General features: G+C 39.4%; 25 protein-coding genes, 1 long non-coding RNA gene and 3 pseudogenes across 39 annotated transcripts; 13 read left to right on the forward strand and 16 right to left on the reverse strand.

Annotated features, from left to right (window-relative positions):
* Positions 1-10,107: 10,107 nt before the first annotated feature.
* LOC6529209 (intraflagellar transport protein 88 homolog) lies at positions 10,108-35,630 on the forward strand. Of its 11 annotated transcripts, none has more exons than XM_039373171.2 (9): positions 10,108-10,185; positions 10,467-12,241; positions 13,335-13,726; positions 26,757-26,982; positions 27,034-27,784; positions 32,956-33,155; positions 33,737-34,643; positions 34,698-34,787; positions 34,851-35,630. In XM_039373171.2, exons 3-9 carry the CDS (start codon positions 13,350-13,352, stop codon positions 34,970-34,972), a joined length of 2,673 nt encoding a protein of 890 aa, XP_039229105.1. In that variant the 5' UTR covers positions 10,108-10,185; positions 10,467-12,241; positions 13,335-13,349; the 3' UTR covers positions 34,973-35,630. The 11 variants fall into 11 exon arrangements, 9 of the variants coding, with proteins under 9 accessions (XP_039229105.1, XP_039229103.1, XP_039229107.1 ...); XM_039373169.2 differs by having other exon boundaries at positions 10,180-10,284; XR_005560783.2 differs by lacking the exon at positions 10,108-10,185 and having other exon boundaries at positions 10,192-12,241; positions 34,851-35,056; positions 35,120-35,630.
* On the reverse strand, positions 35,385-44,808 carry LOC6529210 (lysosome-associated membrane glycoprotein 1). Of its 3 annotated transcripts, none has more exons than XM_002090181.4 (4): positions 44,628-44,804; positions 43,061-43,378; positions 36,291-36,512; positions 35,385-36,224 (listed from the first exon to the last, which is right to left on the reverse strand). In XM_002090181.4, exons 1-4 carry the CDS (start codon positions 44,692-44,694, stop codon positions 35,884-35,886), a joined length of 948 nt encoding a protein of 315 aa, XP_002090217.1. In that variant the 5' UTR covers positions 44,695-44,804; the 3' UTR covers positions 35,385-35,883. The 3 variants fall into 3 exon arrangements, with proteins under 3 accessions (XP_002090217.1, XP_015052226.1, XP_039229112.1); XM_015196740.2 differs by lacking the exon at positions 44,628-44,804 and adding an exon at positions 44,455-44,572; XM_039373178.1 differs by lacking the exon at positions 43,061-43,378 and having other exon boundaries at positions 44,628-44,808.
* LOC122319561 lies at positions 42,139-43,054 on the reverse strand. Its single transcript, XR_006245160.1, has 2 exons — positions 42,970-43,054; positions 42,139-42,875 (listed from the first exon to the last, which is right to left on the reverse strand). It is a non-coding gene; the product is annotated as an uncharacterized LOC122319561 (long non-coding RNA).
* An 11,567-nt stretch (positions 44,809-56,375) lies between the features above and the next one.
* LOC120321196 lies at positions 56,376-58,724 on the reverse strand. Of its 2 annotated transcripts, none has more exons than XM_039373180.2 (2): positions 57,929-58,724; positions 56,376-56,922 (listed from the first exon to the last, which is right to left on the reverse strand). In XM_039373180.2, exons 1-2 carry the CDS (start codon positions 58,076-58,078, stop codon positions 56,908-56,910), a joined length of 165 nt encoding a protein of 54 aa, XP_039229114.1. In that variant the 5' UTR covers positions 58,079-58,724; the 3' UTR covers positions 56,376-56,907. The 2 variants fall into 2 exon arrangements, with proteins under 2 accessions (XP_039229114.1, XP_039229113.1); XM_039373179.2 differs by having other exon boundaries at positions 56,376-56,747; positions 57,929-58,723.
* A 2,692-nt stretch (positions 58,725-61,416) lies between these two features.
* Positions 61,417-61,831, forward strand: LOC6540448 (histone H2B). Its single transcript, XM_002087219.4, has one exon. The coding sequence runs from the start codon at positions 61,432-61,434 to the stop codon at positions 61,780-61,782; it is 351 nt and encodes a 116-aa protein (XP_002087255.3). The 5' UTR covers positions 61,417-61,431; the 3' UTR covers positions 61,783-61,831.
* A 281-nt stretch (positions 61,832-62,112) lies between these two features.
* LOC6540446 (histone H1) lies at positions 62,113-62,968 on the reverse strand. The gene has a single exon (XM_002087218.4). It carries the CDS (start codon positions 62,936-62,938, stop codon positions 62,186-62,188), a length of 753 nt encoding a protein of 250 aa, XP_002087254.1. The 5' UTR covers positions 62,939-62,968; the 3' UTR covers positions 62,113-62,185.
* Positions 62,969-64,936: 1,968 nt separating this feature from the next.
* Positions 64,937-65,351, forward strand: LOC120321201 (histone H4). The gene has a single exon (XM_039373186.1). The coding sequence runs from the start codon at positions 64,995-64,997 to the stop codon at positions 65,304-65,306; it is 312 nt and encodes a 103-aa protein (XP_039229120.1). The 5' UTR covers positions 64,937-64,994; the 3' UTR covers positions 65,307-65,351.
* Positions 65,352-65,764: 413 nt separating this feature from the next.
* LOC120321198 (histone H2A-like) lies at positions 65,765-66,265 on the reverse strand. Its single transcript, XM_039373183.2, has one exon. It carries the CDS (start codon positions 66,202-66,204, stop codon positions 65,830-65,832), a length of 375 nt encoding a protein of 124 aa, XP_039229117.1. The 5' UTR covers positions 66,205-66,265; the 3' UTR covers positions 65,765-65,829.
* Positions 66,266-66,354: 89 nt separating this feature from the next.
* On the forward strand, positions 66,355-66,818 carry LOC120321199 (histone H2B-like). The gene has a single exon (XM_039373184.2). It carries the CDS (start codon positions 66,398-66,400, stop codon positions 66,767-66,769), a length of 372 nt encoding a protein of 123 aa, XP_039229118.1. The 5' UTR covers positions 66,355-66,397; the 3' UTR covers positions 66,770-66,818.
* Positions 66,819-67,084: 266 nt separating this feature from the next.
* Positions 67,085-67,985, reverse strand: LOC6539224 (annotated as a pseudogene).
* Positions 67,986-69,944: 1,959 nt separating this feature from the next.
* Positions 69,945-70,358, forward strand: LOC120321202 (histone H4). The gene has a single exon (XM_039373187.1). The coding sequence runs from the start codon at positions 70,002-70,004 to the stop codon at positions 70,311-70,313; it is 312 nt and encodes a 103-aa protein (XP_039229121.1). The 5' UTR covers positions 69,945-70,001; the 3' UTR covers positions 70,314-70,358.
* A 413-nt stretch (positions 70,359-70,771) lies between these two features.
* On the reverse strand, positions 70,772-71,269 carry LOC120321197 (histone H2A). The gene has a single exon (XM_039373181.2). The coding sequence runs from the start codon at positions 71,209-71,211 to the stop codon at positions 70,837-70,839; it is 375 nt and encodes a 124-aa protein (XP_039229115.1). The 5' UTR covers positions 71,212-71,269; the 3' UTR covers positions 70,772-70,836.
* Positions 71,270-71,361: 92 nt separating this feature from the next.
* Positions 71,362-71,825, forward strand: LOC120321200 (histone H2B-like). Its single transcript, XM_039373185.2, has one exon. It carries the CDS (start codon positions 71,405-71,407, stop codon positions 71,774-71,776), a length of 372 nt encoding a protein of 123 aa, XP_039229119.1. The 5' UTR covers positions 71,362-71,404; the 3' UTR covers positions 71,777-71,825.
* Positions 71,826-72,179: 354 nt separating this feature from the next.
* LOC6540440 (histone H1) lies at positions 72,180-72,849 on the reverse strand. Its single transcript, XM_039372321.1, has 2 exons — positions 72,694-72,849; positions 72,180-72,545 (listed from the first exon to the last, which is right to left on the reverse strand). Exons 1-2 carry the CDS (start codon positions 72,847-72,849, stop codon positions 72,180-72,182), a joined length of 522 nt encoding a protein of 173 aa, XP_039228255.1.
* Positions 72,850-74,159: 1,310 nt separating this feature from the next.
* LOC120321049 lies at positions 74,160-79,726 on the reverse strand (annotated as a pseudogene).
* On the forward strand, positions 74,842-75,253 carry LOC26535638 (histone H4). Its single transcript, XM_039373407.1, has one exon. The coding sequence runs from the start codon at positions 74,897-74,899 to the stop codon at positions 75,206-75,208; it is 312 nt and encodes a 103-aa protein (XP_039229341.1). The 5' UTR covers positions 74,842-74,896; the 3' UTR covers positions 75,209-75,253.
* On the reverse strand, positions 75,668-76,169 carry LOC120321240 (histone H2A). The gene has a single exon (XM_039373402.2). It carries the CDS (start codon positions 76,105-76,107, stop codon positions 75,733-75,735), a length of 375 nt encoding a protein of 124 aa, XP_039229336.1. The 5' UTR covers positions 76,108-76,169; the 3' UTR covers positions 75,668-75,732.
* Positions 76,292-76,754, forward strand: LOC120321241 (histone H2B). The gene has a single exon (XM_039373403.2). The coding sequence runs from the start codon at positions 76,334-76,336 to the stop codon at positions 76,703-76,705; it is 372 nt and encodes a 123-aa protein (XP_039229337.1). The 5' UTR covers positions 76,292-76,333; the 3' UTR covers positions 76,706-76,754.
* An 850-nt stretch (positions 79,727-80,576) lies between the features above and the next one.
* Positions 80,577-81,071, reverse strand: LOC6540563 (histone H2A). The gene has a single exon (XM_002087313.4). The coding sequence runs from the start codon at positions 81,014-81,016 to the stop codon at positions 80,642-80,644; it is 375 nt and encodes a 124-aa protein (XP_002087349.3). The 5' UTR covers positions 81,017-81,071; the 3' UTR covers positions 80,577-80,641.
* Positions 81,072-81,184: 113 nt separating this feature from the next.
* Positions 81,185-81,662, forward strand: LOC120321242 (histone H2B). The gene has a single exon (XM_039373404.2). The coding sequence runs from the start codon at positions 81,242-81,244 to the stop codon at positions 81,611-81,613; it is 372 nt and encodes a 123-aa protein (XP_039229338.1). The 5' UTR covers positions 81,185-81,241; the 3' UTR covers positions 81,614-81,662.
* A 266-nt stretch (positions 81,663-81,928) lies between these two features.
* On the reverse strand, positions 81,929-82,834 carry LOC6539221 (histone H1). The gene has a single exon (XM_002086086.4). The coding sequence runs from the start codon at positions 82,791-82,793 to the stop codon at positions 82,017-82,019; it is 777 nt and encodes a 258-aa protein (XP_002086122.2). The 5' UTR covers positions 82,794-82,834; the 3' UTR covers positions 81,929-82,016.
* Positions 82,835-84,947: 2,113 nt separating this feature from the next.
* Positions 84,948-85,314, forward strand: LOC120321246 (annotated as a pseudogene).
* A 402-nt stretch (positions 85,315-85,716) lies between these two features.
* Positions 85,717-86,217, reverse strand: LOC120321239 (histone H2A). Its single transcript, XM_039373401.2, has one exon. The coding sequence runs from the start codon at positions 86,154-86,156 to the stop codon at positions 85,782-85,784; it is 375 nt and encodes a 124-aa protein (XP_039229335.1). The 5' UTR covers positions 86,157-86,217; the 3' UTR covers positions 85,717-85,781.
* A 117-nt stretch (positions 86,218-86,334) lies between these two features.
* LOC120321243 (histone H2B) lies at positions 86,335-86,803 on the forward strand. The gene has a single exon (XM_039373405.2). It carries the CDS (start codon positions 86,383-86,385, stop codon positions 86,752-86,754), a length of 372 nt encoding a protein of 123 aa, XP_039229339.1. The 5' UTR covers positions 86,335-86,382; the 3' UTR covers positions 86,755-86,803.
* Positions 86,804-87,068: 265 nt separating this feature from the next.
* Positions 87,069-87,974, reverse strand: LOC120321237 (histone H1-like). The gene has a single exon (XM_039373399.1). It carries the CDS (start codon positions 87,931-87,933, stop codon positions 87,157-87,159), a length of 777 nt encoding a protein of 258 aa, XP_039229333.1. The 5' UTR covers positions 87,934-87,974; the 3' UTR covers positions 87,069-87,156.
* A 2,065-nt stretch (positions 87,975-90,039) lies between these two features.
* On the forward strand, positions 90,040-90,461 carry LOC120321245 (histone H4). The gene has a single exon (XM_039373408.1). The coding sequence runs from the start codon at positions 90,105-90,107 to the stop codon at positions 90,414-90,416; it is 312 nt and encodes a 103-aa protein (XP_039229342.1). The 5' UTR covers positions 90,040-90,104; the 3' UTR covers positions 90,417-90,461.
* Positions 90,462-90,875: 414 nt separating this feature from the next.
* LOC120321238 (histone H2A) lies at positions 90,876-91,376 on the reverse strand. Its single transcript, XM_039373400.2, has one exon. The coding sequence runs from the start codon at positions 91,313-91,315 to the stop codon at positions 90,941-90,943; it is 375 nt and encodes a 124-aa protein (XP_039229334.1). The 5' UTR covers positions 91,316-91,376; the 3' UTR covers positions 90,876-90,940.
* A 52-nt stretch (positions 91,377-91,428) lies between these two features.
* On the forward strand, positions 91,429-91,962 carry LOC120321244 (histone H2B). Its single transcript, XM_039373406.2, has one exon. The coding sequence runs from the start codon at positions 91,542-91,544 to the stop codon at positions 91,911-91,913; it is 372 nt and encodes a 123-aa protein (XP_039229340.1). The 5' UTR covers positions 91,429-91,541; the 3' UTR covers positions 91,914-91,962.
* Positions 91,963-92,228: 266 nt separating this feature from the next.
* On the reverse strand, positions 92,229-93,105 carry LOC6539223 (histone H1; the record flags this gene model as incomplete). The annotated part of the gene is made up of 1 exon (XM_002086087.4): positions 92,229-93,105. A coding segment is annotated over one exon (789 nt), but the record flags the coding sequence as incomplete, so codon positions are not given.
* Between the last annotated feature and the right edge of the window lie 46,784 nt (positions 93,106-139,889).

The following is a 139,889-nucleotide window of genomic DNA, read 5'->3' on the forward strand; positions in this document are numbered from 1 at the left end:
ATTGTTGTTTTTATAATTGTTCTACTGCCTATTTCGGGTTGCTTAGCCCTGGTTCCATCTCGGATTCCTATTCTGGTAACTAACTAGTTTAACTGGTAACTTTGGTAATTTTAGGACTCTCCTTGGTTGAAATTACCTGCCTTGAACGGGTTACCCATCATCGGATATGGAAACCCGAATTCCGGACATCCATTTATATTTGACATGCCAAACGACATTGGAAACGGAGAATGATTAATTCCTCCCCACTGGTATTGTGACCAAACGCCTGTTTCCCTGTGGGTTTATAGCAACTGGGGCTCTTCCTTCTCTTTTGGAGTATTCTTAGTGCCCTTGTCTTGCGACTTCGTTGACCCCAGAGCTTTCGATTCCGGTTCTTTTTTTTTTTAAGTAACTAAGTTCTTCTCCCTGCAAGCTATTTAGTAGGCATTTGCTTAGTTCGGAGCTCCTATGTTTCTAATGGTCACACCATTCGACCCTTTAAAGGCCGAAACAAAGGCGTTTAATGCCGTCTCTTCATATTATTTAATTTTTTCCCCCTTCACCAATATATTATTCTCGCTGGACTTGGCTAGACTCACCAGCACCGTATTCAACATCATAATCTTAGAATACAGAGCGTCTACCTCTAGCTTCTTCTCTTCGATGTGAGTCAATTTTATTATCAGGTCCTGTTCTGATCTCTTGTCCTTAGGGTGGGAATGCGATGTGATCAATGTGATCCCAATTCAATTCAATCCAGATCTAAGACTTTATCTGCTGCTCCTACCATCTTACTTTTACTTCTCGAAGAGCTATAACTCCTATATTTGACCTTTCCTCTCCCTTAATCAGGCCTAATATCTGCTCAACTGCTGCTATAAATCCGTCCAACCTTACTTCTTCACCATCGTACTTCGAAATAATCTCCACCAGGCCTACAACCTTGATGGCTTCTAATACGCTTGTCGTTGCTATACTTGTCTTTGCCAGTCCGACTGAATTGACAGACCTATCCCACGTGTGTGTGTTTTTGTGTGATAAGTTATAAGCTGTGTACTTAATTTAGTATTGTTTCTTATCGATTAATAAGGGATGTGTTTAAAATGTCGAACTCTGTGTATTGGGTGTAGTGGATCCTTCAGTGTCCGTGTGTGAAATGGAGTTCTGTAAGTAATCATCATGAGTAACTTTTCGGCAAAATGGGGTTTTATAATACTTGTCGCTCCTCTTCCTTTCTTTTGTATATTTATATATTTTATAATTTCTTTATTTAATTTATTTCCTTTATTTAATTTATTTTCTTTATTTAATTTATTTTATTTCTCTTTTTATTCAATTTATTTTTATTATTTATATTATTTATTTTCCTTCATTTATTTTATTTATTTATCTTATTTATTTTATTTCTCCAATACTCTATGCTATTCCTTACCTTAACATCTTACACTCTGAAGCTAGCTCCTTGGCTGTACGATACAGGATCGGAACCAAATGCGGAACCTTGGTCTTGTAAAATTGTGACCAATTAGGATGTTAGGAGTAAAACCATTCCTACACTAGGCAGCCGCCCTGTGTGTTTCAGTACACAGCCCAATACATGTGACTTCACTTTACTTTCCCTTATTAATGTTTTTTCCCTTTTATATGTATGTACATATATCCATTCCATGTTGGCAACTTCCCAAACTGTGCATCAAACTTCCAACTATAACCGACTCGTCCAGCATGATGTCGGCCGACGCTCGTTTGCTTGGGCGTACCTCTTTGTCACATTGAAGTGCGGACAACCACCAACCGTCGTTCGTCTGAAAAAGACATTCGTTGGGCTGATCGTTTGTTGTTCTTTTTCATGCAAGTTATCTAACCCGTAAACATAGCACTCTATCCCAGTTTATAAACAAATTTTAAATTTCAATCTAGGCGGCATTTCCTTTGTCTTTGTTTTTGTCATTGCCTTTGCCAGCGCTTAGCTCCCCGCTAAGATAAACAATCAAACTCCAAAAAAACACAGCTTCCGCTTGGAGACCAAACCATGGTCAACTTATTGCGCTTCAATCAAACTGCATCGGTCAGCATAATTGAATTTCACAATGCAGAGGAATAATTTCAGCATCAAGCTTTTATTCTAAGCATAATTGAAAGTTCAAGAAGTTTCCAAAGAAAAGCTTCTGGCCGAGGTTGAATGGATCAGGATTTAGAATCTAACAGTCAGTCTGTTTCGGGATCGGATCGAGAACGATCGAAGATAAAATCAGATAATAGTGTCTTGTAATATTGTTTAAATGAAAAAGTTTATCACCAATAAATTTATTAAAATATAAAAATAAAATATTTTTTTAAATAATTTTTTAACATCAATTTTAATTGGCGCCCAACGTGGGGCGGTGTCATTTAAAAGTTCTAAATAAATATTAACGATAATAAGTTAAATATAAAACGGATCTCGCGCCGCCAACAACCCATATTTTTATAGGAAAAATTAAAACATCCTCATTAATCCAACGACATTTAAGTACTGTGACAGTGATCGTGGAAAAACTTAATTGGAAATTAATTAATGCAATCATCCAATTAAGAAGTTAAAAAAAAAGGTGGACTGAATACTTAATACAAATTACAAGAACACGATACTAAACAGAACTCAATAAAAACGGAACTCTACAAAACCAGAACTCAACAACAAAAAGAAATGAAACCAAACCAAAAAATATAACCAAAATATTCAAAAAAACATAATAAAAAATCAACACCAAGAAGGAAGGAAGAGCAGAGAGCCATCCCCCGCCACAGCTGAATACAAAAAAATTTTTGAAGGAAGACCCCAACAGAAAATAATCAGGACAACTACACTGAGGAAGAATACAACGGAAAGTATCGTGAGCAGAATAAAATAATTTTAAGTCTTTAAACAATTTAATAAAACAAGATCAGGATATACAAAATACTATAAAGTGTAAAAAAGAAAAAAATTTTTTAAAAATCTATTTTAACCATTAATATAAGAAAACAATCTGGAAAATTTAATAAAAAGTTTTGAAGATTTAAATTTAACAATGGCAACCGGAGGTTCAGCACCAATCCTCTCTGCGGTCGGGATATCCAACGCCAGCAATCTGACGATGGAATTAATTAACCGATTAATAAGTGTACAATTAAGTGAAGTGACCAGAAAAATTGAAGGGATAGAAGGGCAGATAATCGCTAGCAAAAATGTAGTGGAAGATTATAAAATCCAAACAATCGACCCAACTATAAAATGTGAAACTACCCTAGAGGTTGTTAAATCTTTACCAAAATTCACAGGAGAAATAACCCAATATGTGGGTTATGCAGAAACTGCCATGAGTCTATACAAAATTCGAAGCGAACAATATTTTATCGCTTTAACAATTCTACGTAATAAAATCATGGGAGCAGCACATGATGCTCTAACTAACCATGGTACAGTTTTAAACTTTCAAGCAATTCTTTCCAGATTGGATTTTATTTATAACGATAAAAGACCAATCCATATTCTCGAATCAGAATTAAGCATCCTTAGGCAGGGACGTATGACCATTACAGAATTCTACAACGAGGTAAACAAGAAAATGACATTACTGATAAATAAAACCATAATGACATATGGAAAAGACAGCGAAATAACCAAAGAAACAAATAAAACAATTAGGAGCAACGCTCTTAGAATTTTTATTTCTGGATTGAACGGTTCAATTTCAGAAACACTATTTTCTCTAAACCCACCAGACTTGCCAAATGCTTTGGCAAAGTGTCAAGAATTAGAGACTAACAACTTTCGAGCCCAATTTGCAAATAGGTATTATGGATTTAGGAATGAAAATAAAGGTCAGGGAAACAACTTAAGATTTAATACAGTTAATTCCAGACAGAATAATAATAATAACAACAATAATAATATTAATTATAATAATAATAATAACAGAATGAATAACAACTGGAATAACAACCTGAATAATAATTGGCCGCAAAACGGGAACTTTGGGCAAAATAATAATTGGAATTCAAATAACAATTCTAAGGTACAACCCCCACCAGAACCAATGGAAGTCGAAAGTTTCATAAAGTATCAAAATCGTCCGAATAATAATTACTATCGTCCGAGTAATAATTACAATAGGGGGTATAATAATAACAGACAGAATTATAATAATTTTGCACAAAGATATAATTATAATCATAACCAAGCTCAAAAAATTGAACCACAAATCCCATTAAAAAGGGAAGCAACTGGGACAGTAAGTCAACCAGCCCAGAAAGGTATGAGAATAAATAACATAGATGAGGATCATTTTTTAAATCAAGGTCCTACAGAGGAATGCCTCATATAACAAGAATAGACAGAAATACAAAAAAACAACTAAAAATATTAATTGACACAGGAGCCTCTTCTTGCTATATCAAAAAAGGAATTTATAAAAATAAAAAAGAATTACCAATTTACAAGAGAGTATCAAGGATACTCAATTATAAAATATTACCATATACTAACAATATTTGAAGCGAAACATATATTTTATGAAATAGAAGGTTTGGAATCCGTCTTATTAATTGGGTACAATCTATTAAGGAAAATTGGAGCTAAAATAGATGTAGAAAAAGGTATTCTTGAATATAATGGAAAAAAGGAAAAACTAGAATGTTATGACAATGAAGAGAATTTGTGTTTAATTGGAAAAAATAATACTCTTCCATTAAAAGAATATATTATTAAGAAATACTTTTGCAATCAAATAGAATATAGAACTCAATCAGTTATTGCAGAAAGCAGTAGTTATAGCTGGAGATCTTATAATCTCGAGCACGCAGACGATGTTAATTCCGTCAAATTACAATTGAAAAGTTTGGGATCAAAAAATCCTGAACAAGCCGACGATGTTAATTCCGTCAAATTACAATTGAAAAGTTTTGGATTAAAAAACCCTGAACACGCCGACGATGTTATTTCCGTCAAATTACAATCAAAAAGCTTAGGATCAAAAAATCCAAAAAATAAAATTATGAATGAAATTGAAAAGGAGCATTCTAAAATAAATATGCAAATCCCTTTTCGAACCGATATTCGAGGAGAAATAAATACTGTCAATGACAGGCCAATTTATAGCAAACAATATCCTTATGCTATGCCAGTCTCAGATTTCGTTAATAATGAAATCGATAGAATGTTAAAAGAACAAATAATAAGACCTAGTAGAAGCCCCTATAATTCACCAGTCTTAGTAGTACCCAAAAAAAGGTCAAAACGAAGATGGAACTCTAAAACACCGACTAGTTATCGACTATAAAAAATTAAACGAAAGCACAATACCGGACAGATACCCGATGCAAGACCCGTCTGTAATACTATCTAACTTAGGAAAGTCAAAATATTTCTCAACAATTGATTTGGAATCAGGATTCCACCAAATTTTAATGAAAGAGTCAGATATTGAAAAAACAGCCTTTTCTATTAATAACGGGAAATTTGAATTCTTACGTATGCCATTTGGGTTAACAAACGCCCCCAGAATATTTCAAAGAGCAATGGACGATATATTAAGAGAACAAGTCGGAAAAACTTGTCATGTTTATATGGATGACATAATAATCTTTTCAAATACAATTGAACAACATTATACTGATCTAATTCAAATAATTAATATTTTACAACAAGCTAATATGAAAATTTCTCTTGAAAAATCGAAATTCTTTAAATTAGAAACAGCATTTCTTGGTTATATCGTTTCCCACAATGTAATTAAAGCGGATCCTGAAAAAATTTCTACAATTATGAAGTATCCGATTCCAAAAAACATTAGAGGACTTCGAAGTTTCCTGGGACTCACTGGATATTACCGAAAATTTGTCCGAAACTATGCAAAAATTGCCAAACCCCTAACCAAATACTTAGGAGGAGATAATGGTAAAATTTCTAGAAGAATGTCTACAAAAATTACAATACAGTTAGATGATCCAGCTGTAAAAGCTTTTAACGAACTAAAAGATAATTTAATAGCACAAGTGGAATTAGTCCAACCAGATTACAACAAAAAATGCACTTTGACAACAGACGCATCAGATGTAGCTATCGGAGCGGTATTATCACAGGATAGTAAACCAATTACTTTCATATCCAAAACTTTAAATAAAACCGAACAACTTTACGCCACTAATAAAAAAGAATTGTTAGCCATAGTTTGGGCTCTTAAAAATCTCAGAAATTATTTATATGGAGTAATCGGTATAGAAATACAAACAGACCATCAATCTTTATCTTTTACAATCTCGGATAAAAACCCGAACATAGAAATGAAAAGATGGTATTCTTTTATAGAAAGTTTCACCCCAAAAATAATATATAAGCCCGGAACAACAAATGTCGTCGCTGACGCATTATCTCGAATAAAATTAAATAACCTTACAGACAGCGATATAGAACAATCAAGCTCAGATCAAAATACACAGCATTCTGCCGAAAGTAGTTTTGAAAATGTAATACAAGAGACCCGTAAACCGTTAAATCAGTTTCAACAACAACTGTTATTAACAACGGGAAGGTATACAATACATGAGTCATTGAAAGTTTTTGACAAGACACGACATATAATCGAATATGATACGCCAGAAAATTTAATAACAATATTAAGGGAATATCTACCACCAAACATAACGGTAGGAATTCATTGCACCTTAGAAGATCTTTATCGTATTCAATTACCTTTAAAAAATAACTTTACTAACAAATTTCTTTTTACTAAAATATTTCTACAAGACGTGGAAAAAAATGAAGATAGGGCGATTATAATAGAAGAAACACATTGTCGAGCTCATAGAGGACTAGACGAAAACTACAAACAAATCAATAGATTATATTATTGGCCAACTTTACTTACCAAATTAAGGGAATACATAAAAAATTGTACAATTTGCTACGAAAATAAATATAACAGGCATCCAATTAAAATTCCTATTGGGGAAGCTCCTATCCCAACTAAAGAAGGAGAAAATTTACACATCGATATTTATTACGCGCAGAATCTTATTTTCTTAACTTGTATTGACGCATATTCAAAATTCCTAGTAGTAAAAGAAATTCAAAATAAACTAAACATCGAGAATAAAGTAATGGAATTACTTCAACAATTTCCACACGCCAAAGTAATTATGACCGATAATGAACCGAGCTTTACCTCTGCTCAGTTTAAATCCTTTGCACAAAGATGTGGTTTACCTCTACATTTCGCAGACCCCAGACATAGTACCTCGAACGGACAAATTGAAAGGGCACATTCGACATTAACAGAATTAGCTCGTTGCATAAAAGAAGAATTTAATTTCATTGACTATTCTGAAATAATTATTAGAGCCGCAAAAGAATTCAATCAGAGTATTCATTCTACAACAAACCAAAAACCTTTTGATATTCTCTATAATAAAATTGAACACAAAAACATTCCAAACATTCTGAAGAACACTCAGGAAAAAATGTTAAAAACACATAATGAAGGCCGTAAAGAAAAAGAATATCATGTAGGACAGGTTGTTTATGAAAAGAAACATGGGGAAAGAAATAAGCTAAAAACAAGATATAAAAAACAGATTGTTAAGGAAAACCTACCTAATAAAATAGTAATCAATAGTAGAAACAGAACTATTCACAATGACAATATTAAGTTTTAACAAATATTATATTTCTTTTAAATTTACAGACAATGCATTTCTTGTTACTTCTAATACTATTCGTAATGATAGCCACTTCAGAAATAATTGATTACTCCAATCACGAATTTTTCCTGTTCAAAGACAAAAAGGATGTTCTTACTTACGAATCCTATAGCGATTTATTCCACGTAACCAATTTAAGTTTTTATAAAGAAATAATCAATGTTGAAACAGAAAACATAAAGAGAGACACTAACAAAAGATCACAATGGGAAATCACATACGACTTAGAAGTTATCGAACTAATTTTATCACAGTTAACATCATCTAGATCCAAAAGGGGAATTAATGAATTAGGCACCGTGTGGAAGTGGTTAGCTGGAACTCCGGATCATGACGACTTCGTCAAAATTCAAAATACAATCAATGACTTAATAGAAAATAATAACAAACAATTTATTATCAATTCCAAATTGTTTAAAGAAATAGAATCTCTTTCTGATGATTTTAAACATGTATTTATGGACCAAGATTTACCATTAAGAAAACATCGCCTAAAACTTTTAACATTTGACTTGCAAAATTTAATCGATACTATCACATTAGCTAAAATTGATGTCTTTAATACTAAAATTTTAAACCATGAAGAAATAAAAGAAATATTAAGTCACGAATTAAGACCAGTAATCATTGCAGACCTAATGGATATCTCTGTGTTCAAAATCGTATTACATAAAGAACTCTTAATAATTTATGTAAAATACCCTATAGTTTATAACAGATGCGAAATATACTATGCTAGAGCGATTTCAAAAGGCGATGGAAAGCTAGTAATAAGCAATCAAGTCGCAAAATGCGACAATACATATTATGAAATGTCTACATTTAAGACCGAACTTTTTAACAATTACTGTACTATAAGTAAGGAAAAAACTTGTTTTACCAAATTATTAAATGGAGAAAAATCCACTTGTAAGAAAATAAGGGAAAAAAATAAGGAAATAGATATCATCCAAGATGGTGCCATTTTTATAAATGGTTACAATATTGTTAACAACTCCCACTTAAATGGGTCATTTCTAATAACATTTAACGGAACAACCACAATAAACAACATTTCATATACCAATTTAGAAAGTAAAATTCTTGAATACATAACCACAAACCATTTTACAGATTATGAAATATCCGATTACATATTGTCCAATAACTCGGAACTCTCTCTAGATAATATAAACATTTTAAATCCCTTCATTAAAATAAGTAATACCAAGATATCACTTTCTTTTATATTATTAATTTTATTCATTTTGTATTTGATTACTACATTAATAGTAAAATTCAGATATTTTTTATTTGTAACCAAACAAAAACGGCCAGAACTAGAAAAACCAAATAATGAGGAAGTATTTTTAACAGAATTAAATGAACGTTTAAACGAAATTCGTAATGAAGCGGGACGCGTCATTTTAGAAGGGGGAGAGTTATCTAACCCGTAAACATAGCACTCTATCCCAGTTTATAAACAAATTTTAAATTTCAATCTAGGCGGCATTTCCTTTGTCTTTGTTTTTGTCATTGCCTTTGCCAGCGCTTAGCTCCCCGCTAAGATAAACAATCAAACTCCAAAAAAAACACAGGTTCCGCTTGGAGACCAAACCATGGTCAACTTATTGCGCTTCAATCAAACTGCATCGGTCAGCATAATTGAATTTTACAATGCAGAGGTATAATTTCAGCATCAAGCTTTTATTCTAAACATAATTGAAAGTTCAAGAAGTTTCCAAAGAAAAGCTTCTGGCCGAGGTTGAATGGATCAGGATTCAGAATCTAACAGTCAGTCTGTTTCGGGATCGGATCGAGAACGATCGAAGATAAAATCAGATAATAGTGTCTTGTAATATTTTTTAAGTGAAAAAGTTTATCACCAATAAATTTATTAAAATATAAAAATAAAATATTTTTTAAAATAATTTTTTAACATCAATTTTAATTTGCATACCTCTTCTTTTGTTTTGAATTCGCTTTAATTAATTTTATTTTACTCAATACATTTGGAATTACACCAAACTTTTCCACAATTATATGTGAACTTAGCTCATTCACTCTCGTTATTTATTAATTTATTTTATTTCGCACTTGCTTTTTTTATTATTATCTAGGCTGAATTTCATCAATACTGATCAATTTAAGGTTTTCTCGAATCCGCAATCCGTCTGTAGTTTAATGCCTTCTTCATTTAAAACTGCGATATAACCGGCCGGTTCGAATATCGCGGGGACGAATCCGACGTCCTTCGTCTCACATTCCGCCCCCTTTCACTTATCAGTCTTGTAATACATTTTTCATTTGCTTGAGTTACCCATTTGTTGTAAGAACGACGTGTGTGAATTGGAGTTCTGACACTCAATATTATTAATCTTATTAATATTAATTCAGCAGAATTCAGCATCAAAAATTGCAATCGATAGTCAGTATTTTTAAGTGAACTTATGTTGTGAACCAGTTTAAATGCGATAGGATTTGTGGGGTAAACGTGAGCAGGTACTTTGTTTTTCGCCATTGCAATGTTAAAAATTAGCCGGGAATTAATTAGCCTTATCAAGCTATGCATTATTTTCGTTCATCAAGTCCATTCTTCATGTGAGTTTGGAGGTGATCGATGAGCTTCAGTAAACATTTAAAGAAATTCTTAAAGAGCTTGACGAACGGGATTTTGAGGAAATTTATTTGAGTGAGAAGTTTGATGAGATTGTCGTCCCTGGATAATAATAAACAATAGTAATAAACAAAACAGATTTGCTAATCGTCGTTTGGTATTTCAGGCACACATCACAGAGATTCTGGGCTAAGGGCATTGCAGAGTGGTTCCGTTTCAATGCTTCGTGAACTGTCGGATAAATTCAATACTCTCATATTCGGGCGCTAAATGGAATGGACTCAACGGAAAAAATCGCTAGATGCATTATCACCCAAGTACTTGTCCAATAGCTGGATCTGGCGAGTCTGGCGAAATGGGAGGAGCATTTAGAGGACGAAATTTTTAAAAATGTAATTCCAACGTGGGAATGCACGGCTCGTCTGTGGAGCAGCGATACCATGAAAAGATATGCGCCAGGCAATCAGGTGGGAAGCCACAGAGCATCTGATTTGCGTAGGTCCGCCCTTCTTGCTCCAAGCCTCTGCCCTGCGACCTTCTGCAATGCTTTTCAATTCAGTACTGCCAGAGTTTAAAAAATGTAACCTCAGCCAATCGATTTTAAGAAGCGAAAAGACTGACTCTTTGTTTAAATTGCCTTAAGAGTGGTCATCAACTGAGGCAGTGCAACTCTAGCAATTGATACTACATAAAAATCGTCTTTTTATTGCTCGAAAAAAGTTAATAAAAAAGCTTATTAACTCAACAAATGGTGTAGATAAAACCATCACAAGGGCATCTAAGCGCATTTATTTCAGTTCTTTAAAATCGTTTTCTATCGTTTTTGCAAACTATACACGATGTCTAAAAAAAAAACGTATTATTCTTGCATATATGATTCTCCCATTTTAAGAACCAAATCCATCCATATAGTCAATGTTTAGCGTTCATGTGAAATCGAAATTTAATATGCTTCATTTTATAAACTATAGATATTTCAAAAATGTGTGCGGGCAGTATCAAGCGGTTTGTGGGTGATACAGTGAGCGTAACAAAAGTTTTTGGCAATAAATATATAAATTTACAAGACTAATAAAAATATGAAGTCTTCGGCGGTTTGTAAGCGTTAGAGTGGGCATGACAACATTTGGAAATAAACTTGTGACAGTCAAAATTGCTCCGCTCGCCTGAAACTGAGAGCGTAGTCTAAATATACAAATGGCTTCCTTCTGTGAGTAAAATCAATTCCCGGCCGGAAGTTCGGGAACGTGTCGAGAAAAAGAAGTCTCAGTCGGAAGTGGAATTATTCCCGAACGTTTCGTTATACTTGTTTTTCGAGTGGAAGTGGTTTCACAAGTAGGAAAGATTTCTAAAAAAACGCTGATGATCTTGACGATTCAAAAATGAATAAGCAACAGAGCTGAACAGAAACGCATTAATCTTTCTGTGATTTTTTGTCATTTGCTTCTCGTAAGTTCTCGTTTGTTTAAGTGTGCCGTCTCTTCTTACAATGGCGATCAAAAATATAGCATCAGAAAATGTAAGAAAACATAAACGTACATACTTTCAGATAAATTATTTCATATATACACTAAATGTACATTTATGATTTGGATTTCATTACATATATGTACGATGTATGTGTGTAAATATGTATTTATGTTACATTAATACTATTTATATTTTTAAAAAAAATTGTATTATTTTTGTTTTTTAATTACATAATTATGTTAATTATTAACAATTACAAAAAGAGGACATTCTAAATTAAAAAGATGCTGGTATTTTTCAGAAACTGTGGTTACGCAAAACAGGGTTTGGCTTGTACCAGAATATGAACGATTCTAAAATTATGAGCAATCGGCAAACTTCGGGTTTTTATAAAAACAAAGATTCTTTGGTCAAAGATATTATCTATCGATTGATTTATCGATACGGTGGCAAATCGTTTTACATCTTAACGTAAGTAATAACAGCATTTCTTTAATTATACCCGTTATTTGTAAAGTAAATGAAAAGTATGTAACAGGCAGAAGTTAGCGTTTCCGACCATATAATGTATACAAATTTTTGATTAGAATTAAAATCTGTCCGTCCGCATGAACGTCGAGATCTCAGGAACTATAAATGCTAGAAAGCTAATATTCAGCATGCAGACTTCCAGAGATTTCGACGCGGAGCGAGTTTGTTGACCCATGTTGTCACGTTCAATCCAAAGCCCAAAAACCGCCAAAAGCCATGCCCCTACTTTTAAAATATGTATCAAAGATTTTTAAAATTTTTGTTAGTTTTGTAAGATTCTATAGATTTGCACAACAACTTTTGGCTACGTCCACTCTAACGACCACAAGCCGCCCCAAGATGCCACGCCCACACATTTAAAAAAATATATTTTTATTTTTATATCAGTTTTCAAAATTTTTAGCGATTTGCCAAACAACTTTCTTTTGTGTATGACCAATACTGTAAATGTATATCCTCGACGAATTATGTATATTAAAACCATAATTTTAAAATAAATAAATAGTTTATTGTATAATTTTATTTTTGCTATAATAAGTGAGTTTTATATATATTTTTATATAAAATTTGTATTATTATTTTTTTTTTAACTTACATAATTATGTTAATAATTAATAATTACAATAATAGGACATTCTAAATTAATATATAATTGAAAAAGATGCTAGTATTTTTTCAAAAACTCTGTGTACGCAAAACAGGGTTCGGCTCATACCGGAATATGCACGATTCTAAAATTATTAGCAATCCGCAAATTTCGTCTTGATTCAGCTTACAATTCACTTAAAACATTCAAATATAATACTTCCAAAAATGTCTTAATAATCAAATGTCTTAGTAAATAAACTAAAATGATTTGGCATATATACCTATTTTACCATTAACATTAAATTGGTAGTTATTCATATATGTATGTATACCGCTTTAATTGGGAACCGTGACACTCACTTTTGATCACCAAGGAAACTTAACCAAAACAAAGACCAACCCTCAACCACAGTTGCTATTGATTGACAACATTTTATGTGTTTAGGACTGTGTGACAAGAATGACTTCTAAAAGCAGTGCTAACGGAACGCAAATATTACCGGAGCCTGTTTCCGAACATGCAGCAGTGCCGCCACCCCCACCCACGGCGGCGGGAAGACCCAGACCCCCAACATCACAACTTTTTTCAGTGAGTATTGAAAAAGATAAATTTTTTACGCTGTGTAATCCTGTAATTCAGCGCGGCAATCTGGTTAGTAGTCGGGCTACAGGAGGTGATAAATCAGGTCTTGCAAGACCGTCAACAGCCGTTCGGGCAGTGGGCTACGCGGCTAATTGCGGGTCTGCTCATCAAAGGTTCGAACAATTTTTCCTGGAGAAGGCGAAGCAACAAACACTCTCGTCAGCAAACGCTGGGGATGCCATGAAGGAAGTAAAGTGAGTATTTTACTTTTTTCAGGTAAATGTTGCACAAAAGGGGTTGTGAAAAAGAATAAAAAATTTAAAGTATAATAGAAAAATAGTAATAGAAGTACTAAGATTTGTAAAAAAATTATTATATTGTTAAACAAGAGAAAACGCTATAGCCGAGTGAGATGTACAAGTTTCAACATATGTTGGGCATATGAAAAGAAATGGGCAAGAAAACTATTAAAATCAAAACAAGAGAGAACGCTATAGTCGAGTTCCCCGACTATCTGATACCCGTTACTCAGCTAGTGAAAGAGAGAAGGAGAGTCTTAAACGCAGTTTTTGGCGGTTTGTAGGCGTTATAGTGGGCGTGGCAGAAAGTTTTTTGGCAAATCGATAGAAATTTACAAGACTAATACAAAAATGAAATAATATCAAAACATTTTTCAAAAGTGTGGGCGTAGCAGCTTTGGGCGGTTTGAGGGCGTTAGAGTGGGCGCGGCAAAAAGTTTTTGGGTAAATCGATAGAAAATTACAAGCCTAATACAAAAATGAAAAAATTTCAAAACATTTTTCAAAAGTGTGGGCGTGGCAGTTTTGGGCGGTTTGTGGGCGTTAGAGTGGGCGTGGCAACATGAATCGACAAACTTGCGCTGCTTCTATGTCCGTATGCTTAATCTCAACTTTCTAGCTTTTGTAGTTCCTGAGATCTCGACGTTCATACGGACGGACAGACGGACATGGCCAGATCGACTCGGCTATTGATCCTGATCAAGAATATATATACTTTATATGGTCGGAAACGCTTCCTTCTGCCTGTTACATACTTTTCAACGAATCTAGTATACCCTTTTACTCTACGAGTAACGGGTATAAAAATAAAAACCGTGTTGATTTGGCTTGTGGGCGATGGCAAAACGTTTTTGGCATATCGATATAAAATAAAATGCACATTGTTCGAAAGTGTGGGCGTGGCAGTTTTGCGAGGCTGGTAGGCCTGGCTAAAACTGTTTTGGAAAATAGATACAAATTTACGGTTCTATGAAAATTTAAAAAATATATACAAACATTTTTCAAAAGCGTGTCTCTGCATGCTTAGAATCAATTTTTAGCTTGAATAGTTCCCGACATGGATAATCCTGATCAAGAAATTTGGCAAAACGATAGAAAATGCAAAATATCAAACCATTCTTTAAAAGGATGGGACTGGCAGTTTTGGACGTTTTTGGCGGTTTGTGGGGGTAAGAGTGGCACGCGCACAAATCGCCCAAAAGTCCAAAAAATGTTTTGATATTTTTAACATTTTTGTTAGTCTTGTAAATTTCGCTCGATTTGCCAAATATCTTTTTGCTACGCCCACTCTAACGCCCACAACCCGCCTATATCTGCAGTTTTAAAAAATGTTTTGATACTTTTTCTCATTTTGTTAGTCCCGTAAATTTCTTTTGATTTGCCACGCCCACAAACCGCCATATAATGATGGTGTTAAAATTTCTTCTTCGCAGTTCCACTAGCTGAGTAACGCTTTAGTCCCATAGTCGGAGGACTCGACTGTAGCATTCTCCCTTGGTTTTCTAATATTTGACCGATGGGCCAACAATATTTGGGCTATTGAGTTCTTTCTTTTCTTTTTCTAGTACCTTCACATACGTATTTTAATGTATTTTAAAATTGATTAAGTATTCGATTGGGCCCAATCATTCGTTTTCGTTTTTAGGTGCTCTGGTTTTCGAAAAATTTTGGTTATCGGAATGTTTTGTTTCTCATCTCTTCTGGCTGCTCAAACAGCATCCTTCTAACTTTAGTCCCCACATACTACGTGGAAAAATGCCTTTTATATTTGCCATTGCTTGTTTTGAAGCCAGGAGAAGGCAGAAATATGAGGGCTTGAGAAAATCAAGAGCTGCCACTTTTAATTCCGATATTCGCAATTATACTGCACTTTGAACATTCAGTAATTAAATTCTTTTATATTTTATAAGTAGTATTATACGTAATTTATAAGTAGTATTTAATAAGAAACGAAACTGTTTCGTTTCACCAACAGAATGGCACCCTTCACTATATCTTTTGACGACGTTACCAAATCGAAAATTTCTGTTTTTTTCCCTTAGTAAACAATATCTGATTGCTTTTCATTTTGGCCAGACAAAAGTGCCCGTTTTACAAATCAAAAACTCCTAGGAATTCGAAAACCGGAGCACAACATTTTTTGATTTAAAATGGATTTCGTAAAATTCTTACGAATTCGATTACCGGAGCATGCCTGCATACCTTTAAGTAATCATGCGGCAGCAAATACGTCCCAGAGAATCAAACAAAGATATAACCAAACTAAACATTTTTTTGCATGGTAGGAATTCGAGCACTGTTTAAAACGCTGTCAACTAAGCACTTAATGATACTTCACATTGAATCTGAAGTTATCCGTGGCTGCCTGCCAACACATTCCTAAATTCTTTAGCTCAGCGCTACCCCATCCGACGCACTTTACTCGTCCAAGTGAGAAAGAGAAAAATGGCACAACTCAACTACATCATTTGCTTGTACATTTGCTTGTCCACATAGTAAACACATTTATCCACATCTATCCTCTGATTACCAAAAATTCATATCGCACTTTCCAGGTGGCAATGGTTTATAATGCGGCCTTTTGTCTATCGGCCATGGTCAGAGCCTGCGTAAGTTTTCTGCTCTGTGCAGCAGGTGATGATGCCTCTGACGACATCGAATTAATTGACACTCACCATTCGAGTTGCAGGATCTAGTCATGTGATCACTTCGTAGATATGTAAAGCCCTGTCTTTATTGATCTATTTAACTTCGTCTTGTTCTCCACAAATTGGACCATATCTGTGGTGGCATATCTCCATTGCCGTACTTTGTCAACTGAGCACTAAGGTGAACAATGGTTGAGAAGGTTGGAAGGTCGCTGACTGAACAAAGGCTTTGAGATTACACACACGAGTTAAAAGCGTATCATCTTCGACAGGTTGCATTACGAAGTTGGAGGCACCTTATGACTAATATAATAATACTTGTCACGTTGCTGGTTTCCACGCTGTTGGCGACCCTGACAAACTTTTCAAACTCAAATCGACTGCCCGCCTGCTCTCAACCACAAATCCCCCTTGTAGTATTTGTATTCACTAAAATTTATTTTCTTAACGGCCGATACCCACTTCGCTGATATATATATTTCTGCATTCCTCTTCTCCAGCATCTTAACATCAATAGTTCTCTTTATTTGCTGTACTTTTGTATGTCGCCATTACAAGGAAGTATTTCTGAAAAACTTTCTATGAACCAAGTCCTCCAGGTCATGTTGTTCGATATAAGCCACTTCATAGCATGGCAAACCATGCGAGGGTTTTCTTCGCCGTCAAATTGGAAGGACCGTTCCCTAACCCATTTTGCGCGGGCCAGAAACACATTTCTTACCCAATAGATCTAATTTCGTGTTAAAAATGTAGAATGGATTGCTTAAAAATCTAATCGAATCAGAAAAGTTTGGGCGACTAACCAAGTCGGAATTATCAACTTCAAATAATCAGCATTAGTTTACTGGAACAAGGAGGTAATACTAATAAAATGAATAAGGATTTAGTTACGTTAGGATCATCATTGACTATGAGCGAAATGTGATAAGAAAATTTTAGAATCGGGCTAAAAACAACCCTAAGATCATCAACACGAGTAACGTGTAACGACGGGTGCTGTGCCAAAACTCCGAGAATCGGTACTTGCGGGGACACGCTTTAGGATCCGGCCTTGCTCGTCGGCTTCGGGGTGTTGTTCTTGTCTGCACCGATTCAAACACGGGCCACCCTTTGTTATTAAATTGCTCGAAAATTGAGCGTGCTAAGACAAAGGAATGATCAATAAATAACCGATCCTCCACTGCTTTCTTGTGGAACCCTTCTTGGGCAGCTCCGCATCCTATCCAGGCGTATCCGGCAGATTGGTCACTCCCTTGAGTAGGTAATTTGGCGTCAAAGGCGCCTACTGGTCCGCATCCACAGGCAAATGAGTGGGCGGACGCGAATTCACGATTTTCTCAGCCTCAACCAAAATATTCTTTAAACATGGTCCTTGGCGCAACTTCTTTCAGGGTATGACGCAGTACTCTCGTAACGCACTGCAACATCCGCTCCCACACTCCGTCGGTTTCACTGGGCAAATGAAAACCCTTTCTATGCTTCTGCTCGACAACTCACTCTCACTCTCTCACTCAAAAACGTCACCAAAGCGTCTGGCTTGGCTTCCCTGTCAGCTTCCGCGAAGTTCTTGTCGTTGTCGCTGCGAAGTCTATGTACTGGCCCTCTACGGCAGACGAAGTTCCTGATCGCAATTATGCAGGAATCCGTTGACAGGTTATGCGCCATCTCCAGATGAATGGCCTTGTCAAGGCGACCCAACGTTTCTCATTGTGGTGGGACACAGGCACCAACAGTGGCTTAAAGTAGTCCAATCCAGTATATTTAAATGGCCATCCACCCGCATCCAAGGTGTCTTTCGGATGGGGCGTCATTATCGGCGGCATCGTCCGCGCTCGCTGCACCTTGAACCCGTTGCACGCATCACACGCCTCATCTTCGTGACCCATCTGGATCTCGGCTGAATCTCGGCTGAATCTCGGCTAGATCTCGGCAATTGTAGCATCCAAAATTTGATGCTTCACCTGGCGTGGATTTGTCGCTCTGTGAGTCTGTGCCTGTCTGACAGTATTACGAGATTCCTCGCACAGTACGGTATGCACAGTACAGCATCAATTCTGATGTAAGTTCGCAGAATCCCGTTCTCGTCCTGGAAGCGACAGCTCTCGGCTTCCGCCGATCTTATCTCTTCGGGGAACGACTCCAGTTGTGCATGTCTGACCAACATTCTGGTGCAGTAAGGCCGTATTCCTCGAGATCGCTTCTCTGTTTGCGCGCAAACCGTAGTACCCAGGCTGTAACCCTCACCAGCTCTTTGAGAGCATCAACCGCCGCATTGTTGGCTGTAGGCACCCATCTCCATTAAGAAGCCTCGACGACTCCAGAATCTCCGCCACTCGGTTCATCAAATCTCGGTAAAACAAAGGTAGAATAAATGTGTAATATTCTTTGCAAGTGCAGGAATACCTGTTTTACCGAAGTACTAATTTTCACATATTACTCGTATTACATATTACCCGTTACTCGCAGAGTATGAACGCTGAGATCTCAGGAACTACAAAAGCTACAAAGTTTAGATTAAGCACATAGACTCGAGGGACATAGACGCAGCGCAAGCTTGTCGATTCATGTTGTTAACGCCCACAAACCGCCTAAAACTGCCACGCCCACACTTTTAAAAAAAGTTTTGATATTTTTCATTTTTGTATTGGTCTTGTAAATTTCTATCGATTTCCCAAAAAACTTTTTGCCACGCCCACAAACCGCTAAAAACTGTCAGTGTTGAAGACTCTACTTCGCACTTCCACTCGCTGAGTAATCAGATAGGGTATCAGATAGGTATCAGATAGTCGGCAAACTCGACCATAGCGTTCTCTCTTGTTTTCAACTTTGATGGAGTATATAAATCCCTACCATTCCCTGGGTTTGGAGTATGAGGTGTTGTTCTTGAATATGTTCTTAATCAGAATCAAAAAAAATCGGGTCCCCCACGTCCCACCCCGAATTTCCCAGGCAAAAGATACTTTCAACTCAGCGCGGCTTAGTGCAAATTCTGCTACAAGCGCAGTTGCTGCGCAGTACGAAATTGTATGGCGGGCATACATTTTTTCCTTGTTTTTCAATGACTTTCTAATGATTTTAAATGAATGTATAATGATTAATTATTCTTTAAAAATATTAAATTAAGTAAAATTAAATGAATATTTTTAATTATTTGTAAAAAAAAAGGTACAAATAGATGAAAAATTGACAAAATTAAAAAAACATAAATTTTGTTTTCTTTAAAATGTATTTATTTTTATACCCGTTACTCGTAGAGTAAAAGGGTATACTAGATTCGTTGAAAAGTATGTAACAGGCAGAAGGAAGCGTTTCCGACCATATAAAGTATACCATATATATTCTTGATCAGGATCAGTAGCCGAGTCGATCTGGCCATGTCCGTCTGTCCGTCCGTCTGTCTGTCCGTCTGTCCGTCTGTCCGTATGAACGTCGAGATCTCAGGAACTACAAAAGCTAGAAAGTTGAGATTAAGTATACAGACTCCAGGGACATAGACGCAGCGCAAGTTTGTCGATTCAGGTTGCCACGCCCACTCTAACGCCCACAAACCGCCCAAAACTGCCACGCCCACATTTTTGAAAAATGTTTTAATATTTTTTCATTTTTGTATTGGTCTTGTAAATTTCTATCGATTTGCAAAAAAACTTTTTGCCACGCCCACTCTAACGCCCACAAACCGCCCAAAGCTGTCACGCCCACACTTTTAAAAAATGTTTTGATATTTTTTCATTTTTGTATTGGTCTTGTAAATTTCTATCGATTTGCCAACAAACTTTTTGCCACGCCCACTCTAACGCCCACAAACCGCCCAAAGCTGTCACGCCCACACTTTTGAAAAATGTTTTGATATTTTTTCATTTTTGTATTGGTCTTGTAAACTTCTATCGATTTGCCAAAAAACTTTTGGCCACGCCCACTATAACGCCTACAAACCAGCAAAAACTGTGTTTAAGACTCTCCTTCTCCCTTCCACTAGCTGAGTAACGGGTATCAGATAGTCGGGGAACTCGACTATAGCGTTCTCTCTTGTTTGTTTTTAATACATTAAATATGTACCATATAAGCATTTTCAGAGAAAACAAGAGAGAACGCTATAGTCGAGTTCCCCGACTATCTAATACCCGTTACTCAGCTAGTGTAAGTGCGAAGGACAGTTTTTGGCGGTTTGTGGGCGTTAGAGTGGGCGTGGCAAAAAGATTTTTTGCAAATTGATAGAAATTTTCAAGACCAATACAAAAATGAAAAAATATTAAAACCTTTTTCAAAAGTGTGGGCGTGGCAGTTTTGGGCGGTTTGTGGGCGTTAGAGTGGGCGTGGCAAAAAGAATTTTTGCAAATCGATAGAAATTTTCAAGACCAATACAAAATGAAAAAATATTAAAACATTTTTCAAAAGTGTGGGCGTGGCAGTTTTGGGCGGTTTGTGGGCGTTAGAGTGGGCGCGGCAAAAAGTTTTTTTGCAAATCGATAGAAGTTTACAAGACCAATACAAAAATGAAAAAATATTAAAACATTTTTCAAAAGTGTGGGCGTGGCAGTTTTGGGCGGTTTGTGGGCGTTAGAGTGGGCGTGGCAACATGAATCGACAAACTTGCGCTGCGTCTATGGTTCTGGAGTCTGTGTGCTTAGTCTCAACTTTCTAGCTTTTGTAGTTCCTGAGATCTCGACGTTCATACGGACAGACAGACGGACAGATGGACGGACAGACGGACGGACAGACGGACATGGCCAAATCGACTCGGCTGATCCTGATCAAGAATATATATACTTTATATGGTCGGAAACGCTTCCTTCTGCCTGTTACATACTTTTCAACGAATCTAGTATACCCTTTTACTCTACGAGTAACGGGTATAACAAATGAAAAGTATTTGTCGAAATTGGATACAAATTGAGAAAACTCCCTCCAAACACATTAATTTTTGAGTATAAAATACCACCATATTGTATGACCACTTAATCGAAAGGTATTAAAATTACATTTAATTAATTAAAATTACGTTTAAAAAAAATGATGAAAAGTATCTAATGCGCCACTGTGCGGCGTTGGGTACTCCCGATCCATCTCAGCACCGTCTTCGGGTCTGTTCATAACACCAGATCCGTGATGACCACACAGTGCTCCTACCTGACAGTGTTCATCAGCCAGGTTCCAAGGACTGCTGCCTGTAAATCCAGCCGTGGGATCGTCATCGTCGTCATTGGGGCACACTTCGTCTTTGCGCATACGAAGCTCACCAGCACGCCGTCGCCCCCATACGTGACCCTTCAATAATCCACTGCCGCGAATGCTGCCTGACTACCATCTGTAGTGCCCGAACTGCACCGTGTCTGAAGTAATGGCGAGGTTATCGGAAACGTCCCACGGCGTCTATCTCTTTGCGTCGCAAAAGGCCTTGCATAGCTCCTTCGGTAGCGGTTCGTCCCCCCGTTCGGTGGACGGGGTACCAATGGTGGTGTTGTTTACCCGCTGCCGAGTTCTCGTTCCACTACCCGCTGGCTGCTGATCCGCTCTCGGTATAGGGGTTTACTTCCTTGGGGAATGGTGTATTTTCTCAAACTTCAATATGGCTGGAGCCCTTCAAAATGGCGTCTCCGACGCCCTGTGACCGCTAACTTCGGACGTCGATGCTTGACGTTCCTTGCGCCTTGTGACCGTTGGCTGCGGTCTCCGCAAATAACGCTCCACTGCGTCCCCTCGTCAATGGCTGCGACCCGGTTGTACCCCGCTCAGCGCTGGCTGCGCCTGTCTATTTCGCTGGCTGCGACTCCTAGCGCTGACTCCGCTCACAAATCCTTCTCGTTGGCCGTCTAAGTCGTCATTACAGCGCATGTTGCCATTTATGTCTCCCTCGGACTGCGAATAAAAACTGTCGTCTCGCAACGGAGTTTCCTTTAACGGCTACTCCACCTTGAATCCCGAAAGAAAGGGACAGACTAACTGGTAGTAGGCTCGTTTTATTATTCAAGAATTCATGGTTATAACAATTGGAACTGCTCACTGCTCACCGCAGTGTGTCCTTAAATGCCAAGTTTTCCCTAATTTCCAACGTTCCGATGGCGAAAAACAGTGTGCGTGCACACATTTAGCTAACAAATTCTATTTTATTTAAACTGGTTCACAACATAAGTTCACTTAAAAATACTGACTATCGATTACAATGTTCGGAGGACAGATGGCAACGCCATAATTTGTCGTTCTTGGGGCGGTTGATCCAACCATAACTATTTTGTTTTCGTATGTCAATCATGTTTCGGGCGCCAAATGTAATAAACTTATTTATTTGGTCTGCTCGTTACGACATATTCGCGTCTGTTTTAGTAAATTATTCGTGTTTGTCCCACCAAATTTATATATACACGATTACCTTGTTACCATTAACAACTCTATGAGTCTTTTGGACCTTAGGAAGCGTCGCCGTTTTCAGACTACGGTCAACAGGTGCCCCCAGGGCTTCCGGTCTTTCTTATCTGTGATCTACATTTTTAATTTCTGCCTACTTTCTCTATCTACAGAGAAACCCTCTTTTTCCATACTTTTTTCCACGCACTGTGATTTTTACACGCTCATCTGCTGTGTAACTCGCAGCAGGTAGGCCATCCTTATGCATTTGTCTCACGTAGGGTCGTAAAATAATGCAAAGATATTGTTTAGTCGCATTGTTGATACCCGTTACTCAGCTAGTGAAAGTGCAAAGGAAAAAACATCGCTGAAAATGTCTGAAAACGTCCACGGTCACCTAACGATACATGGTGCAGATTCGACTAAGTACTTTTTAAAGTTTTTGCGGACGAACTAAAGAAACACTTTGAGCCACTTGACCTCGCGATCTCCGAAAGTGTTAACAGTGGACTTCCTTAATGTTTCCTTTCCGGGTGCTTCCAACATGTCCAGAAGAAACTTAAAGCTTTTACTTTGCAAAAAAGGGCCGGGCGTCAAAAGCAAATTACCTAATTGCCTAAGAAGATAATCCTGTTCCCTGTTCTCCTTTTTAACCAAATTCCGTAAATTCTTTATTAATATAGGAAAACCTCAGAATCTTGCGATAACGACTGATAAGGTTGCACCCTATATTCTCAAAAATATGCGAAAGAATATATCTTAGTAGAATTATGGTGAAAACAAGAAGAGTACAGGTTGCCATTTCAAGAGCCTGCTTTTGACAGGCCTACTCCAGATGTTCCCTCTTCACTTCAGATTTGCCTTGTTCTAATGAACCGAGCCAACTTTTGGCACTTGAAGTGCAAAGTCGATTTCGGATGTTTGACATGATTGCGAGCGCGGTTTGGTATTAAAAAGCCGTAGCAAATGACATAATTTGTATGTCTTTTAATGTTTTGGTTCAAATTTTATATAAAATGACTTTAGACCTTAAATGTCAATGGGTCTCCTACCACGGTTGCAAACATCAGTACACCGTCTGGGTCGTAATCGTTGCTTTCAGATGCAAATGCATTATAAATATGACGTTCTAGCTCTTCTTGATACATTTTCTCGGTCTCCCACGCTGTCGAGTCTTCATTATGTGTCCTCTGCCTCGTCCAGGCGCCGGTACCGGAAACGTCGTTTGGAGACTCATCCTGTGTAACTAAATCGTAGCAGGTTATTTTGATATTTACACCATCAGTGTCTTTATCTTATTAGTATCCCTAGACGTACGTAATATCTGAAACCTAAAATATTGGTAAATTAAAATTCTTTTCTCATTTTTCAGCCGATTTGGACAGATGAACAAAATTCTGAAACGTCATTCAGTGCCATTTTAGCTATGAGTCGATATACACCGAAAGAACGCGCTGAAATCGTACCGCTTTACATTGAAAACGAATATTGTGAAAAATCTTGTTCATTTTTGAAAATTGGCAGAGTTATACAATGTTGAACTAGGATACATCCAGATAACGCACCCTGTACATACGTCGTTTTGAGAAATTCCAGTTTTTGCATAAAAACAGTTATTCTGATGACTCTGTTTTTTTTATACATAAATTTTTACTTTGCCGATACTGTTACCTTTTGTCGTGTTTTGATCTACCATATAAATTGTTTTTTAAACATCTGTAACCTTCTTAAAAAAGCCGAGAACCCACTGTCATGACACCACATATGTGTCCGTGTGCCATGTTTGCTTTTTTGAATGTATATATTTTGAATCCCATTCTTGTTCGATTGACGTTGTTTACTTTGAATTTGTTTCGACAATTACGACCAAGATGGCAAGATAATTTAATTTTGGGTTCTTTATGACGATTCTTACTAGAATCGCAAACATCATCACACATCAATTTTTCTCAGCTTTTTGTTGTCGATTTTGCAAATTTTTGTAATCGATTCGTTGTGAATTGTATTTATAAAGTTAAAGGCAAAAATATTTTTCTTCACAAATGTTGATATCAAAACTTTTATATGTTGAAGTTTTGATCGTCCTTTTTTGATCTTCTGTGGTATCAGAAGTTTTTATAAAGACAAATTATTTCTCACTGTTAGTATCAGTATTCCTCAATACCATGACCGGGAGTTTTTTCCATAAACTAAGAATAATTTTGGCATATCAATTAAAACTGGCAAAACAATTTTTTAAAAGTGTAAATTTCTCTTTCGCATTCCACTAGCTGAGTAAGCGGTATCGAATAGTCGAAGAACTCGACAATAGCGTTCTGTCTTGTTTTTAAATAATTAATGCAATCTTTTTAAGTTATTCGCTATTGATTGTTGTATTGAATAACCCGATAACTCGTCTGCCCGTCGTGATAAACGTAATGAGTTAAGGAACTATTAAATCTATAAAGTTGGTGTTGCAAATGCAAATGTTGTTGGATCTTCTCTAAAATAATGAGACTAACAATAATTATCTAAATCCTAGTTATATACAGTATATAAAAGTATTTTTGACTGTATTCTGGAAAAAGTCGTACTTAATGATCATCGTTGAGCTAAAGGTCGCTGCGGCGAAGCCGGGATTAGTCGCAAACACGCGTTAGACTTCTCGCAAGATTGTAAGGATGAGAAGTTAATTTGCTTATGTACTTGTCTCTCTTTGGATATTTTTGTTTCGGATATACATACTAGGATGTTTCAGTGATTGTTCTCAGTGTCTTCGACTAAGCGCTTTGTATGATATCACTATTACAACAGCTGGCACTTTCCCATAGTTGGGAGCAGTACGCCGAAATTTGTTTTAATGCGGGGACCGTCTAGTGCATCCATAGGGATGACCGAAAGTTGATAAGCCAATGGAGAAATGCTTGCGACAGGTGAGCCTTCGATTGAGGGGAAACTTAAGATATTTTACCTTCGGGAGTACGGTGTTGTTTAAGGTGATCGAGGGGCAGTCTTGCCGATTGAGTGTGAATGACATATGCTTACATTTCTGTTTGATTATTTTGACTCTTCAGTCAGATAGCCACTACTCCATGGCCACTAAGTGACAAGAGATGTGAATTGTTGATTGTACAGGCCATTTTGATTGACCTAAAATCGATGTACCGTCGGCAAGCGTAGAAGTCGCCAGTAGTCTCTATATAAACGCTGCCTTGCAGCACTCCAGGTTTTATAGTGGTCGTCGGATATATCTAGGTTTAATCACACAGCAAAGGCTCTGTTGCAATGGAACGATTTCAGAAGTTTGTTAGTATTTTGGGAAAGCATTGTTTTAATTTTGAACATCTTTCAATCTAGCCACCCTTTTTATAAAGCCTGAAAGACATCCAAAAATATTGCAATATTTTCTGTCTATGTCCGTATCAACGTCGAGATTTCAGGAACTATAACAGCTTTAAGTTTGGGATTAAGGATGCAGACTGCAGAGATATAGACACAGCGCAAGTTTTTTGACCCATGTTGCCAGGGCCACAAACCGAACGAAACTGCTAGGCCCACACTTTTAAAAAATATTTTGATGTTTTTTTTTATTTTTTTATTAGTCTTGTAAATTTTCCATTGTTCTGCCAAAAAACTTTTTGCCACGCCCACTCTAACTCACTCAAAAACCGTCAGTGCAGAAGACTCTCCTTTGCACTTCCACTAGCTGAGTAACGGGTATCAGATAGTCGGCGAACTCGACAATAGCGTTCTCTCTTGTTTTTAAATAAATTTCAGGTGGTTCCTATGACACATATTATAAAGCCGTCCGGTAAAATGTATTTTACAGAAAAAAGAAGCGTTTGGTTTTTTAAATATTTAAGTGATCACTGTAATTTCATTTCATATTATAAAGCCTTTTTTATATCGTAGCGAATCAGGAACAAGCAGTGATGGTAGATTGGTAGAATATTAGGTAGCACCCAAAGTCAGAATATTACCAAGATAATATTATATTATATTATATTAAATTATAGCCCCCAAATGAAGTATAAGAATCTGGAAGGAAAAATTGTGAAGCTTTTGGAGTCGTCAATAGTTTTGGCCTGGCAAAGCTCCCCCAATCAATTATTGAACTTGGATGCGAAATTGGCCGAGGCATTGAATAAAGCCAAAGAATCATTCTCATTAGATCGAACATTACACCAATTTCGAGACCAGCATGGTGAAAATGTTTACCACAACTTTGATTTGACATATGCGGTAAGATAGACTACAACAGGCATTTATAACTTATTTATATATTAACTATAGGTTTTTTTTAATCTCGCGGAGCAATACGAACGCAATGAGATGCACATCGAGGCCCTTAATACCTACAGCATTATGACCAAGAACAAGATGTTTCCACACGTCAATCAGCTAAAACTAAATATGGGTAACATCTACTACAGCATGGGTATTTTCCAAAAGGCGGTTAAAATGTACCGCATGGCCCTTGATTCGGTACCAAAGAACTTAAGTCAGTTGAGACTTAAGATCCGTGAAAACATTGGAATCCTCTTTATCCGCATGGGCTCCTATTCAGATGCTGCTTCTAGCTTTGAATTTATAATGTCGGAGCGGGCAAGCATTAGGTGTAGCATTCACCTCTTACTCTGCTACTTCGCCTTGGGCGATGTGGAGAAGGTAAAGTTGGCCTTTCGAAGACTTTGTGATGTCCAAACCGAAGCAACGGAATCGGATATGGAGAGTGAGACGAATATCATTAAACTGCAACAGCAATCTGAACCGGTTCAACAAACTGGCAAAACTAACATGCACCAGTCTTCAGACAACGAAGAAGTCAGAGGCGTTGTCATTAAAGAAGAAGGTGACGGTTCTTACGAGAAATTAAACGAGGCCGTAAATTTTGTAACAAGAGAAAAACATCGTTATGTTGTCCAAGCTCTTAAGAAAGACGAGCTTGCCATATATACCAATGAACGTCGGAATACCGTTAAAAAATCTATTACAATGATTGTGGATTTAATATCACCTTTTATCGAAGATAACTATAATGATGGTGAGTATGAATGATATAAAGTACAGCAGGCCGGATAAAATAAAATCTCACGGGCAATATAATTTTGGTCAGAAGTTGGCAACCCTATAAATGAATGTAATCCAGATCATACAATAGCCTAGGCTATTTCCGTGTGTCCGTCTGTTTGTTTTACTTGTCTCTCAGGTTTGAAACACTCTATATATGTGGCGTTTTCTTGTAATAATATTAACTTTATACCTATTTTAGAACAAACAATATAGGATATGGTGAATATGAATCGTCAATTTTATCGTCGTCTCGTTGTCGCTCCCGCAGCTACACAGACAAAATGCAAAACTTACTTTTTCAACGAGCAAGCAACAACTCTCCTGCCGTAGTGCAACACTTGGCGCTCTTGCTCATCGTTGATCATTGTCTCCTTCTTCATCTGTAGTGTTTGCCCTTCTCGTTCTCGTTGTCCTTGTTGTTGGCATTTTCGTTGTTTAGGGATCAGCTTTCCTAAAAAATCTGTCCTATTACATGTGGAATAAATGTCGGACTTGAAAGATTGAATGACCTGTCATGTTGCTCTAATAAAAGTTATAAGAAAATATGAGGCAACGCTATTTAGGTATATATAAATAGCGTAACAGATATTTGATAGTCGAGAAACTCAACTATTGCGTCATTTCTTGTTTTGTTACTCCTGCGGGTATTACAATTTTTAAAGTTTAAAGTAAGCCAAAAACTGGTCAAAATTCTCATTCGCCCCTTTACTAGCTGATGAACGGATGTCCGTTAGTCCAGGAGCTCAACTATATATTCTCTCTTGTTGTTACTTAATAATTTTTTTTATAATTAGCCTTAAAAAATATTTTTCTCGTACCGTGCACGCTGATCAACGCCAATGATAGCCAGTTCTATATTATTACTAATACAAAGGGAAATCCATGTCAGAAGCCGCTGTATTAGCGTAATATATTTATTAACATGTATGACTTCGTTCAAAGAGCATGTTTCATGTGTCCACGTAAAAGGGTACTAAGGGTATTAAGCATATAGACTCCAGAGACATATACGCAGCGCAAGTTTGTCGATTCATGTTGCCACGCTCACGAACCGCCCAAAACTGCCACGCCCAGACTTTTGAAAAATGTTTTAATATTTTTTAATTTTTTTTATTAGTTTTGTTAATTTCTCTCGATTTGCAAATAAATTTTTACCACGCCCACTCTAACGCCCACAAATCGACCAAAGCTGACACGCTTACACTTTTGTAAAATGTTTTGATATTTTTTCATTTTTTGTTAGTAATGTAAATTTCTATCGATCTGCAGAAAAACTTTTTGCCACGCCCACAAACCGCTGAAAACTGTCAATATTGAACAGCCTCCTTTGAACTTTCACTAATTGAGTAACGGGTATCAGATAGTCGGGGAACTCGACTATAGCGTTCTCTCTTGTTTTTTTATTAAACATTAAATATGTACCATATAAGCATTTTTAGAGAAAACAAATGAAAAGTATTTGTCGAAATTGGATACAAATTGAGAAAACTGCCTCCAAAAACATTAACTTTCGAATATAAATCTACCATTTATCACATCATATTGTATGACCCCTTAATCGAAAGGTATTAAAATTATGAAAATATCTCAACTGGTTCAAGAGTTATGATTTTTGTAACCCAAAAGTAACTAATGCGCCACTGTATGGCGGTCTGCTTGGCTAACCAGAAGAAGGCTTAAAGAAAGGTACCCTAGCAATCTCCAGACAAGAAGACGAATTGTTATTGTTCAAATATTATAAAAATTGTTTACCATTTCAAGATTCTTTGTACTTAAAATATCTTATTATAACTGGATGTTGTTTAATTCAACAGAATTTAGATTGCAACGGGTTTCGGATTTTTAAATGATATTTTGTGAGACACAAAAACAAACACTGACAGTTTTTGGCGGTTTGTGGGCGTTAGAGTGGGCGTGGCAAAAAGTTTTTTGGCAAATTGATAGAAATTTACAAGACTAATACAAAAATGAAAAAATTTCAAAACATATTTCAAAAGTGTGGGCGTGGCAGTTTTGGGCGGTTTGTGGGCGTTAGAGTGGGCGTGGCAACATGAATCGACAAACTTGCGCTGCTTCTATGTCCCTGGAGTCTGTATGCTTAATCTCAACTTTCTAGCTTTTGTAGTTCCTGAGATCTCGACGTTCATACGGACGGACAGACGGACAGACGGACATGGCCAGATCGACTCGGCTATTGATCCTGATCAAGAATATATATACTTTATATGGTCGGAAACGCTTCCTTCTGCCTGTTACATACTTTTCAACGAATCTAGTATACCCTTTTACTCTACGAGTAACGGGTATAAAAATGTATGTTTTTTTTATTTTGTCAATTTTTAATCTAATTTACCTTTTTTTTACAAATAATTAAAAATATTCATTTAATTTTACTTAATTTAATATTTTTAAAGAATAATTAATCATTATACATTCATTTAAAATCATTAGAAAGTCATTGAAAAACAAGCCGCCAATACAGGAAAAAATGTATGGCCGCCATACAATTTCGTACTGCGCAGCAACTGCGCTTGTAGCAGAATTTGCACTAAGCCGCGCGTTTTTTACGCTGAGTTGAAAGTATCTTTTGCCTGGGAAATTCGGGGTGGGACGTGGGGGAACCCGATCTCTTTTGATTCTAATAAAGAATATATTCAAGAACAAGATTTATATACTCTATCAAAGTTGAAAAATATGTGAAAATTAGTACTTCGGTAAAACAGGTATTTTTGCACTGCAAAGAATTTTATACATTCTACCTTTGTTTTACCGAGATTTGATTACCCTTTCCATAAAGACCATAACCAACCCGGTCGTTTACATATTTTACCTAAAAATCGATCGCAAAGTCAGACTTTTCTACAAAAAATACCTGTTTTTTTTGCAACCCAAAAAAGGTTCAACATTGAACACGTGTAACTTCTAAAATACTGAACCGATTTAAATTTTTTTTGGATTCAACCCTTTTGAACTGTTACCTGTCGAATGCGAACGCAACGATCCGTTGTTAGCAAAAATTGGAATTTAGTATAGCATTTGTATCTAATGCGCCACAGTGCGCCTGTTTGTTGATGTGAGCTGTAAGGCGCAGAGGTTAAAAAGTGCAGTCGAATTAGCAGAAGTCGCAATATTTTAGCTTTTCCCTACTTTAACTGCGAGTGACATCATAAACTGAAAACTTGCTTATGCTTTTAAGATCGTAATCTCTGCAGATCTGTTCTCTGACACAGGGAGTATGAAGGACATTTTCTACGGCGGCGTTTCTAATGTACGCATCAGTATTTGCAGCCGTGCATCCTTCGAGTAAGGATGTGAGGCTTGATGGTGAGCATTCCAGTCCCCAGCGATTACGAACTTTGTTTCCAGGTCGTCGAATAGTTTTTTGAAGTTGTCAGCAGAACAATGAAAATTGGGTGGACAATAGATAGACGCAATAGGTTTTTCACCAAGGTGGGTTTTGTCCATGACTGTGACACATTGAACATTTAACCTTAGACTATAGAACTGGTAACATTAAAAACAAGAGAGAACGCTATAGTCGAGTTCCCCGATTCTGATACCCGTTACCCAGCTAGCGGAAGTACAAAGGAGAAATTTCCACACTAACTGTTTTTGGTGGATTGTGGGCGTTAGAGTGGGCGTGGCAAATAGATTTTTGGCAAATCTAGAGAAATTTACAAGAATAACAAAAAGAGACAAAAAATATCAAAACATTTTTCAAAAGTGTGGGCGTGGCAGTTTTGGGCGGTCGTGGGCGTTAGAGTAGGCGTGGCAAAAAGTTTTTCTGCAAATCGATAGAAATTTAAAAAAATAATACAAAAATGAAAAAATTGTTTGTGGGCGTTAGAGTGGGCATGGCAACGTGAATCGACAAAATTTGGCTGCGTCTATGCCTCTGGGGTCTGCATGCTGAATTTCAACTTTCTAGCTTTTATAGTTCCTGAGATCCTGAGATGGCGACGTTCATACGGACAGACAGACGGACGGACAAACGGACAGACGGACATGGCCAGATCGACTCGGGTATTGATCCTGATCAAGAATATATATACTTTATATGGTCGAAAACGCTTTGTTCTGCCTGTTACAAACTTTTCAACGAATCTAGTATACCCTTTTACTCTACGATTAACGGGTATAACAAGATTTAATTAAAATTTAACAACCGAATCCGATCGGCAGGATGAAGAGCCTTTTAAAGGTATTTGTTTTTATTAAACAATAAATAATGTATTAATACATTAATGATAGTAAATAAAAAAATAAAATGAAAAAACTGAAACATTTTTAAAAATTATGCGTAAGAGTGGGCATGTCAACATCAGGACTTGCACTGCGTCTATGTCACTAGAATCAACATGCTTAATCTCAACTTTCTAGCTTTTGTATTTAGTTTCTGTCCTGAGATCGCGACGTTCATACGGACAGACGGACATGGCCAGATCGATGCGGCTATTGATCCAATACAAAAATGAAAAAATATCAAAACATTTTTCAAAAGTATGGGCGTGACAGCTTTGGGCGGTTTGTGGGCGTTAGAGTGGGCGTGGCAAAAAGTTTGTTGGCAAATCGATAGAAATTTACAAGACCAATACAAAAATGAAAAAATATCAAAACATTTTTCAAAAGTGTGGGCGTGACAGCTTTGGGCGGTTTGTGGGCGTTAGAGTGGGCGTGGCAAAAAGTTTTTTTGCAAATCGATAGAAATTTACAAGACCAATACAAAAATGAAAAAATATTAAAACATTTTTCAAAAATGTGGGCGTGGCAGTTTTGGGCGGTTTGTGGGCGTTAGAGTGGGCGTGGCAACCTGAATCGACAAACTTGCGCTGCGTCTATGTCCCTGGAGTCTGTATACTTAATCTCAACTTTCTAGCTTTTGTAGTTCCTGAGATCTCGACGTTCATACGGACAGACGGACAGACGGACAGACGGACAGACAGACGGACGGACAGACGGACATGGCCAGATCGACTCGGCTACTGATCCTGATCAAGAATATATATGGTATACTTTATATGGTCGGGAACGCTTCCTTCTGCCTGTTACATACTTTTCAACGAATCTAGTATACCATTTTACTCTACGAGTAACGGGTATAAACATTCAAATATCGCTGCTGTAAATTTTTTTGTTTTTCAGGATATAATTGGTGCATTGAGATCATCAAAACTTCAAATCTAGCATGGCTAGCCAACGAACTTGAACTGAACAAAGCATTAGTATATCTCCGACAAAATGACGTTAATCAAGCAATTATAACGTTACAAATGTATGATCGCAAGAGCGAGGGATCCATGACGGCCAGCGCTCTGACCAACTTGAGTTTTATTTATATAAGTGTAAGTTTTGTATAAAGCATCAAACAAGAGAATAAGATATAATCGAGCTTTTTAAAAAAAATATATATGTATAAAAAAAATATAGTAGATAAAAAGGGTTTACTAGATATACTAGGTAGAAACCAGCGTTTCTTGGTCATCTGGCAAAGTTTGTCTGTCAGTATGAACGTCGAGGTCTCAAAATCTTTAAAGCTTGAAATTTAAGATTGACCATTCATTCAGATGCAAGTGATGCCTATGCTGTGCAAGTTGGTTTCAGCTTATTGCCACGCCCACGAGTATCTGAAAGTTGTGAGAATCGACTAAAGCCTTTTCTCTTGTTATACTAGATTCGTTGAAAAGTATGGTAGAAGGAAGCGGTTCCGCTCAAATTAAGTAAATAGTCGAGTCGATCTGGCCATGTCCGTCCGCCTGTCTGTCCGTCCGTATGAACGTCGAGATCCCAGAAATAACGCTTTCTTCTGCCTGTTACATACTTTTCAACGAATCTAGTCTGTTGTCTACAGCCTGTATGTACCTTTAAAGATTTATTATAATAAAGTGTAAGCAATTTGTAGTTACAAACTTAACGTACATTTCAGTTAAGCAACCTAGAAATGGCCTACCATTGCGTTAACCAGTTACAAGAAATCGGATCGCTAAAAAACAATGCGCCAGGATTGATTAACGCAGGCATAGTGGAATTGGGCTCGCACAAACTAATATTAGCTCGCGAACGGTTCGAGCGAGCTCTGCAACTTCAGCCGACGAACTTTGAAGCCATGTACAATCTCGGCTTAGTGGCCTTGGCGCAGAATGATTTTAAACTAGCGGAAGAGCGTTTCGAGATGCTTAAGGCCCAACTGATGATGCCCAGCTCAGTTCAGCACAGTCATGTATTTTATCAACTTGCCAAGCTGCAGGAACGCAGGTTGGAAAACGGAAGCAAATCTAACTTAACACCGGGGGCGGCACTTCAGGCGTATCTACAGGTAGTTGGCATCTCTGCCTCTGACATCGATTCAAGGCTGTTTGAAAAGGTCGGCTCGCTTTACGAGCAGATTCAAGACCACCAAGAAGCAAATCAGTACTATAACGAGGCGTACCGCATAAACATGAGCGACATCTCCATCGCAAGCTCAATCGGTTCATATTACATCAAGCTTCAGGCCACGGAACGGGCGCTTTATTATTATGAAAGAGCAGTCCTAGCCGATCCTAATGATCCCAACCTAATGCTGCGCATTGCCAGCTGCTTTCGCAACTCGTATCTGCCTCCCAAACAGTACCTGGGTCTTTTTCAAAAGATACACGTCCGATTTCCGGACAACCTAACTTGCATAAGGGCTCTTATGCAAGTTACCAAGTCGCTGGGATTGGGGGACCTGCTCGAGAGGTACGCATCGGAATACATCCGTCTGCAAAGTCTGCAGCAGGAACGTCAGATAGAGCAGCGATACCAGCAGCAGCGCTTCTCTTCAGCAGCCAAGTCTAGCAACCAATTGCGAAGCAAGTAAATACATTTAACTCTGTACCAGTGATTATTTTCAATTTGTTCTATAGCTATCAGGCAGTCAAATGAGGATCACTTGAAGGATAGCAGTGAGACTTTTAACAGCTTCACGTATACACAGAGTACCTCCGCATTCTCCGGTAAAGTTGTGTCACCCTGGTAAGGGGTTTTTTTTAATGCTGTTATGCTTTATATATTTACAGTACTGCAGTTTGATCCGTTGGGACCTCCCGCAGAACGTCCCAAAACTGGCCGATCACTGGAATGCAGAGACGATGTAGATAACGACGCGGAAATAAATGCCGAAAGCTTATTGCCTCTTTAAACAGACTTTTATAACTCTAGACAACTGTGCAATTGCTGTTTTTTTCTTAGCATTACTTGGGAAAATACTACACGACATACTAAGGTGAATTATTATTCCAATTGGAATATAAGTTAATCGTTTTAATTTTGGATAATTCGATTTTAGGCTTAACGTTGTCTGTAAACTGATAAAAAAAAAAATATATGAAAAAATACGAATAGTGCAATTAAAGCACTATTTATGGCGATTTGATCAGCCGACTTTAGCTTTGCTTCTTTTAAAGTGAAATTGAAATCTAAAACGGATTATCTCTTCTTATCTGGAACAGCACAAGAAGTAACCAATTTAAATAACTTAAATTATCATTTAAAATTAAATATTAAAATCGATTTAAAGAAATTTCCCATTACCTCTTTCCCTTAAAGTTGAGTTCGGTATTAAATATTATTTATTACAGTTTCAAGGCCAGTAATGCACACATTTATATGCCCCAATAATAATGGTTAAAAATATAACATTTTTTGAATTGAATATATACTTGTTGGTATCGCGTACAGGCTTTTACCTTATTTATAGCAGTGTCCTCGCTCGAATCACCTTTTTGTGGTTAACGCGGTAGGTATATTAAGGATATTGATTTATTGAATAAAATGTTTAAATAAAACACAAATATGAGCATACAAGAACCAATATCGGACACTTACACAGACAAAGAAAAAAAAAGATTTTAAAGAAATCATTTTATTACTCTTAACCCAATTGCACTTGATAATGTTCCTCATTTTTTAAAAAAAATTTAAATCAAGCCACTTTTACTTCTACTAATCAATGCTTTCAATTACTAAAATCAATCTTAAATTTCTCTCTAATGATTTGTTTTCCATACTGCTTTAATTCCCAACCCGCACAAATAAGATGATGTTCTTCTCTTAAAAGCTCATGTAACCGCGGGACGTGGAACGACGCCTAGCACACAGATAAGATATTAATACGACCAAAATTAGTGCCGCTAAAGCAATCCCAACAGCAATGGGTACCACATCCGACGTTTCCGAGCTGTCGCAATCGTGGGCAACTGAGAAACCAGTGCCGTTGGCCATCCGGAAAGCCTCCACCTGGACGTGACTGACGCTGATCCAGCCAATCAACTGCTTAGCATCGAGTGTCTCAGTCATATTCATCTTCTGAACGCGAGTGCAGTGGTAGGACATCTTTTCTGGTGTCTTAAACTCTCCGTCGCTTTTATGAATAAGCTGAACGGTTTGATTTTCTGGAATTTGGAGATTATTGGATAGGCCTCAACGACAAGTCAACGATTTTTTTTATATTTTCTTACCCATTGCATCGGGAAAGTCCTCGGACAGCAAAGTCAGATGAATTTGTATAGAAGAAAGCACAGTGGTGTCATTACTTTTATCAAAATACATTAGTATGGATTGCTTTGAAGTTTCGGGTCCCCAAATTAGATGAATAAACTGAGTTGTCTGGCTTTTACATTCTGAATCTTCAACAGATGCGTTGTTGGGGATATTGTATAAACCGTTGGTAAAGTTTCCCCCTGAAAAAATAAAAACGTCGTTAGTCAATTATTTTTACACAAAGTTGCATGATTTGTTCTTTGTTTTTATAAACCTTGTAGGAATAATTGTTCTTTACAGTAATACAACAAATGTATAACAGTACACGAAAGTACGATGATAGATACACGGACTATTTAGACCTTGGCAAGAAAAAATTATATAATTCAAAAAAATTAAAACTTTTTTCAAAACGTGTTGGCGTGGCGGTTTTTGGGGTTGTCTCTAGAATCAGCACGCTTATGCACTCCAGCTCTAATAATTCTAGCGATACAGACCTTCATATAGACGGAAAGACGGGCAAGGCTAGATCGACTCGGCTAATTATCGTGATGAAGAATACATATATTTTACAGGGTCAAAGACGCCTTCTTCTACCTGTTTTCAATAAATCAAAAGTTCCCTTTTACTCGACGAGAAACTGCTTTAATTATATATTTAAGGATTTTCGGATTGATTTTCTGCAGCTATATGATAGTCTTGAGATATTTATAAATATCAATTTGAAATTTAAAACACATAAACACAAAGAAAAAAGTATGCTTCCATTAGATATAAGAATTATTACATTTAATACTTTTTAAAAACCGCAAGATAAGGGTTAAGCAGCTATACAGCTGCGAAAAAAATAGCAGCAATTGCCCAGTAAAACTTTGAATAAGTCTCCTACCTACAATTTAGGGCTTAAAAGGAGCTGAAATACCTTTTTAGAAAGGTTAAACAATTCACTCTTTAGGAAATAAAAAATAACTATAATTGTTTTATTCATTCTTATCTTAAATGAGGATCTTTGTTAAAAACGACAAAATCAGGCGAAAAATAAAATAGCAGCACTTCATGAAAAATGCTTAAATTTTCAATTTTAAGTAAAAAATGCACTAATAACAAATGTTTGCGTGCTAAAACTACACCAATCCCACTAATTTAATATTTGGTTGGGTATCCCTTATTACCATTAACAGGATCGCAACGTTTTGGCATGGAATCAACCAGGTCCTGGCACCGTTTTAAGGATATTTTGCTCCAGGACTCCTTAATTATACCCAAAGTTATTCTTTGTTAGTTGGCTTAAAAGCTACAACTGCTTTTCTCATATCTGACCAAGAATTTATGATGGGATTACGGCCTGGTGTCTGCGCAGGCCAATCCAAAACAGGAACAGATTTATTTTGGAACGAATCCTTGGCTTTCCTGCTGGTGTACTTGAGGTCATAGTCTTGTTAATAGTATTCGGAAAAGGGTAGCATTATCATCACCAAAATATCCACAAACACATGTTGATCCATTATGGTTTTTATCCATGGTATATTATGGTATTGCATAGTACGAGAAACAAGCCCATACCATTATACAGGATTCTTCGTGGTTAATTGCTTCTACTGTGTCGTTTGGCTTATATTCGGTGTTCCTAGGGCGCCTTACATTCGATCGAGATCCATTGCCACCAAAAAAAACCACCTTGCTCTCATCTGTCCACAAAAAGTTCGTCCATTTTTCGCATGGCCAGTTTAAATGTTCCTTAACGAACTTAATGCGCTTGTGTCTCCCATTTAAAAAAAGGACTTTCCTTGGACTACAGCCTTATAAACCATGTTCCCTTAGATATGTGTGAACTGTTTGCACTGTTGCGGATATGTTGAGATCCTTTTTCAGTTCGGTAGGAGCTTTATATGGATCCTTCTTGCTCTCGGTCAATAGCCTTTTGATAAGATGCCCAATGATTGTTTTCTTCCACGTTATTCAGGATTGTTGTAGGTAATTGCATTTCCTATCATTTTGTTTTAGCATTGAAGGATTAGACCAATATTTCTGTGTGATTTTCCTTCAGAAATTTGTTTTTTGACCATGTCACGTTTATCTGAAGTGCAATGTTCTCCTTGTCCAATTTTAATAATTTTTTTGAGGTATGTTTAAAAAATAATGTTGGAAATAGTAATACAAATGTCAAGTTTTATAACCATGTGCTTTTCACCAAAACAAACCGCCGACAAGTATTAAATATTTGAAAAAATCGATAGTGCTGCTATTTTTGTTTTCGCCTCATTTTAGTCCTTGCTGCCCAAAAAAAATTATAAAAAGTAAAGGTATGGACAATTCAAATTTTTTTTTTCATTTTTTGATGGGAAAAATATCTAGCATTTTGCGAAAAATCTGTATTTCGTACCTTCGGTACCGCAACCTTAATTTATTTCATCGAGAATAAAATACGTAGTGGTGCTGCTATTATTTTTTTCGCAACTGTATGTACATAGCTCAGTTTTATATTGCCTTTGAACCCATTTCGTTATAAACATATTATTTGTCGTTAGAAAGGCATTAATTTTTTTTTTTTTTGACTTTATAGTTTTCTTTGCCTTATTAAAACATATCAACAATTCTTTTTAAATTCGATACTATTAAGCCCTTTGAAATTTCTCTTCAGATTTTCCAACTCTTGATATACAACACGTAATTAGTTAATTTTATTAAGTCATATTCATACACTGACGAGCAAAACTGTAACACGAGTTGTATATTCTAACTTCAACGTTCAGTATCTTCTCTCCTATTTTATGTACGATAATAATCTTAGTCTTGTTTTGTTGCTACTATATTTGACTATCGCTTGTGAAAATATGAAGCGATTTGATAATCTGGAATAAATATGCCGAAGCAAAATGTAAAAGAAGTCAAATGTTACAGTTTTGCACTGGGGTGATATATTAAACGAAAATTTTTTTTAAAATTATTTTAATAATGAGTCCACAGCCCTTTTGATTTTTTTAGCTCCGTTATGCGATTTGGCATACTTTGGGTATACCGTAGCACCATTTCAGGAGGAATAGCGTACCAGACGTCCTTTGTTCTTTCCCACAGCTCCATCATTCCACTTGGAGGGGCTGCATATTTTGCCAGTTGGGATTTTACATGGCTCCACAAATTTTCGATTGGATTCATATCCGGAGATTGCGGTGGCCACTTCAGAGACTGAAGATTTTGCTTTTCCATCCAATTTTTCACTAAATTCGAAGTGTGTTTGGGATCATTATCTTGCTGAAATATGCATTTTTTAGCAGCAATACCCATATTTTGACTCACTTCTGGAAGATTTTGTTGCAAAATGTTTAAGTACTGTTCCTTCCGCATTATACCTTCAATTAACACCAAGGGACCAACTCCGCTTTTGTGTATACAGCCCCAAACCATTATGGATCCGCCACCGTGCTTCACGGTTTGCTTCACGTTACTTGGTGACTGGACTGTGGGATCTCTAGTCCAATACCAAGAGCGTCCATCTGACTCGAAACGATTAATTTTGGTTTCATCTGAAAAACCTGAAAAACCAAATTTCGAGTCAGATGGACGCTCTTGGTATTGGACTAGAGATCCCACAGTCCAGTCACCAAGTAACGTGAAGCAAACCGTGAAGCACGGTGGCGGATCCATAATGGTTTGGGGCTGTATACACAAAAGCGGAGTTGGTCCCTTGGTGTTAATTGAAGGTATAATGCGGAAGGAACAGTACTTAAACATTTTGCAACAAAATCTTCCAGAAGTGAGTCAAAATATGGGTATTGCTGCTAAAAAATGCATATTTCAGCAAGATAATGATCCCAAACACACTTCGAATTTAGTGAAAAATTGGATGGAAAAGCAAAATCTTCAGTCTCTGAAGTGGCCACCGCAATCTCCGGATATGAATCCAATCGAAAATTTGTGGAGCCATGTAAAATCCCAACTGGCAAAATATGCAGCCCCTCCAAGTGGAATGATGGAGCTGTGGGAAAGAACAAAGGACGTCTGGTACGCTATTCCTCCTGAAATGGTGCTACGGTATACCCAAAGTATGCCAAATCGCATAACGGAGCTAAAAAAATCAAAAGGGCTGTGGACTCATTATTAAAATAATTTTAAAAAAAATTTTCGTTTAATATATCACCCCAGTGCAAAACTGTAACATTTGACTTCTTTTACATTTTGCTTCGGCATATTTATTCCAGATTATCAAATCGCTTCATATTTTTACAAGCGATAGTCAAATATAGTAGCAACAAAACAAGACTAAGATTATTATCGTACATAAAATAGGAGAGAAGATACTGAACGTTGAAGTTAGAATATACAACTCGTGTTACAGTTTTGCTCGTCAGTGTATATATATATATATACAGGGGTGGTCAAAAGTGGCACCTATGTGTATTTATATTTATATATCTGAACATAATATTAAGGTAAACTTAAACAAGTGGGGAATACAAAATTTATCGAAAAACTTCTGAAATTAAACACTTCTGAACGCGTTTATCGATTTCCTCAACTATTGGATATTATTAGACTCATTTCTAAATATATCCGCGGTGCCATATTTGGGTGGTGTTTGGGCATTAAAGTGGGCTCGGCAAAAAGTTTTTTGGCACATTTTTAGAAATTTAAAATATATATAAAAAATGAAATTTTTTACATTTTTCACAATTTGCTTATAGGCGTAATAAAAGTGTTTTTAAAAGTCGATTGAAATTTAGAAGACTAATAAAATAAATGAAAAAATATATAAAAACAACAAACAAATTGTTGGCGTGGCTGTTTTTGTCGGATTGTGGGCGTTAGAGTGTGCGTGGCAAAATTCCGAAAACGCTTCCTTCTACCTGTTACATACTTTTCAACGAATCTAGTATTCCCTTTTAATCAACGAGTAATAGGTATAACAATACATATTTATAAAAGAAATAATAAAAAAAAACAATCTGTTAAATTGCTTAATTGGTATAGTTTGAAGCACAACGTGTGTGCATTAGTACCTAGAATCGTTGTCCCCTCTTATTAAAAAAGGGGTATAATAGGTTCATTGAAAAATATGTAACAGGCCGAAGGAAGCGTTTTCATATATATTCTTGATCAGGATCAATATCAGAGTCAAACTGGATCATGACAAATACGGGCCACAATTGTCTAAGATTGCCGAACACGATAGCCGAATACAAATAGAGTTTCAACATTAGAAAAAATTTGCTTTGAACCAGAGTCCAAATGGAAAAACATTGTTGCACCGGCTATAGAAATTTCGTCTATTATAAGAATATTAAGATCAATAAATCTTGAACGACAAACCAGAGCTTAAACTTCTAAACCTGATTTTCAGGGAGAAATAACATGTAATTAAGAGAGGATCCTCAGATTCCGTATGCAGATTAGCTCCTTGGAGAGCACAGTAAAATTTTAACAGAAGTTGGTTCGCATCCTACTCTACCATTATATCCTGAAACAAAGTTGATACGAACTCATAAAAGGTTCGGCTTGTCCTTGCAATATGCAAGACATGTGTAAGGAGAGTTTTGTGCTTTAAATTTAAAGATGTAAACGAATTTGCTAAGTTTAAAGAGGATATAAGTGGCGCTAGGTTTATTACCTGGATATTGCTATCCGGATCAACATCTAACACATTGTTGTGTAAGTTTAAACCATTAATTTAAAACAAATTTCGGGAATTGCTAATGCCTAAACTCCTCATTAAGTTTAATTTCCTCTTCTGAATTCACTTTTATCTGCCTCCATGGCCCTTCTTAGCGCGTCTTATAAACTCGAACTCTCCACAAACAACCCAATACGGCCACGTCCACACTTTTGAAATTGTTTTTTAATTATAGAATAGTTTATTATTCAGTATATATTAAGTATAATCAGGAACACGATTCTAAAGACAGAGCCGCAAGTTTCTTTCCAAATGATGCGAAGAACATCAACCACACAAAACCGTCATTTTTGGAAAATGTGTTGAAATATTTTCATTTTTTTATGAGTTTTGTAAATTTTTATTGATTTGCCAAAAACGTTTTGCCGCGCCGACAAACGTCCCAAAATTTTCACGTCCACACTTCTAAATAAAGGTTTTAATTTTTTCGTTTAATTATTTGCCTTGTCTATTTCTATCGGTGTCAAAAAAATGTTGAAATTTCTCGATCGCATTTCCACTAACTGAGTAAAGGGTATCTGTAAGTCGAAGAGAAAACTCGACTCTTGTATATATAAATTTTAGAGTAAAAGGGTATACTATTTTCGTTGAAAAGTATGTAACGGGCAGAAGGAAGCTCTTCCACAACCTTAGTTGCGGGTATCTGACAGACGGGCAACTTGACTTTAGCGCTCTCTCTTGTTTAACTTTTACTTGTATACTTATAGCCTTTTAGTTTTTCCGTTATTTTGATTGATGTATTGCGTTATGAATGGACCTATTTCTTTTTTTACATAGTAGTCGTCTTCGCAAATTCTCCTGGTGCTCTTCGTCCACAGTGATGTATACTTAGAGTGTCGGAATCGCTTCTAATTACGAAAAATATCTTCATTTGAACCATTTATGTATATCTCACCTTAAAGACAGAGATTTTCAAGCGAAATTCAAATACTTGCCTTATCGATATTAATATGTTCATAAAGAATTATTAAACTATGTGTCAAAATCACCTTTAAGACCAGTCTTTATAAAAAGCTAATATTGCCCATACTTCGACATTGACGTAATTCGATCGAAAGCAAAACAGAGTCATTTCCTTACCCTTAGCTTCATAGGTAAAATTAAGTTGTGCAGCCATTTGAAGCATAATACAAGAGGTATTCCAAGTTCCCACGGATGGTTGCGGATATGGTTGCGGGGAAATTGTCGTGCTTATCACTGGTGTGGTGGTAGTTGGTGATTCAGTTGAAGTTGTCTTGGTTGTCGGTGGAGTTATTGAAGAAGTTGATCTGGTTATGATTGGTTTCCCAGTAGTCGAAGACGTTGGGGTAGTTAAGGAGCTGCTGGTAAATAAATTTGCTTGTTCCAGAGACGCATCACTACCGACATTCGGCAAGCTAATAAACTTTTGAGAAAACACTAAAAGAATTGTTAAAAATATATAACTTTTGCTTTATTAAATCGGTATTTTCTTAACATATGCGTTAAAGAATTTATTTAGAATTTATTTTCATATTGTTGTGATCTCAACATGCATATGGTTGGCTTTGATTGTATTTCCTTTGTTCCCTTATCATAAAACTCCACCCTTTTTTTATTTATATGAGGAAAATTATATGTTAAATAAAGCGAAATACAAAACTATGAGGTTTGCCCACTTATTTCTTTATAAACTCACCCCATTATGCTAGCAAAAGTTTCCAGTGTACAAATCAACACAGCTACTAAAGCTAGAAAAAGTTCTCAAGTTGAGAGGCTTAAAAAAATTATAATTTATAGGGTGTAGAACTTAAGCATTGAGTAGCTACATAATTCAGATTTGGTAATATTACCTAATATACAATATTTTTATAATTTAATAAATTAGACCTAACATTTAAAAAACTATAAAGGTAGCACACAACTATCACGGCCCAAATGAAGTAAAATGCTTTAATATTTTCTGGTTTTATCATTTGTCTTGCCATATCTAGACAAAACCTTTTGGCCACGTCAGATCTAATACACACTATTAATAAAATGTTTTAATTTCTTTATTTATTAAGTCTGCCCACTCCAACTCCCAGCCATCATTATTTTTTGTTCGCTTATCTCCATCTTCCTCGCTCTCCCACTAGCTGAGTAACGGTTATCTGATAGTCAGGGACCCGAATATTGCGTTCTCTTTTTAATAATTATATTATCACAATAAACATTGAACTTTTAAACAACGAATTAAGAAAATAAGTAAAAATAACTTAAGATCGAGTTAAACAGAATATGGCTTCATAACAGGGCGGATGACTTTATCTACATACATACATACATAGCTGTGAACTGCCACAACAGATAAAGCGAAAGTAAAATAGGAAGGTGTCCGGGGGTTTCAACGTAAGGGACACCAGTCAGATTCTGCAATCCGTTTACAATGCTTAATCCCCTTACACGCCCAAAACTCTTAATTCAACGTTCTTCTTAAAAGCTTTTACAATGTATTCCACAGAAAACACACTTACTAATCCAGATAGTTACGTGAACGCGACCGGGAAAATGAGTGACGTGCAAATAAACGACATATATAAATAAATTGCGATGAATAAGCACATTGAACAAAGGCATCCAGTGCGACGCAGTTCTTTGCTGCTAACAAAAAAAAACGGTTTACGTAGCTTTTCATATGCTTACTCACCTGCATTGCTTAGCAATAATAATATTATTAGTAACGCCGAGCAGGTCAACAATTTGTTGGTGAACATTTTGATTGGCAATCTGACTAAAGGCGTGATTGAGTTTTCCTATTTGTTAATGTACAACTCTGACAGATATGTTTTTGTCTCGTCCGAGTGAGTTTTTATTTTCACCATCCTTACCAGTAGTGTGACCGAATTGCTCTAAAGAAGCCCTTGTGCCTTTATAATAGTCTATATCCACTACAGCAAGTTTCTTATCGATAGATATAAAACCTCAATAATAATGATTTACCAAAATATATATACTATACTCCCATAATAGAATGAAAACAATACCATTTCTTATTTAACATTTTTGTTCATGTTATAGTTTTATCACAGATTAATGCAGTAAAAGTATTACTTTTATAAATTAAAATCAATATTTTGAGTTCCAAATTAAATGACTGCAGGAAACGCGCATACAATATACAATATAAAATATCGTATTTTCTATACTTAAATACAACTATTATAACTATATACATGTGCATATACTGTATTCAAAAATGTCGAATATTGTAATATTATTAACAAAACATTAAGGTAATAAAAAACGAACAAAATAAAAGCACATAGGAAAAACTCTGATGATAGAACATAGTTGCGATTTAGTTTTTTTTTATTGAGATCTACTTAATATTTAGAATATCGTCAACCATCGAATATAGCCTATATGTATGCAACTATCATTACTATAAGCAGCTGACGTCGGCGCACTTTTCAAAATAACTTTAAACTTTATAGGCATTTGACAAACAAAATGTTGCCGTCGGCAGCAACATTTTACGATTTCGTAAGGGGTCGATAAGTACGTCACATTAATATTCTTTTGTATTTCTTAATTAAATAAAGCAGTAACTACATAAGTTACTTTATATGCGCTATAAAGCAATTCTGCTTGCCAAAGCTTGCATCCACTATTCTGACGCATCTGACGCTGCCGTCGGCAGCAACATTTTACGATTTCGTAAGGGGTCGATAAGTACGTCGCCGAAAGCTATCGCGATGGTTGCCATACTGTTGGTGAAACGAAACAGGCAGATAACAATACTTATAAAATATAAAAGAATTCATTAATTAATTCTTTGTAAAGAATGCTGTTTAATTTAATTACTTAAATGGTCAAAGTGCATTAAAAAAGTAATTGCGAACATCGGAATTAAAACTGTGTAAAAGGTGGCAGGTCTAGATTTTCCCAAGCCCTCCAATTTCTGCCTTTTCTGGGCTTTCTATAAAAGGAATTATTCACGTTGTTTGATTTTGTCAAATAAAATAAAACAGGCGTTTGAGCAGCAAGAAGCGACGAGAAAAGAAACATTCCGATAGCAAAACGATAGCAAAAATTTTGGGAAAACCAGAGCACCTAAAAACGAAATCGAACGATTTGGCCCAAATCGAAATCGAAAAAAACTTACGATTACCGGTGCATGCCTGATTGTTCATTTTTAATACCTAGTTCTACGCCATTCCAAATTCATGCTAAGTACGCAGTTTGTCTAACTATGTGCGTCAAACTAGAGTTGATGAGTTAGCGGCGATGGCGGAATGGTGGAATTTGGAACCTTGGGACGATTTTTATTTATTTTTTATTTTATTTTTTATTTATAACTTTTTTTTATTATGTAGAGGTGAATTCCAAAAAACAAAAATGCAAAAATGTTAAGAAATGAAAAATTTATCCTTTTATGTTTATAGGACTTAAGAAAGTATATAAAATATATTGAAATATCGGATCACCACTCTATAAGGAATATTTCCACTCGCAGAGCGTGTTCCATAATGCAGGCTACACCACCTAAAAAGACATTTCTTTAATCACTTTTCAGGAAAAATTTATAAAAAAAACAAGAGAGAACGCAATAGTCGAGTTCCCCCACTATATGATACCCGTTACTCAGCTAGTGAAAGGGAGAAGGAGAGTCTTAAACACAGTTTTTGGCGGTTTGTAGGCGTTATAGTGGGCGTGGCAGAACGTTTTTTGGCAAATCGATAGAAATTTACAAGACCAATATAAAAATGAAAAAATATCAAAACATTTTTCAAAATTGTGGGCGTGGCAGCTTTCGGCGGTTTGTGGGCGTTAGATTGGGCATGGTAAAAAGTTTTTTGGCAAATCGATAGAAAATTACAAGACTAAAACAAAAATGAAAAAATTTCAAAACATTTTTCAAAAGTGTGGGCGTGGCAGTTTTGGGCGGTTTGTGGGCGTTAGAGTGGGCGTGGCAAAAAGTTTTTTTGTAAATAGATAGAAAATTACAAGACTAATACAAAAATGAAAAAATTTCAAAACATTTTTCAAAAGTGTGGGCGTGGCAGTTTTGGGCGGTTTGTGGGCGTTAGAGTGGGCGTGGCAACATGAATCGACAAACTTGCGCTGCTTCTATGTCCCTGGAGTTTTTATGTTTAATCTCAACTTTCTAGCTTTTGTAGTTCCTGAGATCTCGACGTTCATACGGACGGACAGACGGACATGGCCAGATCGACTCGGCTATTGATCCTGATCAAGAATATATTTACTTTATATGGTCGGAAACGCTTCCTTCTGCCTGTTACATACTTTTCAACGAATCTAGTATACCCTTTTACTCTACGAGTAACGAGTATAATTACCCAATTTTTTGGGATAATGGCATAATAGTCGGTCCAGCTTCATAGCTGGTTCATACCAGCCCATACATCTATGAGCCCTTGAATTACATTTTATGTGAGAAGTTTAAAAATGCCGCCTTCTCTAGTACAAGTCTCGCAGCGTAGTCTTAAAAGTTTCCTTATTTTATTAATTATTTATGCAAAAAGTTTAATTACAATTTGATCTACAGTATCTACGGTATCTCAAAAGTTATGTAATTTTATTCATTATTTATGAAAATTTTTTCATTACAATTTGATTCACAGCTTTTGAGGAGATTTCATATTTCTATTACGACACGTAGCGCAGACATTTTCCATTTTTAAAATACCATTATATGGATATTTCGATAAGACTGCGAAATGCAAAAGTTTTTGCCAAAAGGGGCTACCCATACAATTCGCGGTTTTTTACCAACAAAAAATTTACGAAATTGTCGCGACAAATTTCCATAATTTCAGACACATTTCAACCACATTTCTGTGGGCGATCAGCAAAATGGCCCCAAGAAGCGCACCGGGACTGCGCTGACAGGAGGCCGATCCATGAGCCGGAGGGTCTGGCGGATGGGCTTGATCAACGAGGGGTCCACGCCGACCAGCCACAAAGGGGGGAGGCCTCACCAGCGAAAACGCCGGACGCCGCAAACGCTTACTGTTTAGAATATAAATAATAAAAACAAAAAATAATATATGGTTTATGTTCTTTGAAATAAAGAAAAAAGAGTTTTAAGCCTTCAGACTTTTCCGCACCACCATTGAGGTAGAGTGATTGGCGCGCTTTTTTTACGTGGTGTCCCCCAGGAGGCCACGAGTCCACGAGCTCATAAAGTTTTTTCAAGTCCTCTAATGCGGATGAGCAAGTAGTGGAAGCAAGTAACAACGGAAGCGTGTCTTAAGTATATCAAAGGCAACAAAGTTAAAGGTGGAAAATTACCAAATTCAGATTCACAACAAAGTCATACTACGCACAACATTTTCATTGTAATATACTATTATGATGCGTCAGAATAGTGGATGCAAGCTTTGGCAAGCAGAATTGCTTTACAGCGCATATAAAGTAACTTATGTAGTTACTGCTTTATTTAATTAAGAAATACAAAAGAATATTAATTTAATGGCGTAAGCTTGTTGCGCGGCGAAGCTGAAGTCGAGAGCGGCCAGTTTGACGATATCAGAAGATATCGTTCTCCAGGAAAGGTCTTGGTGTTAGTACTTGTTTACGCCGTATTGCCAGACTGGGCCTTAGTCTGGGCACCACATCTACTCCCCCTCCAGTGACTACGCCAGGTGGTGAAGGTAAAGGTATAAATTCTGGAGCTGCAGGTGCAGCGAGGAGCAGGTCGGGCTGCCCTAATATGTTGACGTAGTTGCTCGGTGATCCTTGCTAAAGGCAGTTAGAGTGTGCGACTCAACAAATTCGTTGGGGATACGAACAGTGGTGCCAAAAAGCATTTCGACTAGCGATGACTGAAGGTCCGCCTTAAACGCCGAGCGCAGTCCCAACATAACTGTAGGCAGGAAATCCGGCTATGCTATGTGAGACTTACACAACAGGGCGGCCTTGAGGGTCCGGTGGCATCTCTCCACGATGCCGTTTGACTGAGGGTGATATGCGGTTGTACGTATCCTTTCGGCTCCAATTAGTTTAGCCAGCTCAACAAACAGTGAGGATTTGAATTGAGTTCCCTGGTCCGTTGTTATAGTGAGTGGGCAGCCAAACATGCAGATCTGCTGTGTATACAGAGCTGTCGCGACAGTCTTCGCGGTGATGTTGGATAGCGGAATAGCTGCAGGCCATCTGCTGAAGCGGTCGATGATGGTAAGATAGTAGCGATCAATCAGATCGACGTGAATGTGCTCGAAACGATTGTCAGGAACATCGATCTTCTCCATCGGGACCAGAGGGTGAGATCACGGTTAATTTCTGGCCAGACAAACCGCTGCTTAAGTAACTTTGCAGTTTTACGGCCGCTGGGATGCGTCCGTGAGTAGTTGAGTAGTTGAAACTCCGTACAAATGCGGATGGTGATCGCATGAGGAGAGCCTGCCGTTGGCAGCTACACAACACGTCAACGCGTAGTAACGGCAGTGCGAAGCCTGCAGAAAGAGAGTTTGGAGACTCTGAGTGAATAGAGTTTGGAGACTCGAACGAAGTCAGCAGAGGAGCTACAGCCGTGGTAGTCATAAGGAGCAAGATCGCTACGTCAAGACCTTCGCGACGAGAAAAGTCTCCGAATTGAGACGCAGGTAGCTGGGGTCCAGCGCCACCAGTCCGAACCAGACGTGGGGTTGACGTGTTGCTGTTCCACAGACGTTTGCCTTGGGGATTACAGCCGTTAGCTGCCGTGAGTCTGCGTAAGACAACAGTTCTAAGCCCAAGTGAGGAGCGCCCAACAACGAGGGTCCGCGCCACTCAGGACGACGAGAGCGGCGAGACAACGGAACGAGGCCGTTGGACAATTCATCCAGCACTTCGGCCGGATAGACCCAAGAACGAAAACTGCAAGTGTTATTACTGGTAACGGGGTGATCACGTTATTCTATAAATTTGGTGGGACGAACGCACAAAAATCTACTGAGCTAGCCGCAAGTATTCCGTAGCGAGCAGACCAAGCAAATCAGTTCGTTACATCTGGCGCCCAAATAACGTGACTATCCCGGCAGTAGACAAAAATAAAGCAGTATGGGTAGAAGTTGGATCTACCGTCTTAAAAAGGAAGACTTCGCATACGTCGCACAGAGGTTGCGCATATCACTGACCGGAATTACAGAGGACATGCGAAAGGCCCTAGCGGAGTACTACGCAGAGACGGGAAACGACCCAAAGTTCGCAGCAGTCTGGACAGAATTGGAGGCGGCATATCCAGACAGACCAGGTCCAAGCGACCAGGGCTCACCCCGAGGGTGAAGACCTCATTGCAAGTCTGAGCATGGAGGAGATGTAGTGGGAAGGTCAACGGAGAGAGACGAGCAGGGAAAGGAGGCCAAGTCCAAAAAAATCCAGGCCCAGCCAGCCGGACTACGCAAAAGTAGGAACACAAGTCAAAGAATGGTATTTTCGTTTTGACGGAGAAGAAAAACCCCTCGAATTCCTGGAGCAGGTGGAGTGCTCCGCAAATACGTACGGTTTGGACCTGAACATAGTCCCCCGAACCATGCCGGAATTAATTCAGGGAAAGGCTCTGAAGAGGTACATATCAAACAACAAACACTGGAGGACTTTGGCCGAGTTTATAGATTGTTTCCAAACGTATTTCCTGCCCAGGGGATACTTTACGAAGCTCGCGGACAAGACCCCTGGGGTATGGGAAAAAGGAAACGCTGGAGCTCATCAAGGATAACTGCGCAAGACCTCCGAATAGCGTTGAGATCCTACCACGTGGACGACCTAGAGGCACTCTGATCTCGGCAGATGAGTACGCGAAATTGCACAGGGAACGGGAAGCCTTTGCGGAAGAACATAAATTCAGCCACAACAAAGCCCCGGCCGCAGCACACGTCACGTATAGAAGGTGTGAGGACTCAGGAGAGCTAGGCAGTCCCAAGAACAGTGAGCGCAATATACCCCTGTTCAGTCTAGGCGTCAATACACAACCCTATGGAGGCCGCCAGTCACCACCAGTCACCAGAGACACACTGGAACGACTCTTGCGGGGAACTAGGGTCAGAACCCAACCCATGTTGCCAATCCGCAAGAAACTTGTCGCAGGTGCGGTGGACACGACCATTGGGAAAGAGGCTGCCGACAAAAGAGGCTGCTGTTCTGCTGGATGTGCGAAAAAATACGAATCCGAAGTACGGAATGTTGCCAGAAAGCGGGAAATGTGAAGCGATCCCAGCCGCAGAGAGGCGAGCCGGGGTCACAGGCTGCCGACTCTCCAAACTAACTGTCAAATTAATCGAAGAGGAGCAGAAGTTGTCCGCAGCGGTAACGATCGGTGGGGACACATACAAGGCCACGATCAACACCGGGGCAACAGCAAGCTTCATAAGCGAAGAGCTGGCGGACAACCTGGCTGCCTAAGGATACGACGACAGGTTAGAATGGTAGATGGAAGGTGCGAAATCAACGCAAAGCTCGAAGTAGGAGTGGAGTTCGGCAACAGGCGACTCAGCATGAGCCTGCTAATATTACCAGGGATGGTGGATGCGTTGGTGCTGGGGTGGAATTTCCTCACGCAAGTGGCCGAGGACAGGTGCGCCAGTCATGAAATGCCCAGAGGCAGACACAACGGGTGGCTCGAGGAGAAGTTGTCGGTCGCAGTAGTCCAAAAGGACGGCGAAGAGGACGACATGAACAAATTCCTGGAAACAGAGCTCGCAAAGTTTCACTTCATGACCGGAACATCTAGTATAGCCGAGCACATGATAACCATAAAGGATGATAAACCAATTAAGCAGAGATACTACCCCAAGAATCCAAAGATTCAAGGGGAGATCAATGCAAAGGTGGAAGAACTTCTGGAGATTTGAATGATAGAGCATTCAAGGAGCCCGTACAGCTCACCCATATTCATGGTGAAAAAGAAAACGGGAAAATGGAGACTATGCGTGGACTTTAGGCAGATAAATCCATAAAGGATACCTACCAGATGCCACGGATAAACTACATCCTCGACCAACTAAGAGAGGCGCGCTTCATAAGCAGTCTGGACCTCAGGGATGGGTATTGGCAAATACAGTTGGAAGAGTCAAGCCGGGGCTTCACGGCTTTCACGGTCCCAGGGAAATGGCTGTGAAAGTGATGCCATTTGGGTTACACTCCGGGTCGGCTACATTTCAACGGGCCCTGGATCAGGTAATTGGACCGGAAATGTCACCACATGCATTTGCGTATCAAGACGACATCATCGTGATTGGACGCACCCTAGAGAAACACAAGAGAAACCTCAGGGAGGTATTCCGTTGTTTGAAGAACGCGAACCAAACAATACATCCGGAGAAATGCCAGTTCTTCAAGCTAGAACTACTGTACCTAGGGAACCGCGTCACAAGCCAAGGGATAGGCACGGACCCAGAGAAGGTAGCGGCCATAGCCCAGCTAGAACCACCTTCATCGGTCCGCGAGCTGAGGCAATACCTTGGAGTTGCATCTTGGTACCGCGATTTCGTGCCTGACTTCGCGCGACTAAGGCCACTCAACGACCTCCTCCTCAAGGGTACCAAGTGGACATGGTCAAAGGACCACCAGCAAGCCTTCCAGGAGGTAAAAGCTATTTGGTTACCGACCCAGTCTTGGCGTGCCCCGACTTCGGGAAAATGTTCATCCTGCAAACGGACGCCGGACACAGGACACAGAAGATGGCGAAAGGGTCATTTCATACTCCAGCCGGACCCTAAACGGAGCCGAGAAGAACTACTCGACAACAGAGAAGGAGTGCTTGGCAATTGTGTGGGCTATTCGGAAGTGGCTGAACAGCATAGAAAGCCCTTCGGGAAGAATTGGCATTGGAGCTGCAGCAGTATGACTTCGAGGTAGCATATAGCAAAGGCCAGTTGAACGTGGTAGCAGATGTAATACTGAGAAGAACCCAGGAAAAAGAGGCCGAATCAGAATGCAGCTGGATCACGGAAATGCGAGAGAAGAGTTAAAAAGTTCCCAGACTAGGTGTGGGAGACGCAAGAGCCTAAGTTCGGAAAAGCGAGGACTGCGCAAGGTTCAAACCTAATCTGTGGCAGGCGGCGGGAAAGGTGTTGACACAGATTCCGGAAGAGCCCTGGGCGACAGTGTGCACCGATTTCGTCGGACCACTACCAAGATCGAAGCATGGAAACAGTATGTTGGTGCTGATCGACAGGTTTTCAAAGTGGACGGAATTGGTGCCTTTGCGAACAGCCACGGCGGAAACATTGCAGAAAGCGTTCAGGGAACGCATAGTCGCACGATTTGGAGTGCCGAAGGTGGTGATTACGGACAACGGCGTGCAGTTTACGAGCCGGGCTTTTAAGAAGTTCCTCAACGACATGGGGATAAAGCAGCAGTTTACGGCGCCGTACACCCCGCAGGAGAATCCGACGGAGAGAGCCAACCGCACTGTGAAGACAATGATAGCGTAGTTTGCCGGACAGAACCAAAGGAATTGGGTTGAAAGATGGCCCGAAATCCGCGAGCCAAGACTACCGAACGCACTCTATGACAGAGAAACGCTAGGTACAGGTAGGCAACCAGAGTCACCGGAAGGAAACGCTGAGAAGGTGAGAGAGGTCTTCGGGATTGTGCGGAGGAACCTAGAGAGCGTGTCCCAGGACCAAGTAAGGCATTACAGCCTGCGGAGAAGGCAGTGGAAGCCAAGGATTGGTGAAGTGGTGTGGACCAAAGAGCATCATTTATCCAAAGCGGCTGAAGGGTTTGCGGCCAAACTAGCCCCGAGGTTCGATGGGCCGTACCAAATTGTGGATTTCATATCGCCAGTGATATGTAAGATTCGCCACCGGAAGAACAAAAAGGAACGCTCGGAACACGTCAGCGACCCAAAACAGCAGGATCAGGAGGAGAATGGTGACAAGAACGTGGATTCGGATCCATCGGAAGGAAGCAGGGAAGGCATGCAGGAGAACGACCTGAGAACGGACGGGCTTCGGCCGGAACACGTCAGCGACCCAAAACAGCAGGATCAGGAGGAGAATGGTGACAAGAACGTGGATTCGGATCCATCGGAAGGAAGCAGGGAAGGCATGCAGGAGAACGACCTAAGAACGGACGGGCTTCGGCAGCCGTTCTAGCGTCAGGCCGAGGCGAGAGTCAACGGATGCAGACTGCAAGTCCGACAACCATTACAGCGTCAGACCAAGCGAGAGTCAACGGAAGCAAACCACGAGCGAACCAGAATCCTGCCTCAACAACCACCGGACCAAAGAACCCACATACTCCCGAGGAAAGGGGAGGGGCGGTACAGCAGTACCGCAAGGCACGCCAAATTAGGCTGCAGGGAAGAAAGTCAAAGATTAACAAGGATGAAACGTGGTGATCGCATGAGGAGGGCCTGTCGTTGTCAGTTACACATCACGTCAACGCGTAGTAACGGCAGTGCGAAAAGTGGCGAAAGAGAGTTTGGAGACTCTGAACTTATAGGAAAGAGAGAAAGAGAGCGCATATCGGGACAAGTCGAACTTTGGACCGGATCAACGGTATAATCGCGGACATTGGATCCCGAGGACTGGAGACCAAAGGGATGAACCGTTAAAGGAGGCCAATATAAGCTCGCTGAACGATGGATGCGGGACAGTCGACGAGAACAAGTGTACCATTCAACAAAGTAAGAACGAAGTCAGCAGAGGAGCTACAGCCGTGGTAATCATAAGGAGCAAGATCGCTGCGTCAAGACGTTCGGGACGAGAAAAGTCTCCGAATTGAGACGCAGGTAGCTGAGGTCCAGTACGACGAAGCACGAGTAGCCCAAAGGCATCCAACAGGCGAAGCCAAACCAAGGAGGGCACAGGAAAAGCGGCATGGATTGTGGTGTAGACCCGATGAACTCTGTAGGAGACCGCGAACTTGAACCAGGCGATAGCCTAGGTGTGTCCGTGCGATCCAAACAGGCGTGGTACCGGTGACACCAGTCCGAACCAGACGTGCGGTTGACGTTTTGCTATTTCACAGACGTTTGCCTTGGGGATCACTGTTAGCTGCCGTGAGTCTGCGTAAGACAACAGTTCTAAGCCCAAGTGAGGAGCGCCCAACAACGAAGGTCCGCGCACTCAGGACGACGAGAGCGGCGAGACAGCGGAACGAGGCCGTTGGACAATCCATCCAGCACTAAGATCGGATAATCAGATTTCATTGTAAGTTCAAGCACGAATGAAGACCCAAGAACGAAAATTCAAGTGTTATTACTGGTAACCGGGTGATCATGTTATTCTATAAATTTGGTGGGACGAACGCACAAAAATCTACTGAGCTAGCCGCACGTATTCCGTAGCGAGCAGACCAAGCAAATCAGTTCGTTACAGCGCCAATCCATGTACTGCATCAAAAGCTTGGCGTCGCAGACTTTTGGGTAAATATGGCCGCTCTCCATCCGAGATGTCACACCAGATGTCTAGGTTGTCGATGTTCCAAACTTGTAGAATAGGGGACGTGGTTCGAGGACGGTCGGCCATTTCAGCGTCTGTTTGTTGGGCCTCGAATATCGCTTGGGCACTGAAGCTTGCTTGGTGTTGATGCGTGAGAGGGCGTTTGCCGCTGCGTTGTTTTCCCCGGGATTGTATACTATCTCCGTTGAGAGTTGGGAGAAAAATTCAATCGGCGGAGTTGTCGAGGCGATGCTTTGCTTGCTTTCTGCCTGAAAGCGTATTGTAGTGCGCGTATTTTAGTTGCGCCTTTTAGGTAGTCTGAGAGCGGGATTTGAGCCTGAGCTGCGTGTGGGATGAGGTGTCGCTAATAGTTGACCATTCCTAAAAACCGTCGCAATTCCATGATAGTTTGAAGCTTGGGAAAATTGTTGATTGCTTGCGTGCGCTCAACAGGGGGCTTGAATCCGCTCGCGTTGACTTGGAAAATTACCTCACTTTTACCAAATTAGCTCTTTTAGGGGTTAATTTGAAGGGGGCTCCTCTGCAAAATCTCAAAGATTGTCTGGAGGTGCTTTTAATGCTCCTCATGCGTTGTGGAGGACACGATGATGTCGTCCATATACAGTGTTTGAGGAGTACGAACGCCAACTTCCTAGCGGGGAATCCCCGAGTACTGAGAAGGCAATTGCCGTTGAATTGCACCGTGTTAAATCATTTATAGTTACCGATTAAACCTAGGCTAAAACTGCATTCCCCCTTACACTTAACACACAGTCAAAGGGGGTAACATTGAAAGAACTGCGGCACAAGCAAAAACTTTAAATGGCTGCGCAGAAATCTCTGCTGAAATCTCTCTCTACTTTCAGATACATTTTCAAAGTATTTTAGACCTTTCGAGATTCCTGCGCATATCCTGTACATTTATTTTTTTGAATTTGTTTATATAACTTTTTAAGCGCCTTTTCCTTTGTCGCGGCTTTGTACACATTTGTTCATTTGCGTTTGTTTAAGTTTTAAGTCATCCTTAATGAGTTGTCCACAAATTAAACGCTATTCAATAATCCGTTGTACTTCATTTGCACGTAAATTTTTTTTTTTTTTTATGTAAGAAAATACAGACGTAAAGAAAATACAGACAAAGTATTAATTTAAAAAAAAAAAATATATATATATATATATATAGCATCCTACGAATGGAATGCCACGAAGCAGGTTGTCCATGTGGCGCTGGAAGGTTTGCGCGGCATTGCGCAGTCCGGTTGGCATGCCGACGAACTCGAAAAGGCCGAACGGTGTAGTGACGGCTGTTTTCGGAATATCATCTGGCGCGACTGGGAACCTGCGGTAGGCACGCACCAAATCGATTGTGGAGAAAACCGAGCATCCATGCAGACGTTGAAGAATGTCTGCCCCATGGGAAATCGGGTAGCGATCTGGAATAAGGGAAGCATGAAGTTTGCGATAATCACCAGTAGTGCGCCATTTGTTGCTCTTCTTGGAGAATGAATAGGACTGGCCCATTGGCTGATGGAGAGACGAATCACTCCTTGCTAGAGTGAGAGATCGAAATCCCGGCGTGCCGGTGGTGAGGCACTAATTAATTTGGGCCTAAGGAGAGCAATAATAAACAACCTTTTGTAGTCACTTTATTATACCCGTTACTCGTAGAGTAAAAGGGTATACTAGATTCGTTGAAAAGTATGTAACAGGCAGAAGGAAGCGTTTCCGACCATATAAAGTATATATATTCTTGATCAGGATCAGTAGCCGAGTCAATCTGGCCATGTCCGTCTGTCCGTCCGTCTGTCTGTCCGTCTGTCCGTATGAACGTCGAGATCTCAGGAACTACAAAAGCTAGAAAGTTGAGATTAAGTATACAGACTAGAGGGACATAGACGCAGCGCAAGTTTGTCGATTCATGTTGCCACGCCCACTCTAACGCCCACAAACCGCCCAAAGCTGCTGCGCCCACACTTTTGAAAAATGTTTTGAAATTTTTTCATTTTTGTATTGGTCTTGTAAATTTCTATCGATTTGCCAAAAAACTTTTTACCACGCCCACTTTAACGCCCACAAACCGCGCAAAGCTGCTACTCCCACACTTTTGAAAAATGTTTTGATATTTTTTCATTTTTGTATTAGTCTTGTAAATTTCAATCGATTTGCCAAAAAACTTTCTGCCACGCCCACTATAACGCCTACAAACCGCCAAAAACTGTGTTTAAGACTCTCCTTCTCCCTTCCACTAGCTGAGTAACGGGTATCAGATAGTCGGGGAACTCGACTATAGCGTTCTCTCTTGTTTTTATTTTATTTTTTTAAAAAAGCGAGCAGCTTTAAAAAACTTTGTCTTTTCTCCTTCGCCAGTGTTTCCTCAAGAGTCGTAAAAGTGTTACCCTATCCCATAACCGAAAATCATGGGTAACACTTTTTCCTAAGGTTTTCAGGGTTACGCCTTTTTCACCTAGTTGGCGGTTGAATTATGAATGCGGGTTGCTAAAGGCACATTAGGACGTGTGATCTGCACAAAGCGACTAAGAAGATTGGAGTACGGGCGATCTATTCCACTGTTTTGCTTCTGCAACAGCTTTTAAGGGATCTATAAGGCGTTTACCCTTGAGGTCGAGGATGAGGCCGAGGTGCGTGAGGAAATCTGCTCCGATGACTGCTGATTGGACATCATTCGCATCGACGAACGACCAGGTAAACTTACGCCGTAGGTTAAGGCCGCGTAGAGTTTGAAGTCGTCTTTGCGACGATGCATTCCCTTGATTATGGAAACATGTATGAAAGAGATGACTGATCCGGAATCGATAACGAATTTTATGTTAGTATTACGATCGATTATGTGAAGTCAGTACTCCTTTGAGGGGCGAGTGCTTGGAGATCTACGAATTTTATGTTAGTATTACGATCGATTATGTGAAGTCAGTACTCCTTTGAGGGGCGAGTGCTTGGAGATCTGCTGTCACCAGTCGCCTGAACAGATGACAGATTCTTTAGTTTCCCTGCTGTGGCACCCAGGCACAGGGCGAGGAGCATTTTCGTGCATTAGGTCCGAATTTGGCATGATAAAAGCAGACACGTGGTGCTCGGAGTTGCTGCTCGTTGAGATCGGCTGGGCGAGAATGGCTGGGAGAATGCATGTTCTGCAGAATAGTTAAAGCAGCCTTGATGGCAGCGATGTCGCGTTTCAAATCGTCCACGACACATGTGCCAGCTGCCGGCGCGTATTCGGGTTTCGGTATTCAGCATTTTGTTTATCACGTCGGGGTCCCCAATATAGTAACTTATGTAGATACTGCTTTATTTAATTAAGAAATACAATAGAATGTTAATTTGATGCCGTAAGCTTGTTTCGCGGCGCAGCTAATGTCGAGAGTGACCAGTCTGACGACATCAGAAGATGTCGTCCTCTAGGACAGGTCTTGGCGTTAGTACTTGTTTACGCCGTATTGCCAGACTGGGCTGGGCTTTAGTCTGGGCGCCACACATATATGGCCAGAGTCGCTGTTTTTGCTTATGTTCTTACCCATTTGGGAAAATCCTCTTTTCTCTTGCTTTGAAAATTTAACAGTTACGAAATGCAGGTTGGCATTTATAGAAGTGAATACTGAAAGTATAGGCCGCATACGGCGCACAGAACTTGTTCATTAAACTCAGTCGATTTGCAACTATGTAAAACAAACATTAGCTAAGAAATCACCATAGTTTTACAAAAACTTATTTTCCAAAGAAATAATTTGGCTGCAAGTTTTGCATAGTCAAATTCTCCATATAGCATTTTGCGAAATGTAATACAAATATGGCACAAATTTTTTAAAGTAATATTCACCATATATGTAGCATTTTGTGAATATGCCACAGTTATATAAATTATTCTGAATTTCGTGTTTTACCGCTTTGCTACTAAAACTAGTTTTACTAAAGCGGATCAATAAAATGTTGTAGTACTTTATAAATTTTGAAGCAATTGGAGCTTTACCAAAAGCATATATAACTATAAAAGTGCTGTTTTAAAATATCTACAAACACTACTGAAAAATGATTGTTGTAGCTGTGAGAAATAATTAAATAAAAGCCTCCATCTTTATAGGCTGATTTAACAACTTCTTAATTTTGAAATCCATAGTCATCCAGTTGACAAGAAACAGTTATCGTCGTATCGTTATTGTCATATACCAACGCTGTTAAAGCGGCGTCTAAGATAAAGTTAGATAGCCAATTCTAGTTCTAGAGTGTTAGTAAATCATTTATATCAATTTGAAATACAAAACGAGAGCAATTCAAATCATGTACAGACTCATGCACATGAGCACAAAAAAGGGTACATGTTTTATTTCCACAATGATAACCTTAAAGTTACCTTCCATTTTAAAATGCCTATTATCTATTCCATGGGAATCAATCAGTTTAATTGTTTTATTTATCTTTTTTAATAGACACGACTCCAAGTGCTCTTCTCGCATTCTGTTTGGTCCGGAAAAATGACTTTTAAATAATCCCACTTTTAGATTTTTATATCCGTTACTCGTAGAGTACGAGCAAAAACATTATAATAACAAGATGCGTAACGGCCATACATTGGTTTGGCACTATGCAGCCACTTTTTTGGTGACGACCAAAATTGCTCTCTTTTCGCTCGCCTAAAACTGAGAGCGTAAAAATCTAAAAATAGAATTCTCTTGCTTGTGTGAGTAAAAACAATAAAGGAGATAGTGTATATGTGTGCGTTAGTCTAGAGCACTATGGGAAATTTGACCCCTTTTTCTGGCAAAAACCCATTTTCTGAAAGTCGGAATATTACAATAATATTTAGTGTACGCATTCATAATTGACCAATCTTCAGTGCCGCATACTAGAAATTTTAATAGATGGCGCCACAAAAAAGAAATCAGCTGTTAAAAACAAATGTTTTTCTTTCGTTACAAAAGTTCTAATATCTTTGGAACCAAAGCGTTAATTTCCATTCTGTAAAAAGTATTTTAATCAGTGGGTCTTCTATTAGGCGTTTGCAACATTCAATAAAATAAAAACTAGTGTTGTCCCAGTAATTTAGTAAAAATCTTAGTTGCTTTACAAAAGTATTTTTTTTATAATGCCTAACTTTGAATAGAGATTTAAAGTGATTGCATCAATGAAATATACCTCATGTTGTAGCTTATTTAATTCTTGTTCAGATTATTGTAATTTAAAAAACCACTTTTACCGATTTTGGGAGAAATTATACATTTTAGGACTCAACCCTACTTTTCAAAATTTAGAGTAATATCATGCTAAACGGGAGTTAAACAAGGCGGTTGCTGAACGGTTTTGTTATTTTAATTAGTACTATTGATGTTAAGTTCTGTAAAATAATTTAGTATATAAGCACTATCACGAAATCAATTGTTTTTGCTGAGACTAAAAAAGGCATACAAAATTAGAGAAAGCCTTTACGAAAATTAATAATATATATATAAGGGACGGTGCCACGCCCCCAGTTTTGGGGTAGGTTTGGATATGGTCTAGTGCAAATTAATGCAAAAAAAAAATTAAATATCTTTATTCGTTCTGGAGTTATAAATTACAAAAAATAGAAAGGGCGGTGCCACGCCCACAATTTTTGGTACCATTAAAGATATGGACTAGTGTAACCCCATACAAAAAACACCAATTGAATATCTCTCCCCGTTCTGGAATTATTAATTTAGGCCAGAAAAAGTGGTAAAATTTCCCATAGTGTAGTGTATAAGAGCTAGAAAGTTGAGATTCAGCATACAGCATACGATCTTACTAAGAGAAAGAGAAACAGAGGCCATCTCATTTGACGAGCGAGGAACGAAACGAACATATCATTCGTACTCTCTCGGGTTTTTGGCGTTTTACGTATAAATAGAGGCACACAGAAAATGTTGAAATTAGTTCTTCAGTGACTTTCGAACTGTGTGTGTGCAGAATAGTATAAAACAGTGAATAATGACTGGTCGTGGTAAAGGAGGCAAGGGATTGGGAAAAGGTGGCGCCAAGCGTCATCGCAAAGTGCTTCGTGATAACATCCAAGGTATCACAAAAAATGAACGCGTTCGGAGCCACATTATGATTGTTGTGCTTGTGAAAATATACGTAAAGTGAATAATGCCGCCGAAAACTAGTGGAAAGGCAGCCAAGAAGGCTGGCAAAGCTCAGAAGAAAAAGAAGCGCCAGAGGAAGGAGAGCTATGCCATCTACATTTACAAGGTTCTCAAGCAGGTCCATCCTGACACCGGAATTTCATCTAAGGCGATGAGCATCATGAACAGCTTTGTAAATGATATTTTCGAGCGCATTGCTGCCGAGGCGTCTCGTCTGGCTCACTACAACAAGCGCTCGACCATCACCAGTCGAGAAATCCAAACGGCTGTTCGCCTGCTTCTGCCGGGAGAGTTGGCCAAGCATGCTGTCAGTGAGGGAACCAAGGCTGTCACCAAGTACACCAGCTCCAAATAATTTGTTTCTACTAATGCTGCGGACATTAATCCAAAACGGCCCTTTTCAGGGCCACAATGTGTTTCACCAAGGAAATGTATTTTTCAATATATCGTCGATTTCAACTTATCCATTCCCACTATGGTGTTAAAATTGTTCAAATTTGTTTAGATATATACCAAAAAATCGGAAACGAAAACTCAATACGCTCAAAAAGCAACGTAATTCAATAACCAGACACGACGCGATGGTTGCCAATAAAATTAATGGAGCATTTTAATTTTCAAATAGCATTTAAATGAAAGTTTTTTCTCTTGCAACGAATCGTTGTAGCCCTGAAAAGGGCTTGTATAAACAAATTTCAGATGTTGAAATCTAAAATTTTGATTGCGAACATGTACTAACTACTGTACTTTTTCACAATTTACTTCTTGGCGGCCGTAGTCTTTGCTTTCGGCTTCTTGGCCGTAGCAGAAACCGCTGCTTTCTTCGCAGTCTTTTTGGGTTTTGCAGACGCCGCTGGCTTTGCCTTTGGGGCTTTGGCTGCTGTAGCCTTCGACTTCGCTGCGGTCACGGTCGCTTTCGCCTTTGTTGCGGCGGGCTTCGACTTTACGATTCCAGTTTTCGTAGCATCCTTGGCTTTTGCCTTCTCGGTTTTCTTTTTCTCGGCAGTCTTTTTGGTGGCCACAGCCTTGGACTTTTTGTCAGCAGCCCCAGCGGCAGTTTTTTTGGAGGATGCAACAGTCTTCTTGCTTTCCACTTTTTTCTTAGCAGACAAAACCCTCGACTTCGCCTTCGGATCCTTATCCTTCTTGGCGGAGGCCGAAAGTTTAAATGATCCAGATGCACCCTTTCCCTTTGTTTGGATAAGCTTTCCATTGACCACGGCCGATTTTAAGTACTTCTTGATGAATGGAGCTAACTTTTGGGCGTCGCATTTATAAGTGGCAGTGATATATTTTTTTATTGCCAGAAGTGATGAGCCGCCACGTTCCTTTAAATTTTTAATCGAAGCGTCCACCATTTGCTGAGTTGGCGGATGTGACGGCGCCGCATTGGCTTTCTTTGCCTTTGTGCCGGCAGATCCAGATGCCTTTTTTTGGGCCACCTTTTTCTCAACTGTCGCGGATGGGGCAGCCACTGGAGAAGCGGACGTTGCAACTGCAGAATCAGACATTTTTCTTCACTAAGAACACTTTTTTGCTTGAAGTGCAAACTTTTTTTTTAAATATTAAGTGTTTAAAATATTTATTAAAAGTAAGTTTTAATAGTTCTACATTCTTAAATAATTATTTTTTCACTATGAATTTTTCAAATGTTGATATATGGTTTTAGTGACTTTTTAATGTTGATTGAACTTGAATATTCACATTTTTATCTAGAGCAATTTATAAAAAAACATGTTTTTAAATTATAAATCATGAAAATAATTTAGAGATTCCCGAAGTTTATTACAACTTCAACTTTCGACCTTTAGGAAAACCTAAAAAAGGAGCGTCTATTATTGTTTGAGATACTTTATTACTTGATTTAAGTTGACAATGAACTACATAAAAAGTTTGCTCTACGGCATCATTCAGCAATAGTTTTTGATTCTAAAAAATACATATATTGTCAAAAACAATGGATTTTTAATATTTTCTTAAAATAATAACGTGTTTGCTTTAGTAGATTAAAGTTTTCATGCATTTTTATAAATAATTTGTCTAAAATAAATCAATTTCCCTACCATATATCAGCCTTCAAGTAGTATGTCATACAATGTTTTTATTTAATAATAAAATATAAAGCAATCTTTTTTGTATTATCTCTTTCTTTTATATATTAGATATTGAATTTCCCAACGTAATTAACCAATTTCAAAACAAGTTTTTACAGATCTTTTATTTTTTACAGACGGTTTAAGGGGCAGTTCCACTTGCCCCGTACGACCTCTTCAATAATATTTCCAAATTGAGTTAAAACTAAGAAAAAATTTTAATTAACAATCTTTATATTATAGTTTTCTGTTACTTTTTAAATATTGGACTGACCGATATAATTACATTATTTCCAAACTGTCATTCGCAGAATTTTGATTTTTTATAGATGTTTGAAGGTAACGTGGTTCTTGCTCCGTATGACTATTTCAGTGTTCTAAAGGAAGTTAGCACTAATAAAAAATATAAAACAACTGTTTTTATATTAACCTTTTCTTTTATTTTATTAATGTTGGGCTAACAATTAAAATAACAATATTTCGATTCTTTCATTAGCAGAATTTCTATTTTTTAGAAATGTTTGAAGTTTCAGTGCCGTTTGCCCCTTATAAACATTTCAATAATATATTCAGCTGAACTTAACACAAAGACAAAATATAGAATATCAATTCTGTTATTATTTTCTATATATAATATTATATTCTAATATATATTCTTTTATAAATAGGCTGCAAAAGAAAAATTTAAATCTCATTGAATGTGGTTTGTGGTCCTGAAAAGGACCGATTGTAGAGTATGCTAGGGCTTTGGCTGCCAATTGAAGCCTTGCCAACTTAAGCACGCTCGCCGCGGATGCGTCGCGCTAATTGGATGTCCTTCGGCATTATGGTGACACGTTTGGCATGAATGGCACACAAGTTGGTATCTTCAAAGAGACCAACCAGATAGGCTTCGCTAGCTTCCTGCAGGGCCATAACAGCCGAGCTCTGGAATCGCAAGTCAGTCTTAAAGTCCTGAGCGATTTCACGCACCAGACGCTGGAAAGGCAGTTTGCGGATCAGAAGCTCTGTGCTCTTTTGGTAGCGACGGATCTCACGCAAGGCCACTGTTCCAGGGCGATAGCGGTGGGGCTTCTTTACACCTCCAGTCGCAGGGGCGCTCTTGCGAGCGGCCTTAGTAGCCAGTTGTTTGCGTGGCGCCTTTCCACCAGTCGATTTACGTGCAGTTTGCTTGGTACGAGCCATTTCCGATTTGAGTTTCACCACAGTTCACGTTCACTACTTCACGTTTCAAAACACAATAAACGATCAGAGCATTTGCTACCTACTTATATAGCAAGCGTGGATGGTGAGAAAGAGAAAGAGAAACAGAGGCCATCTCATTGACGAGCGAGGAACGAAACGAACATATCATTCGTACTCTCTCGGATTTTTGGCGTTTTACGTATAAATAGAGGCACACAAAAAATGTTGAAATTAGTTCTTCAGTGACTTTTGGACTGTGTGTGTGCAGAATAGTATAAAACAGTGAATAATGACTGGTCGTGGTAAAGGAGGCAAGGGATTGGGAAAAGGTGGCGCCAAGCGTCATCGCAAAGTGCTTCGTGATAACATCCAAGGTATCACGAAGCCTGCTATCCGCCGTTTGGCTCGTCGTGGCGGTGTGAAGCGCATATCTGGACTCATATACGAGGAAACGCGTGGTGTTCTGAAGGTTTTCTTGGAGAACGTAATTCGTGATGCCGTCACCTACACCGAACACGCTAAGAGAAAGACTGTTACAGCCATGGATGTTGTGTACGCTCTGAAGAGGCAAGGCCGCACTCTCTACGGATTTGGCGGTTAAAAAAAAAGTCCTGTACTTTTATTAAGCAATCGGTCCTTTTCAGGACCACCACTAACTTTTTAAAAGGAGGTACATTTTCAAAAAATATGTCCTTTTATTGGTTGGGAACCCCAAGAATGAGGTAGTCCGCTATTGCATCAAACTAAATGTCGATCATTGATTGCTTCTTCAGGTAGACCAAATTGAGAGTATAGTGTGTATATATTGATAGATTCATAACATGGCTTTGTACAGACTGTACTGAATTCAGACACCGTGTGTATATCAACGCATCGTGGAGTGCGAAAAATAAAAAACTACTTTATATTTTATATAATAGAAAATTTGAAAAATCTTACTGCATATATAAATAAAATATGACAATTCCTAAAATAATTTTTTGTATAATTTATTCAATACAACATAATAGTAACGTAGTTAAAAAATTTTTCACATCTTTGGTAACAATTTGGTCGTTCTGAAAAGGACGGTTTGATTGATGATTTTATGTACAAGTAGGTATTCAGCTTTTGAAACGTTTAGTTTAAGCCTTCTTCTCGGTCTTTTTGGGCAACAGAACAGCCTGAATATTCGGCAAGACTCCACCTTGGGCAATAGTGACGCCGGAGAGCAGCTTGTTTAACTCCTCGTCGTTGCGGATGGCCAGCTGTAAATGACACGGAATAATTCTAGTCTTCTTGTTGTCACGAGCAGCATTGCCTGCCAACTCGAGAACTTCAGCGGCCAGATATTCCATTACGGCTGCTAGGTAAACTGGAGCGCCTGCACCAACACGCTCGGCGTAGTTGCCCTTCCGGAGCAGACGGTGAATACGGCCCACAGGGAATTGAAGACCGGCACGGTTGGAGCGGGACTTTGCCTTTCCCTTCACTTTGCCACCTTTTCCACGTCCAGACATTTTGCTTTGCGTTTATTTCACTTAGTTCACTTTACACACGGAACACGAATGCTGGCCGAACCCCGGCAGGGAAATATTTATACTTTTTCGTCTGCCAGCGCTTTCAGTTCGTAAAAAAGTATAAAAATGAACGCGTTCGGAGCCACATTATTATAAGTGAATTGTGTTTGTGAAAATATAAGTAAAGTGAATAATGCCGCCGAAAACTAGTGGAAAGGCAGCCAAGAAGGCTGGCAAGGCTCAGAAGAATATCACCAAGACCGACAAGAAAAAGAAGCGCAAGAGGAAGGAGAGCTATGCCATCTACATTTACAAGGTTCTCAAGCAGGTCCATCCTGACACCGGCATTTCATCTAAGGCGATGAGCATCATGAACAGCTTTGTAAATGATATTTTCGAGCGCATTGCTGCCGAGGCGTCTCGTCTGGCTCACTACAACAAGCGCTCGACCATCACCAGTCGAGAAATCCAAACGGCTGTTCGCCTGCTTCTGCCGGGAGAGTTGGCCAAGCATTCTGTCAGTGAGGGAACCAAGGCTGTCACCAAGTACACCAGCTCCAAATAATTTGTTTCTACTAATGCTGCGGACATTAATCCAAAACGGCCCTTTTCAGGGCCACAATGTGTTTCACCAAGGAAATGTATTTTTCAATATATCGTCGATTTCAACTTATCCATTCCCACTATGGTGTTAAAATTGTTCAAATTTGTTTAGATATATACCAAAAAATCGGAAACGAAAACTCAATACGCTCAAAAAGCAACGTAATTCAATAACCAGACACGACACGATGGTTGCCAATAAAATTAATGGAGCATTTTAATTTTCAAATAGCATTTAAATGAAAGTTTTTTCTCTTGCAACGAATCGTTGTAGCCCTGAAAAGGGCTTGTTTAAACAAATTTCAGATGTTGAAATCTAAAATTTTGATTGCGAACATGTACTAACTACTGTACTTTTTCACAATTTACTTCTTGGCGGCCGTAGTCTTTGCTTTCGGCTTCTTGGCCGTAGCAGAAACCGCTGCTTTCTTCGCAGTCTTTTTGGGTTTTGCAGACGCCGCTGGCTTTGCCTTTGGGGCTTTAGCTGCTGTAGCCTTCGACTTCGCTGCGGTCGCGGTCGCTTTCGCCTTTGTTGCGGCGGGCTTCGACTTTACGATTCCAGTTTTCTTAGCATCCTTGGCTTTTGCCTTCTCGGTTTTCTTTTTCTCGGCAGTCTTTTTGGTGGCCACAGCCTTCTTAGCCTTGGGCTTTTTGTCAGCAGCCCCAGCGGCAGTTTTTTTGGAGGAAGCACCAGTCTTCTTGGATGCTACCTTCTTGCTTTCCACTTTTTTCTAAGCAGACAAAACCCTCGACTTCGCCTTCGGATCCTTATCCTTATCCTTCTTGGCGGAGGCCGAAAGTTTAAATGATCCAGATGCACCCTTTCCCTTTGTTTGGATAAGCTTTCCATTGACCACGGCCGATTTTAAGTACTTCTTGATGAATGGAGCTAACTTTTGGGCGTCGCATTTATAAGTGGCAGTGATATATTTTTTTATTGCCAGAAGTGATGAGCCGCCACGTTCCTTTAAATTTTTAATCGAAGCGTCCACCATTTGCTGAGTTGGCGGATGTGACGGCGCCGCATTGGCTTTCTTTGCCTTTGTGCCGGCAGATCCAGATGCCTTTTTTTGGGCCACCTTTTTCTCAACTGTCGCGGATGGGGCAGCCACTGGAGAAGCGGACGTTGCAACTGCAGAATCAGACATTTTTCTTCACTAAGAACACTTTTTTGCTTGAAGTGCAAACTTTTTTTTTAAATATTAAGTGTTTAAAATATTTATTAAAAGTAAGTTTTAATAGTTCTACATTCTTAAATAATTATTTTTTCACTATGAATTTTTCAAATGTTGATATATGGTTTTAGTGACTTTTTAATGTTGATTGAACTTGAATATTCACATTTTTATCTAGAGCAATTTATAAAAAAACATGTTTTTAAATTATAAATCATGAAAATAATTTAGAGATTCCCGAAGTTTATTACAACTTCAACTTTCGACCTTTAGGAAAACCTAAAAAAGGAGCGTCTATTATTGTTTGAGATACTTTATTACTTGATTTAAGTTGACAATGAACTACATAAAAAGTTTGCTCTACGGCATCATTCAGCAATAGTTTTTGATTCTAAAAAATACATATATTGTCAAAAACAATGGATTTTTAATATTTTCTTAAAATAATAACGTGTTTGCTTTAGTAGATTAAAGTTTTCATGCATTTTTATAAATAATTTGTCTAAAATAAATCAATTTCCCTACCATATATCAGCCTTCAAGTAGTATGTCATACAATGTTTTTATTTAATAATAAAATATAAAGCAATCTTTTTTGTATTATCTCTTTCTTTTATATATTAGATATTGAATTTCCCAACGTAATTAACCAATTTCAAAACAAGTTTTTACAGATCTTTTATTTTTTACAGACGGTTTAAGGGGCAGTTTCACTTGCCCCGTACGACCTCTTCAATAATATTTCCAAATTGAGTTAAAACTAAGAAAAAATTTTAATTAACAATCTTTATATTATAGTTTTCTGTTACTTTTTAAATATTGGACTGACCGATATAATTACATTATTTCCAAACTGTCATTCGCAGAATTTTGATTTTTTATAGATGTTTGAAGGTACCACGTTACCTTGCTCCGTATGACTATTTCAGTGTTCTAAAGGAAGTTAGCACTAATAAAAAATATAAAACAACTGTTTTTATATTAACCTTTTCTTTTATTTTATTAATGTTGGGCTAACAATTAAAATAACAATATTTCGATTCTTTCATTAGCAGAATTTCTATTTTTTAGAAATGTTTGAAGTTTCAGTGCCGTTTGCCCCTTATAAACATTTCAATAATATATTCAGCTGAACTTAACACAAAGACAAAATATAGAATATCAATTCTGTTATTATTTTCTATATATAATATTATATTCTAATATATATTCTTTTATAAATAGGCTGCAAAAGAAAAATTTAAATCTCATTGAATGTGGTTTGTGGTCCTGAAAAGGACCGATTGTAGGGCTTTGGCTGCCAATTGAAGCCTTGCCAACTTAAGCACGCTCGCCGCGGATGCGTCGCGCTAATTGGATGTCCTTCGGCATTATGGTGACACGTTTGGCATGAATGGCACACAAGTTGGTATCTTCAAAGAGACCAACCAGATAGGCTTCGCTAGCTTCCTGCAGGGCCATAACAGCCGAGCTCTGGAATCGCAAGTCAGTCTTAAAGTCCTGAGCGATTTCACGCACCAGACGCTGGAAAGGCAGTTTGCGGATCAGAAGCTCTGTGCTCTTTTGGTAGCGACGGATCTCACGCAAGGCCACTGTTCCAGGGCGATAGCGGTGGGGCTTCTTTACACCTCCAGTCGCAGGGGCGCTCTTGCGAGCGCCTTAGTAGCCAGTTGTTTGCGTGGCGCCTTTCCACCAGTCGATTTACGTGCAGTTTGCTTGGTACGAGCCATTTCCGATTTGAGTTTCACCACAGTTCACGTTCACTACTTCACGTTTCAAAACACAATAAACGATCAGAGCATTTGCTACCTACTTATATAGCAAGCGTGGATGGTGAGAAAGAGAAAGAGAAACAGAGGCCATCTCATTGACGAGCGAGGAACGAAACGAACATATCATTCGTACTCTCTCGGGTTTTTGGCGTTTTACGTATAAATAGAGGCACACAAAAAATGTTGAAATTAGTTCTTCAGTGACTTTTGGACTGTGTGTGTGCAGAATAGTATAAAACAGTGAATAATGACTGGTCGTGGTAAAGGAGGCAAGGGATTGGGAAAAGGTGGCGCCAAGCGTCATCGCAAAGTGCTTCGTGATAACATCCAAGGTATCACGAAGCCTGCTATCCGCCGTTTGGCTCGTCGTGGCGGTGTGAAGCGCATATCTGGACTCATATACGAGGAAACGCGTGGTGTTCTGAAGGTTTTCTTGGAGAACGTAATTCGTGATGCCGTCACCTACACCGAACACGCTAAGAGAAAGACTGTTACAGCCATGGATGTTGTGTACGCTCTGAAGAGGCAAGGCCGCACTCTCTACGGATTTGGCGGTTAAAAAAAAAGTCCTGTACTTTTATTAAGCAATCGGTCCTTTTCAGGACCACCACTAACTTTTTAAAAGGAGGTACATTTTCAAAAAATATGTCCTTTTATTGGTTGGGAACCCCAAGAATGAGGTAGTCCGCTATTGCATCAAACTAAATGTCGATCATTGATTGCTTCTTCAGGTAGACCAAATTGAGAGTATAGTGTGTATATATTGATAGATTCATAACATGGCTTTGTACAGACTGTACTGAATTCAGACACCGTGTGTATATCAACGCATCGTGGAGTGCGAAAAATAAAAAACTACTTTATATTTTATATAATAGAAAATTTGAAAAATCTTACTGCATATATAAATAAAATATGACAATTCCTAAAATAATTTTTTGTATAATTTATTCAATACAACATAATAGTAACGTAGTTAAAAAATTTTTCACATCTTTGGTAACAATTTGGTCGTCCTGAAAAGGACGGTTTGATTGATGATTTTATGTACAAGTAGGTATTCAGCTTTTGAAACGTTTAGTTTAAGCCTTCTTCTCGGTCTTTTTGGGCAACAGAACAGCCTGAATATTCGGCAAGACTCCACCTTGGGCAATAGTGACGCCGGAGAGCAGCTTGTTTAACTCCTCGTCGTTGCGGATGGCCAGCTGTAAATGACGCGGAATAATTCTAGTCTTCTTGTTGTCACGAGCAGCATTGCCTGCCAACTCGAGAACTTCAGCGGCCAGATATTCCATTACGGCTGCTAGGTAAACTGGAGCGCCTGCACCAACACGCTCGGCGTAGTTGCCCTTCCGGAGCAGACGGTGAATACGGCCCACAGGGAATTGAAGACCGGCACGGTTGGAGCGGGACTTTGCCTTTCCCTTCACTTTGCCACCTTTTCCACGTCCAGACATTTTGCTTTGCGTTTATTTCACTTAGTTCACTTTACACACGGAACACGAATGCTGGCCGAACCCCGGCAGGGAAATATTTATACTTTTTCGTCTGCCAGCGCTTTCAGTTCGTAAAAAAGTATAAAAATGAACGCGTTCGGAGCCACATTATTATAAGTGAATTGTGTTTGTGAAAATATAAGTAAAGTGAATAATGCCGCCGAAAACTAGTGGAAAGGCAGCCAAGAAGGCTGGCAAGGCTCAGAAGAATATCACCAAGACCGACAAGAAAAAGAAGCGCAAGAGGAAGGAGAGCTATGCCATCTACATTTACAAGGTTCTCAAGCAGGTCCATCCTGACACCGGCATTTCATCTAAGGCGATGAGCATCATGAACAGCTTTGTAAATGATATTTTCGAGCGCATTGCTGCCGAGGCGTCTCGTCTGGCTCACTACAACAAGCGCTCGACCATCACCAGTCGAGAAATCCAAACGGCTGTTCGCCTGCTTCTGCCGGGAGAGTTGGCCAAGCATTCTGTCAGTGAGGGAACCAAGGCTGTCACCAAGTACACCAGCTCCAAATAATTTGTTTCTACTAATGCTGCGGACATTAATCCAAAACGGCCCTTTTCAGGGCCACAATGTGTTTCATCAAGGAAATGTATTTTTCAATATATCGTCGATTTCAACTTATCCATTCCCACTATGGTGTTAAAATTGTTCAAATTTGTTTAGATATATACCAAAAAATCGGAAACGAAAACTCAATACGCTCAAAAAGCAACGTAATTCAATAACCAGACACGACACGATGGTTGCCAATAAAATTAATGGAGCATTTTAATTTTCAAATAGCATTTAAATGAAAGTTTTTTCTCTTGCAACGAATCGTTGTAGCCCTGAAAAGGGCTTGTTTAAACAAATTTCAGATGTTGAAATCTAAAATTTTGATTGCGAACATGTACTAACTACTGTACTTTTTCACAATTTACTTCTTGGCGGCCGTAGTCTTTGCTTTCGGCTTCTTGGCCGTAGCAGAAACCGCTGCTTTCTTCGCAGTCTTTTTGGGTTTTGCAGACGCCGCTGGCTTTGCCTTTGGGGCTTTGGCTGCTGCAGCCTTCGACTTCGCTGCGGTCGCGGTCGCTTTCGCCTTTGTTGCGGCGGGCTTCGACTTTACGATTCCAGTTTTCTTAGCATCCTTGGCTTTTGCCTTCTCGGTTTTCTTTTTCTCGGCAGTCTTTTTGGTGGCCACAGCCTTCTTAGCCTTGGGCTTTTTGTCAGCAGTCCCAGCGGCAGTTTTTTTGGAGGAAGCACCAGTCTTCTTGGATGCTACCTTCTTGCTTTCCACTTTTTTCTCAGCAGACCACGGCCGATTTTAAGTACTTCTTGATGAATGGAGCTAACTTTTGGGCGTCGCATTTATAAGTGGCAGTGATATATTTTTTTATTGCCAGAAGTGATGAGCCGCCACGTTCCTTTAAATTTTTAATCGAAGCGTCCACCATTTGCTGAGTTGGCGGATGTGACGGCGCCGCATTGGCTTTCTTTGCCTTTGTGCCGGCAGATCCAGATGCCTTTTTTTGGGCCACCTTTTTCTCAACTGTCGCGGATGGGGCAGCCACTGGAGAAGCGGACGTTGCAACTGCAGAATCAGACATTTTTCTTCACTAAGAACACTTTTTTGCTTGAAGTGCAAACTTTTTTTTTAAATATTAAGTGTTTAAAATATTTATTAAAAGTAAGTTTTAATAGTTCTACATTCTTAAATAATTATTTTTTCACTATGAATTTTTCAAATGTTGATATATGGTTTTAGTGACTTTTTAATGTTGATTGAACTTGAATATTCACATTTTTATCTAGAGCAATTTATAAAAAAACATGTTTTTAAATTATAAATCATGAAAATAATTTAGAGATTCCCGAAGTTTATTACATCTTCAACTTTCGACCTTTAGGAAAACCTAAAAGAGGAGCGTCTATTATTGTTTGAGATACTTTATTACTTTATTTAAGTTGACAATGAACTACATAAAAAGTTTGCTCTACGGCATCATTCAGCAATAGTTTTTGATTCTAAAAAATACATATATTGTCAAAAACAATGGATTTTTAATATTTTCTTAAAATAATAACGTGTTTGCTTTAGTAGATTAAAGTTTTCATGCATTTTTATAAATAATTTGTCTAAAATAAATCAATTTCCCTACCATATATCAGCCTTCAAGTAGTATGTCATACAATGTTTTTATTTAATAATAAAATATAAAGCAATCTTTTTTGTATTATCTCTTTCTTTTATATATTAGATATTGAATTTCCCAACGTAATTAACCAATTTCAAAACAAGTTTTTACAGATCTTTTATTTTTTACAGACGGTTTAAGGGGCAGTTTCACTTGCCCCGTACGACCTCTTCAATAATATTTCCAAATTGAGTTAAAACTAAGAAAAAATTTTAATTAACAATCTTTATATTATAGTTTTCTGTTACTTTCTAAATATTGGACTGACCGATATAATTACATTATTTCCAAACTGTCATTCGCAGAATTTTGATTTTTTATAGATGTTTGAAGGTACCACGTTACCTTGCTCCGTATGACTATTTCAGTGTTCTAAAGGAAGTTAGCACTAATAAAAAATATAAAACAACTGTTTTTATATTAACCTTTTCTTTTATTTTATTAATGTTGGGCTAACAATTAAAATAACAATATTTCGATTCTTTCATTAGCAGAATTTCTATTTTTTAGAAATGTTTGAAGTTTCAGTGCCGTTTGCCCCTTATAAACATTTCAATAATATATTCAGCTGAACTTAACACAAAGACAAAATATAGAATATCAATTCTGTTATTATTTTCTATATATAATATTATATTCTAATATATATTCTTTTATAAATAGGCTGCAAAAGAAAAATTTAAATCTCATTGAATGTGGTTTGTGGTCCTGAAAAGGACCGATTGTAGGGCTTTGGCTGCCAATTGAAGCCTTGCCAACTTAAGCACGCTCGCCGCGGATGCGTCGCGCTAATTGGATGTCCTTCGGCATTATGGTGACACGTTTGGCATGAATGGCACACAAGTTGGTATCTTCAAAGAGACCAACCAGATAGGCTTCGCTAGCTTCCTGCAGGGCCATAACAGCCGAGCTCTGGAATCGCAAGTCAGTCTTAAAGTCCTGAGCGATTTCACGCACCAGACGCTGGAAAGGCAGTTTGCGGATCAGAAGCTCTGTGCTCTTTTGGTAGCGACGGATCTCACGCAAGGCCACTGTTCCAGGGCGATAGCGGTGGGGCTTCTTTACACCTCCAGTCGCAGGGGCGCTCTTGCGAGCGGCCTTAGTAGCCAGTTGTTTGCGTGGCGCCTTTCCACCAGTCGATTTACGTGCAGTTTGCTTGGTACGAGCCATTTCCGATTTGAGTTTCACCACAGTTCACGTTCACTACTTCACGTTTCAAAACACAATAAACGATCAGAGCATTTGCTACCTACTTATATAGCAAGCGTGGATGGTGAGAAAGAGAAAGAGAAACAGAGGCCATCTCATTGACGAGCGAGGAACGAAACGAACATATCATTCGTACTCTCTCGGGTTTTTGGCGTTTTACGTATAAATAGAGGCACACAAAAAATGTTGAAATTAGTTCTTCAGTGACTTTTGGACTGTGTGTGTGCAGAATAGTATAAAACAGTGAATAATGACTGGTCGTGGTAAAGGAGGCAAGGGATTGGGAAAAGGTGGCGCCAAGCGTCATCGCAAAGTGCTTCGTGATAACATCCAAGGTATCACGAAGCCTGCTATCCGCCGTTTGGCTCGTCGTGGCGGTGTGAAGCGCATATCTGGACTCATATACGAGGAAACGCGTGGTGTTCTGAAGGTTTTCTTGGAGAACGTAATTCGTGATGCCGTCACCTACACCGAACACGCTAAGAGAAAGACTGTTACAGCCATGGATGTTGTGTACGCTCTGAAGAGGCAAGGCCGCACTCTCTACGGATTTGGCGGTTAAAAAAAAAGTCCTGTACTTTTATTAAGCAATCGGTCCTTTTCAGGACCACCACTAACTTTTTAAAAGGAGGTACATTTTCAAAAAATATTTCCTTTTATTGGTTGGGAATCCCAAGAATGAGGTAGTCCGCTATTGCATCAAACTAAATGTCGATCATTGATTGCTTCTTCAGGTAGACCAAATTGAGAGTATAGTGTGTATATATTGATAGATTCATAACATGGCTTTGTACAGACTGTACTGAATTCAGACACCGTGTGTATATCAACGCATCGTGGAGTGCGAAAAATAAAAAAACTACTTTATATTTTATATAATAGAAAATTTGAAAAATCTTACTGCATATATAAATAAAATATGACAATTCCTAAAATAATTTTTTGTATAATTTATTCAATACAACATAATAGTAACGTAGTTAAAAAATTTTTCAAATCTTTGGTAACAATTTGGTCGTCCTGAAAAGGACGGTTTGATTGATGATTTTATGTACAAGTAGGTATTCAGCTTTTGAAACGTTTAATTTAAGCCTTCTTCTCGGTCTTTTTGGGCAACAGAACAGCCTGAATATTCGGCAAGACTCCACCTTGGGCAATAGTGACGCCGGAGAGCAGCTTGTTTAACTCCTCGTCGTTGCGGATGGCCAGCTGTAAATGACGCGGAATAATTCTAGTCTTCTTGTTGTCACGAGCAGCATTGCCTGCCAACTCGAGAACTTCAGCGGCCAGATATTCCATTACGGCTGCTAGGTAAACTGGAGCGCCTGCACCAACACGCTCGGCGTAGTTGCCCTTCCGGAGCAGACGGTGAATACGGCCCACAGGGAATTGAAGACCGGCACGGTTGGAGCGGGACTTTGCCTTTCCCTTCACTTTGCCACCTTTTCCACGTCCAGACATTTTGCTTTGCGTTTATTTCACTTAGTTCACTTTACACACGGAACACGAATGCTGGCCGAACCCCGGCAGGGAAATATTTATACTTTTTCGTCTGCCAGCGCTTTCAGTTAGGGGTGGGTGACTTAGACCTGAAATGATTGTTCGTAAAAAAGTATAAAAATGAACGCGTTCGGAGCCACATTATGCTAAGTGAATTGTGTTTGTGAAAATATAAGTAAAGTGAATAATGCCGCCGAAAACTAGTGGAAAGGCAGCCAAGAAGGCTGGCAAGGCTCAGAAGAATATCACCAAGACCGACAAGAAAAAGAAGCGCAAGAGGAAGGAGAGCTATGCCATCTACATTTACAAGGTTCTCAAGCAGGTCCATCCTGACACCGGCATTTCATCTAAGGCGATGAGCATCATGAACAGCTTTGTAAATGATATTTTCGAGCGCATTGCTGCCGAGGCGTCTCGTCTGGCTCACTACAACAAGCGCTCGACCATCACCAGTCGAGAAATCCAAACGGCTGTTCGCCTGCTTCTGCCGGGAGAGTTGGCCAAGCATGCTGTCAGTGAGGGAACCAAGGCTGTCACCAAGTACACCAGCTCCAAATAATTTGTTCCTACGAATGCTGCGGACATTAATCCAAAACGGCCCTTTTCAGGGCCACAATGTGTTTCACCAAGGAAATGTATTTTTCAATATATCGTCGATTTCAACTTATCCATTCCCACTATGGGGTTAAAATTGTTCAAATTTGTTTAGATATATACCAAAAAATCGGAAACGAAAACTCAATACGCTCAAAAAGCAACGTAATTCAATAACCAGACACGACGCGATGGTTGCCAATAAAATTAATGGAGCATTTTAATTTTCAAATAGCATTTAAATGAAAGTTTTTTCTCTTGCAACGAATCGTTGTAGCCCTGAAAAGGGCTTGTTTAAACAAATTTCAGATGTTGAAATCTAAAATTTTGATTGCGAACATGTACTAACTACTGTACTTTTTCACAATTTACTTCTTGGCGGCCGTAGTCTTTGCTTTCGGCTTCTTGGCCGTAGCAGAAACCGCTGCTTTCTTCGCAGTCTTTTTGGGTTTTGCAGACGCCGCTGGCTTTGCCTTTGGGGCTTTGGCTGCTGCAGCCTTCGACTTCGCTGCGGTCGCGGTCGCTTTCGCCTTTGTTGCGGCGGGCTTCGACTTTACGATTCCAGTTTTCTTAGCATCCTTGGCTTTTGCCTTCTCGGTTTTCTTTTTCTCGGCAGTCTTTTTGGTGGCCACAGCCTTCTTAGCCTTGGGCTTTTTGTCAGCAGTCCCAGCGGCAGTTTTTTTGGAGGAAGCACCAGTCTTCTTGGATGCTACCTTCTTGCTTTCCACTTTTTTCTCAGCAGACCACGGCCGATTTTAAGTACTTCTTGATGAATGGAGCTAACTTTTGGGCGTCGCATTTATAAGTGGCAGTGATATATTTTTTTATTGCCAGAAGTGATGAGCCGCCACGTTCCTTTAAATTTTTAATCGAAGCGTCCACCATTTGCTGAGTTGGCGGATGTGACGGCGCCGCATTGGCTTTCTTTGCCTTTGTTCCGGCAGATCCAGATGCCTTTTTTTGGGCCACCTTTTTCTCAACTGTCGCGGATGGGGCAGCCACTGGAGAAGCGGACGTTGCAACTGCAGAATCAGACATTTTTCTTCACTAAGAACACTTTTTTTCTTCAGAAAATGGTCCGCGCGCTGTTTGCCAACCTCCCTCGCCCGGATGAGAATCGAGGAGGAGAGCACTTTGACAATACGACTGCTAGCAGTCATTTACTATGTTGATGTTTGCTTGAAGTGCAAACTTTTTTTTTAAATATTAAGTGTTTAAAATATTTATTAAAAGTAAGTTTTAATAGTTCTACATTCTTAAATAATTAGTTTTTCATTATGAATTTTTCAAATGTTGATATATGGTTTTAGTGACTTTTTAATGTTGATTGAACTTGAATATTCACATTTTTATCTAGAGCAATTTATAGAAAAACATGTTTTTAAATTAGAAATCATGAAAATAATTTAGAGATTCCCGAATTTATTACAACTTCAACTTTCGACCTTTAGGAAAACCTAAAAAAGGAGCGTCTATTATTGTTTGAGATACTTTATTACTTGATTTAAGTTGACAATGAACTACATAAAAAGTTTGCTCTACGGCATCATTCAGCAATAGTTTTTGATTCTAAAAAATACATATATTGTCAAAAACAATGGATTTTTAATATTTTCTTAAAATAATAACGTGTTTGCTTTAGTAGATTAAAGTTTTCATGCATTTTTATAAATAATTTGTCTAAAATAAATCAATTTCCCTACCATATATCAGCCTTCATATAGTATGTCATACAATGTTTTTATTTAATAATAAAATATAAAGCAATCTTTTTTGTATTATCTCTTTCTTTTGTATATTAGATATTGAATTTCCCTACGTAATTAACCAATTTCAAAACAAGTTTTTACAGATCTTTTATTTTTTACAGACGGTTGAAGGGGCAGTTCCACTGGCCCCGTACGACCTCTTCAATAATATTCCCAAATTGAGTTAATACTAAGAAAAAATTTTAATTAACAATCTTTATGTTATAGTTTTCTGTTACTTTCTAAATATTGGACTGACCGATATAATTACATTATTTCCAAACTGTCATTCGCAGAATTTTGATTTTTTATAGATGTTTGAAGGTAACGTGGTTCTTGCTCCGTATGACTATTTCAGTGTTCTAAAGGAAGTTAGCACTAATAAAAAATATAAAACAACTGTTTTTATATTAACCTTTTCTTTTATTTTATTAATGTTGGGCTAACAATTAAAATAACAATATTTCGATTCTTTCATTAGCAGAATTTCTATTTTTTAGAAATGTTTGAAGTTTCAGTGCCGTTTGCCCCTTATAAACATTTCAATAATATATTCAGCTGAACTTAACACAAAGACAAAATATAGAATATCAATTCTGTTATTATTTTCTATATATAATATTATATTCTAATATATATTCTTTTATAAATAGGCTGCAAAAGAAAAATTTAAATCTCATTGAATGTGGTTTGTGGTCCTGAAAAGGACCGATTGTAGAGTATGCTAGGGCTTTGGCTGCCAATTGAAGCCTTGCCAACTTAAGCACGCTCGCCGCGGATGCGTCGCGCTAATTGGATGTCCTTCGGCATTATGGTGACACGTTTGGCATGAATGGCACACAAGTTGGTATCTTCAAAGAGACCAACCAGATAGGCTTCGCTAGCTTCCTGCAGGGCCATAACAGCCGAGCTCTGGAATCGCAAGTCAGTCTTAAAGTCCTGAGCGATTTCACGCACCAGACGCTGGAAAGGCAGTTTGCGGATCAGAAGCTCTGTGCTCTTTTGGTAGCGACGGATCTCACGCAAGGCCACTGTTCCAGGGCGATAGCGGTGGGGCTTCTTTACACCTCCAGTCGCAGGGGCGCTCTTGCGAGCGGCCTTAGTAGCCAGTTGTTTGCGTGGCGCCTTTCCACCAGTCGATTTACGTGCAGTTTGCTTGGTACGAGCCATTTCCGATTTGAGTTTCACCACAGTTCACGTTCACTACTTCACGTTTCAAAACACAATAAACGATCAGAGCATTTGCTACCTACTTATATAGCAAGCGTGGATGGTGAGAAAGAGAAAGAGAAACAGAGGCCATCTCATTGACGAGCGAGGAACGAAACGAACATATCATAAGGCAAGGGATTGGGAAAAGGTGGCGCCAAGCGTCATCGCAAAGTGCTTCGTGATAACATCCAAGGTATCACGAAGCCTGCTATCCGCCGTTTGGCTCGTCGTGGCGGTGTGAAGCGCATATCTGGACTCATATACGAGGAAACGCGTGGTGTTCTGAAGGTTTTCTTGGAGAACGTAATTCGTGATGCCGTCACCTACACCGAACACGCTAAGAGAAAGACTGTTACAGCCATGGATGTTGTGTACGCTCTGAAGAGGCAAGGCCGCACTCTCTACGGATTTGGCGGTTAAAAAAAAAGTCCTGTACTTTTATTAAGCAATCGGTCCTTTTCAGGACCACCACTACTTTTTAAAAGGAGGTACATTTTCAAAAAATATTTCCTTTTATTGGTTGGGAACCCAAAATGAGGTAGTCCGCTATTGCATCAAACTAAATGTCGATCATTGATTGCTTCTTCAGGTAGACCAAATTGAGAGTATAGTGTGTATATATTGATAGATTCATAACATGGCTTTGTACAGACTGTACTGAATTCAGACACCGTGTGTATATCAACGCATCGTGGAGTGCGAAAAATAAAAAAACTACTTTATATTTTATATAATAGAAAATTTGAAAAATCTTACTGCATATATAAATAAAATATGACAATTCCTAAAATAATTTTTTGTATAATTTATTCAATACAACATAATAGTAACGTAGTTAAAAAATTTTTCAAATCTTTGGTAACAATTTGGTCGTCCTGAAAAGGACGGTTTGATTGATGATTTTATGTACAAGTAGGTATTCAGCTTTTGAAACGTTTAGTTTAAGCCTTCTTCTCGGTCTTTTTGGGCAACAGAACAGCCTGAATATTCGGCAAGACTCCACCTTGGGCAATAGTGACGCCGGAGAGCAGCTTGTTTAACTCCTCGTCGTTGCGGATGGCCAGCTGTAAATGACGCGGAATAATTCTAGTCTTCTTGTTGTCACGAGCAGCATTGCCTGCCAACTCGAGAACTTCAGCGGCCAGATATTCCATTACGGCTGCTAGGTAAACTGGAGCGCCTGCACCAACACGCTCGGCGTAGTTGCCCTTCCGGAGCAGACGGTGAATACGGCCCACAGGGAATTGAAGACCGGCACGGTTGGAGCGGGACTTTGCCTTTCCCTTCACTTTGCCACCTTTTCCACGTCCAGACATTTTGCTTTGCGTTTATTTCACTTAGTTCACTTACACACGGAACACGAATGCTGGCCGAACCCCGGCAGGGAAATATTTATACTTTTTCGTCTGCCAGCGCTTTCAGTTAGGGGTGGGTGACTTAGACCTGAAATGATTGTTCGTAAAAAAGTATAAAAATGAACGCGTTCAGAGCCACATTATGATAAGTGAATTGTGTTTGTGAAAATATAAGTAAAGTGAATAATGCCGCCGAAAACTAGTGGAAAGGCAGCCAAGAAGGCTGGCAAGGCTCAGAAGAATATCACCAAGACCGACAAGAAAAAGAAGCGCAAGAGGAAGGAGAGCTATGCCATCTACATTTACAAGGTTCTCAAGCAGGTCCATCCTGACACCGGCATTTCATCTAAGGCGATGAGCATCATGAACAGCTTTGTAAATGATATTTTCGAGCGCATTGCTGCCGAGGCGTCTCGTCTGGCTCACTACAACAAGCGCTCGACCATCACCAGTCGAGAAATCCAAACGGCTGTTCGCCTGCTTCTGCCGGGAGAGTTGGCCAAGCATGCTGTCAGTGAGGGAACCAAGGCTGTCACCAAGTACACCAGCTCCAAATAATTTGTTCCTACGAATGCTGCGGACATTAATCCAAAACGGCCCTTTTCAGGGCCACAATGTGTTTCACCAAGGAAATGTATTTTTCAATATATCGTCGATTTCAACTTATCCATTCCCACTATGGGGTTAAAATTGTTCAAATTTGTTTAGATATATACCAAAAAATCGGAAACGAAAACTCAATACGCTCAAAAAGCAACGTAATTCAATAACCAGACACGACGCGATGGTTGCCAATAAAATTAATGGAGCATTTTAATTTTCAAATAGCATTTAAATGAAAGTTTTTTCTCTTGCAACGAATCGTTGTAGCCCTGAAAAGGGCTTGTTTAAACAAATTTCAGATGTTGAAATCTAAAATTTTGATTGCGAACATGTACTAACTACTGTACTTTTTCACAATTTACTTCTTGGCGGCCGTAGTCTTTGCTTTCGGCTTCTTGGCCGTAGCAGAAACCGCTGCTTTCTTCGCAGTCTTTTTGGGTTTTGCAGACGCCGCTGGCTTTGCCTTTGGGGCTTTGGCTGCTGTAGCCTTCGACTTCGCTGCGGTCGCGGTCGCTTTCGCCTTTGTTGCGGCGGGCTTCGACTTTACGATTCCAGTTTTCTTAGCATCCTTGGCTTTTGCCTTCTCGGTTTTCTTTTTCTCGGCAGTCTTTTTGGTGGCCACAGCCTTCTTAGCCTTGGGCTTTTTGTCAGCAGCCCCAGCGGCAGTTTTTTTGGAGGAAGCACCAGTCTTCTTGGATGCTACCTTCTTGCTTTCCACTTTTTTCTCAGCAGACAAAACCCTCGACTTCGCCTTCGGATCCTTATCCTTCTTGGCGGAGGCCGAAAGTTTAAATGATCCAGATGCACCCTTTCCCTTTGTTTGGATAAGCTTTCCATTGACCACGGCCGATTTTAAGTACTTCTTGATGAATGGAGCTAACTTTTGGGCGTCGCATTTATAAGTGGCAGTGATATATTTTTTTATTGCCAGAAGTGATGAGCCGCCACGTTCCTTTAAATTTTTAATCGAAGCGTCCACCATTTGCTGAGTTGGCGGATGTGACGGCGCCGCATTGGCTTTCTTTGCCTTTGTTCCGGCAGATCCAGATGCCTTTTTTTGGGCCACCTTTTTCTCAACTGTCGCGGATGGGGCAGCCACTGGAGAAGCGGACGTTGCAACTGCAGAATCAGACATTTTTCTTCACTAAGAACACTTTTTTTCTTCAGAAAATGGTCCGCGCGCTGTTTGCCAACCTCCCTCGCCCGGATGAGAATCGAGGAGGAGAGCACTTTGACAATACGACTGCTAGCAGTCATTTACTATGTTGATGTTTGCTTGAAGTGCAAACTTTTTTTTTAAATATTAAGTGTTTAAAATATTTATTAAAAGTAAGTTTTAATAGTTCTACATTCTTAAATAATTAGTTTTTCATTATGAATTTTTCAAATGTTGATATATGGTTTTAGTGACTTTTTAATGTTGATTGAACTTGAATATTCACATTTTTATCTAGAGCAATTTATAGAAAAACATGTTTTTAAATTAGAAATCATGAAAATAATTTAGAGATTCCCGAAGTTTATTACAACTTCAACTTTCGACCTTTAGGAAAACCTAAAAAAGGAGCGTCTATTATTGTTTGAGATACTTTATTACTTGATTTAAGTTGACAATGAACTACATAAAAAGTTTGCTCTACGGCATCATTCAGCAATAGTTTTTGATTCTAAAAAATACATATATTGTCAAAAACAATGGATTTTTAATATTTTCTTAAAATAATAACGTGTTTGCTTTAGTAGATTAAAGTTTTCATGCATTTTTATAAATAATTTGTCTAAAATAAATCAATTTCCCTACCATATATCAGCCTTCATATAGTATGTCATACAATGTTTTTATTTAATAATAAAATATAAAGCAATCTTTTTTGTATTATCTCTTTCTTTTGTATATTAGATATTGAATTTCCCTACGTAATTAACCAATTTCAAAACAAGTTTTTACAGATCTTTTATTTTTTACAGACGGTTGAAGGGGCAGTTCCACTGGCCCCGTACGACCTCTTCAATAATATTCCCAAATTGAGTTAAAACTAAGAAAAAATTTTAATTAACAATCTTTATGTTATAGTTTTCTGTTACTTTCTAAATATTGGACTGACCGATATAATTACATTATTTCCAAACTGTCATTCGCAGAATTTTGATTTTTTATAGATGTTTGAAGGTAACGTGGTTCTTGCTCCGTATGACTATTTCAGTGTTCTAAAGGAAGTTAGCACTAATAAAAAATATAAAACAACTGTTTTTATATTAACCTTTTCTTTTATTTTATTAATGTTGGGCTAACAATTAAAATAACAATATTTCGATTCTTTCATTAGCAGAATTTCTATTTTTTAGAAATGTTTGAAGTTTCAGTGCCGTTTGCCCCTTATAAACATTTCAATAATATATTCAGCTGAACTTAACACAAAGACAAAATATAGAATATCAATTCTGTTATTATTTTCTATATATAATATTATATTCTAATATATATTCTTTTATAAATAGGCTGCAAAAGAAAAATTTAAATCTCATTGAATGTGGTTTGTGGTCCTGAAAAGGACCGATTGTAGAGTATGCTAGGGCTTTGGCTGCCAATTGAAGCCTTGCCAACTTAAGCACGCTCGCCGCGGATGCGTCGCGCTAATTGGATGTCCTTCGGCATTATGGTGACACGTTTGGCATGAATGGCACACAAGTTGGTATCTTCAAAGAGACCAACCAGATAGGCTTCGCTAGCTTCCTGCAGGGCCATAACAGCCGAGCTCTGGAATCGCAAGTCAGTCTTAAAGTCCTGAGCGATTTCACGCACCAGACGCTGGAAAGGCAGTTTGCGGATCAGAAGCTCTGTGCTCTTTTGGTAGCGACGGATCTCACGCAAGGCCACTGTTCCAGGGCGATAGCGGTGGGGCTTCTTTACACCTCCAGTCGCAGGGGCGCTCTTGCGAGCGGCCTTAGTAGCCAGTTGTTTGCGTGGCGCCTTTCCACCAGTCGATTTACGTGCAGTTTGCTTGGTACGAGCCATTTCCGATTTGAGTTTCACCACAGTTCACGTTCACTACTTCACGTTTCAAAACACAATAAACGATCAGAGCATTTGCTACCTACTTATATAGCAAGCGTGGATGGTGAGAAAGAGAAAGAGAAACAGAGGCCATCTCATTGACGAGCGAGGAACGAAACGAACATATCATTCGTACTCTCTCGGTTTTTGGCGTTTTACGTATAAATAGAGGCACACAGAAAATGTTGAAATTAGTTCTTCAGTGACTTTCGGACTGTGTGTGTGCAGAATAGTATAAAACAGTGAATAATGACTGGTCGTGGTAAGGAGGCAAGGGATTGGGAAAAGGTGGCGCCAAGCGTCATCGCAAAGTGCTTCGTGATAACATCCAAGGTATCACGAAGCCTGCTATCCGCCGTTTGGCTCGTCGTGGCGGTGTGAAGCGCATATCTGGACTCATATACGAGGAAACGCGTGGTGTTCTGAAGGTTTTCTTGGAGAACGTAATTCGTGATGCCGTCACCTACACCGAACACGCTAAGAGAAAGACTGTTACAGCCATGGATGTTGTGTACGCTCTGAAGAGGCAAGGCCGCACTCTCTACGGATTTGGCGGTTAAAAAAAAGTCCTGTACTTTTATTAAGCAATCGGTCCTTTTCAGGACCACCACTAACTTTTTAAAAGGAGGTACATTTTCAAAAAATATTCCTTTTATTGGTTGGGAACCCCAAGAATGAGGTAGTCCGCTATTGCATCAAACTAAATGTCGATCATTGATTGCTTCTTCAGGTAGTTAGTGTGTATATATTGATAGATTCATAACATGGCTTTGTACAGACTGTACTGAATTCAGACACCGTGTGTATATCAACGCATCGTGGAGTGCGAAAAATAAAAAAACTACTTTATATTTTATATAATAGAAAATTTGAAAAATCTTACTGCATATATAAATAAAATATGACAATTCCTAAAATAATTTTTTGTATAATTTATTCAATACAACATAATAGTAACGTAGTTAAAAAATTTTTCAAATCTTTGGTAACAATTTGGTCGTCCTGAAAAGGACGGTTTGATTGATGATTTTATGTACAAGTAGGTATTCAGCTTTTGAAACGTTTAGTTTAAGCCTTCTTCTCGGTCTTTTTGGGCAACAGAACAGCCTGAATATTCGGCAAGACTCCACCTTGGGCAATAGTGACGCCGGAGAGCAGCTTGTTTAACTCCTCGTCGTTGCGGATGGCCAGCTGTAAATGACGCGGAATAATTCTAGTCTTCTTGTTGTCACGAGCAGCATTGCCTGCCAACTCGAGAACTTCAGCGGCCAGATATTCCATTACGGCTGCTAGGTAAACTGGAGCGCCTGCACCAACACGCTCGGCGTAGTTGCCCTTCCGGAGCAGACGGTGAATACGGCCCACAGGGAATTGAAGACCGGCACGGTTGGAGCGGGACTTTGCCTTTCCCTTCACTTTGCCACCTTTTCCACGTCCAGACATTTTGCTTTGCGTTTATTTCACTTAGTTCACTTTACACACGGAACACGAATGCTGGCCGAACCCCGGCAGGGAAATATTTATACTTTTTCGTCTGCCAGCGCTTTCAGTTAGGGGTGGGTGACTTAGACCTGAAATGATTGTTCGTAAAAAAGTATAAAAATGAACGCGTTCAGAGCCACATTATGATAAGTGAATTGTGTTTGTGAAAATATAAGTAAAGTGAATAATGCCGCCGAAAACTAGTGGAAAGGCAGCCAAGAAGGCTGGCAAGGCTCAGAAGAATATCACCAAGACCGACAAGAAAAAGAAGCGCAAGAGGAAGGAGAGCTATGCCATCTACATTTACAAGGTTCTTAAGCAGGTCCATCCTGACACCGGCATTTCATCTAAGGCGATGAGCATCATGAACAGCTTTGTAAATGATATTTTCGAGCGCATTGCTGCCGAGGCGTCTCGTCTGGCTCACTACAACAAGCGCTCGACCATCACTAGTCGAGAAATCCAAACGGCTGTTCGCCTGCTTCTGCCGGGAGAGTTGGCCAAGCATGCTGTCAGTGAGGGAACCAAGGCTGTCACCAAGTACACCAGCTCCAAATAATTTGTTCCTACGAATGCTGCGGACATTAATCCAAAACGGCCCTTTTCAGGGCCACAATGTGTTTCACCAAGGAAATGTATTTTTCAATATATCGTCGATTTCAACTTATCCATTCCCACTATGGGGTTAAAATTGTTCAAATTTGTTTAATATATACCAAAAAATCGGAAACGAAAACTCAATACGCTCAAAAAGCAACGTAATTCAATAACCAGACACGACGCGATGGTTGCCAATAAAATTAATGGAGCATTTTAATTTTCAAATAGCATTTAAATGAAAGTTTTTTCTCTTGCAACGAATCGTTGTAGCCCTGAAAAGGGCTTGTTTAAACAAATTTCAGATGTTGAAATCTAAAATTTTGATTGCGAACATGTACTAACTACTGTACTTTTTCACAATTTACTTCTTGGCGGCCGTAGTCTTTGCTTTCGGCTTCTTGGCCGTAGCAGAAACCGCTGCTGTCTTCGCAGTCTTTTTGGGTTTTGCAGACGCCGCTGGCTTTGCCTTTGGGGCTTTGGCTGCTGTAGCCTTCGACTTCGCTGCGGTCGCGGTCGCTTTCGCCTTTGTTGCGGCGGGCTTCGACTTTACGATTCCAGTTTTCTTAGCATCCTTGGCTTTTGCCTTCTCGGTTTTCTTTTTCTCGGCAGTCTTTTTGGTGGCCACAGCCTTCTTAGCCTTGGGCTTTTTGTCAGCAGCCCCAGCGGCAGTTTTTTTGGAGGAAGCACCAGTCTTCTTGGATGCTACCTTCTTGCTTTCCACTTTTTTCTCAGCAGACAAAACCCTCGACTTCGCCTTCGGATCCTTATCCTTCTTGGCGGAGGCCGAAAGTTTAAATGATCCAGATGCACCCTTTCCCTTTGTTTGGATAAGCTTTCCATTGACCACGGCCGATTTTAAGTACTTCTTGATGAATGGAGCTAACTTTTGGGCGTCGCATTTATAAGTGGCAGTGATATATTTTTTTATTGCCAGAAGTGATGAGCCGCCACGTTCCTTTAAATTTTTAATCGAAGCGTCCACCATTTGCTGAGTTGGCGGATGTGACGGCGCCGCATTGGCTTTCTTTGCCTTTGTGCCGGCAGATCCAGATGCCTTTTTTTGGGCCACCTTTTTCTCAACTGTCGCGGATGGGGCAGCCACTGGAGAAGCGGACGTTGCAACTGCAGAATCAGACATTTTTCTTCACTAAGAACACTTTTTTTCTTCAGAAAATGGTCCGCGCGCTGTTTGCCAACCTCCCTCGCCCGGATGAGAATCGAGGAGGAGAGCACTTTGACAATACGACTGCTAGCAGTCATTTACTATGTTGATGTTTGCTTGAAGTGCAAACTTTTTTTTTAAATATTAAGTGTTTAAAATATTTATTAAAAGTAAGTTTTAATAGTTCTACATTCTTAAATAATTAGTTTTTCATTATGAATTTTTCAAATGTTGATATATGGTTTTAGTGACTTTTTAATGTTGATTGAACTTGAATATTCACATTTTTATCTAGAGCAATTTATAGAAAAACATGTTTTTAAATTAGAAATCATGAAAATAATTTAGAGATTCCCGAATTTTAATTACAACTTCAACTTTCGACCTTTAGGAAAACCTAAAAAAGGAGCGTCTATTATTGTTTGAGATACTTTATTACTTGATTTAAGTTGACAATGAACTACATAAAAAGTTTGCTCTACGGCATCATTCAGCAATAGTTTTTGATTATAAAAAATACATATATTGTCAAAAACAATGGATTTTTAATATTTTCTTAAAATAATAACGTGTTTGCTTTAGTAGATTAAAGTTTTCATGCATTTTTATAAATAATTTGTCTAAAATAAATCAATTTCCCTACCATATATCAGCCTTCATATAGTATGTCATACAATGTTTTTATTTAATAATAAAATATAAAGCAATCTTTTTTGTATTATCTCTTTCTTTTGTATATTAGATATTGAATTTCCCTACGTAATTAACCAATTTCAAAACAAGTTTTTACAGATCTTTTATTTTTTACAGACGGTTGAAGGGGCAGTTCCACTGGCCCCGTACGACCTCTTCAATAATATTCCCAAATTGAGTTAAAACTAAGAAAAAATTTTAATTAACAATCTTTATGTTATAGTTTTCTGTTACTTTCTAAATATTGGACTGACCGATATAATTACATTATTTCCAAACTGTCATTCGCAGAATTTTGATTTTTTATAGATGTTTGAAGGTAACGTGGTTCTTGCTCCGTATGACTATTTCAGTGTTCTAAAGGAAGTTAGCACTAATAAAAAATATAAAACAACTGTTTTTATATTAACCTTTTCTTTTATTTTATTAATGTTGGGCTAACAATTAAAATAACAATATTTCGATTCTTTCATTAGCAGAATTTCTATTTTTTAGAAATGTTTGAAGTTTCAGTGCCGTTTGCCCCTTATAAACATTTCAATAATATATTCAGCTGAACTTAACACAAAGACAAAATATAGAATATCAATTCTGTTATTATTTTCTATATATAATATTATATTCTAATATATATTCTTTTATAAATAGGCTGCAAAAGAAAAATTTAAATCTCATTGAATGTGGTTTGTGGTCCTGAAAAGGACCGATTGTAGAGTATGCTAGGGCTTTGGCTGCCAATTGAAGCCTTGCCAACTTAAGCACGCTCGCCGCGGATGCGTCGCGCTAATTGGATGTCCTTCGGCATTATGGTGACACGTTTGGCATGAATGGCACACAAGTTGGTATCTTCAAAGAGACCAACCAGATAGGCTTCGCTAGCTTCCTGCAGGGCCATAACAGCCGAGCTCTGGAATCGCAAGTCAGTCTTAAAGTCCTGAGCGATTTCACGCACCAGACGCTGGAAAGGCAGTTTGCGGATCAGAAGCTCTGTGCTCTTTTGGTAGCGACGGATCTCACGCAAGGCCACTGTTCCAGGGCGATAGCGGTGGGGCTTCTTTACACCTCCAGTCGCAGGGGCGCTCTTGCGAGCGGCCTTAGTAGCCAGTTGTTTGCGTGGCGCCTTTCCACCAGTCGATTTACGTGCAGTTTGCTTGGTACGAGCCATTTCCGATTTGAGTTTCACCACAGTTCACGTTCACTACTTCACGTTTCAAAACACAATAAACGATCAGAGCATTTGCTACCTACTTATATAGCAAGCGTGGATGGTGAGAAAGAGAAAGAGAAACAGAGGCCATCTCATTGACGAGCGAGGAACGAAACGAACATATCATTCGTACTCTCTCGGGTTTTTGGCGTTTTACGTATAAATAGAGGCACACAGAAAATGTTGAAATTAGTTCTTCAGTGACTTTCGGACTGTGTGTGTGCAGAATAGTATAAAACAGTGAATAATGACTGGTCGTGGTAAAGGAGGCAAGGGATTGGGAAAAGGTGGCGCCAAGCGTCATCGCAAAGTGCTTCGTGATAACATCCAAGGTATCACGAAGCCTGCTATCCGCCGTTTGGCTCGTCGTGGCGGTGTGAAGCGCATATCTGGACTCATATACGAGGAAACGCGTGGTGTTCTGAAGGTTTTCTTGGAGAACGTAATTCGTGATGCCGTCACCTACACCGAACACGCTAAGAGAAAGACTGTTACAGCCATGGATGTTGTGTACGCTCTGAAGAGGCAAGGCCGCACTCTCTACGGATTTGGCGGTTAAAAAAAAAGTCCTGTACTTTTATTAAGCAATCGGTCCTTTTCAGGACCACCACTAACTTTTTAAAAGGAGGTACATTTTCAAAAAATATGTCCTTTTATTGGTTGGGAACCCCAAGAATGAGGTAGTCCGCTATTGCATCAAACTAAATGTCGATCATTGATTGCTTCTTCAGGTAGACCAAATTGAGAGTATAGTGTGTATATATTGATAGATTCATAACATGGCTTTGTACAGACTGTACTGAATTCAGACACCGTGTGTATATCAACGCATCGTGGAGTGCGAAAAATAAAAAAACTACTTTATATTTTATATAATAGAAAATTTGAAAAATCTTACTGCATATATAAATAAAATATGACAATTCCTAAAATAATTTTTTGTATAATTTATTCAATACAACATAATAGTAACGTAGTTAAAAAATTTTTCAAATCTTTGGTAACAATTTGGTCGTCCTGAAAAGGACGGTTTGATTGATGATTTTATGTACAAGTAGGTATTCAGCTTTTGAAACGTTTAGTTTAAGCCTTCTTCTCGGTCTTTTTGGGCAACAGAACAGCCTGAATATTCGGCAAGACTCCACCTTGGGCAATAGTGACGCCGGAGAGCAGCTTGTTTAACTCCTCGTCGTTGCGGATGGCCAGCTGTAAATGACGCGGAATAATTCTAGTCTTCTTGTTGTCACGAGCAGCATTGCCTGCCAACTCGAGAACTTCAGCGGCCAGATATTCCATTACGGCTGCTAGGTAAACTGGAGCGCCTGCACCAACACGCTCGGCGTAGTTGCCCTTCCGGAGCAGACGGTGAATACGGCCCACAGGGAATTGAAGACCGGCACGGTTGGAGCGGGACTTTGCCTTTCCCTTCACTTTGCCACCTTTTCCACGTCCAGACATTTTGCTTTGCGTTTATTTCACTTAGTTCACTTTACACACGGAACACGAATGCTGGCCGAACCCCGGCAGGGAAATATTTATACTTTTTCGTCTGCCAGCGCTTTCAGTTAGGGGTGGGTGACTTAGACCTGAAATGATTGTTCGTAAAAAAGTATAAAAATGAACGCGTTCAGAGCCACATTATGATAAGTGAATTGTGTTTGTGAAAATATAAGTAAAGTGAATAATGCCGCCGAAAACTAGTGGAAAGGCAGCCAAGAAGGCTGGCAAGGCTCAGAAGAATATCACCAAGACCGACAAGAAAAAGAAGCGCAAGAGGAAGGAGAGCTATGCCATCTACATTTACAAGGTTCTTAAGCAGGTCCATCCTGACACCGGCATTTCATCTAAGGCGATGAGCATCATGAACAGCTTTGTAAATGATATTTTCGAGCGCATTGCTGCCGAGGCGTCTCGTCTGGCTCACTACAACAAGCGCTCGACCATCACTAGTCGAGAAATCCAAACGGCTGTTCGCCTGCTTCTGCCGGGAGAGTTGGCCAAGCATGCTGTCAGTGAGGGAACCAAGGCTGTCACCAAGTACACCAGCTCTAAATAATTTGTTCCTACGAATGCTGCGGACATTAATCCAAAACGGCCCTTTTCAGGGCCACAATGTGTTTCACCAAGGAAATGTATTTTTCAATATATCGTCGATTTCAACTTATCCATTCCCACTATGGGGTTAAAATTGTTCAAATTTGTTTAGATATATACCAAAAAATCGGAAACGAAAACTCAATACGCTCAAAAAGCAACGTAATTCAATAACCAGACACGACGCGATGGTTGCCAATAAAATTAATGGAGCATTTTAATTTTCAAATAGCATTTAAATGAAAGTTTTTTCTCTTGCAACGAATCGTTGTAGCCCTGAAAAGGGCTTGTTTAAACAAATTTCAGATGTTGAAATCTAAAATTTTGATTGCGAACATGTACTAACTACTGTACTTTTTCACAATTTACTTCTTGGCGGCCGTAGTCTTTGCTTTCGGCTTCTTGGCCGTAGCAGAAACCGCTGCTTTCTTCGCAGTCTTTTTGGGTTTTGCAGACGCCGCTGGCTTTGCCTTTGGGGCTTTGGCTGCTGTAGCCTTCGACTTCGCTGCGGTCGCGGTCGCTTTCGCCTTTGTTGCGGCGGGCTTCGACTTTACGATTCCAGTTTTCTTAGCATCCTTGGCTTTTGCCTTCTCGGTTTTCTTTTTCTCGGCAGTCTTTTTGGTGGCCACAGCCTTCTTAGCCTTGGGCTTTTTGTCAGCAGCCCCAGCGGCAGTTTTTTTGGAGGAAGCACCAGTCTTCTTGGATGCTACCTTCTTGCTTTCCACTTTTTTCTCAGCAGACAAAACCCTCGACTTCGCCTTCGGATCCTTATCCTTATCCTTCCTGGCGGAGGCCGAAAGTTTAAATGATCCAGATGCACCCTTTCCCTTTGTTTGGATAAGCTTTCCATTGACCACGGCCGATTTTAAGTACTTCTTGATGAATGGAGCTAACTTTTGGGCGTCGCATTTATAAGTGGCAGTGATATATTTTTTTATTGCCAGAAGTGATGAGCCGCCACGTTCCTTTAAATTTTTAATCGAAGCGTCCACCATTTGCTGAGTTGGCGGATGTGACGGCGCCGCATTGGCTTTCTTTGCCTTTGTGCCGGCAGATCCAGATGCCTTTTTTTGGGCCACCTTTTTCTCAACTGTCGCGGATGGGGCAGCCACTGGGGAAGCGGACGTTGCAACTGCAGAATCAGACAATTTTCTTCACTTAGAACACTTTTTTTCTTCAGAAAATGGTCCGCGCGCTGATTGCCAACCTCCCTCGCTCGGATGAGAATCGAGGAGGAGAGCACTTTGACAATACGACTGCTAGCAGTCATTTACTATGTTGATGTTTGCTTGAAGTGCAAACTTTTTTTTTTAAATATTAAGTGTTTAAAATATTTATTAAAAGTAAGTTTTAATAGTTCTACATTCTTAAATAATTATTTTTTCACTATGAATTTTTCAAATGTTGATATTTGGTTTTAGTGACTTTTTAATGTTGATTGAACTTGAATATTCACATTTTTATCTAGAGCAATTTATAAAAAAACATGTTTTTAAATTATAAATCATGAAAATAATTTAGAGATTCCCGAAGTTTATTACAACTTCAACTTTCGACCTTTAGGAAAACCTAAAAAAGGAGCGTCTATTATTGTTTGAGATACTTTATTACTTGATTTAAGTTGACAATGAACTACATAAAATGTTTGCTCTACGGCATCATTCAGCAATAGTTTTTGATTCTAAAAAATACATTTATTGTCAAAAACAATGGATTTTTAATATTTTCTTAAAATAATAACGTGTTTGCTTTAGTAGATTAAAGTTTTCATGCATTTTAATAAATAATTTGTCTAAAATAAATCAATTTCCCTACCATATATCAGCCTTCATATAGTATGTCATACAATGTTTTTATTTAATAATAAAATATAAAGCAATCTTTTTTGTATTATCTCTTTCTTTTGTATATTAGATATTGAATTTCCCTACGTAATTAACCAATTTCAAAACAAGTTTTTACAGATCTTTTATTTTTTACAGACGGTTGAAGGGGCAGTTCCACTTGCCCCGTACGACCTCTTCAATAATATTCCCAAATTGAGTTAAAAGTTTTAGCTTAAAACTAAGAAAACATTTTAATTAACAATCTTTAAGTTATAGTTTTCTGTTACTTGGACTGACCGATATAATTACATTATTTCTGTTGGGTTGAGATGGGGGCTGCTGTCCTGGAATTTTCCTTTTGTCTGAAATAGAAACACTCGAAAAAAAGCGAACACTTGACTTTTCGTAAATGCGCGGGCGCGACCGGGCGTATGTTTATTCTGCGAAAATCAGTTTTACACTAAAGCTTATTCTATTTAGCTAGGCTTTCCCAGGCGCAGCGGAGACTCCTTGGAGACTCTGGGGTGAAGGGCGCTAGAGAGAGAGAGAGAGGGAGCGGAGAGCGGGTGACAGTCCTCGCCCTGTAACCTGGAGATTTCGCCCCCCTTGCAATCACTGGGGTTGCAACATAGCCATCCTACGGCAGGCTGCAGGCACCGGACACGATCCACCCAAAAACTGTTTTTTGGGCGACCGGCATTCCCTCGTCGAAGGTCAGGAATCCGGATTGGATGACCTTTTGATAAACGTCTGCTCCCAGGACCATGGAGACGGTAGCAGGCCGATCAGCCAGCAGGATGTCCTGGAACTTGGACACCACTGTGTCGCTCAATGCCCGGATAGGTGTGCGGATCCGCACACTGGGCTCGATCTTAAGTACGACCTCTAGTTTCGTGTTCGCGTCGATCTTGGAGCGAATCGTCGTCGTGCAGACCTGCTCCGCCAACAGTGGTCATCGGAAGCGTAAAGGCTGACGCCAACGAAGCGTCGATGCAGCTCATGGGGGTGCATGGATCGATGAGTGCTGCGGTCTCGAAGGTCTTCGTCCCGGTCTCCAACTTGAGCAGCGCTGTCGGAAGGATGTTCACGCGCTGCAGCAGCGACGAGAGCGATGGGCCTACGAGTCCGAGCTGGCAGATTTTGCCGGCGGGAACGCTGGGACGAGGCCGAAGCTGCTTGCCAACCCACCGGTTGGGGACGAGAGCGCGCTCGCGACCGCGACGACGAACTAACCTTCTCGTGCATGTGAAGCAGCGTGTGGTGGGATCGATCGCACTTCTTGCAACGATCACCGCCTTAGCAGTCTCCAGTGGAATGCTCGTGAGTGAGGCAATTGGCGCAGTTTTTGTTGATGAGGACTGCTCGCAGACGCTTTTCAGAGCTGAGCTTTAGGAACCTTGCGCACTTCCGAAGAGGATGGATAACACGGCAGACTCGGCAACGGTAGGATTGAATACCTCGGGTACGCCTGCTCTCCAAGCCACGAGCACTGGACGTTTAACAACTCCACGTGCAGTACGCATATTTACTACACGGACGTTGCCGTCGGCTCCTGGGAAGACAGACTCAATTCTGCCGAGCCGCCACTCATAAGAGGGTAAGTTGTCGTCCACGATGCGAAGATTTTTGGTCGGGGCCTGCCATTTAGTGCGCTTATGGAGTTCTTAAAGGTACTCTTCTTTCCATCGCACACGGAACTGCTGATGGAGAGCCTTCAAATGCTGCCACCGATTAAGAATGGATTTCGTTTCTCCCTTTACTTCGGGTTCCACCGTGGACATAGGAGGTCCCCCGACAAGGGAATGACCTGGCGTCAGAGCCAGCAAATCTGTCGCATAGAACATAGGAGAGAGCGGCCTGGAGTTAAGGCACGCTTCTATTTTTGCCAAGAGCTCTTCGAATGTGTATTTTCGTCTGGCAGTGCATTTGTAAAATAGCGTCTTAAAACTTTTTACGCCTGCTTCCCAAAGGCCTCCCATATGGTGTGCCCCCGGAGGAATAAATTGCCATTGCATCGCTTGATGACTATAGGCATTCATCACCGACTCTTTTACGGCTTGAAGGAAATCGCGGGAAAGCAGGGTGGCAGCGCCAACAAAGGTTTTGCCATTGTCTGACTGGACTTAACGTGGACAACCTCCTTTGGATATAAAACGAGCGAAAGCGGCAAGAAACTTTTCGGTCGATATGTCAGATGTATGCTTTAAATGGATGGCCTTGGTGGAGAAACAAACAAAAACTAACACATACCCCTTTGTGATAGGACATGCTCTTCCCGTATAGTTCTTTATATCGAACGGACCGGCGTAATCCATGCCAGTATACGTAAATGGTCGGAAGAATGATGCTCTTTCTTTGGGCAGGACACCCATCAGTTGGCTTTGCAACCGCTTTTTATGGATCACACATACTTTGCACAAATTTACTACTGCTTTCATACGGTTCTTAATTCTCGGAATCCAGTATTTCGACCGGATGAGGCGCACCATATCATTGAATGATATTGTTAGCTTTTGGATGGCTGAGTTCTACGTCAGCTGCTAGCTGCTGCAGTACTCGGATGGCCAGGAAAGGCCATTGACTCCAATTCGAAATCTCTGATTTCCCCTCTAGTATTTCGGAAAAGTATTCGTTGGAATGGAGTGTGCTTCGGATCTACCCAGATCTGCCGATACATTTTTTCGATATCGGCGCTAAACACGTATCGGAAATAGCGCCACTTCAGAATTTGAATGGTTAAGTCGGACTGAAGGACAGGGCCAGCATGAAGAATATCATTTAAACTTGTACCATTCGATGAAGGGCTGGAGGCATTAAATACTACACGGAGTTTAGTAGTTACGATGCCCGGTTTTAAGACGGCGTGATGCTAGGAAGTGAGGGCCTTTTAACCAGCGATTAGCGTCAGGTGTTTTGATGAATTTGGTAGCTGAGTCCGCAACGTTTTGCTTTTTGGGAATCCATCGCCATTGGTTTCGACTTGTGTTATTGATTATATCCCCAACTCTATGCATAACGAAGGCTTGAAATTTCCGTGGGTCCATATCAAGCCACTGTAGAACGGTCTTAGAGTCTGTCCAGTATGTACTTGAATTGATGTTGAGCCTTCTAACATTCATGGCCTTTTTGGCGAGGCCCACTTCAATTACAGCGGCCAGTAGTTCCATGCGTGGTATTGAGACTGGTTTTAGTGGAGCGACCTTATATTTGGCTGCTACCAGTACTGTGTCGACGTCTGCTCCTCGCTTGATACGAAGATATGTGACTGCTGCGTAGGCGTACTCGCTCGCGTCTACAAAAGTGTGTAGATCAATTTGGTCGGCATTCGGCAGCAAAGTGGAGTAGGAGCGAGGAAATTCCAGTTCGGTAGCTTGAAGCAGGACCGTTTTCCATTGTTGCCATGACGTGAACAGGGCGTTCGGGCAGTTCTTCGTCCCAGTCTATGCCTGATCGCCATACTTGTTGCAGTAGCATTTTAAGGCCGATCGTGTAGCAGGATAACAGGCCCAAGGGATCAAAAATCGACATTAATACTTGTAGGGCTTCTCGTTTTGTTGGTATGGATTCTCCATTTAGGACGTCTCTTTTAAGTCTCGCTAATCTAAAAGTATACTTAAAAACGTCGTTTGAGGGTTCCCAATACATACCAAGAACCTTCTCCGGGCCACCAAGTTCTTTGGGATGTTGTTCGGCTATTTGCCGCACTCCAAAATGTTTGAGGATAGCGGTAGAGTTCGAGATCCAATTTCTTATAGTGAATCCTTCCTCAGCATGAATGTCTCGGACTTCTGATGTTACTGCGTTCGCCTCAGAGTCGTCAGTGTAGCTGTCTATAAGGTCGTCCACATAATGAGCCTTTGTAATTGACTCGAAAGCTCGGGGACATTGATCCTTAAACTCCTGTGAGTTTTTCACCCGCACATAGTGAGCAATACAGGGCCCGCAGCAAATTCCAAATGTCATTGCCCGCATGACGAATGTGCGGGGAGTTTTGTTGCCCTTGTTAAGCCACAGAAATCGTTAAACATGCATGTCGCTTTGCTTGATAGTTATTTTATGAAACATCTCAGCGATATCCGTGCACACGCCTATACGACCTACTCTGAATGCCATAAGAACCTCGGTTAGCCTCGGTTTGCCTCTTTGCAGCTGCATCCCAAACCAATCTTATTTTATTTGGCTTGTTTGGGCTTAGAGCGATGAATATAGGGAGGTACCACACACGGTTTATGTCCTCTGCTATATCTTTGGTTTCCAGTTCGAATGCGTAGTTTTTGTCGACTAGGTTGTCAATTTGGCTTTGAATTTGATCGAATAGCTCTGGATTCTTTGTTAATTTTTTGTCGAAGACATTCGAGTCGTTTAAGTGCGTTTGAATAGCTGTCTGGGAGAATTACATTTTTGTCTCGCCAGAGCAGTCCAACTTGATAGCGACCATTTACTTTCTTGCATGTTTCCTCCAGAATTCCCGTAGCCTTTTTGTCGTCTTTAGAGAAAAGCTCCCGCGGTGTGATATGGTCTGCGTTGAAGCTTTCTCTTACCGTCTTGTCGATGTCGTCCCAGTTGCAAACGCAGTGATGAAGGGAATCATTTTGGGTGGCATTACTTGTGCCCTGAATACTCCATCCTAGCATACATTTTGAGGCGATAGGCTCATTGCGTCTTCCTGCAAGAATTTTGCGGGGAACAGCAAAGGTCCAGTTGTTTGCGCCAATTAGAAGCATCGGTGCAGCATTCCAATATGATTTTATGGGCAATCCATGTAGGTGGTTGTATTTGCTGCCAAGTTTATGTGCGTCAACGGTTTGCTTAGGTAGGGCAAGGTGTTTGATTGAGTGCACGTTGTTGAGCCACAGTTTTCTTCCACTCCCCATCTCCGATATTTTTACCTGGGCTTTAAGAGACATTTCCTCCGTACGGGTGGTGTCTCCGGTCCACTGCAGACAAAGTGGTTCAGAGGAAACAGGAACTTTGAGGAGCTTCAGAATTCCTTCATCGATAAGTGTTACAGATGAGCCCTCGTCCAAAAACGCATACGGACCTTTGCTCCGTTCCCATATAGTCTTACCGGCAGGATTCGAAAGTATGATTCTTCGAGGCCAGTTTCTTGATGGTGGGTACTGACGAGTTCGGGCTTAGGAGCTTCTCTGTGAAGGAGAGGGTGATGTTTTTATTGAATATCGCCGCAATCGCGTTTTGAGAAACATTTGCGACGGTGCATCTTTAGGCATCTGTAGCAGGCCTTGGCGTCGTTGATTATATGATGTCGCTCCGGAACAGGCAAACTTTTAAATTTCTCGCATTGGGCGGCGTAATGTTCGGTGGAGTTGCACATGACGCATGAAGGGTTCGGTTTGGCATCGTCCTTCTTCTGATTGTCTTCGGACTCACACATTCCTCCGGTTGATAAGTGCGTGTGGGTATTCACGCTCCATTAATTTTGTGCAGGTATGACTGTGGAGGCTGCTTCTGCTAAATTGTATATCCAGTCGCTAAATGATTTTACAACAGGGATAGAAGCACTGCGTGGATGCATGGCCCAGCTTAATTTATGCTGAGTGGGCAACTTGTCCACAAGCTCGCGCAGAAGCATTGGGCAGCTTATCACGAACCAATTCGTAGGCTTTCCCTTTGAGACACTTCTGAAGACGAAGCATGTTTTCAGCGTCTGAAAATCCAGCTACCGAGCAGCTGTTCTCGTACATGCTTATGAAAATTGGCCAGTCTGCTGGGTTGCCATTAAAAGTCGGCAGATCCGCTGGTAATATTTGCCTTGCTGCTAGTTGGGATGCAGTTGGTCCAAATGATAGGATGTGTCTTTCCTGTGTCCCCTGCTGCTGTGCAAGTATTGCATATCTCTGCTCGATATATTTCTTTTCCACTTGGCGTGTCTCTTCTAGCATCTCTATCATCAAGTTTTTTGAACATGGAATATATGATGTCTCAGCTGGCTTATTGGGATTGGATTCGGTTTGTATTATGTCGCCTTTCGGCTGTCAACGTATTTGTCAGTTCGTTGCGTTGTAAAGCGGCTTGCTGTGAGGTGGAAGGGGTACCGTCGACAGGTTTGCACAAGTCGCACGTCCATTGTGACTGTGCAATAGAGGCATCGACTCCAACGCAGGCGAAGTGGTACCATGCCTTGCATACGTCGCACTGCACCCAGTTTTGGACGCCGCTGGATAGTCGGTTCTTCTTGCATGAACCGCAAAGAGTTACATCTCTCTCCATTTCCTAGGTCGGTTTCTTCGTCACAGATAATTTGACAACTAATGGCGTCGGTCCCTGGCGTGATCTACTTCAACAGTGTTCTACACATACATAGCCTTCATACGTGTACGTGTGTATCTTGGCTTATAAGTATGCGTGTGTTCCGTGTGAATTTCACAAATGGTTGGCGTCACTTTTGATTGCGCTTAATATTAAGTACTAACAAAGTTTTTTAAAGAAATGTTGAGGCACTAATTGATTTGGGCCTAGGGAAAGCAATAATAAACAACCTTTTGTAGCAGTAACTTTATTTTCATTTAATTTATTTTAGCAAAGCGAGCAGCCTTAAAAAACTTTGTTTTTTCTCCTTCGCCAGTGTTTCCTCAAGTGCCGTACAAGTGTTGCCCTATCCAATAACCGCAGGTTATGGGTAACACTTTTACCAAAGGTTTTCAGGGTTCGCTTTTTTCGCCTAGTTGGCGGTTGAATTTAAATTACGCCGGTAGCAAAGGTAATATGTTAAATCATTCCGGACAGAGTGTCATTCGAAAACAACTCGTCTGTTTTCCAAGAATAATTCCTGCGGAAAATAATAATTCTCCAACTTCGACTGGATATGACCATCTCGTAAGATATGTCTATATATTACAAATCTTAGCTTTTGAATTTGATTTTGAAGTTGTTTGAACTAAGAGCAAGGTACTTTTGCTTGGGTCAGAGGAACAACCGAGGTTACTTTCCTTTGTGTTTTCCACAAACAATTGAACACCATACAACTAGTTCTAAAAGAAAACGAATTTACACGTCGTATGTTTTGGTCTGGTTTATGTGATTCCATATGAGTTCCAGAAACTCACGGTTTACACGGTAAAATATACAATTATTGTTTATAGAGTATAGAAGGAAGATAATAAAGATTATCAACCTTTGAAATTTATTTACCAATGAGTCTTAATGAGTGAAGAGAGTACTCACTAACGTTGGTGCGCCACTTTATTAATAAAATAATAATAATCATTATTGTAACGTGCAACGTTTGTAAAGCACTGTTTCGACCATGATCTAACTTTGCGGGCGGAGGTCTTGCTCAGTCTGATCTGGCGTTTGCTTATTATTTATCAATCAAGAATTGAGCGTGCTGCGACGGCATACAAAAAGATATCGGATATCAGATAGAGAAACGTAAACAAATTCCAAAAGAGACGGTTAAAGCGGTCAGAGAAAGAAAAGAGGAGGGAAATTCGGTAATGAGACGTCGGTGTTATTACGTCATCGGAGACCCGCCCAACCTACGATCACCATCTTCGAGTCTCACTCGGGTGATCCCTTCTGATACCCCTTACGACTGCTAAACCATCTGCCGAGTTTAAACCAAAAATAATTACTCCATGATTTCGATAGTATACATTTTAATAATAATCATTAAGTCTAACAGCATACAAAATTTGTCTTCCTAATATCGCAAACCTCTGCATGCGTACAAAATGGGTTGGATTAGGCAATGCCTAAGAGTAGGATTTAGATCACCAATAATAAGCCAAAAATTAGGCAATGCCTAAGAGTAGGATTTAGATCACCAATAATAATAATAATAATAATAAACAAAAGATACAAAATTATAAATGATTGAATAGTGCATGCTAAATATGGATTACAGTAACGGTATCATTACGTTTTAGTTATAAATATATATGTATAAACGTTCATTGTGTGCCTCTTAGGTTAATTAATAGTATTATTTAATATTTTAATTTCGGTTGGCATGACTAAATCTTCTTTAAATTTACTTTCTTTATAAATTCCCTAAACTTTTATTTCAGTGTTCATCAAGTACACGAAGTTTTCTAACTAGGTTTAGTTTAATTTTTATATTCCAAAATATTTATTCTTTTAACGAAGATAAGTCGGTTTTGTTTGGTTCGGTTTTAAGTAGTTTTAACTAGTTTTTTCCAGTTAATAATTATTTGATTTGTAATTCAAATTAATTAACTTCAAAATTCTTTCTCGCAGTGTCATTAACGTAAACAAGCATTGGCAGCATGGCTCTCGCCGAAATTAGGGGACTCGTGACCGCTTATAAAACTAATATGTGGCTCGCTTTTAATAAATGTTTGTCTCTATTATCGAGGGATCACTGTATGGGGCCAAAAAACCCACATGTTACAAATCCAAATCCCAAAATATTCTTTTTCTCCAAAGATGCATCCTCATGTTTTGCTTTCTCCATTTTCTCCCGCTTCTGTTTATACCCGTTACTCGTAGAGTAAAAGGGTATACTAGATTCGTTGGAAAGTATGTAACAGGCAGAAGGAAGCGTTTCCGACCATATAAAGTATATATATTCTTGATCAGGATCAATAGCCGAGTCGATCTGGCCATGTCCGTCTGTCCGTCCGTCTGTCCGCCCGTCTGTCCGTCCGTCTGTCCGTCCGTATGAACGTCGAGATCTCAGGAACTACAAAAGCTAGAAAGTTGAGATTAAGCATACAGACTCCAGGGACATAGAAGCAGCGCAAGTTTGTCGATTCATGTTGCCACGCCCACTCTAACGCCCACAAACCGCCCAAAACTGCCACGCCCACACTTTTGAAAAATGTTTTGAAATTTTTTCATTTTTGTATTAGTCTTGTAATTTTCTATCGATTTACCAAAAAACTTTTTGCCACGCCCACTCTAACGCCCTCAAACCGCCCAAAGCTGCTACGCCCACACTTTTGAAAAATGTTTTGATATTTTGTCATTATACCCGTTACTCGTAGAGTAAAAGGGTATACTAGATTCGTTGAAAAGTATGTAACAGGCAGAAGGAAGGGTTTCCGACCATATAAAGTATATATATTCTTGATCAGGACCAATAGCCGAGTCGATATGACCATGTCCGTCTGTCCGTCTGTCCGACTGTCTGTCCGTCCGTATGAACGCTGTGATCTCAGGAACTACAAAAGCTACAAAGTTGAGATTAAGCATACAGACTCCAGAGACATAGACGCAGCGCAAGTTTGTCGATTCATGTTGCCACGCCCACTCTAACGCCCACAAACCGCCCAAAACTGCCACGCCCACACTTTTGAAAAATGTTTTGATATTTTTTCATTTTTGTATTGGTCTTGTAAATTTCTATCGATTTGCTAAAAAACTTTTTGCCACGCCCACTCTAACGCCCACAAACCGCCAAAAACTGTGTTTAAGACTCTCCTTCTCCCTTCCACTAACTGAGTAACGGGTATCAGATAGTCGGGGAACTCGACTATAGCGTTCTCTCTTGTTTTAAATTGATTTTGAGATATTTGCACAGACGGTGGTATACTATATACAATTTGCATATACCATTGCAACTATTATAACCGAAGAGGATTTATTTATAAGTTTGTTTTTATACCCGTTACTCGTAGAGTAAAAGGGTATACTAGATTCGTTGAAAAGTATGTAACAGGCAGAAGGAAGCGTTTCCGACCATATAAAGTATATATATTCTTGATCAGGATCAATAGCCGAGTCGATTTGGCCATGTCCGTCTGTCCGTCCGTCTGTCCGTCTGTCCGTCTGTCCGTCTGTCCGTCTGTCCGTCTGTCTGTCCGTATGAACGTCGAGATCTCAGGAACTACAAAAGCTAGAAAGTTGAGACTAAGCACACAGACTCCAGAGACATAGACGCAGCGCAAGTTTGTCGATTCATGTTGCCACGCCCACTCTAACGCCCACAAACCGCCCAAAACTGCGACGCCCACACTTTTGAAAAATGTTTTGATATTTTTTCATTTTTGTATTGGTATGGTAAATTTCTATCGATTTGCAAAAAAACTTTTTGCCACGCCCACTCTAACGCCCACAAACCGCCCAAAACTGCCACGCCCACACTCTTGAAAAATGTTTTAATATTTTTTCATTTTTGTATTGGTCTTGAAAATTTCTATCGACTTGCAAAAAATCTTTTTGCCACGCCCACTCTTACGCCCACAAACCGCCCAAAGCTGCCACGCCCACACTTTTGAAAAATGTTTTGATATTTTTTCATTTTTGTATTAGTCTTGTAAATTTCTATCTTTTCGCCAAAAAACTTTTTGCCACGCCCACTCTAACGCCCACAAACCGCCAAAAACTGTCCTTCGCACTTACACTAGCTGAGTAACGGGTATCAGATAGTCGGGGAACTCGACTATAGCGTTCTCTCTTGTTCTTAATTAAAACTTTACTGGTTGGGAGTTTTCAAAAATTTTAAAAATAGTTTAAGATCTTTTAAGATCCTTTATTGGCGAACGGGTCCGGCGCCGCTGCTTCTGGAACTCGTAGTCCGTTGATTCTTCAGCTGCCAATGGCGGAGGGGGCGCTCTGCCGTCTTGTCCACTGCGTCTGAAAGTGGTGCTCCTCTGGACACTTCCTATTTCAAACGGTCGCGAAACAAAGATACTGTCAGAATTACGACAGAAGACTATGGGCATTTTGTGGCTTACCTTGACTTTTGCCAATTTATTAGAAATTGAGAAAATTTTCCCTCGTGGGAAAGGAGCACTAAGTCGCCGAGGTTATGTTTAGTTATATTGAACGCGCACTCGATTAAAACGCGTGTGGTCGCTTCGGAATTTTCCAAGAAAAAATGAGACCGGAATTTGGTCTCAGACCGGTGAAGTTGGACGTGGTTCCAAAGCTGAGCTTTGGATTGCGACTCTGTTACAGCTGCTCACTATCGGTTGCTCCGATGCAGCTGCAGCCTAAGTGCTATAATTGGCAACGAACTATTCAAAGTGCATACTTTCTGGCCAAATATTTATATATGGGTCAAAAACGTGGATACTCTTTTATATATTGATAGTTCATTTTTGTTTATGTAAATTCCCTTTTTAATATAACAGGCCGTGGCCCCTGTGTTGATTAATATTTTTAATTCTCTTTTTGTTATTCTTTCCACCCTTATTACATGAGGCATTCCTCTGTTGGGCACTGATCTAAAAAATGGTCCTCGTTAATGTTTTTTACTCTCATGGTTTTTTGATCTGGTTGGATAACTGTCCCTGTTGATTCCCTTTTTAATGGGATTTGCGGTTCAGTTTTTTGTGTTTGGCTTTGATTATAATTATTTCTTTGCGAAAAATTATTATAATTCTGCCTGTTATTATTGTACCTGTTATAATTGTTATTCGGAAGATTGTAGTTATTATTCGGGCGCATTTGAATCTTAATGGAGCTATCAACTTCCATAGGTTCTGGTGAGGGTTGAACTTTGGAATTGTTGTTAAAATTCCAATTGTTGTTTTGTCCAAAGTTACCGCTTTGTGGCCAATTATTATTTATTCTATTTGAAGTATGTATTATTATTCTGTCTAGAATTTACTGGGTAAAATCTGAGGTTGTTTTCCTGATATTTATTTTAATTTCTAATCCCATAATACCTATGTGCGAATTGGTCTCGAAAGTTGTTAGATTCTAATTCCTGGCACTTTGCCAAAGCGTTTGGCAAGTCCGGTGGGTTAAGAGAAAATAGCGTTTCTGAGATTGAACCATTCAATCAAGGTTGAACCATTCAAAGGAAATAAAAATTCGTAGAGCGTTGCTCCTAATTGTTTTTTTGTTTGTTTGGTTATTCCGCTGTCTTTTCCATATTTCATTATGGTTTTGTTTATAAGTAATGTCATTTTCTTATTTGAACAATGAAGTATTGTAGAATTCAGTTCATAACTCCCTGTCTAAGGATGCTTAATTCTGATTCGAGAACATGAATTAGTCTTTTATCGTTGTAAATAATCTAGAAAGAATTGCTTGAAAATTTAAATCGTTACCATGGTTGGTAAGAGCATCATGTGCTGCTCCCATGATTTTATTTCGTAGAATTGTTAAAACGATAAAATATTGCTAGATTTGAGCAGTCATGGCAGTTTCTGCGGCTTCTCTCCAGCCCACAAATTGGGTTATTTCACCTGTGAACTTTGGTAAAGATTTAACTACTTCAAGAGTAGTTTTGCATTTTACATTTGGGTCAATTGTTTGGAGTATATAATCTTTAACTTCATTTTTGTTAGCTGTTAACTGTCCCTCTATCCCTTTAATTTTCCTGGAAACTTAACCTAATTGTACACTAATTAATCGGATAAATAATTCTAGAGTGAGATTGCTGGCGCTAGATAGCCCGCCCGCAGAAAAGGTTGGTGCTGAACCTCCGGTTGCCATTTTTATACTCCGTCCGTCTGTCCGTCCGTATGAACGTCGAGATCTCAGGAACTACAAATGCTAGAAAGTTCAGATTAAGCATACAGACTCCAGATGGACTACAGATAGTCGGGGAACTCGACTATAGCGTTCTCTCTTATTTAATTTGTAATCGTTAAATTTTATTATTCTGAACTTTTTGTATCACCGATTGAATTGTTAACGACGCGAGTTCAAGATTTTTATTTAACTTTTTATCATTAAACTTTTTACATCCGAACTTTTAGTTGCCTCGATTGGGTGTTTGGCAGCACGAGCTCATGTTAATTATTTTACTTGTTATCGTTAAATTTTTAATAACTGAACTATTAAATGCACTGCCGCACGTTGGGCGCCAATTAATTTTATACTGCGATGATATATAAAAAAATATATAATTTTAATTTTGTATTCATCATATGACAGACTTTTATCTTTTATGGATTTATAAGTTTAATCCTAGGATCGGTGTCCGATCTTTCTCCGTTTCCCAATAGGACTGCCAGCTTAAGAATAATTTCTTTCCTCCAACCCTCGGCCAGGAGCTTTTGATCTGTGTTTAAATTAAAAGCTTGGTGATGAAATTGCTTCACTGCATTATGAAATTCAAATTTGTTGACCAATGCAGATTGAAGTGCAATAAGTTCTTGGTCACCAAGAGGAGGCTGTGTTTACGTTACGATAGTTTGTTTATCTAAGTAGCCAAGCTGTGGACCGGCAGCGGCTTGGTTCTCACGACTTGGTGGGAAGATTTGGATTTGTTTATATAAACAGTTACAGGCCGGCGAATTGCAACTTTGAGAACAAAGGAAAGTCAATCGTTCAGATAATGAATAATGGGTTAAATAACTTGCATGCAATTTCGCATAACACGCGTGCATAACTGTAATTCTATTTTTAGAAAGTACCGTTAGGTTTAGAGCAAAAAACTGGTTTTGTCTGGAAATATTTGGACTATTTGGAGACAATTTTGTTACTTTGTACGTAAATATATTTAGATTTTTTTTCTTTATTTTTGGCCTCTGACGGAACCACTGTGTAGTGCTGGCGTAAGGTTGCGTTAACTAACAGTAGTATAGTGTTGTATTTGTATACTAATTGTTGGAGCAGTAGTTTAAGTTTTAATAACAAGAATACGAAAGTCTGTTTGATTTGGCACTGTTAAATAATCAATAAGAGATCTTAGAACTGCTCCTGAATTGTTATCCATTATGAAATTCCTACAGATTTTACCCTGTTATGTTATGTTATTTTATGTTCGACCAATTATGTTATCATTCTCATAAAAGCTCTACTATGTTAATAAGTAGTCGTAAAACTGAAGTCGAAGCTGCTGGCTGCGCCCGCGCACTAAACATTTTGGATCGAACCTCTCGTCTTTTTCTTTCGGTGGAAATTTTCCAGCTAGGCTGCTAGCCGCCAGTCCCAATTTCGTCACAAATTTTCTTCGGGAAAACTCTCCCGATTTTTCATGGCGCGCGAACAGGGACTACGGCTAACATTTATTTAATTTTTGCGTGCGAAAAAATGAACAAAATAGTGCATTTTTCGTCGTCTCGGCACTTGTTCTGTTTTTTCTCTATTGTTGGTAAAATAACCTAGCTGGTGAAATTCGGCGAATTATTTTGGATTTGGCGGACATTTTGGCGGACATTTGGAGTTGAAAAGGAAAGTCATTGGAAATTATGCCAAATAATAACCAGATATTCAGTGCCAAAAATTAAAAATAATAAGAACTCCACTTTTTGTGTGTATTGTGTGCGTTAATAATTCTTGGCATATGTGGTAAATTGGAAAACCAATTTAAATCCCAAACAAACCACCACCCCCAAATAAAAATATATAAAAGTGAACTGCCTTTGACAAAACTTATGGGGTTAATTTCTGTGAAAATTTGGAGAAATTTATGTGCGTTAAATACATACGGTCAAACTGCAAAAGTTCAGTAAACCTACATACATACAAAGACATAACGCCAGTTTGCCGCCAATTTCGTTTCCCTTTTGTGCAGTTGCAGACCAGTTATTTGTCTGCTATATACACGGTGTCAGTGGCCAACCATACATATATACCTCGTACATTGGTTATATTCAGCAGTACATACTGTGGCAGTGGCTCTCAAACCGTACATAGTGGAAAGTTCCTGCAAAACTCGGCAGTGAACTTAAGCCCTGCTCACATTTGTATGTACATCTATGCATTTGCGTGAACATTAATTCGATTTATAGTGAGATATTTGGCCTTAGAAAATTGTATTAAATTTTTGGAATTTTTCGGCGGTGTTTGCGGGCATATTTAACACGAATGGGATCCACTAAAATATTTCGGACGTTCATGTGTCATAAAATTCAAATTTTGTGCATTTTCGGCTTTGGTTTTACCCATCAACGGTACATACACATACAAACTACACATTTTGTGCATTTCGGTGGTTTATCGGCACAGTTAACCCAGCTCAAAGAAGCTGGGTCCGCAAAAATCGAATTTTTGAAATTTGAAAGTTGGAATCGTTTGCCCATCGTTTGCCCATGTTTGCCCACCAATTAGTTTTTTTTGCCCACGTCCAGTTTTCAAGATATGAAATTTCGAAAATTTTCGAAAATTTTCGAACTTCAAAAAGTTGAGTTTTTTGAACTTTTTTTTTTTTAAATCGCAATAACTTCGTTTGCCCACGTTTGCCCACCCTTTAGAATTTTGAAAAAACTTTTAGTTTAGAAAATATAAGCACTTAAAGAATTAAGCATTTTCCATACCCCAAAACTAAAAATTTTCAAACAAAATCGTTTGCCCACCCTCTAAAAATGCTTATTATCGTTTGCCCACCCATTAAAAATTGTTTTTTTCGTTTGCCCACCCTTAAAAAAAATAAAAACGTTTGCCCACCTCTTAAAACTAAATATTTTAAAACAAAATCGTTTGCCCACCCTCTAAAAATGCTTTTTATCGTTTGCCCACCCTTTAAAAATTGTTTTTTTCGTTTGCCCACCCTTAAAAAAAAATAAAAACGTTTGCCCACCTCTTAAAACTAAATATTTTAAAACAAAATCGTTTGCCCACCCTCTAAAAATGCTTTTTATCGTTTGCCCACCCTTTAAAAATTGTTTTTTTCGTTTGCCCACCCTTAAAAAAAAATAAAAACGTTTGCCCACCTCTTAAAACTAAATATTTTAAAACAAAATCGTTTGCCCACCCTCTAAAAATGCTTTTTATCGTTTGCCCACCCTTTAAAAATTGTTTTTTTCGTTTGCCCACCCTTAAAAAATTATTTTTTTGTCCACGACTTAAAGGTATATTTTTTAACAATAATTATTTTGTACACGCTGAAATCTTTTTCTATCTCTTTCTTACTCCTAAGAAACGATCAAAGGCCAGAGGTGTTGTTGCATATAACCAACATATACATACATATAAATAAAACACACATACACATTTTCGGTTCTGCTATCTGCACTGAAAAAATCAAGTTGAAAAAAAAATAAAAATACATAGTTTTAATGCTTTTGAAAACTCCAAATTATGTTGGATAACAATATGGTAAAGCAAACACAATTGTTATTTTTTTCTGGGTTGTATGTATGTATGTGTGTTTTATTTATATGTATGTATATGTTGGTTATATGCAACAACACCTCTGGCCTTTGATCGTTTCTTAGGAGTAAGAAAGAGATAGAAAAAGATTTCAGCGTGTACAAAATAATTATTGTTAAAAAATATACCTTTAAGTCGTGGACAAAAAAATAATTTTTTAAGGGTGGGCAAACGAAAAAAACAATTTTTAAAGGGTGGGCAAACGATAAAAAGCATTTTTAGAGGGTGGGCAAACGATTTTGTTTTAAAATATTTAGTTTTAAGAGGTGGGCAAACGTTTTTATTTTTTTTTAAGGGTGGGTAAACGAAAAAAACAATTTTTAATGGGTGGGCAAACGATAATAAGCATTTTTAGAGGGTGGGCAAACGATTTTGTTTGAAAATTTTTAGTTTTGGGGTATGGAAAATGCTTAATTCTTTAAGTGCTTATATTTTCTAAACTAAAAGTTTTTCAAAATTCTAAAGGGTGGGCAAACGTGGGCAAACGAAGTTATTGCGATTTAAAAAAAAAAAAGTTCAAAAAACTCAACTTTTTAAAGTTCGAAAATTTTCGAAAATTTTCGAAATTTCATATCTTGAAAACTGGACGTGGGCAAAAAAAACTAATTGGTGGGCAAACATGGGCAAACGATGGGCAAACGATTCCAACTTTCAAATTTCAAAAATTCGATTTTTGCGGACCCAGCTTCTTTGAGCTAGTTAACCCTCATATAATCCAATAAAATTTATTGTTGAATTTGAATTTGGAAATCAAGTTTTGTATATTTGAGCATCGATTAAAAATTGGTTTCGTGCGCATTTACGTGTGTGATTTAACCCTTGTTTCGGAAATTTACTAGTACTTGGACTATTTTTATTTATTCCAATTGATTTCAAAAATGGAAAAAGAAAAGGAAGTATCGGCAAAGCTTATTTCTAAATTAATAGTGGCTATGCAAAAACACGATAGGGTTATGGACGCATGAAAACTGCATTTGAGGAAAAAACTATTTCGTTCGATAGTTTTCAACTGGAATACCGAATGCAACATCTCGAAACAATTAATGGATATTCAGTCAGAGATTGATGTGCTAAACCCAGGAAATGATTTAAACGCGTCTGTCGAGGATATGTGCATATTCACAAAGGCTTTATATCGGTCCGCAATGAGTCGAGTCGGACTCCGAGACTTAGTCACGGGGATAACAGTGGGTTTCGTCATTCATCCTATTTACCAAAAATGAATTTGCCCAAATTCAGTGGAAAATATTCCGACTTTAAAAATTTTATAAGTCTTTTCGAGAGCTTAGTGCATAATGACCCGTCTCTAACAAATATCGAAAAATTCAACCATTTGCTGACATGTCTAACAGACGATGCATTAGAATCTGTCAAGGCGTTTCAAATTTCGGATTTAAATTATGAGAATGCATTGGCTAGTCTGAAAAACGTTTTGCTGATGCATCGAGCCACGCCTACGGCTGTTGCATTTATATTCGTACCGTGGCTGGGACAAATAGGTTATCAAGACTTCTAACCGCAAAGTCTAGAGTGTCCCCACTAAAAACAAAGTCAATTCCATGGATCGAGCTGTGTGCAGCGCATCTGCTGGCCAAATTATGGTCTCAAGTATCTCCTTTGCTTAACAAATTGGGGCTTGAAAGGATTAACTTCTGGTCGGACTCACAAGTCACATTATACTGGTTAAAGAGGGATCCATCCACTCAAGCAACATTTGTCGCAAATAGAGTATCTGAAATTCAAGAACTCACAGAGAATGTAGTTTGGCGTCATGTGCCCACGGAAGAAAATCCGGCTGATTTAGTCTCACGTGGAACAGACTTAGAAGGTTTGAGGTGTACTGTATGGGAAAATGGACCAGAGTTCTTACTCCGAAATCCAAGCGAGTGGCCTCGGTCCCATCAGATTGAAGTTTCAACGGAATTACAGTTTTCTGAGAACAAAAAAAGCGTAGCAGTATGTTCCGTCACAAAAAACAAACCGAATGTCCTTATTGAGCTTGTTGGAAGATGTTCATCATTTAGTAAACTCTTACGGATCATGGCCTACGTAAATCGATTTATTCAAGGGAAGAAGCGTCAACGCGAGGTCGTCATTTCGGCTAACGAACTGAAGTTGTCGTTTCTTAGGATAATCCAAATATTTCAAAAGGCGTAGTTCAGTTCAGAATACGTCAAGTTGGAGAAGTCTGAATGTTTAAGCCCACATCTACAACGTTTAAATCCTTTTATACATACCAGCGATTTAGAAGGTGTGACGTTCAACCTAATCCGAGTTGGGGGGAGATTGCTAAATGCACCAATTCCGTATGATGCCAAGTTTCCACTATTACTGTCCTCAAAGTCAGAATTTGTATCGCTATTTCTTCCAACCTGCATCGGACTTATTACCATGCCTGTGTCAAGGTGATGGTTTCACTTTTGAGGCAACAGATATGGTTGATCAATGCGCGAGAAGCATGTACGAAAATTTTCACTGTTTTCAGTATAAACCAGTGCTGATGAGCCAGATAATGGGCAATTTTCCAGCCGATAGGGTCCGAATGGAGCGCCCCTTTCTAGTTTGCGGAGTAGATTTTTGTCGTCGATTTTATGTGTCCTTAAAGGTCCGCGGTAGAGCTCCTATCAAAACTTATGTGGCCGTTTTTGTGTGCTTTTCGTCAAAGGCTGTCCACCTTGAACTTGTTGTCGACCTATCCACTGACAGCTTCTTATCCGTATTTAAAAGGTTCGTCGGGAGGAGAGGGCTGCCGGAGAAGTTGTACAGCGACAACGCCACGAACTTCGTAGGAGCGTGCAACGTGCTGAAAGAGCTGAGCGAAGCGTTTCACCGCAGTCGGGACGAGCTGAGCGGATACGCGGTTCAGAGAGGCGTCGAGTGGTGTTTCATACCGCCGAGGTCACTACACTTCGGAGGACTTTGGGAAGCATTCGTCTAGTCCGCCAAAACCCGGTTGCTGCGAGAAGTCGGCAACGCCAAGCTCACAACGGACGAGTTGAGCACCCACCTGGTCGAGGTAGAGAACGATCCCAACGATGAAGAGGCCCTAACACCAGGACACCTACTAATCGGGCAGCCTCTGATCACGCTGCCGCAAGAATCCGGCACAGGAGGAGTTTGCAGCAAGGCCAGTTGCGCGTATTTGAAGCGGTGGCGAATGCTGTCCGCTCTCAAGCAGCAGTTTTGGGACGGCTGGTCCAAGGACTACATCGCCAGCCTGCAGCAGCGCAACAAATGGAGCGTCGGATGCCGCGATCTGGAGGTCGGTTGCCTAGTGGTCGTCCACGAGGACAATGTGCCCCCGCAGCGTTGGCTAACAGGCCGCGTAGTGGCAACAACAGCAGGCGAGGAAGGTAGAGTGAATACGAAAGTCTGTTTGATTTGGCACTGTTAAATAATCAATAAGAGATCTTAGAACTGCTGCTGAATTGTTACCTATTATGAAATTCCTACAGATTTTACCCTGTTATGTTATGTTATGTTATGTTCGACCAATTATGTTAATAAGTAGTCGTAAAACTGAAGTCGAAGCTGCTGGCTGCGACCGCGCACTAAACATTTTGGATCGAACCTCTCGTCTTTTTCTTTCGTTGGAAATTTCCTAGCTAGGCTGCCAGTCCCAATTTCGTAACAAATTTTCTTCGGGAAAACTCTGCCGATTTTTCACTGATCTTGATGGTTTTTAACCATTTCAAATGCAACTTGCAACTCTTGGTACTTCGCGTAGCATATTCGAGGTTAAAGTTAGCAGAGTTGGCGTTACCAACAAGTGGAAGGAAACTAGAGTTGCAGAATAGATTGCCTACACATTATAATATTCCGGATGAAGAGGAAAGCGATTCAAATGAAGCTTCATCCGTGGTTACAGAGCGAAATATAGCTGAAAATCAAAGAGTAGACAATGGCAGGTTATGGTTCACTCTTAAATATCTAGAAGGCAGCGTATCTAGTTTCTCTGGAACAGGAAGTCTTGATGTAGAACAATGGATTGATGAGGAATGGATTGGAAAGTTGTTCAATTAGTGGCCAGTGGAATGATTTGCAACTTTGTATCTTACGGATAACAGGAGCGGCTTAACTGTTTGTGCGTGGTGAGGCGAATATTCGTAATTGAACTGTTTTGAAGGCTAAGTTAAGAAAACCAGCGGCAGCAGAAAAAAAAAGAATAATTATTTGAATATTTTTATGCTCTGAAAGAAATTGCAAAGCCAGTTAATATTGATGAGCCAGGACGATGTGCAGCAAAAACAGATGTCAAGAAAGAAACAAATGCTAATGTAGTTCAAGAGGATACATAGGAGGATAGGAGTGTCGTTAGGCAGTGAATTTACTCTTTCAGGTCTGGAATTGAAGAGCTTTCTTTAAAAAAGATTATATTTAAAGGTTTGGATGACATGGGTGCTGATTTGTGCTTAATGCGCCGACAAGTCTGCATGAGTCTAGGAGCAGCATAAATAACTGGGAAAGAAAAGAGTTTGACGGGAGTTAAACATTTGGAAGTCTTATTATATCCGTTCTAATAGATGATATTCCAATGGAAGTAGAATTTCATGTGGTTCAAGATCGGGATATAGGTTTTGATGCTATTTTAGTTAGGACAATTTTGGGCACTGTCGGCATGAAGGTCACTTTACTATAAGGATGACAACTAGGGTAAAACTAGGTATAATTAAGGATACACAAATATTTGATATCCCAGCAGACAAAAACTTCGCTTATGATATTACAAACGATAGTTTTGCGGAATTTAGGCGGACAAAAGTTTAAGTTTGCGGACCTTTTACGATATCAAATGCGGGCCGATTCCTATATCATTCGCTATACTTTTATATTATTATATATATATTAGTATTTGGTATTTTGATTTTATTTATGACTATATTATAAATCTGTTTTTTATAACTTTATATACATATATGTATGTCGGAGTATAAAGATTACGCATGAACTCGAATTATTTCATCATATTATGTTTTGCGTCTTTGCATTGTGGTTGTCCGTCGTTTTTCTGCAAGTACCGTTGGAGCGGGGCGACAACGACGCGTCGCCTGTTTAGTTGCGCGACGATGCGTCGCGACGTTGCCGCCGAGTGTGGTTCGTTGTTTCGTATAGGCTGTTAGAAAACGAGTAGGGCAGTAGGCTTGAGTGGTCGCCTGCGAAAAGTTCGAAACGCGCTACGCTCTAATGGGATATGAAGATAATTCGACAACAGAAGTAGGATCGGGCCCTATACCTTCAACAGTAGATGGACCATGGCGTACTATTATGGAAATGCAAAATAAAAATTTAATTGAACTTGTGCGGTCCATACAAACAACGGCATCTGATGCGGGGCAAAGTAAAGCGGCCCAAATTCAACCCAGACAAGGCAGGCGCAATCGATTCATCGTGGTGTAACACCGTTGAAATTATTTTGAAAGAAATTGCATGGTAGTGGCATTAAGTTCAGCACTAGAGCGCTTCGCAATGGCTCTCCCAAGTGTGTTACGCTGACATGACCTGGCTTGAGTTTAAAGAACTGTTTATCCATCGCTTTGACACTATAGAAACACCAGCCGCCATGTTTCTAAATATGTTGTCTAAACGACCGACTGACGGCGAATGTCTTGCAGTCCATGCAAGCCGCATGGTAACAAAACTAACGACGAAATGGCCCCAAATGGAAACGGAAGAAATTTCTGTGTCCGTCACTCTCGCGTTGCTGGCAAATGTTGATAACCGTTTGCAGCGTTTAAGTTTTACATCTGTGGCGCCCAGACTAAAACCCAGTCTGGCAACACGGCGTAAACTAACGCCAAGACCTTTCCTGGATGACGATATCTTCTGATATCGTCAGACTGGCCACTCTGGACTTCAACCCCGCCGCGCAACAAGCTTACGGCATCAAGTTAACATTATATTGTATTTCGAATTAAATAAAGCAGTAACTACATAAGTTACCATATTGGTGACCCCGCAATAAACAAAATGAATACCGGAGATTGTTCGCCTGCACCGCCAACTTCGCTTGACGCTGGTGAAATTCAATGCGGCAACAGCGCAGGCACCGTTATTCCTGTCGTCGAGTCGGTTGGCGTCATCAAGCTACCGCCTTTTTGGAAGCAAAATGCGCGGTTATGGTTTGTGCAGATCGAAGCGCAATTTCAATGCAGCCGCATTTCTTCAGATAACACGCGCTACTACCATTTAATCAGTGCTTTGGATGCTGATATAATGACTGAAGTATCTGATGTTCTGGCGCAACCCTCGGAAGTCAACAAATACGAGCACCTGAAGGAGATTATCATCAAGCGCTTTACGGAATCACCGGACAGACAGTTGCAGCGCGCTTTGCTGGAGCTTGACCTTGGGGACAAGAAGCCCTCGCAGCTCCTCGGCAAATGACAACTCTTGCTGACGGTCGCGCGTCTGCAGACGCCTTGCGAGTCCGCTGGCTCTCTCAGCTACCGCAGCACGTACAACGGAGTTTGAAGCTCCTACGCTCAGCAACTTTGGAAGCGCAAGCTGCACTCGCTGACGATCTCATGGAAGAGGAATCGGGTTCTTTTGTCATGGCTGCTGGGCCCTCCTCGGCACAATTCAGAGGCAACACCCGCGAATACCCGCCGGCAGCTGGCACAAGTGTCGTGGACGACTTGAAACGCGACATCGCTGCCATCAAGGCCTCTTTAACTCGTCTCCAGAACATGCAGCCCTCCAGCCATTCTTGCCCAGCCGATCGCAACGAGCAGCAACTCCGAGCACCACGTGTCTGCTTTTATCATGCCAAATTCGGACCAAATGCACGAAAATGCTCCTCGCCCTGTGCCTGGGTGCCACAGCAGGGAAACTAAAGAAGCTGTCATCTGATCAGGCGACTGGTGACAGCAAATCTCCAAGCACTCGCCTCTCAAAGGAGTACCGACTTCACATAATCGATCGTAATACCAACATAAAATTCCTTATTGATTCCGGATCAGTCATCTCACTCATACCTGTTTCGATAATCAAGGGAATGCATCGTCGCAAAGACGTCTTCAAACTCTTCGCGGCCAACACGTCTATAATTGATACATACGGCACGCTAAATCTAACTTTTGGTCTCAACCTACAGCGTAAGCTCACCTGGTCGTTCGTCGTTGCGAACGTCCAATCAGCAATCATCGGAACAGATTTCCTCACGCACCACGGCCTCATCCTCGACCTCAAGGCTGTTTCAAAAGGCTCAAAAGCTGTTTCGACCAAAGGAGAAGTTGCAGAAGCAAAACTTTACAACGTTTCTACAATCAACGTGCAAAGTTCCAGTGGAATAGATCGCCCGTACTCCAATCTTCTTAGTCGCTTTGTGCAGATCACTCGTCCTAATGCGCCTTTAGCAACCCGCATTCATAATGAGGTTGCGCATTACATTCAAACAACTGGCCCACCTGTTTTCGACAAGCCAAGAAGGCTGACAGGCGAAAAATTAAAAGCGGCACGCCGGGACTTCGATCTCTTACTCCAGCAAGGAGTGATTCGTCCCTCCAGCAGCCAATGGGCCAGTCCTATTCATTTGGTCCCCAAGAAGAGCAGCGAATGGCGCACTACTGGTGATTATCGTAAACTTAATGCTTCCACTATTCCAGATCGCTACCCGATTCCCCATGGGGAAGACATTCTTCAACGTCTGCATGGATGCTCGGATTTCTCCACAATCGATTTGGTGCGTGCCTACCACCAGATCCCAGTCGCGCTAGATGATATTCCAAAAACAGCTGTCACTACACCGTTCGGCCTTTTCGAATTCGTCGGCATGCCACCTGGACTGCGCAATGCAGCGCAAACCTTCCAGCGCCACATGGACAACCTGCTTCGAGGCATTCCATTCGTAGGATGCTATATGGACGACATCATCGTGTTCTCCACAACGCATGAGGAGCATTTGAAGCACCTCCAGACAATCTTTGAGATTTTGCAGAGGAACCACCTGCAAATTAACCCTCAAAAGTGCCAATTTAGTAAAAGTGAGGTCATTTTCTTAGGGTTCCAAGTCAATGCGAGCGGATTCAAGCCCCCTGTTGAGCGCACGCAAGCAATCAACAGTTTTCCCAAGCCTCAAACTATCATGGAATTGCGCCGGTTTTTGGGAATGGTCAACTACTACCGACACCTCATCCCACACGCAGCTCAGGCTCAAATCCCGCTCACAGACTACCTAAAAGGCGCAACCAAAAATGACAAGCGCGAAATAGCCTGGACCGGCCCTGCGGAGGATGCATTCCAGGTCTGCAAGCAAGGAATTTTACGTGCCGTGTGCTCTTCGTTCCTTTCCCCATCGGCTCACCTCGCCCTTAAAACGGACGCCTCCGATACAGCGATCGGCGCTGCTCTCGAACAACTAGTCGGCAAAGTTTGGCGTCCCATTGGGTTTTTCTCGCGGAAACTGTCTCCGGCAGAGCAAGGCTACAGCACGTATGATCGCGAGCTCCTGGCTATTTTCGCTGGTATCATCCATTTCAAGCACATTCTAGAGGGTCGTCCATTCATCATCCAAACCGACCATAAGCCACTACAATACGCCTTCAGGCAGAAAGCAAGCAAAGCATCGCCTCGACAACTCCGCCAATTGGATTTTATCTCCCAATTCTCAACGGAGATAGTGTACAATCCCGGGGAAAACAACGCAGTGGCAGACGCCCTCTCACGCATCAACACCATAAGCATGCCGTCTAGCTTCAGTGCTCAAGCGATATTCGAGGCCCAACAAACCGACGATGAAATGGCTGAGCTTCCTCAAACAACGTCCCTTGTTCTACAAATTAGGAACCTCGACAACCTAGACATCTGGTGTGACATCTCGAATGGACGCGAACGGCCATATTTACCCAAAAGTCTGAGACGCCAAGCTTTTGATGCAGTACATGGATTGGCGCATCCCAGCGGCCGTACAACTGCAAAGTTACTTAAGCAGCGGTTTGTCTGGCCAGGAATTAACCGTGATGCCACCCTCTGGCCCCGACAATGCGTTCCTTGCAAGCGGGCCAAAATCCATCGCCACACACGCAGCCCGGTGGAGAAGATCGATGTTCCTGACAATCGTTTCGAGCACATTCACGTCGATCTGATTGAGCTTCCCACTATCCGTAACTTACGCTACTGTCTTACCATCATCGACCGCTTCAGCAGATGGCCTGCAGCTATTCCACTATCCAACATCACCGCGGAGACTGTCGCGAAAGCTCTGTATACACAGTGGATCTGCATGTTTGGCTGTCCACTCACTATAACAACGGACCAGGGAACTCAATTCGAATCCTCATTGTTTGCTGAGCTGGGTAAACTAATTGGAGCCGAAAGGATACGTACAACTGCGTATCACCCTCAGTCAAACGGCATCGTGGAGAGATGGCACCGTACCCTCAAGGCCGCCCTGATGTGTAAATCTCACATAGCATGGCCGGATCTCCTGCCTACAGTTCTGTTGGGGCTGCGCTCGGCGTTTAAGGCGGACCTCCAGTCATCGCCAGCCGAAATGCTTTTTGGCACCACTATTCGTATCCCCAACGAATTTTTTGAGTCGCACACTCCAACCGCCTTCAGCAAGGATCACCGACTCACCGAGCAACTACGTCAACATATCAGGGCAGCCCAACCTACTCCTGCGGCGCATCACGCTAAACCACCTGTTTTCATTTGTAAGGACCTGAGAACTTGTACGCACGTCTTCAAGCGAGTGGCATCTGTTAAAAAACCACTCGAGCCGCCTTACACGGGACCTCATCGGGTAATACGCCGGGTTGATGACAAGTTCTACGTCATCAGCATTCATGGACAAGAGAAGGCCATATCAGTCGACCTCCTCAAGCCTGCCTTCATAGCTGAATCTGACGCTAGCGAAGACCACCACGAGATTCCACCGCCTGACCAACAGATTTCGCAGCCACCTACGCCACCAAACCCTGCACCTGCAGCTCCAGAATTTATCTTCTAGTATCGTCAGACTGGCCACTCTGGACTTCAACCGCGCCGCGCAACAAGCTTACGGCATCAAGTTAACATTATATTGTATTTCGAATTAAATAAAGCAGTAACTACATAAGTTACCATACATCAAATGTTTGAACCAGAGGCGATTTACAGTCCGAATTGAAAGCGTTCTCTTTTAATAAACGGCAAAATGGTTCCACGGAGCAACAAACAGAATCTTATCATAAACGGCAAAAGCAGTCATCTATAGAGTGAAAAAATTCGGACACAAAATGATTTAATGCAGACTTAGGAAACAACAAAATCAGTTTGCCAACAACAAAGAACGACATGACAGACACGATGGTCATCAACGCGGAAAATCAAGTGTAACTTGCTACAAGTGCGCTGAACAGGGTCACATATCTACCCAATGTGCAAAGAAGGAAGCTGATGCAAAACATTCAACCGAGAAAAGCGAGTGAAGCAGTGCAGTGTTGCAGTACCTAAGGATTTTATAAATTTCGAAATCACGTTTGATTCTGGAGCTGAATGCTCGCTGCTGAAAGAATAGCTAATTAATAATGTTAATGTTATGTTAATATTATGTTAACGTAAAAATTGACAATTATTGCATTGAAATTTTTTGTTATATAATAGGCGATGATCATATGCAAAACGATATTGTTATTGGTCGCGAAATATTAAATCAGGGTTTTGATATTGTCATTTCGTCAAACCAATTTAAAATTTCGAGAACCAATATAATAAATTTGTGTAACAGCAGTGATTCAGTCGATATTGATACTGAACTTGATGAACAATATAAAATAAAACTACATTCATTGTTGGCAAAGTACTCAAATTCTCTTATAAAGGGTATCCCATGTACATTTCTGCCCAGAATTATACGACTACCCGAAAATATTAGTTTTGACCCTCGTAAGTCGATAGGGAAACATAGTACAACATAATCAAGTATGGAAAATGAAAGCTTTATCAATTCTGCTTAAAATGAGATCTTCTTATCTATGATTGCATCTTTCGTTTTCAATCAGCAGGAAAAAAAACACAAAAGCCCGATTTTCGGCATGCCTGCATGTGTATCAAAATTATACGACACATTGTGACTATTGCGGCCAAAGAGGAAGATTTCATTTCAAGTAATTTTTTTATAATTAACTATTAATAAAATTCATTTGTTGAAGTTCGTTAACCGAAGAGGAAAAGGGAAGAATAAAAGGCTAGGCGACCAGTTGCAGTAAGCCTGTGCCACGAATGACTGTTTGGCGCACGCTGCAGTCATCGGAGTGCATTGTGGGAGGAGTCTTAAAGAAGGCGCCGTTCTAAAAACCGCGCCACACAACTGCTTGTCTTCAATTTGTTGAAAAAAATTGGAGAGAAGCTGGGCCTTGGTTTGACTCTATTTTCATTTTACATCTTTGGTTAATAGATTTCATTTAGATAATTTTTTCTGATGAAAAAAAAAATTTAATCTGGACGGCTCAGATGGATTTCGACACTATTGAAGGGATTTACGAAAGGATGTTCCCTAAGCGGAATTTCGGAGGCGGATCCGCAATGGTTTGGGGAGCGTTCACTTCATCTGGAACGCTTGATTTGGCTTTCACAAGCTTCTGCCATTTTTGGAGCAAAATGGGGAAAAAAATGTTTTTATGCAAGATAAGATTGATTACAATCTAACAAATTGGCATGTGTCCGTATAATTTTGATACAGTTGCAGGCATGCCGAAAATCGGGATTTTGTGCTTTTTCTCCTGCTGATTGAAAACGAAAGATGCAATTAGAGATCTCAAGATCTCATTTTAAGCAGAATTAATAAAGCTTTCATTCTGCATACTTGATTTTGTTCTACTATGCTTTCCCATCGACCTACGAGGGTCGAAACTAATATTTTCGGGGTGTCGTATAATTCTGGGCAGGAGTGTACTAAGGTTAAAGTTGGCGAAATGAAAATAAGATTAATTGATCCAAGAAAGACAGTTCAAAGAAGGCCATATCGATTACACCCATGCGAGCGAGATTTAGTTCGAGAAAAAATTGACGAATTGCTGAAATGCAATATAATTAGACAGACCAAGCTGTTCACCTTATGCAAGCCCTATATTGCTGGTAAAGAAAAAAAATGGTTCGGATAGGTTTTGTGTTGAGTAAAATTTAAACACAGTCGCTGATAAATACCCTCTGTCACTTATACAGGATCAAATAAGTAGACATCGAGGAGCTTACATATTATTTTACATGTTTAGATATGGCTATGCAAGCGCTCGGGGATCTTGCAAATTGTTATGTTATCGTCTATATGGACGACATCATGATAACTGCATCAACACAATGTGAGGCGTTAGAACGATTACAAATTGTTCTAGATGTTCTGACAGAGACCGGGTTTTCATTCAACATTACGAAGTGTTCCTTCTTGAAAACATCGGTTTAATATTTAGGCTACAATGTTAGTGCTGGCGAAATTCGCCCAAACCCTCAGAAAATTGTTGCGTTGACTGCTCTGCAGCCTCCAACGACAGCCACATCGCGTAGGCAATTCATTGGATTATCAACTTATATCAAACAGTTTATTAATATTAATTTACAGTTGATGAAACCGTTTTATTTTTTAACGTCAGACAAAAATAAATTTATTTGGAAAGCGGAACATGAACAGGTACGGAAAAAGGTTATTTCTACTCTTACTGATAAACCAGTCCTTGTTATTTTTGACCCAAAATATCCAATTGAGTTACATTCGGATGCAAGTTGCAGTGGCTATGGTGCAATTTTATTACACAAAATTAACGACAAGCCCCAGGTAATAGAATACTATAGCAAAGCTACTACACCTGCAGAGTCAAGATACCACTTTTACGAGCTGGAAACTTTAGCTATTGTAAACTGCATCAAATATTTTCGGCATTATTTGTTGGGTAGGAACTTTACTGATATCACTGACTGTAACTCTTTAAAGGCGTCAAGAAATAAACCAGATTTGACCCCAACGTTGGTGGGCTTATTTGCAATCATTTACATTTAAAATTCAGTATAGAGAAGGGAAAAGAATGGGACATGTTGACTTTTTATCAAGAAATACTATCTCACCGAAGTCTACTAGTGCTGTAAAGGTGATTGAAGAGAAGAGAGTTAACTTAACTCAAGCAACTGGCTCATTGCTGAACATCGTCGAGACTCTGGCATAGCCGAATTCGTGAGCAAATTAAAAGATTGTTCTCTTGCTGAAGATATTGCGAAAACCTATGAACTAAGAGCAGAAGTTCTTTACCGAAAAATACAGAGAAATGGCAGAACACGCTGTTTACCAGTGGTACCGCGTTCCTTCAAATGGTCTGCTATAAACCAGGTGCTGTAACGTGTAACGACGGGTGCTGTGCTAAGACTCCGAGAATCGACACTTGCGGGGGCACGCTATAGGATCCAGCCTTAGTTCGTCAACTTGGGGGGGTGTTGTTCTTTACGTTAGTCGCGGCAAGTTATCTTTAAGAGACGACAGCTCTGCTGACCGACACGGAAAGCCCTTCTCTGCTAGTCTTAAAGACTCACTGGCATTTAAATCATCAAATTATCGGAGGTATGCGGCTCGAATAAAATACTGTATTTTCTGGATAAAGGCATCCAACAGCTGAACGAAGTTCCTGTTCTACAGGAGTCTAGCGAACGAAAATGTGGCTACAGGAATCTCCTGGTCAAATCTTATAGGCGCACACGAGTTACCGGTTCCAACCGGTATACCGACCCACCAGCTAAGCCACCCAGGCTTACCCTGGAATCGGGACAAAAACAAACACATAAACTGTGAAACCCGAACAACGGCCGTTCAATGACCAGCCGTTGCCTAATTGAAATATGTCTACGCTGCACTTGGGCAGGATGCTCCCACTCCGCAGCGTACCAGGAATCCACAGCTACGAGTCAGCAACAGGCCCCCACTCCAAATCAAGACAATCCGACACAGCAGTTTTACTTACATTTGTATTTATGCTTAAGACTATGTATCCCTTTCTATGTACTCAAACGGCGGAGGTCTCATTGTGGCCAAAGCTAAAATATAGAGTCAGTCAGATTTTGACATTCAAGTGCTATACAAGTTTTTTTGATAAGGGACCAACTGAGTTGCCCATAAGATTGGAGACTACAGCCGATCTATTTTCCTACCCCCGGAACTATAACTGGCGCAGCCGTCTACGGACCAAAAATGAAGCTCCCTGTCTTACTAACTATGTAAAAAAAAAGATGCACATAAAAATACACACACACACAAAACCGCAAGTATTAAGTGAAGTGTACATTTTTTTTTTTTGAAGGAAAAATGAATGAAAACGGGAGGAGGAGTTTGATCAGCGTTATTCGGTCACTGGGTAACAGTTATATAAAAATTAAAAAAAGAAGAAAATGTATAATATATAGAAAAACTAAAAAGAATTAACCCCCAAAGTTATTTAAAAAAAAAAAAAAAAAAGAGAGAGTTGATAAAATGGTATCCAACACGTACAAAATTTTTTTTCATAATGATAAAAAGGAAAGTTGTGAATAATAGATATGTTGTTTTTATGCACTTTAAATTCAGGGCGAATTTATAGCAAATTAAAACAACATATTTTCTCAACTCTAGAAAAGGAATGTGTAACCTATACAAGAAATACAACACACAAAAAAAAATATATGAATTCTTCTCGTGGCACATACAGGCTTTTGAACACATATACATTTCTTTAAGTGGTTGCGTTTTAAATTCAGGGCGAATTTCTAGCGTAATTAAACTTTGAATTCTCTAACCTACGAACAAAAAAATTAATATATACGTTTTTATGAGCTTTTAATTCAGGGCGAATTTCTAGCAAAATTTAAAAACTATATACCCCATCAATAAATTCTTCTCGTGGCATATGCAAAACAAAAAAGAGGAAGAAAACAAAAAAGAATATATATACAATCTTGTAAGTTTTTGCGTTTTAAATTCAGGGCGAATTTCTAACGTAATTAAACTTTGAAGCCTCTAGAATTCAAGGCGAATTCTCTGGCAAAACCAAGTAAAAAAAAAAGAGAAAAGAAGAAGTAAATATATATGTTTTATGAGTTTTTAATTCAGTGCGAATTTCTAGCGTAATTAAACTTCGAGAGTCGAGAACTCTAAGCCGAATTCTCTAACACACAAAAAAAAGAACTACTTAAAAATAAAAATATATGGAGAAAAGAGATGTGTATGTGTGCGAAATATGTGTATGTGTGGGAAAGTTATACAAATATAGTTGAAGCCGCAAAGGCATGACAGATGTACTACGTACTAGCAGCTAGTAGCTATTTTTTTTTAAACGCATACTAAAAATCTTTTTCTCCCTACCTACAGGTTTTGAACAACGCTGAGTTGGGCAAGCCTAATCTAAAACACAAAAAAGAACACAATTAAAGAGAGGACAACACGATCATTACTACTTCAACTTGAAGCGCAGGGTATCGAAATCCAGCTACAACTACAAAACGTCTTACTAGAATTCAGGAAAATAATATACACTTCACGAGCGGAGGCAGAGCAACAACACACAAAAACACATTAAGTTCTTTACTATCTACGCACACCAAATTAATCTAATTCAATTGGACGGAACTAACTCTTTGGTCAAAATAAAGGTGGGACAAGCAAAATTAATTCAATCATACACCTACTTAAATCATCAAATCGATATACAAGAACTTGCACACACAATAGACAAATTCGATAGAGCCATGTATGATTTAAAAGAAATTTCGTATTCTAGAGAGGTAGTAGGTAGTCTGTTCCTAAAAATAAATCAATTAAAGGATAGAGTAAATATTCTAATACCCAAAGGTAGACAGAGGAGAGGATTAATAAACGGTTTAGGCAGTATCATAAAGACAGTAACAGGAAATTTAGATGAGTCAGATGGTCAGCGAATCAAAGAGAATTTCAAAATTATTAGAGAAAACGAAAGAGAGCTAGTAGCCAATTCGAATAAACAAATGACATTTAATAACAAAGTAATTGAAAGATTTGAAAATATCACTAAACACATAAATGAAGAGCAAGAAAACATTAATACTTTCATAAATAAATATAAAAACATGATTTTTAAGACAATAAATACAGAATTTAAGCAAATACACCTCCTACAATACGTAACTAGAATAAGTATTAACATTGATATTCTATCAAACTTTTTAAATAATATAGAAGAAAGTATTCTTTTACCTAAACTAAGAATTATACCTAAATTCATTTTATCAACACAAGAAATTGAACTAATAAAGAAAGAAATACAAGACAACGAGATCCAAAACATGAATAATGAAGAAATAATAAAACTATTAGAACTTGAAACATTTATACAGAACAAAAAGATTACATTCAAAGTAAAAATACCACTCTTCAGCAAACTTCATTATGAATTCTTACATATTATCCCTTTACCTGTCAATATATCAAAGTACTTAATACTACCTAAATTTATAGCTTATCACGACCCAAATCAATTTAAGAACTTCGATAAAAGATGTTTACAAATACAAAACCTATTCTTCTGCGAAAACCTAGCTATAAGCTCAAACAATTTTGAACCCACTTGTATAATCGATATTTTAAATAACAAAACTGCGCATTGTCTGAGTAAGGATGTCGGAGAGCAGGAATCCATCGTGGAGTAAGAAGTCGGATATATCTTCATTTTTAACACCAGGAAGACAACAATCGAATCTGATTGTTCAACACCAAACGTCATAATGGGATCAGCAATCCTAGAAGTCCAGAATTGCACAATATCTATAAATGGAATTACCTATGACAAACAGCTTTACACCAAAGAAGAAAGGCCAGAATTAATCTTCACCTCCATTCAAAGTATCAACCTAACAAATAACATAGATGATTTAAATCTGCAAAAACTTAACTTACAAACTATTCAAGATCAAAATGATCTAATTTATTGGAAAAATGTAACGACAACAAATTTCACCATTATATACATCTTGGCAAGCATCACATTAATAGTATGCTTAATCATCGTCACCAAAACTAAAAAGATACTCTTTTCACCTTCTGTCCAACCGGAAACTTTCGTGATGACCACTCCTTCGTTCTGGCCATCACTTCAATCCAAGGAGGGAGGAGTTACCGGTTCCAACCGGTATACCGACCCACCAGCTAAGCCACCCAGGCTTACCCTGGAATCGGGACAAAAACAAACACATAAACTGTGAAACCCGAACAACGGCCGTTCAATGACCAGCCGTTGCCTAATTGAAATATGTCTACGCTGCACTTGGGCAGGATGCTCCCACTCCGCAGCGTACCAGGAATCCACAGCTACGAGTCAGCAACAGGCCCCCACTCCAACTCAAGACAATCCGACACAGCAGTTTTACTTATATTTGTATTTATGCTTAAGACTATGTATCCCTTTCTATGTACTCAAACGGCGGAGGTCTCATTGTGGCCAAAGCTAAAATATAGAGTCAGTCTGATTTTGACATTCAAGTGCTATACAAGTTTTTTTGTTAAGGGACCAACTGAGTTGCCCATAAGATTGGAGACTACAGCCGATCTATTTTCCTACCCCCGGAACTATAACTCACGCGACTCTATTGCGAAGACATGGGTGCTCCCTAATGGCTGATAGCGAGAACACCTCACGAGGTTAAAACCGGCTTTGGAGCTGCGGTTCCTCTTCACACAATCACTAATCTGCTGGCACCTCCTCAGTAGGAACTCCTCACGGCACGTTGGTGATCCCTCGAGGAGACGACTCCGAATAAAGAAGAAACTGGTCACAATTTTAATCGTCCATGGTGATCCTCTTGAAACTCCTTACAGGTCTTCTAGTCTTTCTGCGCTCCAGTGGCACAATGCTGAGAATACTGGCAGAAATGCCTCGCTTTAGCAACCTGCAAACAGTTTCAACATTATTCTCACTTCAAAATCTTGCCAAGTAATTTTGCTACATTTGGCTTTGACTGGGATCCTCACGCAGTCGAACCGACAGCACTGCTGCCTTACACAGCCTCCCATTGGCGAAGACGATGGCAGAGAAGCCTCCCACAACAATCTAAGAACAATTTCCATTAATTTCAGATTCCTGATTGGCCAAGTAAATTTTGTTACTTTGCCATTTGACCGATTCTCACCGATTTAATCGCTATCGCTTCCTTCAAATGCCCTGCTGCACACGCAGGCAGAGGAACTGGTGACTCGCCAAGAAAAGAATAGTCCGAGATCGGCAAATGGCCGGCGGAACTTCGTGGCAAAGTAAACAGTGACAGGAGCCACGATTAACAACACTAATTTTTGACTATCGATACTACTATCGATATCTAAATATTTCTATCCATATTATATTACAATATGGCGGTAACACTATTAGATGGCAACACCATTACCAGTTACCATACCAATATCGATATTTATTGGCGGTCCTAACTTAGCATTATAGCCAGATTGGAAGCAGCTTTGCTTGAAATTCCGGCGAAACACTTCCTGTCCTTCTGCAAAAGTAACTTCTCGAGAGCGTAAATTATATCGCTTTTCGTTGACGTCGTGAGTCTTTTGCATCTCTCTGGTAGCCTTCTCTCGCACTATGTCAAAAGAATCTTGCCTGTCATTCAACAGGATCGATCATCTAACAAGTTTAACTTCCTCAATAAGGAATATGTGGATCCAGACGTCACCATATGCTGCCCAAAGGCCATGTAGTATGGGCTGGTTCCTATGCTAGAATGTTGAGAAGCTCGCAACGCGCAACATATTTTACTGAAGTGCTCGTCCCAGTCTTTCTGATCAGGGCGTAAATACGCTCGAATCCCAGCTATTACGGAACGATTCACACGTTCCGACGCATTGGCTTGCGGAGAATGCACAGCCGTCAAAGTGTGTGAAATTCTGTAAGTCTCCATCAACTTGCGGAACGTCTCTGACCGGAACTGCGATCCATTGTCGGAAACGATAGTTTCGGGAACTCCATATGTCATGAAAAGCTCTTCTTCGAGATATCTAACCACTACGCTCGCCTTTATCCTCTTAACAGGTTTTAGAAATACGAATTTTGAACAGTGATCAAGGACAATGAAAATGCCTACATTTCCACTCTTCGAACGTGGGTAAGGACCCAAAAAGTCGATGTAGAGGCGTTGGAAAAACCTCAAGGTTTCCGGAGCCTTTCCCAAAGGTGGTCGTAAAACGTGATTCGGTGGCTTCGTCGTTTTGCAGGTCTCATATGCATTGACATGAGCTTTTACGTCGGACACTAACCGAGGCCAAAAATATAACCTTCTTAAACGCTCCACCGTTTTATGGATTCCTCCATGACATGCCAAAGGGCTGTTGTGAGCCTGGAAAAGTGCTTCCGGAATCATCTCCGTTGGTAACCATAATTTCCAAGCATACACGTCATGTACCTGTTCTCCCGTTAAGTGTTCGGCTTTTCGATACACGCATCCGTCCTCGACTTTTAAATCAGGAAAATGTTTCCAATTTGCAAAGATATTCTCTGCTAGATCTTTGTACGAACCAGTCTTAAAATGTTCCGAACTCAAATCTAATAGCAATCCTTTTTGTAACTCCACTGCTGCCACTCCATCTTCATTCACACGTGATAACGTGTCTGGTACAACATTAAGACGACCTTGACGATGTTTAATTTCGAACTTGTGCTTCCCTAATGCTATCTTGCTAACCGAGAATTAAGATCTTGATTTGACATATTTGGCACGATTTAATTTCTTCGAAATGAACGCTATCGGCCGTTCGTCTCCTTCCTCTGACACCTGCACTAAGACAGCTCCTACTCCGGTCTTGCTTGCATCACAATGGATAGCGAACGGCTTCGTGAAGTCTGGACTACACAAGACGGGAGATTCGCAGAGACAAAGTTTTAACGACTCGACGGTCTTCAACGCCTCTGGAGTTAAAGAGAACTTCCGTTTTGTGGTCATGAGGTCCGTCAACGGAGCGGCTAGTGAAGCGAAATTTGGTACGAATTTTCAATACCACCCGCACAATCCCATTAAACTACGCAAAGCACGAAGAGTCTTGGGTACTGGAAAGTCTGTGATGGCCTTCACCTTATCGGGATCAGTCCTGATTTCACCATCACCGATGATATGGCCTAAATAGTTCACTCGTTTCATGCAGAAGTGGCTCTTACCAACGTTTATGGTCAATCCTGCACGCTTGAGGTTAATGGCGATTTCTCTTAACACCTCCAAGTGCCTAAGGAAGCTAGCTGAGACCACTAAGAGATCGTCTAGGTATATGAATACTTCGTTCCTAAGGTGAGCAGGGATAACTTGGTCCATTAACCGTGACATGGTACTCGTAGCATGACACAGACCAAAAGGCATAACAGTGAATTGATAAAGCGGTCTCCCCGGCACTGTAAACGCAGTTTTATCGCGAGATTGAACGTCCAACGGCACCTGCCAATAAGCGTCTTTTAGATCGATGCTGCTTATATATTCCGCCTTTGGCAGTCGGCTTAATATGCCGCTAATCTGGAGCAGAGGGTAAGCGTCCTTTTCTGTAAAGCTATTGACTTTCCGACAATCTAGACAGATCCTTACCTTCCCAGGCTTAGTCACGAGAACTATGGAAGATGACCATGCACTCTCTGATTCTTCAATGACTCCTAACTATAACATTCTATCTATTTCTGTATACATTACTTTTTCCACAGTGGGAGAAACCGGAAAATGACGCTGTTTGATTGGTTTGACCCGCCCTACTTCGATTGAATGCGAAATTAGGTTAGTTTTCCCCAGTCCTTCTTCCTTGAACGAAGGGAAACAATTGACTATGTTTGTCAACTTCGCTTTCCTCTCAACGGATAAGTCATGATGATCCACATCAATGTCGGTACACTCTTGACTCAATCTTTGGAGCTCTAGCTCAGCCACTCGCAATCTGCTAGGCAGCAAATCAGACCCCCTCCAAAAATCAATGCCTAAGATTAGATCCTGCTTTAACGAAGGCACAATGTACACTTCTAATATTTTCTTGACGTTATCATATTCTATCTCCACCTTTGCCGTGCCCACTAACCTTTGAGGCGTTCCATCGGCGGTGATGACTTTAACATCCAACGACCGATAGGTAGTGTCTCCATTCAGGAACTCGTTGGCTAATTTTCTTCCCAGGCAACTCATTGAAGCTCCGGAGTCCAATCGGTCCAATAGTTTAATAGGCAGAAAGAGACGCGGATCCTTAGTTTCTACAGGAACCGAACATATGTGTCGAAGCCCTAATCTGCACTTCTTGACTTTTTGCCAAAACTACCTAATTCTTTTTGAACTTCGAGACTTTCTCCTCTCTAAAACTGGTTTGGGCCTATATTCATTTTCAGGATTGGATATCATTAAGTACTCTTTACTCTTGATATGTAATAGCGAAATTTCACTATTCTTTTGTTTGTCCGGGATTAAATTAGAGGTGGATGATAATTCTTCCCCTCTTAGTCGGTCATTGTCGACTGGTGACGCGCGGCATTCGGAGTCTTCAGTATGTATGGCGACTTCGGAATGTCGAATTTTGAGTTTTTTTTTGACAGTTCTTACAGTTTGGCTTGTAAGTATTTGAAGCTCCACAGCCATAACAGAAAACTCGTTTCTCGGAAAGGCAATCTTGATATCGATGCCCATCCTTTCGACAGTTCCAACACACCAAGGAAAGTGCGTCGACCTCTAATTCAACTTCCAACTCTGAAACGTTTTGAGAGCTGGACTCATCAAATAATTCCGAAACTTCTCGTCTGAACGGAGATCCTTTCGCATAACCATGCGACTGTTTTACGTTTTCCAGAACGGCTTCGCGTCTGCGACAAACTTCCCTTAAATCTTGAACAGTTGAAACCTCGACATTCAATATCTCGTGACGTATCTCGGGACGCAAATTGGTCTTGAGAATCCTAACAAGCTTTCGAATGGGAAAAGGTATTTCTAATTGATCCAATAAAACATTCACGCTGTCATAGAAGCTATCGAAGGATTCATTGGGCTCTTGCTTCCTGTTTCGGATTTGCTCCTCAATGTCCACATCATCCCGCTTTTCGCGAAATTGTAACCGAAGGGCTGCACAAGCTGTCCCAACGAACCTCCGTTACTGACTTGTGATATCGCCAGTAGTATACATTTGCTTTACCTTCGAATAATACACTAGCATTCCTGCATAAAAGTGCAAAATTTCCTTTAAGTGTTTGATGAGTCAACGATTCGACCCTATAAATCGTCTGTGGAAATCCCAGATCCGTTGTACTTGATCTTTCACCCGTTCAGGATGTGTACGACCTTGTCTGGTCTCACTCCGTTGTCTATCGCTGTGCTTCTCTGCGAAAAAGGTGAAGGTGCATTTGGCCTATTCGGGTGTGCACTTGGAAACTGTTCCACAACCCTACGCGTTTAGCCCCTTTCTTCACCTACCGGTGGAGCAGTAAACCTTTCTTCCTCATTGTTATCAACGTTGGACAGAGTTGATATCGTTCTTTGAACGCATTCAACCACTGCAGATTGTATAGATTCTGACATGTTCTTGGGCAAAGCAGCGAGCATCCTTCGCTCCATTCGCTCCTTCGCACTCCGGGAATTCCCTGAGTAACTAGAAATGTCGTCTGTAGAGATACTACTATCAGTCGGACGACTTTTAGATTTCGACCGCGTAATATGCCGGTAACACTATTAGATGGCAACACCATTACCAGTTACCATACCAATATCGATATTTATTGGCGGTTATTTTAACTGCCGCGGCAGGCCATTACAGTGCATGAGTCGATAATGCATTTAGGTTGGGAAAAGACACTAGATAAAGTTTACCATTTTTATTGGTTTGACAATATGTCAAAATATGTTAGAAAACTTGTTGACAATTGTATCACTTGCAAAATGTCCAAATCAAAATCAGGAAAAATTCAGGCCGAATTGGATCCAATCCCAAAAGTCAATATTCCTTGGCACACTATCCACATTGATATAACAGGGAAATTAAGTGGCAAGAGTGACCAGAAGGAGTATGTTACTGTTCAAGTAGACGCTTTTACCAAGTATGTCTATCTTAGTCATAGCCTTAAATTATACAGCGAGAGTTGCATAAAAGCTGTTCAATCGGCCGTTTCGTTGTTTGGAGTACCAAACCGTGCAAAGTTTAGTCAATTCTGTTCAGATCAGAAAACAATCTTGGATTTGATTGTCACCGGGGTTAGTCGAGCTAATGGTCAAGTTGAACGAACCATGAGCACATTGAAAAATATGTTAACGGCGGTTGAAACTGGAACGCAGTCTTGGCAGGACGTGGTAAGGGAGGTGCAGTTGGCAATCAATGGTACAACTAACCGTGTGACGAAGGCAAAGCCTCTTGAAATGTTATTGAGAAAGGTAGCACGCCCATTGGGATAACTTCCACCTGGTGACATAGAAAATGATGTTGTTCTGTGAAAAGTAAAAGCACAAGCTGAAAATAATGTTTTAGCCACGGCAGTTTATGACAAAGAACGATTTGATAAAAATAAGGCAAAATTTCTTAGACACAAAGTAGGAGATTTTGTGCTACTTAAAAGCGAAGAGAAGCATCAAACCAAAATTCAAGGAGCCTTTTGAAATAACACAGGTTCTGGAGGGTGACAGGTCCTTAACCAATAAAAGAAATTGCAAATATGCACATGAAGATTTGAGAAAAATGCCACTGAAGAAAGTGAAGCACACCAATAAAGGTGATGAAAGATTTACTGCTGGTCAAAGAAAATGGGAGAGTAACAAGACCAGATAAAAAATGCAATCACAAGTGCAAAACAAACTAATGTTTGTTTTAATCATGGCGTGTGGGGCATTGAATTTGTAATGTTGAATGAAGAAGAATAATTGATTTTGTTAAAAATTACATTATAGTAAGAATTATGTAAAGGTATTGGTTAAGAAGGTTTGATATTGTTATGTGAAATTAACTTGGTAAGTTTATACGAATTGAAATGGAAATATTAAATCGCCGTACAGATAAATGCGTGCAAGAACAGCGGTTTGCACTATGGGCATCGCAACTGCTACCACTGACAACTTCGGCTTACAATATTAAGAGTATGAGATTAGTCTACTGCACAGTTTTGGCGGCTGCATGACCCAACAACAAGACTAATACAAAAATGATAAATATTAAAACATTTTTCAAAAGTGTGGGCGTGTCAGCTTTGGGCGGTTTGTTAAAAAGTATGTAACAGGCAGAAGGAAGCGTTTCCGACCATATAAAGTATATATATTCTTGATCAGGATCAATAGCCGGGCCAATCTGGCCATGTCCGTCTGTCCGTCCGTATGAACGTCGAGATCTCAGGAACTACAAAAGCTAGAAAGTTGAAATGAGGAATAGAAACTCCAGGGACATAGAAGCAGCGCAAGTTTGTTGCCACGCCCACTCTAACGCCCACAAACCAAAACTGCCACGCCCACACTTTTGAAAAATGTTTTGAAATTTTTTCATTTTTGTATTAGTCTTGTAATTTTCTATCGATTTACCAAAAAACTTTTTGCCACGCCCACTCTAACGCCCTCAAACCGCCCAAAGCTAATACGCCCACACTTTTGAAAAATGTTTTGATATTTTTTCATTTTTATATTGGTCTTGTAAATTTCTATCGATTTGCCAAGAAACGTTCTGCCACGCCCACTATAACGCCTACAAACCGCCAAAAACTGTGTTTAAGACTCTCCTCCCTTTCACTAGCTGAGTAACGGGTATCAGATAGTCTGGGAACTCGACTATAGCGTTCTCTCTTGTTTTTATTTTCTTATTGTTAGTTATTGTTATTCTATTCTGCGCATATTAAAAATATTTTTGGGTATTGCGGTCGAAATCGGTGTCCTCCAACGCAAGTTGGAGTCTTTGAGCTTTAGATCAAATATCTAAAATTCGTCAATATTTTTGAAGGGCTCCAGCGGCATTATAAGTTTAGGGGTTTTGTTTTCCCCGCAATCCTTGGTTTTGATAGAAGCCACTTCATTTCTTGTTTGAATTCTAGAGTGCTTAACTTCAGTCAAGGAACTACTCTCTTTGCAAATAAGTCGCAGGAACCGTTGATGGTGATTGAACTACAAAAAAATGATATTAATAAAATATTTACTGGTTAGTATAAAGAATAATAAATTTAAATTTAAAACTTACCGTTTGAAACACGTGCACTCACTAAATAACTAAATCACTTTGCCGGTCAAAATCAATAAGTTACGAGTCGTTGTAAAATTCCACAAAGCAAAAGAGTTTAGCTACAAGCAACATTGCAAAAGTATCGGTTCATTAAAAGAAAACAACAATTACAACGAGGCGTCGAAGACGTTCGCCAAAGAGACGATGCAAGAACATCTTCTCTCTCATTCATTTATTATATTTGACTATGTGCCTCTCACTCATTTGCAACGGCATAATAAAAAACAGGCACTAGTTACCGTCCCAACCGGCATACAAACCCTCCAGCCAAGCCACCCCGGCTGCCCTAGAATTATTTCAAAATAAGCTAAATATAAACAACGGATTTAATTAGGCCACACAACGACCGTTCAGCGTACGGCCGTTGCCACCAGCGGATAAATGTTTACATGACACTTGGACAGGAAACCCCTACTTCTCCGGACTGGGTAATAAGAGTACGACTCAGCAAAGAATCGACCCACTCAAGAGTAGGCAACACAGCACTTCTGAAATTCGGCCAGCCAACTCACCCACTCAAGAGTCTGCGACGCAGCACTTACGGATAAACACATACACATGTAGTATTTAATCCACTATGTATTTCCTATTTACTTCTCTCATCGGAGGTCTAATTGTGACCTGAGCTAGAATAAAGAATAAGATATAGTTCTGTCACCAAACCAACCACACGACTTATTTGTGAAAATAACCAAATTCTGGGCATCGACCAACTACTTAACTTCAACAACCACAACAAACTCCCAAGAAACCGCATCCTTCCTAACTACTATATAACTGGCGCAGCCGACGACTACGAACCGAGATGGATCGCTTCATAATAATAGTTTTGTAAGCACACACATATACTAACTAGATGGTTACTCGTGAATAGAAAAATTTTTTTAAGAAAGAAAAACTAAATTTCGAAGTGATAAATTAATAGTGAAAGAAAAGAAGGTGCGACATGGGAAACGGAAAAAAACAAATTAGAGTGTTATTTTTCAGTTGTGCTAGGAGTGATACGTGTGCAGTGGTGAAAAATTATTTGTCGAAACAAAGAAAAGATTTTGTGATAAAGTAAATAAAAAAAAAAAAAAAGGTAGGGAATAGCCTCGGCAGTCCCATCGTGTGTTCGGCTGGGTGCTGCAAAATTTTTGAATTAATTAATAAAGAATAATACAAAGAAAGATGAAAAAGAAGAAATAAAGTATTGTTAAATAGCTTCTGCAATCCCATCGTGTGTTCTGCGGAGTGCTACAAATTTAATTTTTATCAATGAATTAGTAAAAAAAGAGGGGAAGGAAAATAAAGAAACATAAAAAGAAAATTAAAATATAGGTGAAGTATCTCTGCAGTCTCATTGTGTGTTCTGCGGAGTGTTGATATATTTTGTTCTTGTCTGAGGCTCTTGTATGAGGCAGTGATAGCAGCAGGAGCGAGTCCTTTTTGGGACGAGATTAAAGAGGCCCAAATTAGACACTGCAGGGACAGAAGGGATGAGGAGACTCTAATGACGGAGCCATTTAATTTAAAGCAAAAACATTTGTCAGTACAGAGGCTTTACGATCAAGTCACGAGACCGAATCACTAACTATTGAATTTATTATTATCATTCACGTTTATGTTTATTATAATCCAGCCCTTCAGCTAATTATTATATTATATTTATTCTTGTTTGATACTTCATTTATTAAGCCACCGAACCGCACTCATTAGTAGTCTCCAAGCGAAAGAATCGATAACTTTATAATGAGCATGTGAGAGGCAACAACGAGAGAGAACAAAGAGAGCAATAATAGAGCGCGTTCTCTCCAAGATCTCCCATCACTATCGCATACACACAGATTTGCATAAGTGTGACTTTTGTATTTTCAACACGCCACCTCAAAAATCACACTGATACAAACTGATTTAAAATTAAATGAAATAAAAAATTACTTTCAGACGAGTGCGTTTTTAATGGCTGTATTCTAATTCTTTTCTTTTTTCTCTGGAGCTACTTTTATTGAACCAGCATTTGCTGCAAAGAATTGGGGAAACCCAGTAAAACCCAATCAGTTCAATCAAATAATTTACACTTTTCAAATTTTACAAGTTTCAATTAAATAAACATAGTTAGTCTAAAAATTGTTTTGGTTTGGTTATGAATATATACATACATATATATAATAGATTTAAACTTCATAAAAAAAAATAATTTTGCTCCTTCAGATTATTTTCATCATTCAAGATTCAGTTAGATAAACAAAGTAATGATTAGACTAGTAATTGTTTTGATTTGATTATGGTTATAAGATAAATAATATATTCAAACTTCATATAAAAATTCATTTTTCTCATTCTGATTAATTTCATCATTTAGTTAACCCCAGTTGATCCCGCAGTGCAGTGAGTCTGGCAGTTGGTAGTGGCTTTGTCAGAATATCAGCCAATTGGGAATCTGTGGAAAGATTCTCAACAAAAATTAGTTTGTTCTCAATTTGTTCTCGAATAAAATGGTATTTGATATCTATGTGCTTAGTTTTCTTGTGGCAAGTAGTATTATTGGCTATGCTTATACAACCTTGGATATCCTCGAAAAACACTATTGGACTATTTAATTCTAATTTCATTTAATTTGTTAATGATTTTAGCCATAATGCTTCCCTTACTCCTTCGAATAAGGCCATATATTCAACTTCGGTAGATGACGCAGCAACAGATTTTTGTTTCATTGTAACATTAACAATTAAACAATTTTCAAACATTTTAAATATATACCCTGTAGTACTTCTTCTATCAGTCTCATCCCCGGCCCAATCAGAATCAACATACCCAATAAGAAGTTTATTTACATTTAAATTCCTTTTAAATGATAACTTAAAATTTACAGTTCCCTTTAGGTATCTTAAAATTCTTTTAAGGCATTGCCATAATTCTCTATTATTGTAGTTCGTATATCGACTTAAGATGCTTATCTACGTATGTACTTAAAACCCATAACATTATGTACATTAAACATCCAATCAAATTCCTACATGGTGCATCATAAGACTCCTCCACTTGCAAAGCCTCATAATTTATTTTGCTTGGAAGAGGAGTTCCAACTGGATTACAATCTTCCATATTGAATTTCTTTAAAACATTTTTAATATATGCAGATTGACTGAGACAAATTTGATCACTCTTTCTTTCAATTTTTATGCCAATAAAATATCGTATTTCATTTAGATCAGTAGTCATTTGAAACTTATTTAAAAGATATGTTTTAAATTTAGACATTCTTTCAGAATCACTAGTAGAAATTATTATATCGTCAACATATTAGAGTACATATATATTTTTATGTATATCTCCTTCATCTAAAATATATATAAATCTGTCTACTTCTAGGCTCCGAAATCCAAAATTTTTTAATGCACTTTCAAATATCTCAAACTAGCATCTGGCAGCTTGTTTTAGACAATTAATGGCTTTATTAAGTTTACATACTTTATTTCCAACATACCGGTTTAAACCTTTTGGAATCTTCATATAAATTTCATCTTTCAGTGTTCCATTTAAAAAAGCTGTTTTGACATCCGTCTGATGGATCAGTAAATTATATTGATTTGAAAAATCTAAAAGATATCTAAAACTAGAAATTCGTGCAACTGGTGCAAAAGTTTCATCATAATCCATCATATATTCTTGAGTGAATCCCCTGGCTACCAATCTTGTCTTATATTTAAGTAAATTACCATTTTCATCTTGTTTTATACTAAATACCCATTTGCAAGCTACTATATTTTTATCCTTAGGCATTTGCACTAAGCTCCATGTATTATTTGCAAAATGAGAATTCAATTCATCTTTAATGGCATCCTCCCACAAGATTCTGTCATCACGAGTTTTAATCTCTTCATATGTATTTGGAATATCATTTGAACACATTTGAGTATTCATCAGACACTTTTCTAAAAATCTATATGATAACTTTGGTTTGCCTTTAATTCTCTCACTGCTTCTAATTTCTTCTTGATTTATATTTTCTTTTATTTCATCACCAGTTTCAGCCACTGGATCGGTATTCTCGAGACAAGTGGAATTTTCGTTTAGATTTTCATCAGACTTCGAATCCGTAGATTCACAATTTTCCTGCAATGGAAAATTCAACTCTTCATTCTCCTCAATTGGAGAATCACAATATTGGTCGAAAACATCATGTTTTTTCACAGAGTCATTTTCATTTGAAGTCACATATTTCATGTTCATTTCATCCATCACTACATCTCTAGCTGTCATAAATTTTCTCGAGTTCTCATTCCACAACTTATAGCCATTTGGCTCATATCCGACAAGTATAGTTTTGATCGATTTCTCGTCAAATTTTCGCTTTCGCACTTTATTTAGTGCATACACTGTCGAGCCAAATATTTTTAAATATTTCAAAACCGGTTTCTTTTTATGCCACATCTCAAATGGTGTTTTTCTCATATTTTCTAAAGCTCTACTTGGGGACCTGTTAATTAAATATGTTGCTGTCAAAACAGATTCACCCCAAAAACTTTTATTTAGTTTAGTACAGTTAATCATAGAACGAGCTTTTTCAGTGATTGTTCTAATCATCCGCTCTGCAACACCATTTAGTTGTGGGGTATGAGGAACCGTCAAATGATAGCTGATACCTTTTTCTACACAAAATTCACGCATTTCATTAGAGAGATATTCCCTTCCATTATCAATATATAGGTTAACCATTTTTAGATTGAAATGAGCCTCACTCTTCGCTTAGTGGGCGTTGAATATTTTCTTTATTTTTGCATTTTTCAAATTTTAGTCTTGATTGCTTTCCGTTAATACACGCCTCACATAATTTACTACTATTTACTTTTATGTTTTTTATAAGTTGACTATCTTCAAACAAGTCATCTCGCTTAATTTCTAAGAATTTTCCTACACTTATATGTCCCAATCTTTCATGCCACAAGCGATACTCTACATCATTTGATATTACAGATGTGTATAATTTACTATTTAAATTAAATTTAAC

This window comes from Drosophila yakuba, chromosome 2R (genome assembly GCF_016746365.2).
Source record: "Drosophila yakuba strain Tai18E2 chromosome 2R, Prin_Dyak_Tai18E2_2.1, whole genome shotgun sequence".
In the NCBI taxonomy this organism is placed as follows: Eukaryota; Metazoa; Arthropoda; class Insecta; order Diptera; family Drosophilidae; genus Drosophila; species Drosophila yakuba.

Excerpts from the sequence above, each read along its gene's own strand:
- LOC6529209 (XM_039373171.2), top strand. The coding sequence starts at position 13,350 with ATGACTTCTAAAAGCAGTGCTAACGGAACGCAAATATTACCGGAGCCT. Across the intron at positions 33,156-33,736 it reads TGAGTTTTATTTATATAAGT|TTAAGCAACCTAGAAATGGC; the intron begins GTAAGTTTTGTA and ends CGTACATTTCAG. Across the intron at positions 34,788-34,850 it reads GAGTACCTCCGCATTCTCCG|TACTGCAGTTTGATCCGTTG; the intron begins GTAAAGTTGTGT and ends ATATATTTACAG.
- LOC6529210 (XM_015196740.2), bottom strand. The coding sequence starts at position 44,557 with ATGCCTTTGTTCAATGTGCTTATTCATCGCAATTTATTTATATATGTC. Across the intron at positions 36,513-43,060 it reads TTTTACCTATGAAGCTAAGG|GGGGAAACTTTACCAACGGT; the intron begins GTAAGGAAATGA and ends TTATTTTTTCAG. Across the intron at positions 36,225-36,290 it reads GGACTTTCCCGATGCAATGG|AAAATCAAACCGTTCAGCTT; the intron begins GTAAGAAAATAT and ends TCCAAATTCCAG.
- LOC120321196 (XM_039373179.2), bottom strand. The coding sequence starts at position 58,078 with ATGCATCGTCGCAAAGACGACTTCAAACTCTACGCGGCCTTAACCTAC. Across the intron at positions 56,748-57,928 it reads CCTCATCCTCGACCTCAAGG|ATCGCTACCCGATTTCCCAT; the intron begins GTAAACGCCTTA and ends CCCTTATTCCAG.
- LOC6540448 (XM_002087219.4), top strand. The coding sequence starts at position 61,432 with ATGCCGCCGAAAACTAGTGGAAAGGCAGCCAAGAAGGCTGGCAAAGCT.
- LOC6540446 (XM_002087218.4), bottom strand. The coding sequence starts at position 62,938 with ATGTCTGATTCTGCAGTTGCAACGTCCGCTTCTCCAGTGGCTGCCCCA.
- LOC120321201 (XM_039373186.1), top strand. The coding sequence starts at position 64,995 with ATGACTGGTCGTGGTAAAGGAGGCAAGGGATTGGGAAAAGGTGGCGCC.
- LOC120321198 (XM_039373183.2), bottom strand. The coding sequence starts at position 66,204 with ATGTCTGGACGTGGAAAAGGTGGCAAAGTGAAGGGAAAGGCAAAGTCC.
- LOC120321199 (XM_039373184.2), top strand. The coding sequence starts at position 66,398 with ATGCCGCCGAAAACTAGTGGAAAGGCAGCCAAGAAGGCTGGCAAGGCT.
- LOC120321202 (XM_039373187.1), top strand. The coding sequence starts at position 70,002 with ATGACTGGTCGTGGTAAAGGAGGCAAGGGATTGGGAAAAGGTGGCGCC.
- LOC120321197 (XM_039373181.2), bottom strand. The coding sequence starts at position 71,211 with ATGTCTGGACGTGGAAAAGGTGGCAAAGTGAAGGGAAAGGCAAAGTCC.
- LOC120321200 (XM_039373185.2), top strand. The coding sequence starts at position 71,405 with ATGCCGCCGAAAACTAGTGGAAAGGCAGCCAAGAAGGCTGGCAAGGCT.
- LOC6540440 (XM_039372321.1), bottom strand. The coding sequence starts at position 72,849 with ATGTCTGATTCTGCAGTTGCAACGTCCGCTTCTCCAGTGGCTGCCCCA. Across the intron at positions 72,546-72,693 it reads ATCCGCCAACTCAGCAAATG|AAAAAAGTGGAAAGCAAGAA; the intron begins GTGGACGCTTCG and ends TGGTCTGCTGAG.
- LOC26535638 (XM_039373407.1), top strand. The coding sequence starts at position 74,897 with ATGACTGGTCGTGGTAAAGGAGGCAAGGGATTGGGAAAAGGTGGCGCC.
- LOC120321240 (XM_039373402.2), bottom strand. The coding sequence starts at position 76,107 with ATGTCTGGACGTGGAAAAGGTGGCAAAGTGAAGGGAAAGGCAAAGTCC.
- LOC120321241 (XM_039373403.2), top strand. The coding sequence starts at position 76,334 with ATGCCGCCGAAAACTAGTGGAAAGGCAGCCAAGAAGGCTGGCAAGGCT.
- LOC6540563 (XM_002087313.4), bottom strand. The coding sequence starts at position 81,016 with ATGTCTGGACGTGGAAAAGGTGGCAAAGTGAAGGGAAAGGCAAAGTCC.
- LOC120321242 (XM_039373404.2), top strand. The coding sequence starts at position 81,242 with ATGCCGCCGAAAACTAGTGGAAAGGCAGCCAAGAAGGCTGGCAAGGCT.
- LOC6539221 (XM_002086086.4), bottom strand. The coding sequence starts at position 82,793 with ATGTCTGATTCTGCAGTTGCAACGTCCGCTTCTCCAGTGGCTGCCCCA.
- LOC120321239 (XM_039373401.2), bottom strand. The coding sequence starts at position 86,156 with ATGTCTGGACGTGGAAAAGGTGGCAAAGTGAAGGGAAAGGCAAAGTCC.
- LOC120321243 (XM_039373405.2), top strand. The coding sequence starts at position 86,383 with ATGCCGCCGAAAACTAGTGGAAAGGCAGCCAAGAAGGCTGGCAAGGCT.
- LOC120321237 (XM_039373399.1), bottom strand. The coding sequence starts at position 87,933 with ATGTCTGATTCTGCAGTTGCAACGTCCGCTTCTCCAGTGGCTGCCCCA.
- LOC120321245 (XM_039373408.1), top strand. The coding sequence starts at position 90,105 with ATGACTGGTCGTGGTAAAGGAGGCAAGGGATTGGGAAAAGGTGGCGCC.
- LOC120321238 (XM_039373400.2), bottom strand. The coding sequence starts at position 91,315 with ATGTCTGGACGTGGAAAAGGTGGCAAAGTGAAGGGAAAGGCAAAGTCC.
- LOC120321244 (XM_039373406.2), top strand. The coding sequence starts at position 91,542 with ATGCCGCCGAAAACTAGTGGAAAGGCAGCCAAGAAGGCTGGCAAGGCT.